We start from the raw sequence: 144,179 nt of genomic DNA on the forward strand, positions 1-144,179 counted from the left end.
GTCCGAATTTATTTGGAAAGAACCAGCTGGCGGTTGCTTGTGATAACGGATGCCTAACGCAACTTTGTGCCATATGTGTAGATATTAACTCAGCTGTTACCCATGTTACACAAACTCGTTCCATAGTGCTGTCCTGAATCCCAAAACAGAAGCTCTTTGTTTGTTGTTTCTCCTGTGATGTAAACATGTGTAGTGCATGTGCAGCTGCTATGTGTAAACCTTGTTTTTAAAGCTTAGTCTACTGAGGGATTGATGTATAGAGTTTGTAATGTTCACAAAAAGGTGGTTCACACAGCCACTGGTATTGAAAAGATGCATCTGTTAATAATTGACACTGTTGTAGTAAGATTTTTTACATTAAGATGCATCTAGAATTGTTATGAACCTTAGATGCAGAGTGACACTTAAGGCTTGCAGAGGAGTGGAAAAGATGAATATATATATATATTTTTTTGCTGATCGGAAAAATGATACAATCCATGACTCAAAAATGGTGACACGCTCCGAACCGTGAGTTTAGTGATCTGTTGCACCCCTAGTTTGGACACAGCATCCGATGTTATTAGACACAGTAGTGTGACACTTGCTTGTTGTTAGGACACGGTGTTACTCTGTCCTTCGCCCAGAGTAATATGTCAATATTTATGTATGCTTTTGCATTGATGCATAATTGCGGGAATTGATTGTATACTTATATGAGACTCGTCCACATGAACACATTTTTCAAATTGATTGTGATTTATACTAAGAAATGTACACCGATCAGCAATAACATTATGTACACTGACAAGTGAAGTGTTGCAAGCGTAAGCGATTTGAGCGATTTTGACAAGGGCCAAATTGTGATGGCTTGACGACTGGGTCAGAGCATCTCCAAAACTGCAGTTCTTGTGGGGTGTTGCCGATCTGTAGTGGTCAGGACCTACCAAAAGTGGTCCAAGGAATGGCAGCCAAGGCTCAGACCAATGCCCATGCTGACCCCTGTCCACTGCTGAAAGTGCCTGCAATTAGCATGTGAGCATCAGAACTGGACCACAGAGCAATGGAAGAAGGTGGCCTGCTCTGATGAATCATGTTTTCTTTCACATGACATGGGTGACCAGGTGCGTGTGCGCCGCTTACCTGGGGAAGACATGGCACCAGGATGCACTGTGGGAAGAAGGCAAGCCGGCGGAGGCAGTGTGATGCTTTGGACAATGTTCTGCTGGGAAACCTTGGCTCCTGCCATTCATGTGGACGTTACTTTGACACGTACCACCTACCTAAACATTGTTGCAGACTAAGTACACCCCTTCATAGAAACAATACTCCCTGATGGCAGTGGCCTCTTTCAGCAGGATAATGCGCCCTGCCACTCTGCAATAGTGGTTCAGGAATGGTTTGAGAAACATGTTTAAGGTGTTGACTTGGCCTCCAAATTCCCCAGATCTCAATCCAATCGAGCATCTGTGGGATGTGCTGGACAAACTCTGATCCAAGGAGGCCCCACCTCACAACTTACAGGACTTAAAGGATCTGCTGCTAACGTCTTGGCGCCAGATACCTCAGCACACCTTCAGAGGTTTAGTGGAGTCCATGCCTCGACAGGTCAGGGCTGTTTTGGCGGGAGAAGGGGGACCTACACAATATTAGGTCATGATATTAGGGCTGTTTGTTGTATGTGCCTGCACACTTCATCTTTTAACATTCAGTGCACACAGCATTTTAGTCTGGCTCTTACACACTGTTATAAACATAAGCCCCCAGAGAATAATCTTGTATGAATCACTCCATGGATATTCCTCGATCTAAAATGAATACATTATTTACATTCTTTAGATCACATAGCTGGAATGCAGATAATAATGCAAAGAGGATGTGTAAGGGAGCAAGGTTGACAGAGACAGAATCCAGGAAACATTTCCTGGGATGAGGACACATTCTTTGTGCTGTGGGAATGATGACCCTGCTGTGGCACCTAAAATCTGGACTAAATAGAGTTTGAGTAACTGACTTCATTACTGTCAGCTTTCACGGTGGAGCCCAGGAAACCTGTGACATTTTTCCTCAAGTATATTAAAAAGTGGCCAAAACACGAAGCTTGAAGTTAATTCTGTGTAGATTTTTCCTCTGTGAAGCCGTTCCAGGAAACTGTCCTTTCTTCCATGATTGTTTACTCTGGGAGCACTGAGATCCAGAAACTTTCTGTACAACCTCTTATTCCTGACACTTCAATCCCACAAGCTTATGTAACACAGCAGCAACATCCGCACTCAAGTGTATTTTTAGACTTTAAGAGTTAAAAAATATACAGAGAATCAAGCAAAGGAAAGCAGGGACCTTGTAGAGCACATGCTGTCAGGCTCCCAGGGGAGCCCATGTGTCGGACTCGATGCTGGGAGCAAGATGTAGGGGTCAAAGGTCAGTTCTCACAGGAAACAGAAGGAAGTGGTGTTTGTGTTCACATACTGTAACTCAGCTTTTCCAACAACAATGGCCAAAACTGTTTGGACACCAGTCAAATGAAATTTAGACTTATCTGGATTTCACAGGTAATTTTGAGAGGTTTTAATCGGTCTCCAACAGTCAACGGGCTGTTCCAACAGAGAAGCCCCTGAATAAGACTCAAATACCGTGTGGTGGATAAAGAGAACAGAGTGGGACATATTGGCTGAAGAAGGGCGTGTGAGCCACAAGAGGCTAAAATAACTCATTCATCCATTCATTCATTCATTGAACTATTATTTTAACTCAGGGAAACATTATGGTACAGACCTCATGAACAATATAGCCTGGTTATACAATAAAAAATCAAAGGCACCGAGCAACACTAATAAACAAAAATAGCGATAAAATGTAAGAATAACTCAAATTTAGTGAAATAAACCTTTGAAAAAAACTAGAAATCAATAACAAGAACAACGACAAGTGTAATGTTATTATTTCTAACTGTCCTGTTACAATATCTTCCAGTGCTTCCTGTCTCCTAGAAATGACTTTCTGTTTGCTCCGGAGCCCCTGAAGTTCCAAAAGGTGATACATTTCATCACAAGTTAATTATCTTGTGGGAACAAGTTCTTATCTTGTATGCACAAGATAATAACTTGTTTGTGTAGTGGTTGTGTAGTCCTAATCTCTCTTGTATTGTGTGATGAACCAGGCATAAACATTACTTTTGGCTCCAACACTGTTTGTTCTGATAAAAACAGAAACATATGAAGTCTCTCACAGCCGCCTTTGTAGTAGTAATAAGCTACAAAAGTGCTAAAACACAGAACAATATATTTAGCTAACTGTGGGTGTATGTGAGCTACACCACGGAGATTAATGATGAAGCTACGATTTAGCAAAGCAAATAACGTGGTGCGTGTACTCAGCGAATCAATATCATCACAAAAGCGTTTAATATTGAATTCAGAGATTCTCTCAAACATACCATATGCATAAAAAGCACTTTAACCCAGAAAACGAACTTATTTTAATGTATTTTAGCAGAGTTTATTACATACTAACACAGCACAAGATAAAAGAATATTACCCTTTGGGACTTTAGGGGCTCCGTAGCTTTCCTATTTATATTGTGCGGACAACCTAATCACTGGATCGTGTTCACAGGCGAGGTTTGTCAGGGTGAATGTAACACTACATTTACGTACAGCGCTGGAGGTTGGCTGAAGGTTGTACAAAGAGCAGTTGCAACAAGTGTTGTGCACAATAATGCATCAATATTTATAATTCACTGATATTACAGATATTATTCTGAAATAGATCATCCTGCAAAATGAGTTGGCAACTTCTAGTTATGGTGTATTTTGGTTTCCTCAGTGCTTTATGCCTTTTTATTTTTTTCTAAGTATTTCTACACGATGGTAAAGCTGCTTTTGCTTGAATCAATCATACTTATTACTGATGAATATTTAATAATGAACCATAATAAAAAAAGCCAATCTCTCCTCTTTCATACATCCACCATATTAGTTATTCTTTCTTTTGTTTTTATTTCAGTTGGTTTACTGACCGTATTTTTGCTGCTCTACCTTAGTACCGTTTCTTTTTGGACGCAAAGAAGCCTTGTGTAGCTCGATAAAAAGGAAGCATAAGCATAAGCCTCAACAAACGCTAGACAGCAATTTGCTTATTGACAGTCACACATGCCAGCATTGTTCAGGGTCAACCAAAAAGTAAAACAAGTTCAATTACCTTATGTCACGTGTTGTTTTGATTAGAGTAACCCCCAAATGTTGGCTGACCTCATTAATTGTATGCGTAATTATAGATTTTTCCACATTTGTGGCAAGTGGTGGATGTGTGGGTTTGGACAGGACAGGATGAGCACAACTATTGCACAAACCAAGATCTGTGACTCATAAACAATGTAATGTGTTTGTCAAAAAGTGCATTTTTATTCTTATGCATGGAAACTTTTTTACCACTTTAATAGGGTTAAAATTCTGCAAGATGTCAGAAGAGAGCGACAAATGCACATGTGAATTGCCATACTCCCAAACTTTATTTGATAGATTGTACAGTGTTTAGTGATGTCACACAACCACTTGTGTTTCCAAAAACACGTGTTCACACCAGCGTAGGCCCTGTGAGCAGGTTCAATGCACAAGTGATGATCAGGTTTAACTCTCTGTGAAGTCAAAAGCAGAAGACCTCAGACTCTGGACACAACAATAACAGATTTAGATTTAATTGAGCTGAAAACTGTATTAGAATGAGATTACATCTTTCTACCTCTGTACCTCCCTTGATGTCCATCTCATCACTCTCCCTTCCCGGCTCACTGTCCCTCCCTATCGCCATTTCCCTCCGTGCTTCCCTCACACCTTCCTCTGTCTCCTACTTTACATTTTTCTTCCTCTCCCTTTATTTCTGCCCCCCTCTTAAAAACAGTATGACACAAATACATAGTATATTGAACATATCCAAAAGTTTTCAAAAAGAGAAAAGTTTTAGAGAGTCTTAGTGTGTCAGATTTCAGTAGGCAGAGGGTTTCACAGTGTGGGGGCTCTACTAGCACAAATGTCTGATCATCCTTTGTCTCACACTGTGATCTTGGAGTAACCAGCAGGGCTCCATCTGCAGATATTAACAGTCGGGAGAGCCCCTTTATCAGGTCATTTTTCAACTTTGTACAGAAGCAAACTCATTTGAAGCTTTAAAAGTGATCACATTTTTAAATGTGGTCTTTTCTGCAGCTGGCCATTAGTCAAGAATAGTACAAAACTTTTAAGTTACTTTTTACTTTAAGTTAGTTTTTGTACCGCTAAATATCTCTTGACCGTATGGCAGATGTATCTTGCATGTTTCAATACATGTTTTATTGGTACTTTTCTGTCTTATTTTGACAGTAATCATGAAGGTCATACATAGATCTAATAAAATGAGTGGACTTCTATCAGACTTCTAGAGAGTGTGTTTTTTTATGCAGACTTAAGGAGACTTTACTGATGTAATTACCTCAATTTGCTGACTAAAAAGAACAAAAAGAACTTACTTCAAATTGGTAAATCAATTACTTGAATGTCACTAATATTGTGTAGAAAATAAATAATATTCAACAGCTTCAAGATACAGAAATACAGTGGTATCAGACGTAGACGTATTCAAAATGTTTTTTCAATGAGTCTTTCATCTGTTCTCTTGTATTTCTCGTGTAAATAACTCTGTTTACTTTCAACCAAATATTGTTGTCGAAAATTATCACATTAAACGTCACAAAAATACATTAAAACTCATTTGTGTGCTATTAGTTCCTTTTATTTTTAAAGAGAATTTTAGGTAGGTCCATTCTACCTATCATCTTTATACTTGAGATATCTTTGAGGGGAGACCTTCATTTGCAATTACATAGAGTCAATGAAATAGAAAATAAATAGAAAACAACAACAAAGAGAGAGGAGACAAAGAAGAGGCAAAACCACTATTAGCTTTAGAAAATTCCTGTAAAATGTTCCAATAGGGGGATAATTTAATAGTTTAAAGATAATTAAAATTTAAAATATAATACAATTAGGGCCCTTAAGTGGTGCGATAAGGTAAATAATTTCATTTATTTAATAATGTATATGTAAAATAAAATGCACTTTGTGAACAATTACAAAGGTTGGGAGGTTTGTGATCGAATTTCTAAAATGCCAGAAGGTAAGAGTATAAATTCAAGGAGGAGCTGGATACTGGTCCAGGAGGCAGATATATCAGTACTTAAGCCTCACAGTTATAATAACAATTAAAATAATCTATCAATAAATGTTTTAAACCTCATGTCAATAATAAGAGCACCTCTGAGACTCGGCTCTTCCGTTTGTCTCTGCTGACAGTGTGCGGCCGCGCGCTGCCATTGCAGCCGCAGGCACACAGTAAACAACACGACGTCATTTCCGCTTTCAGGTTGACAGCAAAACAACAAAAGCTGGAGCGATAAAAATATACACTACAAATCACGTCTGAAAGCCGCCACTGTTACAGAATGAAGGTAAGATAATCTGTGGTTTTAGATATCCGTGCACGTGTGGTATAGGTATCGTTTTGTGTGCGTGTATAAGTGTTTGTGCGCGCGCGTATGTGTGCGCGTCGGCCAAAGCGAGCTAACGGTATCAGCAGATACCTCCTGCAGATAAAGAATCACCTCCTGTAACGTTACTGTACGTGCATTAATACATTGTTAACCGTTAGCATACAGCTGCTTCTAATAATTTAATATGATGACAAAATTAATTTGTCCTGTTGTGTTAATAATACAGTATAATAATGATATTAAATGCATGAGATGACAAAACGTTTCTCTGAGATTGTTCAGCATTTCTGCGATTTTTTAAAAATGTTTCCTGTTGCTTTATTCTTATATTCCAGTTTATTTCTAAGGTAAATATTGAATTTGAACATCTCAATTGTTACATTGCACTGCCTTCCTCGTTACTTTGCACTATGTAGGCTATATGCACAAGTTGTTGACCGCTGGGACAGGAAGTACTTTTTTGTGTAATAGGCTTATTCTTTCTATTGTTTATCATGTTTTTTTTTAAAATGTCTTCCTGGGGCATATTACAGCAATATAAAAATAATACAATTAAGAAATATTTTCTTATACTACCTTCGGTATATAACACATTAACTAGAGTTGTTCCCAAACCAGTATTTTTTATAATTTGACACTGATACAGCCTAAAATGTGGGTTTGCGTATCAGCAAATAAGCCAGTCAGTGCACCCATCTAATCCTGTCCTTTATTTATTAATTCTTCTAATAATGCAATTACTTCTTCAAGTACACAGCAAGCTGCATTGTACTGCAACTGGTTTACATCTTTGCTGCCACCATGAATGTATCATGGCTTACACACAAGTTATCATCTAACTATAGCAACAGCCAGCATTGCTTAGGGTTGCTATACTGGAGAGTTCAACATAAGTAAGATATATACTGAATGAAGCTGTTTCAAAGTGCAAATCAATATTTCTCTTAGCCGGAAGCCAGGCCATGCAACTATAAACCATATCACATCAATAGAGGGTTAATAGTATACAACTGTTAAAAAATGTCTGAACATGTCTTCACCCCACATTCAGATTTCAAACACACATTTTACCCACAAACATTAAATAGAAAAAACATAAAAACAATGATAAATCACAAGATATAAAAACATCTATACTGCAGAAGAATGATTGTCATGTGTATTTATAGTATAGGCCTGTTTTAAACAAGTATCCGTGTACGCATCTTTTCATTGGAAAACATATGTTTTGTTCATAACCTTTTATATTTAATTGGTCTTTGGTTAAGAAAACTTAATTTGCATACTTTAGTTTTTGACCATCCTTTGTCTTTTCAGTTGCTGATCAATCAGAAAGCGGTGAAATGATAACAATCTGTCCGTTCCATACTCAATAAATACTCAGCTCCTTTAGGACTATTCCTCCTTCAGTAAATAAGTCATTACTGTACTATTGTGTTTAGGACCCCCTCGAAAACGAGATGGTACATCTCAAGGGGTTATTCCTATTAAAGAATTTACAATAATAAATAGCTCTTCTTTACTGTGTATTTGCACTCTGTAATATTTTCTTTCAGGTGATGACATCACAGCAGGAGGTGGAGGAGGAGGAGATCAGCTCACCTTCTGTTGACTGTAACAATCACCACAGCTGTGAGGACATGGAACAGGAGGAAGTTCCCCCTGACCTCCAGGACGAACACCCACATGGTGAGGAACCATACTCATACATCAATTATCAAAATTAGACATCTGCTGGGGTCCACCTAGTTCCTGGTTACCTAGAATGTATTGTTTTCCCCATTGTATAGTGATGGTCTCAGGTATGTGTGTCCTATATCTAATACTGCCTGTGTTGCTGGTCTCTTTCTGTTTGGGGCTGTTAAAGTCTGCTGCATTCTGGTTCAGGTCAAATTTTCCTCGGGTCTATGTGGTCTGACTGTCCCAGAGTATTAAATTGGATTTGTGCACATTAGGTTTATAGGTTTTTTACGGGTCTCTTTGTTTGAACACCACTTACAAGAACTTTAAATGAGAGCACTTTCACTTAATCCACCTTAGCCTAAAAATATTCCAAGCATAAAATGGGATTGGTGTCTTTGGTGTGACAGTTCATGATGCACAAGGAGCTTTGACTATAAACTAATCCTATAATACAGTATCTCCTTTTCAACTTGGAAGGAAGAGAACTGGGGAGAGTAAAAACAAACAAGAGTGACTATAACCATAAGTGTAAAAGTTTGAGGGGCATCACAGTTTGAAAGTGTCTGTGGCTGTGAGTTGGCTGCTGTGCTGTGTCTCTTCCATCAGCCAAGAAGTGTATCTTTAGTTTGGTGAGAAGTTTTTACCACAGAATGTTGATGAATCTACCATGATGTTACCCGTTAGTCTTTAAACTACTGTTTGGAGTTCCGCATTATGGCCTTCGCCATCTATTTTGGAGCACAGAGTGACCATGTTTGGATGAGAGGGTGGAGCAGGAGAGGAGCGAGGGCTTAGCAAACATTAACTTATTAAGTGATGCCCAAGGCTTACTCATTAGTTAGCTAATAAATAGTAAATTACATTTGTGATGGTAGCTGACTGTGGATGTAGCGATGATGCTGTAAACAAAAAAGCTCTGTAACTTAACAGAAGCGCCCTTCTCATCTCTGCGGCCAGCTGTCTTCTCTGCAGGGAAGAGCCAGCAAATTTCCTGACTCTCATCCACAGACCAACAAATCAATGTATGAGAAACACTGAACAAACAAACAAGCCAGGTCGGATAAGCAGACACCAATACCTGCTAATAAATAAGATAAATATGATGATACAAGCATTTCAATCATCAAAACGTTTTTTAGCTCAGACTTCTTGGAAGGCCTGTAAGTACAATAAACTACAGCGATACTTATATCTGGTATTTGCATTAAAAAATCCCCAAAAGGCACCAACACCACAAACAGGGCTGGGAGGTTAGATTTAGTGACCACATTAGCAGAGGTTACACCTAGCAGGCAGCTAGCTGCTCCCTCCTCTCACTCAAAGCAGCCAATCCTTATAATGCATCACTTTTAGTCTAAATGTCATTTTCATAGCTGAGTTCTATAAAACAAATTACCCAGTACAGGAGTCGAGTGCATCAGCTGGGTGTACGCCTGGGTGGAACATTACGTCCAACCTGGAGCTGAAAGTTGCGACTGACTTTAAATTACGCTCTGTGCACCAATAAGACTTGAGCCCTGTTTGTGTTGCACCCGCGTGTATCTTTTACGCCTAGGATGGAGCAGACGTAAGTTTATAAAGTCAGACTTAAATCCACGGTAAAACAAACGGTCAAAGTAACAGTCACAACACTTAAAAGAAAAACACGTCTGCACGTCTTGTTTACAAGATGATTGATGAAAGGGTATTAAAACGAGAGAGAGTCATCTGTGATCGGAAAGTGAGCTGATCAAAATGTTTGTTTCGACAGACAAGTCCTGTTTGAATTAATTGAAGCGCTCTGCCCTCAGCTACGGCATGTGTCAGACAGAAGCGCGGCGCTGTCCCCGCCATGCAGGTGCTGATTGAGCTCAGATTTGATGCCAACAGGGCCTTTCAAAACACCGTGGGGGACATGATAAATGTACATCTGACACGGCATGCATTATTGATTGCTGCGGTGATCAATTTTCCTGTCTATTGCTTTTAAGGTTTTTTTGTGTTGTTCAGTTTTGCTGTGAGAACTTTTTTATGTTCTGATTACAACTCTATGAGTTTCCTTATTTCACTATGTGTAAAATTTATGGGCACCCTGTTTGTATAGTTTGCTATTTAGATCTATGAAAGTTTTCTATTTAGATCTATGAAAGTATTACAGGAATATGACATTTCCAATATACCCAAATTTCCCCCCTGGGGATCAATAAAGGATTATCTTATCTTATCTGAATGAGACTTAATATTTAATTTTTTCAGTGCGTAACGAAAGTATTTGGAGGTATTATTTGATCTTGTGTAATTATAGTATCCAAAATCATATTCTGCCTCTGCCTTCTCTTCCTGTCTCTCTGACTCTTTATGTGTCTAACTCTCTCTCTCTTCGCTGCTTCTGTGTCAGACACAGATAAAGATCATCCCATCCCAGAAGGAGGAGTCATGTGGAGAGTTGGCGGTGGCCTGTTCAGCATGACACGAAACGTTGTTGGTGCCACCCTGGGGGGTGTTGCGTGGGTCGGAACAAAAAGTTTTGAGCTCACCAAGACAGCTGTGACCAGCGTGCCGGCAGCCAGCGCAGGATTGGTCAAGGGAAGCGTCTCCATGGTTACAGGAGGTGTTGGAGCGGTTGGATCTGCGGTGGCAAGTAAAGTCACACCGAGGAAGAAGGACAAAGCTGACTGATGGACAGTGATCTCTTTGTGTGTGCGTGTGCGTGTATGTGCGTGTGTGTGTGCGTGTGTGTGTGTGTAATGCAAACAAGAGCAAAACACCTTGAAAGCTGGATTTTCATCACAGTTCTGCAGATAAAAGCAGCATATTCACTCATGCAGGTACAAAGATACAAACACAGCTGAATCAGTCAGTCATTGTCAGTGGAACTTTACAAGGCACGGCTGTAAATGATGCAAAGGTGCGATAAGCAAATAATAATTTATTATTATATAATATAATAATAAGAATAATCAAACAATGGGGCGTATAAATGTTCATGGTGAATGGGAGCAACCTGTTAGGTTGCTACAGAAGATGAAAATGCTGAAAGTATAAATTTCAATCAAAGCTGAATATGTAAATTAAAAATGTGCTCGTGTGCAGACCAATGACTGTATGTATAGATGGACGACGCGTCTCCATCTGCTCTCATTGTACGAAGTTGACGCAAAAATAGCCCCTGTGACGGGCACTGACATCCTGCGATAGTGACCTCATTTGGAGCCAGAGCTTCACAGTAGCGATCTGCAGGTGGAGCCGCCGTAGCCACTTCCGCTTACCAAAACACACACTTAAATTACCGATAAAAACAACAAGGACACCGCACGCCGTATTTAACAGCAGAACAGCTTCTTGTGTCGGTCTGAAGCAGACGTTCACAGATATGGAAACTTCAATGTAGTGATTGTTTTAGTAATGTTTCCTCTCGCTGATCCTTCTCTTCTCTGCTAATCCGGAACAGATCGGCTGCAGGAGCCGTATTTGTCAACAGAGCTGTCAATCATCCTTTTTAAAGCATCAAATTACTAATTAAAAATAAACATGTCAGAAAATGAACACTTGGATGTAAATCAGCATGATAAGAACGAACTATAATGACAGAAACCATGTTTAAGAAAAATGTATTTGGCGTGTATTTTGATTTTATAGTTTGACTCATGTCCCATCTGTTAACATGGAGGAGGCGGCTTTATGAGCTATACTGCAGCCAGTCAGCAGGGGGCGCTCGAAATATTTTGGCTTCACTTTTAGGGAGCTGTCATGTCGTCCATCTTTTTATACTGTCTATGGTGCAGACGTGTTTAAAAACTCCAGATTGAGCATGTTGCCGCAAACAGCAGATCACTCTGTGTCCCTACGTCTGCATGTCTCTGATGTAGTTTTGAGTTGCTTAAGTAGCATCAGTGAAGATGTTTTAGAAAAACAGCAGTTGATATTGAAAATATATGTTTTAGTAGACATATAAAGAGGAATGATGGCTGAAAGGAATAGGAATAGACCCATGGACATTTATTTTTCATGTGTTACACAAAGTGTTACACACATTGTGGTGGCTCCAAAAGAACCATGTCAAATACCAAGATCAAACTATAACACAAACAAAGTTTGTTCGAGGCAGCAGTAGACCAGCAACTCCTGTGTTCTGTGAGGCAAAATGACTAGTTTTGTCAATGGAGTCTGGTGGCTTTGAAGTGAGCAGTTTAACAGCCGTTTCTGGTTAAAAAAGGATCTTACTCTTTAACAAAAAAGTCTATATTTGTATGGATATCTTCTGTAAGTTGTCAGACATGTTCAATCTGAGACTGTCAGAATCAAGCACTTTAAGTGGACCTTACTTTCATATGCTGGTTGAAGCAATCTGCTGAAGCAATTCCATTTCTTTTGTTCCTATAAGTTATTAAGACCCCAAAATATGTAAAAAAGGACCAAGGTTTAATATTCCAGGATTTCCCCTTAAACATCATCTAACATTGTTATTTTAGCATTAGGCAAATATGTCTCCAAAAGCTGAAGATAAGGACATTGTGTACTTTCTAAAAGTAGACTCAAAGTGAAAGAAGAAGTGTCTATATTAAGAAGAAGAAGAAGTTTTGTATTTAAAGAGAAGCAAACACTACCACCATTTTTGGCATCAGTTACTGCAAACTATAGCGTACTAACTATCTTCTCACATCACTTCCTCCTCCCTCTGTTCATGTGTTCATCAGCAGTTATTATTGGATGGATTAGCCATAGGTGTTTGTCAGTGACATTCATTATTTATTAGTAAAATCATGCAGGGTCGACTGTAAGTTTGTGAACTTACTGAAAGATAACTTCAAGATGAAGTTTAGGGATGGTGTAAAGATAGGTTAGATGAGTTTTAGGAAAGCAGAAACTGTCTCCGTCTGAAATCAACAGACTGAAAGAGAGGACAAAGCCTCAGATTCTCAAGTGAGGTTTGAAAATGACTCACAGCAGAAAGTTTGTTCAACAGATAAGCAATAAAAAGAGTTAACATATGAATTTTAAATCCCATGTTTACATAAATAAAATGATGCATGAAAGATCACTCTAACTGTAAAAGATCCACCTGAAACAAGTAATGTAAAGTTCAGTCTGTTGTTGTCCATCATGCTGCATTGAAGAAGACTTGAAACTTGCGACTGACACCTTTAAATGTTTACTGACATGATAAACCATGGGAGCAGTAGACTCATTTTTTCATTGACTTCGATACAATTAGAAATCTTTTTGCAACCAATGGAGTCGCCCCCTGCTGACTATTAGGGGGAATGCGTGTTTAAGACGCTTCTTCATTGGCTTCACTTTTGAAACCAAGAGGATACGTCCACTTGTTTTATACAGTCCACAGTACATGCATGTGAGCGAGTGCACTCTAAGAAACAACAGTGTCTGCAAAAGTTAAAAACAAACCCAGGGTTTTGAATGACTGGGAACACGTCTGTGAAGGTTCTCAGTCATCCACGTCACGGTAATTCAAAGGCTTAATCCAAAAGGTAACTGGACTTGGTTAAAGTTCTTGAAGACATTTCGCCTCTCATCCGAGAGGCTTCTTTAGTTCTACACTGTTAGACGGAGCCAGAAATATAAGCCTCTGTGGGTCATAAATATGCTAATAGATGTTGTAACCAAGTGAGAGTCGTTAATCCAGACTGTGTCAGTTGTGCAGCACTGCTTAAAGCAGTTAACTTATTAACTAGAAACATTGCACATGGAAGTTTACCTCCTTGAGGAAAACCAGTGTTGAATAGAGAATCCAAGTCAGAGCTAGATTTTTTTTTTGTTACAGTCTGATACAGGTTATCTACAATAATATATGTTTATTATTGAGAATATGTACCCTTTACTTGAAATTATTTTGTGTAATGTATTTATGTGTTACTATTCTTATTCTGTTCTTTATATCACAGTTGGTACAATCACATTTGTAAAATACTACTTACTTGTAAAATGTTTGTAGAAGGGCAAGAGAAAACAGAACGCTAGATTCATATTGCATGCCACACGTGTAATGAAGGTGGCTTCAAGCTTGGAAAGGCAAAGTGAGCTGTGTGATTCAATCTATTTAGTTATCCACTGAAGATGCTGACTCTGCAGTATGTTCGGTGCAGGTTAACAACAGTTTGTTGTCACTATGACAATGTGGGCCTGTTAACAGATGGTGAATTATTGTTTGTTTGGTTTTACACATTAGACTTGACACTGGGAGCTGTGGGCTGCTGAAAAAGTCAATGCAACATGTAAATGTAAAGATATAATAGACAAGTATTAAGATGTGGCTGAACACAGCTTTAGACTGTCTGTGTGGGACCTTAAGCTTTCCTTCAGTAAATGTCCCTCATAATTAGTACCAGAATGTAAAAGCTCTCCTCAGTGTTAAACTTGTTACTTTTACAGCTAAAAGGTGGCTCAATATTTCATTTATATTTGTCTGATGTTGCTCTTTGTCTGTGGGTTGTTTGTTAACAGAAAAAAACACAACAGCTTGATGAGCTCACAGAATGTTTCGGACTTTGTGTTGGACTCTCTTTGCCCTCTGTCGGTAACAAAATACCGGATCTTTTATTGATCACAAGACATAAATATAGCTGCAAAATGCTCTGCAACTTGTGGATGAACATTCTACAATAGCATACATGTAGGTGACTATCCCGTCCCTTATGATGTGTTAGACTGAAGATCAAACTCTGTTTGCATTAGTGTGAATTTTGTAAATGGACTGTTTAAGCGAACCTACATTTTTTATGAGAAAATAAAATCATTCTACATTTGCTGCATGCCTCAGAGTGGCGTTTCTTCACTCCCCTCCCTTAACCTTTTTCTCTGGCTCTTTTTAATACTGTAGTTTAAAACCTCAAGACTTTATGGGACAATCGGAAGGTTGGCGGTTCGATCCCTGACATGTCAAAGTGTTCTTGGGCAACACTTCTGAACACCAAATTGTATGTATAAATGTGGTCAGTTCCTGACTGGAGATTGGCACTTTGCATAGAAGACTTCCCAGCTAGCAGGAAACGTTCCCATAACATTGGCTAACATTACCTACAAGTTCTAATTACGTTTGAAAGAAAATGTTTTAATCTAATATTTAAAGAACGTTTTAAGGATGTTTATCATTTCAAATAAAAGTTCTTGTAACGTTAAAACTTAAAATAAGACGTTTTAACTGCAACATTCTGCAGATATTTTCAGGGTGTTGTTGAGGCCTGGGATGTCAGAATGCCTTTTATAAAACATTTGCTCAATGTTACATAAAAACAAAGGCAGAACATGCTCACTAACATTGTGAGGATCTTTTCAGGATGTTAGTTCGGCCTAAACTATCAGAACGTGATTTATAAAACGTTCCTGAAATGTGATTTGAACATTGTCACTGCAACTTTCTGAAAATGTTTTCAGAGAAGGTTCTCCTACTGTTAAAAGGAACATTCTGGGAACCAAATAAAAATGTCCCACTCAAAACATTACCAGAACATCGCACGTAACATTCTCAGAACATTCTTAGATCAAAACATTTCTAGCTGGGTTTGTGTGTGTGAAAGGGTGAATGTGACATGTAATGTTGGGAAGATTAGAAGAGCACAATATAAGTGCAGTCCATTTACCATCTACTTCAGGAACAGTAATTGTATTCATATTATCCAGTATCACATATCACAAAAGTAGCTAAAAGGGTTTTACAACCTGTTCAGCGTAGCAACAGGAGAGCAGCCGCAACAGAGGGCATGATTCCTCTTCCAGCACAAAAGACAGTCAATAGATTTTTTTCTACCAACACAATTATTACCGTGTTATCTAACAGCCGCAAAGTAGGGAAGTAGTGAGTAAGACAAACTTCATCATCCTCTATTTTGTCTCATGAAGAAACTTGTCCAGATCGCTGTACTCACAGTCCACATGCGCTAATAAGCAACACTGGTTTATATTCAACACCTGCATCACTGACGCATCAATTCATTCATCTTTGGATGATGCTCAGGGGATACAGCATGGTCGAAGACATCCCTATCTGCCAAAAGACACGCGTTTGCTGTCAGAGCGGCGTGTTACAATGAGGAAAAAAAAAAAGGGAAAAGTTTAGGCTAACAGTGAAGGCAATAACAGACAGGTGGGGATGTACTGTTGTGTAAACGGTATTATTGTTCAATTCTCTACTCATACATAATAAAAAAAAAAACGTTTCTAGTAGCATCCTTTACATTACATGTTCATTATTTTGCAAAATTTCCTAAAAGAGTCCCTGTAATGTGATTACATCATCATGTTTAAAATGAGGCGGTGGGATAGATGCTGTTTATATCCTCTGTACAGACGATTGTGTCGAGAAGTGAACTTTCTTATGAGTTGGGTCTCTGAGCTGGCTTCGTTGTCTCCTTTTTTGACAATGTATTACCTTGATGGCAAGTTTTCTTGCCTCACTATATGCCAGTTCTGTACAAGACACTGGCCTTTTTAAAAAAACATATTAACGTACCTTGTTACATCACAACGTTAACATACCTTATAAAAACAAGAAAAGTTCGTTATAACATTTGAAGTTGGTTTATTGTAATAAATGAAACATCCATATGTTGGTAAAACAGGAGAAAAGATCTCTATAACTGGTCAGTAACAAAAAAGACGACATTAGATTAGCTAGAGAAACTAACAATGACTACTTTACATGGTTTGAGTTGACAATGTTTACTGCCATTGGATGTGACAAGGTTAAAGTATCAAAACTGAAATAAATGCTGTGTAACGCGAGCAAAGACATGAAATATGCTGATGACAAGGATAATATGGACCCTTGAAATTTCATATCCCACGTTTAGCTTCACATAGCTTTGAATCTCGAAGAATAATATCGATGACCACCTTAACTCTGTTTGTAAAGCAAAACATCCTTTTATTGAAAATATAAGCAGTTGTTGAAATCTAGTTTAATAATGTGTGGATGAAAAGAATCAGCAGAGTCCTTAAATAATGTGCATTATGTAATAGTTGATAAGTGTTTTTTACCAATGGTTATACTCTGAGGATGAGGCTGACCTCTGACCTCTGAAACCCAAACAGGATTCATTTGACAGTGAAAAGCTATTAAAAATAATATTGTAAAGCTAAACATTAAACCATAACATCTTACAAACATCCAAGACCATTTCAACAAGGAAATATCAATTAACAAATAGAAATACACTCTTCTTGGCTGTGTTCATAAAATGTGAATTGCCAGGTGTGCACGTGCTTTGAGTGCACAGTCGACCGTGAGGTACAAACTTATATTAAAATTTAGAATGCATTTTGTTTTCTTAATGTGATTTGGTGTAATAATAAGGACGTTTCTCAATGAACAATATCCAGTTGTTAAGTCGTGAAGTCACACCTCAGCATTAAACTGTTTCCAGGTCCAAGCCGCTACAACGTCTCCTATTTACAACATGCCGCAGTGCTGTTTTCCTCGCTCTTTTAACCGTAATGAGTCTAAAAAATATCCTCAGTTGTCTTTTATTGATCTCCATGTGTTCGTAACATGTCCCCGACATGTTTGTTATCACAGATGGTAAAAAAGATTAACCACGAGGGGACATTGGAAACGTTTGGCTTTTACCGGTGGATGCTACCGTAAGCTCATTTTAGCAATGGTTGGCAACGGTAGCTCGAGGAAGTGGGTTCATAGCTATTTATACAGTCTATGGTTCAAAGCAATAAAAAAAGTCTACACTCAGACAGCTTTGGTTTAACTTGTTGTAAATGATCGGTATTAGCCGAGCTAGCGTCTTGTGCTAGTGTAAATGTTTGGATGTTTGGATGATAAATATCCCTTTATTGACATGCTTACATTGTGTATGATAATGTATTGGCATTTTATGTACAAGTGCTCCGGAACAGAGAGCAGGGAGAGGCTACATAGTGACAATAATTTACACCTAAGCTTCATAAAAGTACCGATAAAAGACCTGCTCACATCTGAGCTACTACAGTCTTTAGTAATTTAGCCCTGGCCCGGTACCCATCACTTATAACTCACTTACACCCTTAACCTGGTTGTACAAACATTATGTTTCATGGACATACACATTTATAGCAGTCCTGAATGTTTTCAGTATAAATACCTTAACCAGAACATGGCAAAACATCTGTAAAAGTCATCTTGCTAGCTTGCCAACAGCCAGTTCACCACAACCTTGCATATCCTGTTTTTTATGAAAGCCCGCCGGGGGGAACAGCCACTCTTACAACTCTGTTAGTTCCTGTTTGACTCGAAAAGACGCCTCAGTAAAAAGAAGTGATAGTGAAGAGATTCACAGGCTGTTGTTTACTAGATTGTCTAATAGCGACTGAAGGAGCGCTTGGACCCTGAAATGGATTCACGTCACAGGCGACGTCAGACTTAACAAGCAGATAGAATGTTATGTTGTTATGATGACAAGGTTGTTGTTTATAACAGCATAATTTGTCATGTAGTATTAACCAGAAAAACATGTAGATAGTAAATGTCTTGTTATAACATAAAGACTTATTATGATTAAACTAGATCAAACTGATCAAACTAGAATATAAATCTAAATACTTAAGTTTAAAAATGATTAAGTGTTAAGTGTTGATGCATACATGGTGACCCTTTAAAGGGGTATTCTGGTCATTTTCAAACCTGTGTCCTAGTTTTACATATTTCACGGTCTAAGTTACGAGTAGGTAAAAAACAACTTTTGGAACAGCTGCAGTAGTTTGCTTCATCTGGCAGCAGTGTAATGGGCTGTAATGGCTGCAAATGATTCCAGCGGGCCCAAAAGGTCCATCGCTGTAGGTATCCTTTCTGCTGAGTCAAAATCTCAGCCTGTCCGTGGCAAAAACCAAGACTTTTAGTGGGTGAACTTTGTTGCAGCCCTTACAGCCTGTTTTTTGGCTGCAGCCTGACGAAATCTACTCAAGCTCTTTAGAACTTTTAGGTCACTTAGACTATGTAAGCCCAGGTTTAAAAATGTGTGTTAAATTTGACTTAAATGTAGTGACCCATAGTGAATTGGCAAAGATATACTGCATTTATTGCCATAGTTTGGCCTAATATGTAAGATGGCACATGTGAGAAAGTGCTGGAACTGATCACAGCTCTTTTTTCACCACAGACATAGTAAAAATATTCAGATTAGACAGTCAACTAACTGTGCTCCATAAACTACAGGAATGTCTTGTTTGGATGGTTTCTTCAGCAAACATTAGATGTACACGTGTCATCCGCTGTTCAAAGAAATGGGTGGAACGTCCTGTCCTCCACCAAAGAGTGTGAGAGGTTTCGTAGTTCTCTGGGGTGTAAGACTCTCTTGTATCCGAGGAGCTCAAGGAGAGGTTGGCAGGCAGTCTGAGTGTAAGCGACCATGTCGAAGGACAGCTTCAACCTCCAGTTCTCCGCGTTAGCAGCTGAGTCCCGAACAGTGGTAAATTTCTGTCGTGATGACAGATCACTGCTTCCCCGGGTGTTGTTGATGATCCAGTCCTTCACACTGTGGTCCAGATCCAGACCCAGGAAGCTGTAGAGCTCTCTGGCCTTCTTGAGAGGAAACCTGGCCAAGTCTTCATACCTGATCCAGGACAGGGAGGAAAGAAAGAAAAGAAGAAAAAATATAAAATATGTTATTTGTTATAACCTATGAAGATAACATGAATAAATCAAATGAATTCTCTTTGGGTATCGTGATTAGGTACTGGTCTTCCTGTCAGACAGCAAGCTTTGTGTTGACACAAACGATTAACATGATAAACAGTCTAGTAAGTGGTAAATGTACTGCACTTGTATCGCACTTTACTAGTCTACCAACCACTAAAATTGCTTCAGACGACTGTCACATTCACCCTTTGACACACACATTTATACACTGATGATAGAGGCTGCAATACTAGATGCCAACCTGCCCACCAGGATCTACCTCAATTCATTAAAACGCACAGTCACACACCGATGTCTATGCCTTCAAGAGCAATCGTGGGTTGAGTGTCTTGCCCAAGGACACTTCAACGTGTGGACTTCGGGAGCCGCGAACCTAACCGCCAATTTACTGATTAGAGACCGTTCCACTCTACCTCTGAGTTTAGTCCGTTTAGATCAGCTAGATCAATCGTGCGTTATTATCTACAGGTGCTGAATCCTTAGTAATCTCAATCTTGTTCTTTTTGCTCATGGTGACTATTTGACACTAGTCTTCCTCTACGATTGCCACAAATGTAGCTGTGGAACCTTTTAAGTCCAAACACTAACCCCCTTTTCTATTTGAGCATATTAACTGTCTTTGTCGTAACCCTGGATGCATACGCCACTGGTTTCCTACGCTCAGCTTTAGCTTCTAGGAGGACTGGGCCAACTCCAGGTATCTGTCGACATTTGTGTTCTTTGTGTTGTGGGCTGTAAGATCTTCCTCTCTTTGTTTAGGAGTTTGCAGATGCAGCATTCATGCTTCTGCAGACAGGTTTAGAATGATTCATTTTTGATGTCCTGTAGGGCAGGGGTTCCCAAACCCAAGTCTGCGGACCGGTACCGGGCCGTAGGTTGTTCAGCACTGGGCCACGAAACCCAATAGATGTCTGTGACATTCCAAACATTTGCAGAGTCAGAACCGTCCCATGAGCTATGTGAAGCGTGCAACCACACAGCGCCTCGCGCCTCTAAAGACACTTCAAAAGTCGCCCAATTCAGCTGGAAAAACCACGGACCTGGCAACCCTGGCTTCACATCCCATGAAACTTTGATCAAGAAGCCTGATGCCCCTCTAAAGCTCTGTGTTTATCAGTAAAATATATGAACTACACAGCATATAGGCATATGACAGCCTGTGGAGACGAAGTTTATACTTTAACTGTGCGCAGAAATATTGACGGATCGCAACGTTATTGATTCAGATATGAACATCAAAACACACACAGGTCTGCGTCATATCTGCTCCTCTCCTAGCGGCTGTCCCCTTCCTGCGCGGCATGATAACTCTGATTACGTGTGGATCACCTCCGGCTCATCTCAATCACAACGTATGAAGACGTATTTTATGCTTTATAAAAGGGTTTTCACGTAAATATGAGACCGATCACAACACTATTAAGTCAGGGGCAGACCCTGAGAAACACACAGATCAGTCACTGCGCTGCATGATTATAAACTGCTCACTGCTGGATCACATTATAAATTCAGATAAACTGCTAGGATCACACTATGGATCCTATGGATCGCGCCGACCTTCTCGTCGGCTCGTCCCATATAAAAAAAAATTTAGATGTCAAAAATATTATTGCTACTGTCTGGTCCGTGTAGTCAGAAAGGTTGGGAACCCCTACTGTAGGGCACTGATTCACTCTTAGTTTGGCTGCACACCTTTTTCAGAACGTTTCTGAAAACGATTTCTTGAGTTCCAAACTGGGATTTGCTCTTGTGGAGCTTCAGTCTATTGTTTTTAGGCGTATTGAAGGTGCAGTACTTTTGCAGTACAGTGCTTACATTTAATTTTGGCTGCCAGAAGCCATGTGACAATGTGCTTTGTGCTGTGAGTTCTTAACACAAGGTAGCTGGATGTGTTTGGGTTTGATCTTGTTGTTCCGGTCTTTCATATTCAGAACAATACATATTCTCAGGTTGCTTTTCTATTTAGCTGGCACACCATGGATTGGACCAGTCTATTGACTGCTCAACCTTCTTTCTTAGACCAAGCATTGTCAATCGTGTCTGGTTATCCTTGAACGAACTAACTTGCATGGCAGATTTTGATTTCCTATTCTAGCAACAGCTCCATTTCCCTCACTGCCCTTTCTTTGACCTATTTATCCTTTGCAGCAAACACACCATTATGGTCCTGTACCATGGAGTCCCTCAGGAACATTTCATGACTGTGCTATCAGCTTCAAAGCTATCAAAGGCTTTCGCTGCTGCTGCATAAGAATTGTATATATGTTTGTCACATGCGTCTTTCCTTCTAGGAGAGCAGAGCATCAATTGTACTCAGCACTTTGTCCAATAAGTCCTTCAAATCGTGTTTTCAAACTTTCAAACACAGAAGTACTGTACACTTTCGTGGCTTGTGTGTCTGCTCCGTAGCTCTTTCTCCTAGGATCCGTCTCCTTTACGATCCAATAGCCACAATGAGAACTGCTGCCTGCAAGTGCACTCACTGCTGACCATCATAACTTCCACTATCGTTCAGATCATGAGGTTTAAATGCAAAACTGCTACTGACACGCAGTCTGGCTTATACTGCCAACACAAACTCTCGTTCTCACCTGAGCAGCATGTACCTCCCTCTGAGCCAGGCAGGGCGGGACAGGGCGGTGGACACAGACTTAAGGAAGTCCTCGCACACCGCGTTGATCTGTCCCAGGTCCAGGTTGTGGGGTCGACGTCCGGTCGCTCTCCACAGACGCCACAGACGGTAAGTGTCTCGAAATGTCTCGATGCGGGACGCCAGGATGCCACGTGGATCTCGAACAAGCTGGACCACCTGATCATCATCAGGATAACAATAAAACATTGTCATCAAGAATACAGTGTGTTGTACGATGTGTTTCAAGGTTGCTACTTCCCACAAGTACAAGCTTGAAGCAGAACAATGGCCTGGCTAACAGGTCAGTTGTAGAAGTAATACTCAGAGTAAAATCAATTTATAGTTCCAGTTTGTAACAACATTAGTCTTTGAGAAAATACTCTCTCTACATGGTCCATTTGGCAGCTGGCACTTGTGGTTATCGCACTGGGCAGATGGAGTTTTCTCAGTTGACATAGAATTGTTGAGTTATCATTTTTGTCTGCACAGCTTTGTGTCAGGAAACAAAGCTTAATTCACAGCCAGCCAGATTAATTAGGTAATTAATGCAACATTTGAAATGAGCAAATCAAGTCTTTTTGTTACTCTGTGAGCATTAATTATTTTAAGTGAAGTTATACAGTGTAAAATTAACAGTATAAAATTAATATATTAGGTGTTGTCTTTCCTGTGGCGGTGGTCCCAGCATTTAACACACTCTAATTAAACACTCGCTTCTTTCTGCCTCCGTCTCACTCAAATAAATGGGTGTGAAAATGGAACAGAAGGATGAACCCTAAATCCAATATAACAATGGGATTTATGAGAGAGACAGTCAAGAGCTCAGAGAGAAACTTAAAGACACACTTTCCCACTCTTTTGAAAAATAAATGAGTTGAATATTCGTTATTTCCAGCTCCACATTGCCAGTCCTGCATGTGTCTGCGCCTGGCTGTTATATCTAAAGGCTGCAGACACTACCTCTGCTCCGTGAGCCTGTGTTGGGTCTATTATGAGCCCATGTGTCCGTACATGTGTTTTCATTGCATGTTCAGGCAACTCCAATTTAGAGCTGCATTGATTGGCTCTCCAACCATCCATCATCCAGTCCACCATGTACTCAAGAGCTGTCAAATACAACCATCTGACTCGGTCAATACAATAACCAGTCACACAGAACTAATACGCTGCTCACTGTATCCAGCTGTCATGACTGAGTGTGTCGGCTGTCCCAGCTACCACAGAAGTGTGTATATATACTCCGCATCTGAACGGTTTCCTGCAGCAATTCAAATCACTTTCTTGGCAGGAAATTGTTTGGCCGCCCTTTAAGAGTTGATGATTTGAACATCACTCAAGGAGACATTAGTCGACTTGCATTTTTCCAATTAAAAAATTAACAAATAGTCGAAGCTAAGTCCAGTTCAACTGAGAAAATTCTGAGTCGGGAACGAAAGACACACAGTTAACTGTTTTATTTGCAAGTCTTTTTCTCTACACCTTAAAGTCAAAGTCACAAATCTCAAGTCTACATCTCAAAAGACAAACGTGTAAAACTAAAATAAATGTTGTATTAAATGTAATGAAAGTAACAGTTGTGATCTCTACCTTCAGGTTGAGTCTTCGGTCCTCGATCAGCGCTCGGAGGTCGCTGATTTGTGGAATCCGGACGGTCTTGATGGCTGCGTGGCGCTTTGATCTACAGACTTCAGCAGCCAGCGACAGATTGAGCGGCCCACACCTCCTCACACACTCCCCCTCATCAGCCAGCACCAGGCTCTGTCCCTCCTGGCCCAGCGGAGCCTCACACACAGGGGGGGAGCACAGAGAGCGGCCTACAGACAGGACACATGGAGTAAAAGAAACTGTAATACAACAATAAAATGGTTCCACACATTAAACAGTACTGTAGCATAAATATTATTGTGTGTATGAAAGTCGTGTGCCTTACTGGCTCCTCGTCTGAACAGCTTGTAAGTGGAGTGGTTGGAGGGACGGGGTCGTATGTAACTCTCCAGACTGCTGAGGTGACAGTGGTACAGGGACCCCAGCAGTTCTCTGGCTGCTCCCAGCATCACCCTCCGCTCAGCCATGTTCCTGCTCTGTGACAGGCGAGGAAGCAGCGCCAGCTGGACGTGGTACAGAGGCTCAAACATGTAGAACATCTGGAGTATGAAAAAAAGACAATGAACAGTTACAGTGCACTTTCACACACACAAACTTCACACGTTTGGTTATTTAAGTTAAAGGCCTCTTGGACAAATTAACCATCATCCTTCTGTGGGTGTTGTTACTGATCAAGTGCCTCAATGTTAGCTGAGTTGAACACACTGTGCTAATCTGACTCGGTGTGTTTGTTGGGAATGCAATAAAATACTGCCCGTAAACCAACGGATTATAAGTGCAGAATCTCAGAAATGGAGGAAAGTATAAACAGCATAAAAACTGAAGCAGACCTAGTGTAATATTTGTTAGTAACCGACTTGTGATGTAGCTAGCATCTAGATCAGCATCTGCTAGATGGAAAATATTTTCTACTAGCTCAGATGATTTGTAAAAGTATTGTTACTTTTATACTACCTTTGTACTTGTTACAAAATTAAGTGGTTTATTGCTCTTCAAAAACAGTCAAGGGACAGCTGCGCAAATGAAACAAAAATGCAGCAGAAAACTATTTACATCCACAGGCCAGAACCTCCATACAGCACCACAGTCCTTCTCTGACTGCTGAGGCAGTGTAGGTTCCCTCCATTTAAAGGCTAAGCCCCTCCCACTGGACCATACCATCTTTAATTGAACTCAATTAAGTCATCAATTTAACCATCCTGTGATTTTCAACATCAGAACCCATTACAAAGTCTATTTACATTCATTTACCACAAATTAAAGGAGTCATCAAAGCTTTCACATGATATCCAAGCTAAGAATTAATTCACAACTCCATTAAACACTCCCATCAGTTGGTATGGTGCAGTAAGATGGACTGAGCATGCTCCATACTTTTACTCAGGCACTATAAAAGACACCCTCAAACTATGCTCAGGTCCTTTGTCACTGCCCAGCACCAGGAAGCACTGTGGTAAGAAAAGAAAAACAATTAGATACAAACTCATGCTACACCAACTTTGAACAGTAAAGATTAAACTCAAAACCACAACAATGTGTTTAAATGTGTTTCTGTGGAACTTTATGGGGGAAATAGCAGAGGCAACTTACTGTGATGTTAAACGTAGTTCAGTGTGTGCACCCACTAAACTATCAGGAGCATGCTACCTGGCTAACATGTGGCATGTGAAATGAGTGATGGTGTGGTGTGCTGGTGTGGTGTGTTACCAGTGGCAGGGGAAACTGCCACAGTACTACTATACACATTTGGGGCTCTGAACTTTTTCGGAAATATAGCCATCACAAAGACTCCTTAGGGAAGCTTTGGCGGCCATTGTACTTTCCAACATAACCAAATGACGTATTTTGAATCATATCTCCTGAACGAAACATTATGACAAGGTGAAGTCTTTCTTTTTATTGTCTTGTTCATGGATTACAATGATATCCTATATAACATCATTAACTGTTCTGGTGACTATTTAATGGTGAATTCAGGGTAATTAAGAAGGAAATCACATAAACTTAGAACTTAGACTACAGTTATTATCATGTCTTTTACATGCGTGTTGTGTAGGGATATAAATTCTCAGTACTTTACTTCTTTACGCTTGACAATACAGTGGCAGCGGCGTAACTACCATGGATGCAACTGTGTAGGGGCCCTGCCACAAAAGTCCCTACCCATCGTGATATTCAGTCAATTCACCCACATCAAACTGGATCTAAAGGACTTAATAAATGATTTCACGTAGCCGGACAGTGCCCCTTTAAAGTAAGTTTAACTAATTTATCATGTGTTTATAACCATGACTCTAAACACTTGTGCTTTGTGTTTATATTGCCCATGTCCAGAGATGAATATTGTTCTCACTGTGTGGGCACGCTGTCACATCTTTAATGGGTCATGTATTTTGCTGTTACTGGTTGTTTTAAAGCTACATTTTTTTTTGTTCGCTGCTGATATTATGCTATGTTAGATCTGATGGTGACATTGTGAGGTTGAGCTAGCTGCTGGTGAGCGGCGCACAGGGCCACTGATGGCTAATCTATGCATTAATCATGCTTTATTGCTTTATTCACTTGTCATGATGAAAAAGGACAGCACCGCTGAGCTTTCAGGCGTTGTCCAAGGTGCTGAAGTTGTAAACATGCAGAAACAGGTATATTAAACAGTCACTAACATTCATGCAATCTGTACTCAAGGGTGGGGGAGAGGCAGAGGGGAGGCACGTCGCAAAGTGACTAGCAGGCAGAACATGATGATGCATTGTGACTGACAGGGCCCGCTGTTAGCTTTGCATTGGTGCCCGGAGCTGACACGTTACGCCACTGTGCAAAGACATCATTTTTTGCTGTCTGGTACAAGAGATATGAGACAACTGTGAATAACTGTGAAAGTGTACCAAGATAACTGCTTTTATGAAAACTTGAACATATCACCTGACATTTGGAACATATCACATGAACCCTAAGTCTCCACCCCTTCTGCACTAACTTCCACACCTGACAAAGCAACACCTCACCAAGCCACATTTAAAAGCCTGCCCTCAAACCTGTGATTCCCTTTTTCTTCAAAACCACACCCGAAAGACAGAATAACCACTGTGTCAGTCGTAAATGGACTTTTCACCAGAAGTAATTGTTGATTGAAATGACACATTATTTCCAAGTTAACACATTAGCTTGCATTTATTTGCTAGATTCCTTGTTTATCCTTATTTAATAAATAGAAGAGAAATAAATGACAGTTAAACCCTTTCCATACTCACCAAACTAATCACCAGGAAAATCATTCATAATGATCATGTTTTAGATGTTATTGGTGAATTACTGATCCAAAGTCAATGAGAACCTTGTATGTAAAATAGATAATATAATATGTGGGCCTACTCTGTGTTGTCCTGGTGGCCTAGTATTCTAACACTGATACCAGCTTGCTACCAGCGTCCTCCTGATCCCTCCACTGACTGTTGTTCAATCATATGTGGATATTGCACTTGAATTTGTAGGTCAGTGACTTTTGCACAACGCATTATAGCCTAGCCAACCAAACTGGAAGTGAATTGCACAGCTGCCAACAGACTACAATCCTACTTTTAGATCCAGATATCCAGACTCTTAGATACCCAAGATCTTAAAGATTTAATCTCCAGGATGATCAAAGGAAACAGAGTTTGGACTTTGGAAGTTAAAGCAATGATTCTTCATACATCCTCGTGTTTACTTCACACTGACTGAAGTTATAAGCAATTAACAGAAAAGGGCTTCTTAAAGTTCAGCATTATTAAACGGACAAATGTATCGACATCACATTCTAACCTCTGGATGCTGGTTGAACAGCTGACCCACGAAGGAAGAGCCGCTCCGTGTGGTGGCCAGAATGAGGATGTGGGTTCTCTTGTCGGTATTATTGGAGTCCAGGGAGGGAGAGGAGGGGGGGGAGGGGGTCCGGGAGGGGGTCTCATCGCAGCCTTGGTCTGAGCCCCCAAGGGTCTTCTGGCCCACTTTTGTCAGGTCTTTGGGTGTGCAGTTGACAGCGTGACCCGTAGGTGCCAGGCCCACGGAGTACAGCAGGCTTAAAGGCTTGGTGGAAAAGGTGCGGATGGCTGTGTACTGGATGGCGATGGATGCTAATGCTAGCAGCATCATGGACTTCCAAGAACACTGCATGGTGGCTGGACAAATGCATCAGGAGGCCACGGCACTGTCTGCTAGACAAGAGAGACAGACAGGCATTAAGACAGGAGACAAGGAGACATGTTTCTTTCCTGCTGAGGTTCATTCTTCAGGTGTGTTCAGACCATAAACTGTATAAAAAGATGGATGACATGACACCTCCCTAAAAGTAAGTCATCGTGATCGCTGCCTGCTGGCTGGCTGCAGCAGGGGGCAATCTGTGAAGGATCTTTGTTGTTTTTTGGGTACGTTACATGTGTGCTTGACTCTGGCTTCAAAAGCCCAGGCGCGGGATAGTTTGCCAATTATTTTGGAACAACTAGAGGAGGTTGAGACGCGTCGTCCACCTTTATATTCAGTCATTGATTCAGACTAAAGGAGAAGCTAATTTTTCATGTGTTTTTGTCTGATAAAATACAAACACAAGTAATTTAGATCTGGCATGAGCATATTCAGGACAGAAATTTGCATGAATGGAGAGAGCCTATCAATGTTAAGATTTCACTTGATGTCTCGACGTTGCATCAGCTATGGTTGATCTAAGCTCCATTTAAAACAAGTGTTTTAAAAGTTGCCTCCTCTTCAACCTAAAGCATGTTTTTTTCTTTTTACAAATCTGCTTTATGATGTATCTATTCAATACATCATTGCACTTACATCCCAGCAAATTCAGTTTATCTTGTTCTTATACAGCTGTAGTGAGCCAGACTGCAGCCAAAGTGCGACCTGCTAGATACACTGACACTGCCACTCATCAGAGACAGATGGACAGACGCCCCGCAGCTGAAAAAGAAAACCAGTATGGTTGGTGTCCATCTGAGAAATCCTGGCATTGATCCTAGCTAACAGCTCATCAAACTGGGCGCTGGTCAGCCTCTAGTAGCTAAAGGCAGCAGTCACATGGATCCAGACACAGTTCCTGGATAAGGCGGTGAAATTAACAGAGCTGTGTGCACCCTCAGGAGATGTTATAAACCCTGGCACAATGGTGTTTGGTTTTCCGACATATCTGGAAGGGCTAACGTTTGCTGGCCGTGCTTATCAAAATTAAATTAACATAAATGTTCTCATGACAAACAAAGCACAAACAATGCAAGGCAAACATTTGCCTACATGCCTTTGTGTCTAAGTGCAGGTTTACTGGTCTCATCTGTGTTGTTTCCAGCTCCAAGAGACAGCTGATCAAATTAAAAAAGGCCAGTATACGACCAGTGAACGCTACCTCACAGCACCAAGCAGCAAACAGATCACAACCAGGATGTTAATGAAAGCAATGGCACATATTGGATCCAATGGCCTGCATCTGGGGAACAACAGCACTGGCACTAAATGTGTAGGCAAAAACACATCACTGAAAATAGTCCCCAACCAATGCACTACTGAAATCTGATAGCTGGTCCTAGCTGTTTTGAAAATATGAAACTATTTGTGAGCAATGTCTCCAAGTTTACATTTGTAGGTGTTTTTCAGATGGTCTCAAATCATTCTCATGTTCACTCATCCACGTTTTCCTGCAAAAGCACTTCTTTACTCTGTGTTTTAAACACTTAAATGATCATTTCCCTTTAATAACTAGTTGTTGTGCTGCATGACTGCAACATTTGGGCCAAAGGGCATAAGGCTAAGGGCTAGGGAAAACACAGAGCTGACAAAGACCAAAGTATCAATTTTTTTATTTTTTTCCTTTTTGCATATTTTCTCTACACCTGACATTAATAATAGAAGTTCAACTTTTTTTCTCAATATTTGGTCTTTATAATAAAAATTATTCTTGACAGTTTTACTTTATTCCTAAAATGTGCAACATTTAACTTTGTCCTTGACATTTCAAACTAATTCTTTTTGATTTTATTTTTCTGATCATTGTCAAATTCAAACTTTACATTCACATTTTGACATTAAAAAAACAAAAACAAAAGTCCAACAGTCCACAAGTAAAAATGTATAGAATAAAGTCAAACTTACTCATGCCTGGCAAAAGAAACCGGAAATCAGAGGAGAATATAGGCTATATATTTTTGCGTTTTGGGAATGAATTTGATGTGGCAAAAAAATATTTGATATTTTTTGTTATAGGCTATTTCGACTTTTTTTTTTCAAATATGAATAAATAAAAATCTCATAAAAAAACGTGCTTGTGCATGGCCCTAAGTGTCCCCGCACTTACGGCATATTAATCAGGTTGAGTAATTATAACACATTAGCTTTCTGCCTGACTGTCAGTCAATCATCTTCGCTCTATCTGTGTGTCTATCACGAATATTCCACTGACAGCGCTTCATATTTACACATTTAAACACAAGCTAACCCTTGCTGTAATTATGTCAGTCTATCAGACAGATTCCTGTCGGCTGTAACGTTATCTCTCCTCACAATACCGCTGAATATTAACTGACGTCCACACAGAAACCGCGTGAGCTTGTTATCAGCACGCCGTCATTACCACCACATCTACCGGGCCGCTTTATCCCTGAACACCGGAGACACCTCCGCTTCCCCCGGGCCTGACAGTGCGTGTGTTTACCTCTCTCCTGTGTTGTAGCCGTCAGCAGGAGGCGGCGGGCGGGCTGTGGAGCAGACATGATGATACTGGAAGCTCCACCGCTGCTCGTCTGTCTGTGGTCCACGCAGGGAGGAGGAGGAGGTGGAGGAGGAGGACACGACAATCCAAATGTTTATATAAAGCAGTGTTTTAGATAGCGTGACGACCGGAAGTCAACAGCGTCCTCGTCTACATGTCAAACGTGAAAGATACTAATACCGCTTTGTATCTGTCTCCACCTCGCTTCATCATCACCCCTCTCTCTCTCTCTCTCTCTCTCTCTCTCTCTCTCTCTCTCTCTCTCTCTCTCTCCCTATCTATCTCTACCTAGTCCCTCTCCACCCCCGCCCCCTCCTCCTCTCACCCTCTGAGCATTTTTTTTAGCTCTAGATCAAAACAATACGCACATGAAGAAATATATCAGAGATACTGGGGACATTATCAACACAGTCCTATTTTAGTGCAAAAGACATTTTTTTACATTTTAAAATATGGATACAAATCATGTAGCTAGGAAATTCTGAATTAATGCAGGATGTATCATGAATTCCTGTTGCCCATCATCAACAAAAGATCAAGTCACTTTGACTTTATATGATTACAGTTAACAGATCATCAGACTACAAATGTTAATCCACACATTACACAACATTTAAAGTGCGATCAAATTAGCTAGGGTTACCATAAGACATGTCATTTCACACCCATACTTTCCCTGCCTTCTTGAGAGCAGAAAACCACTTGTTCTTGTTGAAATATAAGCTGTTATTTTTAATCAAACTGCAGTTCTGATGCACATAATATACAGTTATATATACACTTTTATGTATCTGAAACCCATAACACTTTCTTTGGTCAAAAAAATGTGTTACTTGATATTGACATTTAATTAAAGTGTCATGAGTTGTTGCTTGGATCAAATAGTCATAAGGAATTGGGATTCAGTTACTTATTATTGTTTATATCACAACTCAAAGGTTTGCCTGTAACATTCAGTTAATCTTGCATATTACTGTTCCTGTTTTATTTTGAAGTTTAATTTCAGTTCCTGCCCTCATATCCTGGTCCCTTAATTACCAACACCTGTCCTCATTACACACCTGCCCCTGATCATGCCGTTAGCCACCAGCCCTATAAACGTCTTTGTTTTCCCTCCACGTTCACCAGGCTGTCTTGGTTCATCCTCACAAGTGCTTTCCTGCTACTTTGTTTTTGTTTTCTACGGTTTTTGGATTTTTTACAGACCTAATATGGTTTACAGATGGCATTTTTATTTGTTTCATTTTCTGTTTTCAGAGCACTTTGGGACAGAATAGCGCAGTGTTCTAGACACCATACTACACCAGCAGTATGCACTGATTTAGCCAAAATGTAGTATGTAGTATGCAAACAAAAGCAAAATGTGCAATATGCCAAAAATACCCGGATGTCGTACTGATTTTGAAAAAATCTCCAGTATGCATCGGACAAGTCTACCTTGCCTACTGTATCCCACAATGCAAAGCGCTGGAACGTCACAGCGGCAGTTGAAATGACAGACAGCAGCAGCATTCCAGCAGAAGGGGGCGCAATAGCTAGAGAAGTCTGCCTGTTGTAGCATACTGCAAAATGAATTTGAAAAGCTCCTCCATACTAGATACTACCCCCAAACGCTGTCTGTAGTATATGCAGTATATACAGTATATAGTATTTAGTATATAGTACAGCATTTCGAACACAGCCTTGGTGTCTGGAGTATTGTGTCAAGTGTTGTTCACGATGTCCTCCACACCCTGAAGGACGGCCTGTTCACGCCAGCAAATTGCACGCACATTTTCTGTTCTCGGTATGAGCACAAATGATGCATTCAAAGACAAAACATTGTTGCATGTTGTATCATTGTAGTGAGCTGCTTGGAGGCGAAAAACAAATGGACCAAAAGACATTCCTTGCCTTTTTAAAGTCTTGGCTAAGGTCCGTAACATGTGCTGACTATTGTTCCCGACAATTTGATACAGAAGAGTTGTTAATGCGGCAGATGGAGGACAGAGCGAGGAGAGAGAAGCAGAGGAGGAAGTCTTTACAAGAAAGGCCGACGTAAAAGATTGAAGGCTTTTAAAGGTATATCATATAATTTCCAACCACCTCATAAACATGTCTATAAACACAAACAGCAATCCTTTATCTGCAGAAACCTACGGAAGCCCTAAGTGGACATGCATCCATACATTTTACTCTGTTTCCATGATAACAAGTAATTTACGGTTGTTTACTAAAGATCTCGACTTATTTATAACGTTATCTTGAGATAACAACGCTGCGCCAGCGTAACGTCAGATGATCATAACTCGTATCCCCAGAGTTGCAAAAACACAAAACAAACATAGAAATAGGCTTATCATTACGTCATTACCTCATTACCTCATAAAAAGAAAAAACAGAGAGTGACAGGAAGTTGTTAGTTTGACGGTTTAGCTATAACGAACTTGGCCTGCACAGTGTTTGGGATTAAAATCATATGTATGTTTTTGCGAGAGCAGTCATTGGCTTGATTGGTAGACTTTGCTCATTTACACAATCAATGTGTGCAGGTAGTGAGGATATTCCAGTGGAGGTGACAGGTGAAGACAGAGTGTGTGAAGCAGACACTCCCTGAGCGCGGTGCAGTCATGATCAGTTCAATAAGTCACAATATCTTTATTCAAATTTAAAAATCATATTTGCTGATATAAACAAAGTATTAACAGATATTAATTTAAAATATTGACGCTCAGATCTTCAACTCTTTAACGCTTTTTGATGATATTTTGGATTTCTAAATCCAACCATCATGTAATATAATATTTAGTGAAATTAAATGAGTGAAACAGATCAATGTACAATCTGGCTTCAATTCACCTCACCATCTGCGTCACCAATTCCCACTTTGCTTACCGGTGTGCACATTTTCCCATCAGGTTTGTTTTTATAGATCACACCTTTTGCGTGGGAAGTGTCATATACGCCACTTTCAGGCTCTAGTTATAAATGAGTCTCCTGGTCTGTAATATCACAGCCACCAGCCAATTGTTTTGTTTCTAGATCAACAGAAAATGATCCCGTTATCGCAAGAAACAAGATAATAAGATAAATAAATCCATTATAATGGGAAAACCAACTTTGTTATTGCAAGATAACGAGAAAATAAGTCTCGATCTCGAAAAAACAACCTGAAATGTATCGTTATCACGAGAAAACAGAGTAAATATAATGTATGGATGCATGTCTGCTTAGGGCTTCCGTAGAAACCCAAAATGTGTTGTGTTTTTATGGATATCAGGAACAATTTGCTCTCTGAAAGGCAAATGGAACAGCAAAAGAGAGCTATTTTTAATAGGCCTATTTTGTTTTTTAGCTAGGGCTAATGTTTTATAGAAATTTTGAGTAACTTTATTATATTGATCACAAGAAATCTCACTGTATGGCCAAGACAATGGGACCAAGACTGATGCAACTATGTGACATTACTACCCAGACTGCATTTCTATCGTAAGCTGTGATGGCTAGTCTACGATAGAGAGGGATTTTTCAATTGGTTTTAAAAAGTAACAAATAAAGACATTTGTATGTTGCATTTATATAACTGATGCTATCATGAATCGAATAAGGACTACAAGTCTCAAGTCTTCATTGTGGTGGGTTGACCATTCATGATCGTGAACTTGTTATGCTTTGAATGTTTACTCAGCTAAAGCTCTAATTTCAACATTTTTTGTTAGGAAGTGGAAAATCTCTCAGACAGGAAAAGATGACAAACTCAGTATTGTCAGTCGATCCAAGTCGATTCCTTGCTTTTTGAAGGTAAATATTCTGATTTCAACAACAAACCTTGAAAATACCCAAAGTGAGCACAGTTACAGCCACACAGTCACAGAATCATTCTTAAATGCTTTTTGTATTATTTGCGTATATCCTATAGCTTTGCAGTAATGGTTTATGCCAGAATGCTGACAGTGTTATAAGTTTGAATTGTAAATGAACCATTTATCAAGTTTTTAATCTTAATTCTTTATCCGCAAAAAACTTGTATATGGCACTCAAATAAATCAATACATTCTGTGATGTTAAACGTAGACTATTGGTATTTCATCTTTATTTTGAAGGGTGAGAGTAAGGTATATCCGGTGAACGCCTCGCCTCTATCTAATCTATCTGAAGAAGAAAAACTTTTTACGATGTGTAGCTTTGCTTTAGTCTTGACTCTCATCAGTAGGGTTCCTAAAATCTCTCACATGTAACCGGATACACTTTGAACAGACTTTTGCCCATATTGTTTTCAATATTTTTGCGTATCTGTGAAACATTTTCCGGTGGTCTTCTTAACTATTGGTGTTACTTTAGCCGCTAACTGGACATTTGTGCACAGCGTGGAAGAGAGACTTTACATCGATGCTTAGAAATGTCTGAAGTAGGAATGCTGAGAGCTTTGGTGATTCAGAGACAAACTGTGGCTGCTGAGGAGATATGTGAGCTGTTTGAGAGAGCCCCAACAGAGCACAGAGATGTTTGTTACCCGGGAAAGAAGGTCTCTTTTCCCGTTGCCAGTGGAGTATACTCCTGTTGGTCTCTTTTCTGCTGCATCACTGTCTGAGGTCACAAACGCACGGGAAACAGGGTTAGTAAACGGTGAAGATGTTACGTTGATTAGGTCTTTTTTGTATCTATTACCCATTCAGCCTATTATCAAACTCAGCACTGGTAAATTTGGAGAGACGGGCAGAATTTGTAGCTGAGATGACAAGGAGTCGCAGAAGTTACTGATGGAGCATAGCACTGCACCGGAAAACGGAAATTAGCGTGTTGACACGGGTTTTGTGTTCCCATCAATGCCGATTGTATCTGAGGCGATAATTACCCAGGTCGACTGCAGAGTCATTTGACCCGGGTCTGAATGCCGATTGTAACCTTTCCCACTAAGCAAAAAAGCTGAGTGTTAGCTGTTTTTTTGACCAGTGGGAAAGGGGCTCTAGTCAACGTTTGAATCTTCACATGTAGGGCTGCCCCATAAAAGTTGATGATCTGAATCATTGGTGGAGAAGAATCCGAGTTAACTCACATTCTGCAAGTTGAATATCTGCACCTTTTTTCTAAAGCTCTCTCATAACAAAACCTGATACATAGTCACAATACAATTTGGTTGGCTTTTGTAATTAAGTCTCCTTTAGCATAAATACATAAAAACAGCAGTTTCACATTAAAAATCAGTGTTTCTGAGAGATTTGCCCTTTAGATCACTAGCTGATTAAAAACATAAAAAAATAATATCAGTGATTTGAAGCCATAAGAAAGTTTTGGGCTTGTAATGTTTTAATGTCCGTCTGACAGCCAGTGTCATAGGAAACTCTGATAAATGCCTCACAAGTAAAACACGAGACCCATGTAGGCTGATACAGGAGTTTGGTGCAGCGCTTCAACTGAAAATATAAAAGGAACAAATAGTCAACGATACGTATTCATCAACCAAATCTGATTGGACTCACAACATTCTGACTTTTATTCAGATATTTATTATTATACTGTAGTCTGGGTAAATCCTTGATTCTGATTGAGAATTGAACTCCTATGAATTCTATAGAAGTATATAATTCATAAGCCTGTATAAACTAATGTATAGGGCTGACCCGAATGCTTCAAAGCTTTAATTGTTGCCATGGTAATCGACGGCAAAGATCAGTATTCAAATATTATTTTTTTCATTCTTAACCCCTCCAAAATGTAAATTAGCCCAGTAAATAAGAATCAGCTTATTCAAATATTAACCCAACATTAATCATTGTAAAGACTTTTAAACAAACCAGTATATCTAAAAAAGAAAAAACAGACTGATGAGGAATGGACGGGTGAACAAGTTTCGGACACCTGTTCTGGGATGAAAATAAATCAATGTCCACGCACTGTTCATCTTTCCATTCAGTGATCGATTTAGTTCATCAAGGCAGTGATGTCTCCATTCATCAAACATAAAGCAAGCTGAACCGACCATACACACACCTGCTCCTCATCAACGGGGGATTACCTATGTGATTACCTATGTGTACATGATGCTCGATATCGCATCAGCATGATAATACACATGGATGGAGAAGCATCTGATGGAGAGACGACTGTCGCTACAAAGAAGGACTTTTGAAAAGAAGGTGGTCAAAAAGGGATTCTAGTCCTCTTGATTGGTGGAGACGAAATGTGGACCGTTATTCACAGCTGGCTGGCAAACGCGTTATTGCTGCCGAAATTTTGACGCCCCAGAAAAGAGTATTCAGGACAGCCCTAAACTAATATCATGTTAGAACAATGAGAGACATTTTAAATATAAGTTCTGTTAAAGTACCTGTACAAAACGTGAAATCTTTGATGGGATGCAGCTGAAAAATATTTGTTATTCACAATGAGTGCAGTCCTCAGCAGCGCACCATCTTCTGAGCAACACAGGATGGCGCCTGTAACACACAAGCACACTGCCCAGCTGAACTTACTGATACTATGGACCACATAAGTACAGGTGAATTTGACTTTACTTTTATAAGTGTTTATGATATAAGCATAACATTTAAGAACTGCTTTTGTCCACTAAAATGAGATCCCATCTGCCATCTTCGATGATCTATAACTCAGTGCCCGGCTGTGGCATGTTTAGTTCTGCGCCAAAAAGACAAAGTAATGATGTTAAATGATTCTCTGTTTTCCCACCAACGCAGGGGAGTTATTTGCTACATTTGGCTCCCGTTACCAAACACTAACTTGTTTACTATTTGATTATAGGGACACAAGAAAGGGGCAGATGAGCATATTCACAGCAAGTCTGCTTTCACCACAGAGTCTCTTGAACGTGAAGGTGAATTATCATCAAGGGATAGAGCCTGATGAGGTGTCCTTTATCAGCAATTTATGGACTCCGAAGAAGCAACTATAGCTCATGATTTTTCTGGGTGATAGTTATTGTTGGGGAAATAAAACTTGAGCTAAATATAGCAAATACTGCAAGTATTTTTTGTCTGTCTGCTGTGTTCTCTCCACCTGAATACATGAAAAGTTTTGTGTTTTAGGGTGGTCGAAAGTGCGCTGTGTAAAAGAAAGGGGTGTGCATGAGGTGTAACTTGAGATGAAGTGCATCACTGCAAAACATGCAAGAACAATAACCTTACCTATCTTACCTATGGTGTTTTTATAATCATAGAGAAGCCTAAATGGTAATTAAAACAATTTAATGCATTTGCATTTTTACATTTCTTGGGATAAACAAGCCTGTTTTTGTACTATCTGCCAAATTTCCCAGAGCACTTGGCGATTAAAGAAGAGACTGAGCAACAGGAGCCAAGATCCAGTCTAAACCAAGAGAAGAGGAACCAGAGGAACTGTGGAGCCGTCAGATGGAAGAGCAGCCACCATGTTTCCTCTCGCTGCTTTCTCTGTGAAAAGAGAAGATGATGAAGGGAAAGCTCAGGAGGAATGTGGAGGATCAGTTGAAACATTTTCCTCTGATCATGACACTGAAAACGTGATGATGATGAGTCAACCTCAGTCAGGTTTAGAAAGACTTACTTACAACGAGGACAGTAAGCCTTGTAAAAGAATAGCAAACACGACGGTCGACACAGAAGGGAAACCATTCAGTTGCCTCATTTGTGGAAAAGATTTTAGTGAAAAGTATGATTTGAAGAGAAATGAATGATTTCACAAAGGGGAGAAACAATTCAGCTGCTCAGTTTGTGGTAAAATATTCAGCAAGAATGGACACCTGCTCAAACATGAAAGCATATATACAGCGAGAAACCGTTCGGCTGTCCAATTTGCACGAGGAAATTCACCCAAAGCGGAGCGCTGGTTGCACACGTGAGAATCCACACAGGAGAGAAACCGTTTGGCTGCTCAGAGTGTGGGAAGAGATTCATTGTGAGTAGAAGTTTGAGGACGCACATGAGAGTCCACGCAGGAGAGAAACCTTTCAGTTGTGGTGTGTGTAGAAAAATATTAATCCAGAATGAAGGCCTGCGCAGACATGAGAGAATTCATACAGATGAGAAACCATTCGGCTGCTCAGGGTGTGGGAAGAGAGTCATTTTAAGTGGAGGTTTGACGAAGCAGATGAGAGTCCACACAGGAGAGAAACCTTTCAGTTGTGATGCGTGTGGAAAAATATTCAGCCAGAGTCAAAGCCTGCGCAGACATAAGTCTGGTTTGCAAAAAGAAATTCATCCAATTGGCAATCGTGTCACCTACAGCTGGGTTCTCTTGATAACAGTACGTAACTGACAGTAAAATAACATTCAAAACAGAAGCTTTGAATACATTATGTTTTACATAATGAAATCAGGAACATTGCACAAAAGGCTGAACAAGTAATCATAACTCCACCAAAGGGGCAACATGGAACATCAAAGCCTCTCTGTCTAATCAAGCACTATTCTGGCAAAGGCAAAGAAAGTTAAAAACATCATATTCACAGATCATATCTGCATTGCTATCCTCTGAAATATACATTAACATCCATCCAAACTACATTAAAAAACAAGCATTTAAAAATTTGTTCGCTTTTCTGGTCTTTCAAACTGACTTGACAAAGCATTGGGTGTAAGGTGTAATTATTTCTGCTCACTTGTTGCACAGATATTGTATTTAATTAATATGTCTGTGTTTTTTCATACACCTCCTTTTTTACAGTGTTATTCTGCACAATGATTTCAGACAATTATGTCATTTTGAATTAGTTATAGACTCAACTCAAAAACTGTTATGTTATGGAAAATATTTTCAGCGCTGTCCTTTTCCAAGATTTTCATGTAAATAAATGTCTGTTAAGTCACTATCTATCACTGAATGAGGTAACACAATGGTGATTGAGCCTATGGCCCACTGATGAAAACCTCTGCATTTGCAGTATTAGACTGGGTGTCTCTGGCGACATTTGTGGAAAAAATCCCAAGCAGCGCCCAGTTAGTGACGCTTTTTCCATCACCCAGCAGTGGTTGGTCTGCCAGAGAGGGTAGGCGGAGCTAAGCGGCTGCTTTTCCGCTCTCTGCAAGTGTCAGAGAAAAGATGGATGACTACAGACACAACTTCAAAAATAAGTGAAAATCCAATCCAAAGCATAAGGACGGGAGTGACTTTGACAAGGGCCAAATTGTAATAACTGGGTCAGAGCATCTTGTGGGGTGTTCCTGGTCTGCAGTGGTCAGTGCTACCAAAAACTGTCCTAGGAAGGAAAACCGAACCAGCAACAGGGTCATTGATGCACATGGGGAGTGGAAGCTGGCCCGTGTGGTCCGATCCAACAGAAGAGCTACTGAAGCTCAAGTAGCTGAAAAAGTGAAAGCTGGTTCTGAGGGAAAGGTATCAGAACACACAGTGCATCACAGTTTGTTGCCTATGGACCGGTCAGGGTGGCAGGTGGTCATAATGTTATGGCTGAGACCCTGCTGGGATGTGGATTCTCCAAGATGTCATAATGCACCAGCACAATTTTACCAACAGAGGTCACAGTTTCTTTGAAAATGTTCCAATGCATTTTCTTACTAACCCCTTTATAACCAACTACACTGAGCAAACATCTGCAGGCCGATGTGCAAGCTTTAACAACAGAAAGTGTAGCTTGCATATTTTTTGCAAAGTATTGTCCCATCTAACTTTGTAGAATATTAAGTATTTACAAGCTACTTTCTTTCCCGAATTTCCCCTCTGGGGATCTATAAACGAATATCTTATCTTATTTTAGGATGCTGAAGCGTGTTGCTTTTTTGCATAAGATTAATAGAAAGTCAATTTCCAACATAAAAAAGCCGAGTCAAGTCTAGTTTTTTGATTGAGTGCACAGACTTTCTGTTCTAAAGACAACATTTACACAGAACTTTTAATAACATCAACAACATCACATATTAAAGGGGTCTATTATGCTCATTTCAAGCTTCATATTTCACTCTGTGACACCTGTGGAGTAGCTTAGCATAATTTACAGTTAAAAACTCCTAATTTTTCTCACCCTGGTGCTCTGTGCAGGCCCTCATACAGCCTCTACCTGAAACGACTCAGTCAGCTCTGTCCCTTTAAGAAACCCCGCTCCTACAAGCCCGCTTTCTTCTGATTCGCCAGCTCTCCGAAGCCTGTTGAGGCTGCACTTTGTGACGTCACAAAGTGCAGCATGCAGAAAAAACAGTGTGAAACCTGGCGTTCACAGCAGCCTGCAGACTGAGCTGAGAAGCCTGGGGATTACTCCAACAACCACGTCTTGTTTTGCTTTTGCTTTAATTTACCTTTTACATTTTGCATTTTTAACTCTGCTGTTTCCATATCATTCTCTCTGTATTATAATTTCTTTACCATCAACACCTTTTCCAGACTAAGTGTTTTTTTCTCTACCTGTTATTAACCCAAATAATGCAAAACAGTGCAGCAATGCTTCGTGCCAGATCGGCTCATAAAAACTGCAACGAGAATCGTGAGAATGGAGGGGCATCTGCGCTTCTTACTTGGGCACCACTCACACACACGGACGCACAAACACAGAGCTGATAAGTATTCAAACCCTGTCTAGACTGCATCGCCCCCCACTCCCCCCCCCACCCCCCCCACCCCCCTCTGCATCAGTGCTCCAGCATCCAGAACAGGAAAAAGAGAGAGAGCAGAGGGATATCCCGTCAGCCTTCCCAGATCCAGAGCGAGATAAGGTAAGCAAAAAACCTCCTCATCTTTTTCATTCCTGCCTCAGACTATTATTTGTCATTATTGCAAATAATATCTTTAAATATGCGTTTCAGGTGGAGGAAAATATTTACAGAAATGGATTTATCAGATGCTAGTGATGATTTCATTTTATAAAAGTATGTTCAGCATTTAGCAAATGGTGAACTAGGATAAAAAATGATGGTTCTTTTGGTTTAAAAAATAGAATATCATGAAAAAAGTAGTTCCCTGTAATGAGGAAAACTGATTCATCACTGAGGTGTAAATGTGAGTTTTTCCATCTGATCTCAGCTGTTACATAATATGCCTGCCTGTGCACTGGGGCAGAATACTAAACACTTGGGCTGGGTTCACCTATAATACCACAGACAGCTCCCACTGACCTCCATCACCAGTCCCACTTTAACTCCTTACTATGCTGTGTAATCAGGAGTCTCACGTGACCCCCTGATCTGTGGAAGTTTATGATGTACAATGTTTAGAGTGATGCTTTCTGACTTAGGACACGCTCTTGTATTGACTAGTTTATAGAACAAAAAAGTTATATTGTAGGATGTATTAGGAAAAATTACATATTTAATGCTGGTTCAAGCAGTTATATTAGTTGTGATACTCTCTACAGCAATCAGTAGGACAAAAAAGAATCTGATCTGTGGCTGTACCAGATGAATTATCTTCATTATTTGTACAATCATTTTATGTACTCTAACTCTATAAAATCACATTAATGATTCCAAAAAGGACTTTCAATTTACCACAACAAAAAGTTCTTACACACAACAAAAACAGTTAGTTTCATTCAAGTAATCTGATTGGACAAGAGGCATTCCAAGAGTGCTGATATAGGGTACAATATCACTTATAACATACATGTAAATGCTGCTTGTAGAACAGTTGTAAGCAATACCAAACTCGAGGTCACGCTGATCCTTTGAATAACAGCAGGTTGTGACATAAATGACATCCACACTGCTGATGCCCTCTCCCATGATGAATTGAATTTAAAATGTTATTAACATGGTGCATGTGACATAGTTTCTGTCCGCACAAGAACATTTATGTGGTGTGCTAGCTTACTCTTGCTGGTTTCTCTAAAGTAGCCAACCTAAGATTTAAAAGTCTTGAGGCTTATGAAAAGGTCACATGAGAAATTATTATTTCACATGTGAATCAAAATGTTAAAATGTCATAAGAAAACCATTTTTAATGTAACTGGTCATATTTATGAGTCATGAGTCATTGGCTTATTTCACATAAGACATTTCCCACATGTAAACTTTACATTTTCAGATGTTAAAGCTCCTGTGAGGAGTTTTTTGCTGGTTATGAAACAGATTGAAATACATTTCTGATTACTCTACATGAGCTACAACAGCAAACCAGACCTTCAGTGACAGAAATGATTATTTCTATATAGTTATTTTAAATGCCTGAAACTGCTGGCGGGGGGTAGGTATCAGATGAAGCTATTAACTGCACGCTGCCTTTGTTCACATTTTCCAGTGCAAAATTTAAAGTGGGTGATACATATGACTGTTAAAGAAAGCAGGATGAGAGTTTTTGTTAAAAACCACCACTTAAGCATGTACAGGATAAAATCAGCAAAGATATAATAATTTGTCCACAAGGGGCGCCAAAATCAACACAAACCGAAAGATCCTCACAGCAGCTTTAATTACATACAAAAGTGGCATGTGGATCAGAATGTCCACATGAGGAATAATCAAAGCACACGAAATCAAAAGCAATGTGCTTTCTCTGTGGATTGGCCTTTTTATGAAAAATAGATTTATAGATGTATACATAACACATTTGCATTGCCACATGTGCACATTTACTCATATTTGATTCACTTTTTCCAAACTTGAATAACAATTTCTAAATGCAGCAAACACATGTTGCTTTAAATCAGGTGTAAGATTTGCATCTTTATATTAACTCCATCTTTTTTCATGTCGGCTGTGACACTAGTGCTTCACATGTATAAAAGAAGAACAAAACATGTCACATGAATTCACAGAAATGTCCCTCTTATTAACTCCAAATGTCAAGTTGAAATTAGTATTAATAATTATTTGAGGTTTGTGAAGTTTCTGATTTTTTCACATTAGGAATATTAACTCAGACAGGAAATGTAACATGAACATTCATTAAGGTTTATGTTTTCAGCAGCTAAATTCTCAACTAACCACTATCGCTCCACTAGAAGTGATTGGCCTGTTTTAAACACATTGGACTTTTTTTTTTTTTTTTACTCTTTCATAGCCGCACAGAACATTTTCTGACCCATGACAATTACACAACCTCTAATACCAAAGGTGAAAAACAGGTGATTCCAAAGAAAAGTCATGGATTACCTTGAGAAATGCACAAAACTCATTTCTAAAATGGCTGCACAGATTTTTCACTGAGTCACAAAGCCCCCTAATTAATCATTGAATTATTAATTAAAGTGAAGTTAAACAAGCTGACAAGACGACAGACTGCAGCAGAGAGGAAGAGGTGGAGAGAGCTGGAGAGAGAGAGAGAGAGCTATTTGAGGATTTATAATGCAGGGAAGAGAAGCAGGCAGGGAGGGTAATTGAAAAAGATGGAGAGGTTTTAGTGAGAGAGAGAGAGAGAGAGAGAGAGAGAGTGAGTGAAGTGATGATGGAAAAGAAAAATAGGACTGCAAATCTGGGAGTATTTGGAGTTGATTCAGGCTGCGAGTGACTTAATGCATCTGTGTAAATGTTGCATGGGTTTGGTTGAGTGTGGATGATGCTTGTTCAGCTGAGAGAGATTTCGTGTTGCTGGCTGGGTATTTTTAAAACCAGGGAATTTCCATTAGTGTCTCTGATACACACACACACACACACACACACACATCTAAGGTTAAAGGGGAAACCAGTATTTTGTAAACGTGCCCTTTTTACATATTTTGGGGTTGAGCCACAGTAGGCTGTAGTGGCTGCATAAATTAAGCAAAAGTGTCTTATCAGAGTATGTCCTCTAAAAGTGTTTTTGCCCGTGACAGGCTCATATTGTTGTTTTAAGTGTCTGACAAAATTACAGAAAAGTTCCCTACAGTGACAGAACTTTTCGTTACAGAGTAAGATGCCAGAAACAGCCGTTACGTTGCAGTCTTCAATGCCACCAGACTCCATTGACAAATCCAGCAGTTTTACCTGGCAGAACACGGAAGTTGTTGCTCTACCACTGCCTTGATCTCTTCTTTGTTTGTGTTATCATGTTGTTTTGGATCAGAGCTAAACCTTTGCACCAATGTAATACATTAACACAAACTAACTGACCAATCAAGGCAGCGATAGAGCAGGACTAAACCGTTCAAGCAAAAATACTGGTTTTGTCAATGGAGTCTGGTGGCTTTCAAGACACTGATGTTAAAGCTGTTTTTCTGATAAAATTAAAAAAAAAAAAAAGCTTCTTACCCTTAACAAAATGGTATCTCTGTTGAGATCTTTCCCTTTCCTGTTGTACGAAACAAGCAGAGCCTGCCTGTCCCAAAAACAAGCACTTTCAGAGGAAGTAATTTGTTCGACGCATTTGCCCGTAAGCATTACATTGCAGCATAAACAGCTCATTTCACAGCTTCCTGCTGAAACACCCTACTGCAGCAATATCTGAACTTTTTGTCCCTTTTAGTCATTTAGATCCCAGAAACATGTAAATATGGTATCCGGGTTCAGAAATACTTGAATTCCCCTTTAAGGGAGGATTCACTATTTGACAAAACACTATCTATTTCTGTCTCCACTGAGGAGCAGGAGGCAGGGAAGGAGACGGGCTGCTCCTCCTTTCCCCTCCTCGCTCCCTGTAGACTGACAACCTCATGAATCAGTAATTTCAGGATGGCGGATGGTGAGGCTCGCAGATGTGATACAGCTGATATTCAAAGCACACACGTTTGTCTGACTCGACTGCACAAGATCACATTTGCAAATCAAACATTGTACTTTCTACTCTCTAAAAATGCCCTCAAACTGTATAGAAATGTTAAAGGAAATGTTCTCTTTTTGGGAAATGATCAAGAAGGTCGAATAAAAGCAACCTTATTTGAGTCTTAAAGGAACAAGCTTGGTCAACAGTTCTTAAGAAGTCTTGTCTATGTGTGTGTTTGATGAGATGCAGTAAAGGCTGTAGGGACTCTGCCTGCAGAATTGGGGTCATAAATTAATCAAAATGCTTTTTCAGTAATTAGTATTTCCTTTGGTCTACTCAGGCTGTCGGGTGGGCAGGCACTATAATTTGGCAGTCCAGTTCAATCTAATCCAATCTAGTTTGCTGTGTTGTGCCAGATCAGGCGGATCAATCTCCGAAATGTAAAATCCTTCTGGATGTTTGATTGTGACTGCAGAGTCATCCATCAAAGGTCTTGTTGAAAGCTGTTTCTTTAAATTGTCTTTAAAAGTGATAATACGTCTAAACAATTCAGATCCATTTGGAAAACAACATACGATTAAAATCAACGTACATGTAGCAGAGTTATTCTGTGATTTCCCAAACTTAGCTTAAAGGTTTTTGGTTTAGTTCAGCGATGAAGCATGAGAGTTGATGTCAGTAAAATAAGAAGCTTATATGAAAATATATTGTGATCCTTGATGTCTAGAAGGTAAGAAAAGAAGAAACTGAAAGTAAAGTAAATGGGCCTTTAACTGCAATTATACTGTGTATTGTTGTTAGCAGGGATCCCTTCAAACAAAGCAGTTACCACTTGCTACCCCAAATCATGTCTATAAAATGTAAGCTGTAGTGATTGCCTCCTCACGAATTGAAATTATATAATGAAAGGAGCAAAGATTAAAGGAAGAATATTTTCTTCTCTCTTGTCCCTGTCTGCTAATTAGAGTTTTTTTGTGACCTACCAGTTTGGAAACCACTGACATGCAGTACAGCACAATATGATGAACCTATGAAAGAAAGAAAATGCCCAATTTAAACAGTTACATTCTTCATGAACATGTTTAAATGTAACATTTAACCTGGGAATGACTGCTATAAATCCTTTGGGGGAATGGCTTACAATCAATGACTGTATATATAGATGGACCACACGCCTCTATGTACTCTCATTGTACAGAATAGAAGCCAAAATACCCCCTGTGACGGGCGCCACTATCTTGCGCTAGTGTCGTCATTTAGAGCCAAAGTTGCGCAGTATTGGGGGGTGGAGCCGCCGTAGCCACTTCAGCTAACCAAAACACAGCAGAACAGCTTCTTTGTGTTGGTCTGAGGTTAATGTTCACAGGTATGGAAACTTCAATGACTGTAGTGATTGTTTTAGTTACGTCGCCTCCTGTTACGTCTCTCCTCTACTCTGATAATCAGGATTAGCAACTGGACCCCATTCAGACCGGCGAACATGGCGAAAGAGCGATGCAGAGTTGACATTCTTTCTGTTGGACAGCTGGGTGCCTCAAACCGGGTACGACAAACTAATCGGCGGTTAGCATGCTAGGTCAACGGTAACTGGTGGTTAGCATGCTAGCGCAAAGGTAACCGTGATGCTGTCGGTGTTAGCTCGGCTGGGTGGATGTGTTCTCGCACGAGAGAGTGAGAGTGAGCTTCTGGTGACTAAGAGCCCAGGAGGAGGGGCCCAGTTTGAATGTGTTGTTGACAAAATGCAAGAAAAATCCTACTTACTATACTTTTAACATGGAGGAGGCGGGCTTTATGACTTATACTGCAGCCAGTCAGCAGGGGACGTTAGAGATGTTTTAGCTTCACTTTAAGGGAGCTGTCATGTCGTCCATCTTTTTATACAGTCTATGCTCCCAATCAAAGTTCGTCCTTAACACAGGAGTCGCTGCTCTACCACTGCTTTAATATGCTCATTTGTCGTTTGTTGTATTAAGTGTTACGTCAGTATTGTCTTGGATCCAAGCTAACTCTTAAAAAAGTCACTTCTCTTGAATTTACAAGAAGAAAAAAGACATATACGTATATATCAGTTAAATTAAAAGACACAGAAGACAATCAACCCATAAATAATATCTTATTTGCATGTTTGAAATATAAACACACTTTATAGGGTGACATCTGCGGATGCCCGGTTCTGCTCCTGCTGTTCCACATCTGCAGCCTGCTTTTCCCTCAGGACACTCAGATGTTCTGTTTCCTCCTGCCTGATAATAATGAAGAAAACACAAAGGTAGAAAAGGCTACACTGATTAATTAATTATTTTTAAGTAAATTCCTCAATTTGGAGTTTGAAAAATTCATAGTTTTGGTACGGGGCACAGATTATAGGCGAGTAAAAGCTTAGATTAACTACATTGGATTAATGGACAAAGGATGATGTAAAGTTAAACGGCTAATCATATTGTTCCAGGCGGCTGTCAATGTCAGTGTTGCAGCTGCTATCTGCCATCACAAGGGAAGGGGTCATTACAGAACCTGCTTTGTTTATTGAAACATAATTTCAATCAATTACTCAAATTTACCCTCCTCATTATCATCCTCATCCTCACCTAATAACAGAGAGAGAATAAACATACAACCAGCCAGCTGTTGCTCCTGCGTTGCTCTGTGTACAATGACATCGCTAAAAAAACACTGGGCAGAGAGAGGACTGATAAAATGAACTTTCAGGGAGAAGCCCTACAATAGAAATAAGAAACTTCCATAGTCCATCATGGACCCCGGCAAACCCTTCGCTCAGTTGAGGCCAGCCTCCCTCCCGTCACTCGCTGGTCTGGGGTGATATATTGCATCGATCTGGTTGAACCACTTTCAACTCTTCCTGTTTTAACCACCAGCAGCTGAGCTCCTGTAAAGTTCTGAAATCCAATAAAAGTTTTTTAACTTTATACTTTACCGTAACCATGTGTGGCCAACAGTTGAGAGACTTCTTGGCAGACCTTGTTGTTGAGGGTTGCTATATGCAGCTCTCTGTCTCCTGTATACTGCAACCAAACTGAGGACCACCACCTGCACTTTGGTGCTTTAGTGGTCTACCATTTTGGTAAATCTGGGTTAGATTCATATTAATTGCATTGCTATTGACTATTCAAAAACGGGGGGTTTGTACAGAATGTCCAGTGTCCTGTTTTAACGTTTAGAATAAAGTAAAAACAGTGATCAACCAGTGATTTGGTACTTTTACGTATTGGATCACTGAAACCTGTACAACTCAAAGGCTATGTAAGATAAGGAAGTTCATCTTGAACTACATGCTTTTTACATCTATTTAAACAGGATTATGTAAAACACAACACCTTACAGCCAGATCAAAGCAATGTCACACCATTTCACACCCAGCTTTGCATAATGTGTTTACATGTTGATTGTTGTTTGTTTCATTGTTATTTTATTTAGTAGTACTACTGTGGAGGCAGCTAAATGTATGCACAAGTTTGGTCAAAGACAAATTTACCTACAGGGACAATAAAGCGTATCTTATCGCATCGTATCACCATTTATCTTATGGCAATGTATTGTATCGTATCATATCACAATGCATCGTATTGTATCACATCATATCGTATTGCATGGTATCGTATCGCATCGTATTGCATTGCAATGTATCGCATTGTATCGCAATGTATCGTATATCATTTTGTAATAATATAATCAAAGAGGGTATAACATGATGACATTACAGATTGAGGTCTCTGCTACAAAAAGAATGAAGGCTCTTTCTTTTATAGTTTTTTTTAAAATCGTTTTTTTAAAAGATCATTTAAACGACAATCTGTCGCTGACGCCAGTCCACGTTTTTAGTATCTGCTTTGCTCCCATTTTTATATTATTGAAAGCATGGACTGAGGTCTTACCAAACAAAAGTATCAGATACTACATTTTTGCAAATTGTACATCAAAAAAACTGATTCCAAATGAGTAATTGGGTTGAGTCTGGGTGTTCTATGCATTGAAAAGAGGTACAGTTTGATTGTAAAAGATTTAAATCATAAATTCATGAAACTATAAGAAAGCCAACTGTGGGAAATAAGAAGTGCCAATGTCTTTGTAGCCATGTTGTTGTCTCAATGTGTAATGTGTCTCAATGTGTATATCAGTTGAGACTTTTCATGACACTGATGTAAGAAATGTGTCTCCTGCTTGTCAGGCTGTCTGCCTGCTTGACTGACTGACTGCCTGACTGACCATGTTTGATGTAATCCCCTGTCATCAGATTTATGCTGCGCTGCCAAAGTGTGCCACCGGGATTAAGGATCTTCCCTGTCCCATGAATGTGTGTGTGTGTGTGTGTGTGTGTGTGGACATCTATTGCTCTCTACTCCTGATCTACTGACCACAGATCAACCAAACCCACCCACCCAACCAACCAACTCACTCTGTTAGTAGTGAGGGGGATTAAGGCCAGCAGGTCTAAACCATGTGTACATGTCAGAGGGGGAGTGGGCTATCACCAAATAAGGAGCGATGGCTCCTTGTTTGTTTCATTCTAGACCCCAGGTTCATAATAGAAAACAAGGGATTTGATGGTGTCCTGGGTAATGAATGGACAACTGTAGTACCTGAATTATGACGCAGTATGTTTGATTTCTTATCTCATGAAGAGTCCAAACGACCTATTGAATGAATCTGAGTAAATGACTTCAGTTCATTGTGTGTTCACATATCATAGGGCAACTGAGGCTCAGTGGTAAAGTGGGTCGACTTCTAATCAGAAGGTTGGCAGTTGGATCCCCTGCTCCAGAGGTCCACATGTTGAAGCGTCCTTGAGCAAGACACTGATCCTGAAATTGCTCCCACAGCCATCAGTGTGTGAATGTGGTTAGTATAGATCCTGATGGGCAGACTGACACTTTGCATAGCAAAGTATGAATGTGTGTGTGATGGGGAGAATCCTTACATGTAGTGTGAAGTGCTAGAGAGATGTCAGAGTGTCATGACTATGGAGGGTATGCGCTGACGTCACTTTCCGACTGGAACACGCCCCCTTAATCGGAATGAGAAGCAAAACATCCTGCAACATGGTTGCCTTCAATAAGGGAAGCAATGAAACGAGGGGGAAAACAGACGGATGTTTGCCTAAATTAAGGGCAGCTAGACTCGACAGAGATCCCTTTAAATTGACAAAGTGCTCTGTGGACATTGACATGTGGCCAGAAATTGGGTTTCCTGACATTTATATGAACCTGGTTTTAAAGCCAGGGAAGTACACAAAGCAAATCCTGAAGGCATTGGAAGGCCGTAACGCTGAGTCATACATCAAGGTGGGATTCAGCTAGCATTTAGCAGCATTCAGGCCCACTGCTTATGCTGCCACTCAGCTCAGCTCACCTGAGTGAGCATTTGTTTCACTGAATATTGTCTTTTTCATCTGTATCTTTTTTCTGTATCTTAATATCATCGTTAAAAAGATTAAAAACAAGGTTTGAATGCCGGAATAAAAGATACAAGGTGAAATCCTCCCCTGATATGATGGTCAATTAGGTCAAAGTCACTGTTACAAATTCAACGTGAAAGACTTTAATGCAGTATGTTAAACCTGATAATGATGATTCAGTTATGACTCATGAGGACTTTCCTCTTTTTGCTTGAGGACTCAGTTAACACCAGAAACATCGGGCAACATCTGTGTGTGTGAGAGTGTCTGTTTGTCCGTGGGCATCATTTCCCTCCCAGCTTCAACCACTAATGAGCACACAATAGATGCTCCATTTGTTCTGCCCGTAGTGCTCTGTACACACACGCACACACAAACACACGCGCGCGCACACAAAGACTTGGCATTTAGAAAGAAGAGAGGTCCACACTGACTGACAGCTTTTAAGTCTGAAGTCCCAGGTAACCTGAAATATGACACCATCAAGGCGTCGTTCACACCATCCAGACACACATATGTATTTGCATTTACATTTACAACAGGGCTGAGATACAGCTACGATCCCTACAGAGAAACTTTTGTGTTAAACTGTAAGATGCTTTTTTTAAAACCAGAAACAGCCGTTACATCGTCTCCTCTGTCAGACACTTAGACCAGCAGACAGGCACTTTTAGAAGACATTTTAGTGTATGGAGCATTTGCCCCTTACAATTAGGTTGCAGCCATTACTGCCTGTCTTTTGGCTGCAGGCTGAAGCAATCTGCTGCAGCAAGTTCAAAACCTTTTGTACCTAAAAAGTAGGTTTCATGTTTAAAAGTGCCGAAAAATTTTAATTATTTCAACACTTTTTTACAGCCTTTTTTCCCAGTCTCTGACTAATTTAACATTTATCATAAGCACAACTTGTTAAAGAGTTGCACAGCCATCAGCTGTTGTGATTGGCCCCAAAATCTGTCTCAGCTAGAGGGAGAGGTCAGACCACAGTGAGCAGACATCTCGGTTTGTCCAGAATCTTGGCACCGACTCCTGAAAACTAGGCTGCAAGCCTGTTGCAAACTCTGACTCATAGCTTGCAGCTCCAGTAGCTTAAAATCTGTTTCCCTATTGATGAGCGTTTCCCCTGACCAAAACTGCTATACCTACCCGTAGCATTCATAGGGTTGATGCTGTCGAGGGGTGTGATCCTAAGCACTAAATTGATTGTCTTCATTTTGTTTAGTTTCTTTTGCTTTTGCTTTAATTTATAGAAAGCTGAAGAGAGACAGGAAATGTGGGGAGGAGGGAGTGGGGGATGACATGCACCAAATGATCACAGACTGGGAGTTGAACCTGCGATCAGTGCGAGGGCTATGACCTCTGTATATGGGGCGCATGCTCTACCAACTGAGCAAAACCAGCACCCTGTGATTGTCATTATTCTGACAGAAAACGAAGATGCTGTGTGTAGAAGCACATGTAATGTATCTTGCAGTGTACTTCAGGGTCCCTGTTTGTGGGGATGAAAATACAGTCTTGATGCATCAGCTGCAAATTAAACACAAGCTCACAGATCAACGAATACCCAGGGTAGTTAGTCATTGCTAAAAGGCACATTCATTTTGAAAAAAACAACCTTCTAGCTAGACTGAAAAGAAATCTGCTCAACACTGAGCAAATAGGAGCTGTTTATGAGCAGAAATCAGACACTCAGTGTGGGTGAGATCTATCTTTCCTTTCTTCTTTTTTCTTTTTTCTCACATCGGTGCATAAGTGCATAAATTTAGCACTGTAGGGCTGCTGTAGCCAAAAGAAAAAGCAAAGCGAGAAACAGAGATGAAGATGAAATAAACAGAAACACGCAGACAGAGGGTCAATGTGACACAAGATGTGTGTGAAGCTGCAGGACTGTAGAGAAAGCATCTCATCAAGCATCTCTGCTCTCTAAGTCAACACATCTGTCACTCCCCTGCTCCACCTCCTCATTCAACCATCCCTCCCTCCCTCCTTCCACCCATCCATCCCCCTCCCATGAGCCACCCATATGTCTCTTTCATCCCCCCCCCCCCACTCTTTACCCTCCATCCCCGCCCTGACCCCTTCTTTCCCCATCGGTCAGCCAAATGGCACGTTCTTGCACACACTGCAGTACAGAGGCGGACTGTACCATTGTGCATGTGGTGGGTGGGTGGCAGCAGGGAGGAGTGCTGCAGAGAGAGAGGGAGGGAGGGAGGGATGGAGAGAGAGGCTGGCACCATCCCTTTCTGTTCTAATCCCTCAGTCCCGTCTCTCTCTCTCTGTGTGTGTTGATGCTCTTTACAAACGGAAGAAACTTCAGACTAGAATTTTAGGATTTTTCTTGAGGTCGGGACGACGTCGATTGGATGTAAATTTCAGTTTGGGCCTGTTTAGGTAAGAGAAGTGATTTCTTTATGCAATTTGAGTTGTTTGTCTTGTGTTTCACTTGGATTAGACTGCCAAAGCTGTGCTGTGCATTGAATGTAAAGGAAGGATATTTACTGAAATTACACAGCATTTTAACTGACTCAAATGTGATCTGATTTTATTGTAATATTGTGAAATAATGGAGTAGAGCTGGATAATTATTATGAACTTTCTGTCTTCTTCTATGCTTTAAATAAGTGTAATTCTCATATTAAATACAGTGTCATCATGCAGAGGGTCTCTGTAAGTGTAGTTTTACAAATTACAGAGATCATGGAGTAAATAAAATACTGTACAGAGTAAGTGCAGACAAGACATCCTAACTTTTACTATGACAGCACATCACCAGCTGTATCTTTAAAAATTGCACTACAGGCAGAGGAAAAATTACTTTAGGTAACAAACATTGTTATAACAGGAAGATTGGAGTCCCCAAGGTGCAAGGTAAATGGCGATATGAATCTATGAAGAACAAGCAGGGATCGCGGGCCAGCAGCATTATGTAAGCAATGCACACAAACTGACGCACACACATCTCAGGTTACAAGCTTTTACTTGCCATATGTGTCCTCCATTTAAAAGCACAAGTATTGGCACAATGGCTTAAGGACTTTTGTTTTGTTACTGTTGACTCATCTGCAGTGTAGCACATGAAAAGGTGAGCGTTTAGCAGGAGAACAAGCTAAGCCGCGGCATCTGGGTCTTTACTGTCGTCCATATCTGAGCTGTGGCAAATCTTCCTGTACATATGAGTGTAGAGGCAAAGATTTTTAACAGGACACAGGAATCCCTCCAATATTAGCTTTCCTCCTGTTCATGTGGGCAGTAGGAGAATTATAAATGCAGAATTTTACTGCACAACATTAGCTTTAGCATCAACAGCTAGGTCAGCAGCGCCCGTATAGTTAGCTATACATGTTGAGTTAAGCGCTACAAATCAAGATTGATAACTCTTGTTTTCATATGGAAGAGATGGTGAGATGAATTTGTGATGAATCAGTAAAGATCACATTGTGACTGATAAGAACCAATCAGCAGGAGAATTAATTAAACGTCTCTGTCTGCCTGTACGCACAAAAATGCAACCCTGGCGAAGCGTAAGCAGATTTAGACTTAAGCGTGACCCAGACAAGATTTTTAAAATCTTAACAGATGTTGAAAATGTGAGCGACCCCACACATGACGACAAATAAGGATAGACTTAACAGTTTTGTTCCTGTAGTGTGTAGCGACCACTCTCCAAACTGGAAATCTCGCGGTAAAACAAACATGGCGGACAGCGGGCATTGGCGATTGGCTATAGTTTAATTCCACATGACGATCCACAGAGTGCAGGCTCGGCTGTCCTCGGGGTTCCCCCCACACAACAGGATATCGGATCGTACATACTGAACATGTTTAATATGTACGATTTGAAATAGGTGTCGCCATGACGTGCTTCCGAGCACATCGGGGGAAGTAAAATCACTCTTAACATCCCTCACACCACAGGAACATCTGGCAAGATCATCTTTAGAACCATAAAAAAATCATGACTTTGCTTAAGATTGTCGGAAGGGGGGAATCGGTCCCAAAACCCGATTATCTTGTAGTGTGAACCCTGCATTAGTCATCCAAAACAACCAATATGGGTCTCTGTATGCGGCAGTGTCTGTTGGTACTTGGTGTACTATGTAGGTTCAGAAACATCCATTAAATCACTCTCTGTAAGCTATCAGACTTCCTTGACAAAATCAGTCATTTTACCTGGCAGAATATTGAATTTACTCGTCTAAGCTCTGCTTCCCTCAGGTCATTTGTTTGTGTTCTTTGAGATAAAATTATTGTTTTTGTGGATGGAGTCTGGTAGCTCAAAGAGAGCGATTATGCTGTTTCTGGTGTTGTATGGTTTACTTATCAATAGTTTGTACTACGTACGCTGCATGCGTAGGTATACAGGGCTGTTGTGCAGAGTCAGACAGTGAGGGAACAGGCTGTCTGACGTCAATTTAAAGCGGTGACAAAAACTGAAATACAGCGTACACTTAAACTGAAATGTTTGTTTATATGTAGGACTCTTTTAAGTGGCTAAAGTACGTGGTGCTCCTGACCCGGTCTGCAGCCGTGCTCAGCTTAGTTTCCATGTAGGAACTCCTGCAGGTTTCTCCAAACGGGCCTTGCCTACCATCATCTAGTACACTTAATTCACTTATTGTTGATAAGTAGATCATACAACCCCACTTAAAAAAATAAACTATCACTCTAACAAAAATGTCTATATCTGTGGCATAAAGTAATAACAAATACATGTAAAATATGACATAAAAATAGAAAACACTGTCAGGGTATTTAAAAACTTGAGAGCTCATATCTGATGATGCTGCTGTAGCAGTGCAGCTTACATCTGCTCCAATTTGATACTGTAGACTGTTCTGTACCTAAAGTGTGCGTGTGTGTATGTGTGTGTTTGTGTGTGTGTGCGTGCGTGCGTGCGTGTGTGTGTGTCTTCCTGCTGTAGATAGGAACATGATGCATTATTAATCCTGTCCAAATGACTGGGCTGACTCTGTAGGTTTCTCTGCAGCTTCCTCTCCTCACATCTATCACAGTGTGAGCAGGGCGGCTTGTGTCTTTCTGCTCGCACACTTTATCACATCAGTTCATCAGCAAAACCAATAAGTTCAAAAGGTTGTCATGAAGACAGACTTCCTGCCAAAAAGACGTGTAGCCTCTCTGTTGGAGTATAATAACAATCTCCGCTTCCATTAGGAGTGCTCGCTGTACGGTTTCCTCTGAAGTCTCTCTGTTCACAGGCGGAAGGTTTTAAAGTGCCGTGAATTGTGTTCTCTGTAGTATTTCTAGGCTGTGCCTGCCGTTTCTTTTTTAGTTCCTTTTTTTCAGGTCATCCCCTCCTATATCAGCCAACATGACTCTCATGTTCTTCCTGTATTATCAGACTTTTCTACCAGCCTACACAACGGCGTTCGACCGGACATTAAAACATGTCAACAGCTGACATCTTTCTCGTTTCAAGTCACGTCACCGTCATTTTTAATTAGATCATTCACCCTGATGAATGTGTCGACCATCAGATGTCTGGATCTTTAATTAACAGAGAAACAAACAAAGCTAAAGTTAGCTGCAGCTCAGTTTGAAGGCCTCAAAGCCCCGCCCACGAGCTTCAGAGAAACACTGATTTTTAAAGTGAATCTGCTTTCTTTAGTGATTTAATCGCTTTTAATAAATGTGCGTCTTTTTTTTGAGAGAAGAAAACCTCTGTGAATCATCTGATTTTATGTAAACACTAACCTGAAAACAAGCTGAGCACATGCAGCAGCACAACTCTCCCTGCAGAAGAGCACACTCTGGCAGACCAACCACTGCTGGCTGATGGAAAACGTGTCACTAACTGGGCGTCGCTTTTTTTCTGCAAATGTCGCCACAGACACCCAGTCCATAATCATATTACTCATGAGTGGGCCATAGGCTCAATCACCATTGTGTTACCTTATTCGGCGATAGATAGAGACTTAACAGACATTTATTTAACTTTACTTTAACAGACAACCACCTGCCGATGACTTCAGTGCCGTACATAAATGCAGCGCTGCATCCATTAAAAAAATAGGTCAGTCTGAACATAAAACATAAAAAAAGTTTGGGAAAATAAAAAACTACTAATAGTTAGTCCTTGAATAATAATTAGCTGTCTCCATATAGAAAAATAAAACTCCATGCAGGATCTGCACCTTGTCTGTTGTCTCAATGTCTGTTTGACCCTTCTATAGTGTAAGCGGCCAGGCTTTCCCCTTTAATGCAGGTGGCCTTGTGGGTAATGCATGCATGTGACGTAGTCTGGCAGGTTTGTTATGGGAAGTGAGTCTCTCTCCATTGGTTGTGTTACGTTACAGTGGTCAGCAGGAAGTGTCCAGAAAAGCTCAGGTGTAAGCCCTCAGCCTAGCTAAAGGGCTGTGTGATGCGTTCACTGCACTGTGCGAACAAAGCAATTGGAAAAGATCATTTGTGTTAAACCTAAGCAGTCCTGCTAGTTGACAAAATAATCTTATCTATATTTAATTTATCTTCTGGAGTAGATGTTATGTGTTCATTTTGCACAGTCTGTGTTTTGATAGAGATGCAGATGAAGATGCAGCGTTATAGAAGGTTTACTGTTTACAACTTAAGACTTTTCAAAATTGAAACAATAATCCCTGTAAAGACTCGAGGAACACAGGCACTGGTGGGACGAGTCGGGGCTGGTGAGGGTGAGGGTGGGGCTGGAGGGGGTGTGACGGTGCAGGTTGCTTGAAGGAGCTGTTGTCGCAGTCAAAGTGGCTGTGATATAACGCGCTAACTACGTCCTGCTGGAGAAACCTCATGTTGGAGCTAACAAATGATTCATGGTAGACGGATGACTTCTTAAATAATATACAAGCACTGTGAATAAGAGCAGCAGAAGTAAAGGAAAGGACCGCACCGTGTTCGTCTGATGCAGGCTCAGGACTGATGTGTTGTAGTGTTTGTGGGCAGTGGTGCCTTCACTGACGCCTCCTACAGTCCTGCTAATGTCATGGAGGAGGTCGTACTGCCAGAGCTTTACACCAATGAAGCCACACCAACACTGACATGAGCCTGCTGCTACGTCTCTAAAGGCTGAAATGTTGCCACACTTCTGTTAATAAGCAATGATGTTTTATGAGTAAAACAGCCATCTGTTCTTAACTCTTTAAAAATGGATCATACTGCTTTTATAATCCTGTTTTAATCTTGCTAAATCACAAACTACAATAGCTAATGACAACGCACTGAGCAAACACACTAATGTTGGCACTGGTGGAACATTTCTATTGCAGTTGTTAGGACAGAAAATGCTAAACGTGTCTCTGTAATAGAAGGAAACAGTCACATTTGCTGGGGAATGGAGGTTAATATCATAGACGAAAAAAAGGCACAGATCTATCCTGTTGTCTTTCAGTTAGATTTGCTAAGTTCATGCAAATTTATGCTATTTTTACATATTGTAGTTATACTTTATGGCAGTAACTTTGGACAATAAAAACAGTTAATCAGGAATCACACATCGGGACAGGGACATGGCCAGTTCAAGAAACAGAGAGGGAAATGTGGATGAATTAAACACCTGCTACGATCCGGTTCCCATCTGGCAAAACTTCTCTGCCAGGCTTCTTGTTTAATCAAACGTACAGGTGATATATATTTTTTTAAGAGGTTATCTCGAAGAGTTCAGTTTCGTTCTCTATGGCCGCACCTATCGCGATAGGTGGTAACTGCGGGAGCACACTTCCCAGATATCCAGACAGTGTTGCATTTGTGACGCCCACGGTGGCTCCGGTTGTAACTCTTGATTTTCCTCAATGACAGTCGCTTTTCTTTTTAGACTGTTTGCGTCGAATTTGTTTCTTTTTCTTTGGATTTTCACTTTTTCATTTTTTAAGTTGTATCTGTAGTCGTCGATCTTTTCTTTGTTTGTTCAGCCATAGTAGATTACTGTTTACTCGCAACACTTGCAGCAGCTTTTCCGGTCTCTGCAGGGTAGCTCCGCCTACCCTCTGTGGGAGACCAACCACTGCGGGCAGATGAAAAACGCGTCACTAACTGGGCGTTGCTTGTGATTTTTTCTGCAAAAGTCACCAAAGACACCCAGTCCCTAATACTGCAAATGCAAAGGCTTTCATCAGTGGGCCATAGGCTCAATCACCATTGTGTTACCTCATTTGGCGATAGACAGAGACTTAACAGACATTTATTTAACTTTACTTTAACAGACAACCACCTGCCGATGACTTAACAGACATTTATTTACATGAAAATGTTTAAGATTATATCTTTAAAGATTTGCCTTTATTGGTAGGACAGCTGAAGAGAGACAGGAAATATGGGGAGAAGACAGTGGGGGGTGACATGAAGCAGAGGGCTGAAGGCGGAAGTAGAACCTGCAACTGCTGCGTTGAGGGCTGTAGCTGTGTATGGGACGCCTGCTCACCCACTGAGCTGAACCAGCGGCCCTTGCAGAGGTGATATTTAATAAAAAGGAAAACCAATGTTTCTTCCCATCCAACAGGGAAAAATAAACTGTAATGTGTTTTGTTTCCTGGAGCACACGACAGTGCCAGGTGAGTTTTCTTCTGTATACCAGTCGACAAAAAAAGGATCAAGGCAAAATAAAGGACTGGTGGATGACCAGATTATGAATTGCCTTATATGAAGTTATCGTCAGGCAAAATCAAACGGCACTTAGCAGTGTTTATACATTAGTCACTGTTTCCATCCCACCACACACGAGTAGAGAGATCAGTTATCCTTGTGCTGCAGACGCCATTGATTACCAGAACCATAAACACACTACGGCCTGCAGAAGACAAATGGACTAATGTTTTATAGGCGAGGATTCTGAGTGGAGCTGCTCTGTGGTTCCTCTCCAGCTGGTGCAATGATCTGTCTCATTCTGCTAAGAACTCTGGGACGGGAACTCAGGACTCACATGCTAAAACCATTTGGTCACTTAAAGCTGAAATAAGCCTTAAGTAACCTTTCTACTACTGGTGACATATGCAGATAAAAGCAGCTGAGATTGGTCGGTGTTGCTCTAAAGGGCTCTGTTTGGAGATGTAATGATGCAGAAATGACTTGGACATGTCCTAAATGCTGAACAGGGACAGTAGAGGCGTTACATCTTTCAACAGATCCTGGATATTTAGTCTCTTGTAGGATGTTGTAGTCACTCTGACTCGGATAAGCGTTGGACTGGTGGACATGATGAAACATACACATCGATGGTTTCATTTTCTGCGATGATAAAGTTGAACCTTTATGTATTTTTTTTCAATCTTCCCAGCCTGATGTAAGAACAGACTGAAGGCTGCAGCGGTTGAACAGCAGCTAGCTACTAGCCTGGAGGAAACCAGAGTTTCATGTAATATTAATGATGACACTGAAACATTTATAACCAGGCATTTAAGTGTGTGCATGTGTGTGCGTGCGCATGTGTGTGTTATGAATTCAGTTGCCCTTCTTCTTTTGTGTTTGCATCTGCATATCTTTTTGTTAATTTTTTAATTTAACAGAAAAGCAAAAGTAATCAAGAGACAAGAGAGAAGCAGGATGGATCATTTACTCTGTCAGTCCAGGCGGTCTGTCAGCATCTGGGTCAGTGAACGTCACACTAAATGGAGCTGCTGATCCACGATGCATTTATTTTACATTAAAGAACCTGAACATGCTTTAATGCTAACAGCACTCTTACTGCTGCAGTGAAGGCTTTGAGATGAAACAGTCGAGTCATTGATCATTTATGAACTGGGGGAACATCAAAGAGGCTGATATCATTTGAAAGAAATAGAATCTGTTTTTGTCAACCTATTTCCTTTGCAAAATGTTGTGACATGGAGCTCTTAGTGAAATATTAAAACTTTAAAAGTAAGTCAGAAGGGAGATGAGAGACACAGCAGCAGGTTATAAATAGAAATACCACCTCACGTTTGTCTTCACCAACCAGCTAATGATCCGTTTAAATCCATCGCTGTTTCCCACAGAGTGACAGTGTGGCTGTGGCCAGGACACACAGTTACAAACAGGTAGGGGTAGAGTGAGGGGAGGCCGTCCGCTAATCGATCGTGTATAGCGCCATTCGCTCAGATGGATAAAAAAAAATCATAAAATTCATCATCATAAAAAAAAAAAAGAGTTGCTGAGATATCATATCATGACATTCACAGTGACCTTTGACCTTTGACCACCACAATCTATTCAGTTTATACCTTAGTCCAAGTAGAACTTTGTGCTAAATTTGAAGATATTTCTTATTTTCCTGGACATGATGATGTCACAGCAAAGTTGACCCTTGATCACATCACTACATCAGTTTATCCAATCCAGATTAGGTCATACTAATTCAACAAATTCACTAAAGGATTTTGTTGCCTTTGCGCCTGCTAAACCTGTGCAAATGACACAAAAGGACTCCGCCTCATTCTCCAAGCACACACAGAGGGTTAAATGCACCGCACACTGCACTGCGGAGCAAACGGAGTCTCTATGTCGGTGCTGTCGGAATCATTATGCAGACATTCAGGGGAAATTTTACCCCTTTCTGCTCCATCAAAGTGGAGGTAAATTAATGCATTCAGAGAGTGGACGTGCAGACAGCTTCTCTCCACAATCAGATGCAAAACAAGAGCAAACTGCACGGATCTGTGAAACTTTATGGCCGTGTTTGCACTTCAATATCATCAGGGCAATTTGCTTTGTATTTGGAACCTTGAGACGGAGCAGATAGCGGGAGGAAACGATGCGTGATTTATGGTGCTATCAGCACCCGCAATCCAGTCTTAGTGAATTCCCCCCTAAGTGTATGAATTCTGGAGTTATAGCCAAAACAAAAGTAGTCACTTTGACCTTTGACCTCCAAAATCAAATGAATTCATAAAGATATTCCCTTCAGATGTTCCTAAGATACTGCGTTTACAAGAATGGGACAGATAGCTGTGTACAGGAAGTCGGAGCACCCAAAATACAATTCAAGTTACACAGATCAGTATTTTATATTATGTAGCCTTTGATAGGGCAGTATGCTTCACCCCTCAGCACCACAACTTCCCGTATCCTTCTTTGTTCATATTACAGTATGACGGACGTGGCAGAGTGATCGACTTGAATGGATGAGTAACTTCCTTTACCTGTGATTGGGCTTTTAATTTGTTGCTGTAGTTTGGCGGCGTCCTGGTGCCTGGTCAGAACAGCAGAGGGGGCTCAGGCTAAAGTCAGAGGACCCCGTGGTGTAAGATTCAGGGTCCTTCAGAAAGAGACTGAACCTCTATAAACATTTATTTCTGTCAATGTCCAATAAGATTCTTAATATAAGGTAGTGAAGTATGTGCCAAGGGGTCGTGCAACATGTCGCTGCTGTCAGAGGTGTTAATGCATATGAGCAAATTGCTACATGGAATTGTGTTGTGCGTTTGGTCGTTATGTGTTGGTGCTGAAGTTCCACAGAGGATAAAAATCATGAATGCTCAATAGAAAGAGTCCAAGAGTCTACTTTCCCTCTGAGGACATTAAAGATTATCTTATCTTGTCTCAACATGACAAAAATGCCTTGTGACTTAATTCGTATTTTAGCCGAGTTTTTAGGCGAAGGACTTCCATACATGCCTTTCTGACAGTAGATTACCTCAGCTGTGGCTACCTTGAGGGGATTCAACCAATCTGAAGTTGTCCCTGTCTGCCAGCACTCATAGCAAACAGGCAAGGCTTCAAACTATGATTGAAGTTGGCTGATACTTCCAGCATGTTTGCCTTTACTCTTTGGTGTACCTGACTTGAACTTGCATAGAGGCACTTCTCTCTAATCTGCCCTCTACATCAGGTTTTCTTTTTGATTCATAATGGAGCTCAATGAACTTCATTACCTATCACTATATATTGTTTTACTGCTTGAACTGTAAAGATTATCTGACAGGCAAACCTTTGAAAAATTGTGAGGACACAGTATAGATTTTAAAAAGCAAACAGTGCTGAATAAATATCACTTGTTATCGTGTGTAAATGAGCTCCAGCGTCTTCCAGGTTGGCATTCAGAGGATGAATTCAGAGGCTGAAATGAAACGTGCTGAAACCTGCAGACATGCTGCTGACTCTTCATTAGGAGAGAGAGACGTTCAGATAGGCTGAGAGAGCTGAGTCAGTCATGTGACAGAGATGGACTGATGGCAGACAGTCTGTCCAGGTTTTAATTTCCTGCTGGGCAGCTATCAAACAAAACAAGCCATGGTCGGATCGTGTACATCGCCATGAGGCTGTCAATCAAATTTACCACTGCTGAGTCATATCACGAGTCATCCATTATTCTTTTCTCTCAGTCTTCTCATTCAGGTTATCTCATTCTGGCTGTTATTGGTTGTTTGTTTTGGCCAAGAAAACAGAGTACACCCCCCCTCTACATAAACAAGGCATTTCTGATTTTTAGAGACCTGGTTTAATGATGGCAGTTATCTATTTATAATTTTTGAGTGTGGTTGTCATTTATTTGCAGTTCTGTTTCACTACTTGTTGTTTTATGCTTTCAATTTTAAGTTTTCTCCCCTTAAAGTGATAATCTCAAAGATTTTCATGTAAATAAATGTCTGCTAAGTCACTATCTATCGCTGAATGAGGTAACACAATGGTGATTGAGCCTATGGCCCACTGATGAAAGCCTTTGCATTTGCAGTATTACTGACTGGGTGTCGGGAAAAAAATCACAAGTGGCGCCAGCAGCCAGCAGTGGTTGGTCTGCCAATCCAAAAAAAATCCAAAGAAAAAGAAACCAATTCGACTCTCAGATGAAGACAAACCGTCAGCAAGGAAAATCAAGAGTTACAATCGGAGCCAACCGTGGACGTCACACGTGCGACAAAGTCTGGATATCTGGGAAGCGTTCTTCCGCAATTACTGTTTATCGCCATAGGTGCCGCCAACTGGTATATCTGTTCCCAGCCTGCATACATACTCCAAGAAATTGATGTAGAAGCCGTGGCGTCAGTGGTGTTAGTGGACTAACCATTGGTTAATGGATCTTTTTGAAGTCTCAAGTTTGGCATTTTGGCGGTCACCATCTTGTTTCTTTGGAGCGAAATGTCCCTATATTAGGAGTAGATGGTGAATCCTCTATCCTGGTTGACAGGCTGCTGTGGTAGTCAATCAAAAGCATATCCTGCTCTATATACTATCTACTCTTAATGGGACCATAATTTAAAACATAATCATCATGTTGTATTCAAGAACCCTTGAAACTACCAAAACATAAACTTAAGGTAATCCATCAAGTAAGGAGAAGCCTTGTGTCTCTGTACACTTCGGTACAAGCAACCTGCTGGCCATTAGAGAGAATGAAGGTCAAGGGCATCTCTAAATTGGCTTCTATTTTCAGAGCCCAGGGCCTATGGGAGCATATTTATCTGTGAATAAAATGGGAAGAAGAGAGGGGAATGGGGAAGTCAGGAGAATCCCAAAGAGGAATTACTTTTTGATGGCCAACTCAATTTTCAAACAGTCGAACAGTCCGGTCGACTCAGAGGGATTTTGTACAATTGTTTCAAATTGAGACATTAACGCAGTGAAACCCGACTATTATTGTTTTCATAACACTGTTTAAATTGACTTGCAGTGGTAGCGGAGCATGAATTAACTGGGGTACAACAGAGGGGACTTGGGGACATCGGGGTGGCTAAAATAACCGTTGAACAAAGCAGTGGGATGAATTATGTAGAACAAACTGGATCAATAAGCCAGTGGCCATCACCCCAACCACTAATGTTGTTCTGCTGTTAGTCAGCTGGAGTCATGATCTGCCTTCTTCACAGTCTCAGAGGAAGACGAAACCACACGACCACGGCCAGACCATTTCTTTATGTATCACAGTAATCTGTTTTAGCAGCCATGTTGTCTGATAAACAAAGAGGAAAATCCTTCAGCGCAGTGTGTTAATAACATTTACATGATTGAATTAAGTACAGATAAATTGATATGATCCAGCTATATAACAGCAGCAGTGTACAAAGTAATGTAATACTTTGCGGTTTATTGTCTTGGTATTTCTAGAATAAAAGCCCCCACTGCTGCTCTCACATCATAAACCTTTTTGATGTGAGATTATTTGGTGCATTATTTAGGCAGCAAATGTGGACACACACGTATTAAATGTGATGCCATTGTTTGTGAAACTTAATTCCTCCTTACAGTAAACAGATTATGTTACCTCGTATCACATCAGCAGGCCCGAAGACAACAGTCCTGCTCTCAGATTATAGATGATGCAAGTAAAAAAAATCAAATTTAGTGATCATAGGCGATAATCAAGAAGCTTTGAACAATGTAATGGGCTTGCTTTGGAAAATTGACCTTGACCCCAGCGAATAGAGCCGTTTGTGGGCGTGGTCAAATACTAGTCTTGTCGCACTGGACATTGATTCTAGATGAGCCTTTTGCAAAGGTAGTTAGCTAGTTACACAACATACAGTACATCTTTAAGCATATGTTGTCGTTGTACGTGGTGCATTTCTGTCTTTTGGAATCCACTCTGGGATTTCAATAAACCAAAGAAATTGCAGAAGTGACCATATTTGGACAAGTTAGCTATCAAAGTTATACAGTGTCTATCCAAGGCTAATTCATTAGCTGGGGTGTGAGCTAGTCCTCCATCGTGTTTCCAACAGAATGAGTTTCTATTTGTGGTGGTAGCTGCCCAGAGTTGTTTATTTTCAGCTTAAAGAAGCTAACAGAGCTTCTGGAATGTACCTGACTTGCTGATAACTTGCCCACTTATCCACAGGGAGAGCTAGTGGAGGGTAAACAACATGAACTGGGTTACTTAAAGTAATAGGCCTTGTCATCGCTACAGCCCACTGTGTTCTCTGTGAAAAAAAGCCAACAACATGACGGCCTCCTTTAACCTGGTGTCACACACACTTCAATGTATGAACTTTACTATACAAGCTAACTATTTGAGGTAATATCCATGTGGTTGTGGACTACTGTTCATGCCCAAACTGCACCAAAACTACTCTTTTTATATATATTTATTATGTCAGTGCTTGCATTTCACAAATACACAACAATTCATCGTGAAACATACTTTAGTATGTTTCACGATTCTTGGTGTACTGCTGGGCAAGCTGATTCTTAAACCCAGTGCCTTTTTCATCCAGACTTCGACTCTATAACAGACGGAGAATATGAGCCATGCAGGGAGGAGATATGCTTGTGACTTGGCAGTAACACGATTTAATCTCTGGCCAAGAAATCATCCATATGGTGGATACGAGAAGTCACCTCTAAGACGGAAGGAAGGAAGTGTGAGGGCAGGTTTTATCATCAACTACTCCAGTTTTAGTCAAGATATCTTGACCTCTACAACAGCACTGTGGTGTGACTCAGTGATAGAGTTGGTGATCTCCCGATCGGAAGGTTGGCGGTTCGATCCTTGACTGCTACAGTCTGCATGTCAAAGAGTCCATGTGCAAGACACTGAACCCTCCCTCGATGTATGAATGTGTCCTGATTGGAGATTGGCACTTTGCACCGAAGCCTTTGCCATCAGTGTGGGAATGTGAGTGTGAAAGGGTGAATGTGACATGTAGTAAAAGTGCTTTGAGTGGGTAAAAGACTAGAAAAGTCTTATATGAGTGCAGTCCATTTACCATTGCGTAAATGTGTGTGTGTGTGTGCGAAGCCTGCACCCTAAAAGTTGATGGTTGGCATCAGAAAGACGCCGAGTTCACTCGCATTTTTTAGTCCAATCTCTGCATTTTTGTTCTTTTAGCTACGTCATTGGAAACACAGCTGCACAACAGGAGCAAACTCTACAATCTGAGTCTCGAAATGATCCTTCAGTGTTCATCTTTTATTTGATATTTTTAATCATTTTTTGGCCATTTTGCCTTTATGGATAGAACAGCTGAAGAGAGAAAGGAATCATGGGGAGAAGAGAGTGGGGGATGTCATGCAGCATAGGGCCGAGGGCGGATGTGGAAGTCTGCTCTACCCACCCAGCTAAACCAGCGCCCCTTAACAGAAGCCAAGTTATCCACAAACTGCCTGACTAAAATCCTTTATCTGGTTCAATTATATAGTAAACAATTACAGTGACATGACTTGAAACACTAAGAAAGTAGAAATCCATTAAAGTCCTTAGGTCTCACATTGACCTGTTGATGAAACAGGCAAAAGCGCTGAATAAAGCAGTTTCAAATTTAGTATCTGTATAACTCGCTGACTGAAATCCTTTATTCAGTTAAATGTATTGGTTAACAAACTCTGGTTATTTGACTTTAAACACTTATAAAGCACTCAGCAAGAAATGTTTTACTGTCCGGGGACAGCCTGTGCTTGTGGGTAATCTGTCTTGGGACACGTTGCAAGTAAAACATGAGTCTCATGCGGGCTGAGAAAGGAGTATGGTGTTATGTTGAACTGAAAAAAATGAACAAATAGTCGAACCGTCGTATTAAGCAGCCAAATCACATCCTACAAACTGAGTCTGGTACAGCCCCTGAGTGTGTGTCATATTGGCACACTCACACAGTGCCACATTTTTTCACACGGCCTACATTTCTATCATTCAATTTAATCAATATTTGGACAATCATTTTATTAAAATAAGTTTTGCCATGCAAGTCTTTTCACAAGAGAGAAGAAATGATCATGAACACACACACATACATAACACACACAGAGTTATCTAAACATACACCCACACTTGTACCATTCTTATGTAAGCAGTCAGTAAAAAGAAGAAAAGGACAGTTTCTACTCTGTGTGTGTGTTTGAGAATTGTTCAGCCTCTCAATATCCTCCTAATCCCTGCTGAGTGAATGAATTCAATTCAAATCACTGCTACATGAAGCTTCAAAGGGGCTTTTAAAGTAAACTGACACTCTGCTCTGTGTTTGCTGTTTAATGACTCAGAACACAGAGAGCAGACCAGAGCGTCCAGTTTCCTGTTTGTTGTAGATGTTGTTTACCTGCAGCACAGTGGGAAAAGGAAAGAGCAGCACATTATCAAGATCATGAGGCCTGTTGGGCCTTTTTTCAATGATGACCAGTTTTTCTCCTGCTATTTAAAAACAGTCTAAACTGAACCATGACACTATGTTCAGTTTGGGCTGAATATACAAGTGAAGCTTCTTGAAAACAGAAGCTGAAAACATGAGGAGAAGGCTGCGGGTGTCAGTTTCTCTTATAGTGTGAGTATTGCACCAATGATTATTGTCATTAGCCATTAATCAGCTGATTATTTTCACAACTAATCAATTTGTCTCTTAATCTGTAAAATTACAAAAAGTTATGAAAGAAAGCTCACAATTTCCCAGAGGCCAAATTGTCTTTAAAATACCTCCTTTGTCCAACCAACTGCCTCATTTACTTTCATATATGCCAAAAAGAAGCAGCAAAGATCACACAGAAAACAAGAACCAACAAATATTTGTCAACTCTGATTGAAAAAGGGGCTGCAGTGATTTGTGCTGTCGCCTCACAGCTTGAATGTTCCTGGTTTGAATCCCGGTTCAGACGTAGGGGGCCTTTCTGTGTGGAGTTTGCATGTTCTCCCTGTGAGTGTTCCCTCCGGGTACTTAGGCTTCCTCCAAAAACTTGCTCGTTAGGTTCATTAGGGCGTCTTAATTGCTTGCAGGTGTGAATGTGTCACCATGGCAATCAGTCCATGACAGCTGAACCCTGAACAGGATAAGGGGTATAGATAATGGATGCATAAATGGATTCAAAAAGGACTGAAACGATCATGACTAATCGGAGCAATTCTTCTACAATGTTTTTTGTGACCATTATGTAACAACAACAAAATTATTTTATGTAAAAACCCACTTGGCAATAAACTAATTGTGACTAACAGATTGTGACGGGCCTAAAGGCTGTTTATTTCTCCACAACCATCTGATCATTTGTGCTTTTCTGGAAACAAACACCCTTTGTTTCTCTCAGCAGACACACAAATTAAATGTACACCTACAGTATGTGAGAAGAAATATGAGTGGTCAGAGGACATGAAAGAGACAAACACCATTCATTAAGTTACATTTGAAATATTGTAATATTATTTGCGTGGAACCATTTTGCAATGCAACATTTTGTTTTCTTTCAAGAGTAAACTAACCAGAGTCTTTCTGTTACAGGCTTTAACATTGAAGTCGAGATCTGAAGACTCCAGCAGCAGCACCACAAAACCAAACCAGGAAGTGAGACAGACACATCAACACAGAGAAGCTCCATCTTTCCATCAAGATATATACACTCAATTTGTGAAGCTAGATGTCAAAACCATTAATAACTATTTACCTCAAAAGCCGGTGAACCTTAAAGATCAATCTACAAGTTCATATAAACCACTTGTTTCTGAATTTTAACACCAGACATAACTAAAAACCATCTACGTGCTGTAAAAGAAAAGCTGTTAGCCTAGCAGGCATCGCTAGCCAACATGGCTGACCCCTACCAAAACAACATATACCAGCAAGGAGGGGGTGACCGCTATGGGACATACGGAGAAGGCGGCGGCCATGATGGATACGGTTACCAGGCAGACTACCCTCCACAGGAAGAGGATGCAGCCAGCGATGCGACAGAAGGGCACGACGAAGAGGATCAGATGTATGAAGGAGAATATCAGGGGATCCCACATCCGGATGAGGTGAAGGCTGCACAGCGAGCGGCACGGTGAGTCACTGAACACTTCATCTTACAGCATATATGAACTTATCTCTTCCTGTGTCCACTATTCTCACTACTTTGCATTGTCCACTGTTTTGACTTTCTTAGGGGATTTTTTATTTAGTTTTTGCATTGTAAACATTTCTGTTAATACCCCTGAGAAGGCGAGTTTGTGTCAGCAGTCCTGTGTAATGTTGGCACACTAAAGCCAAAAGAAGAACCTACAATTTTCTCCATAAGGCCTTTGGGGATATGCAGATATTCAGATATTCAGATTTAAGAGTATTCTTTGCCTGTCTGTTTACCTGTTTATGGTATATCAGCTCTTTGTGTCAATTTATGATGAACTAAGCTTACATGCAGGCGGAAGTTGTCAGACAGGAAAGGGGGCCTGGGAAGTGAAGGATGAGGGAGGAGAGCTTAGGCAGACTGCCTTGTGGCTGGACAAGGGGCAGCTCTGGAGGTGGATTCTGATTCAATTATATTATTAATTGTTTATATTATTATATTATATGAGCGTGGGGCTCACAGTGACAGATAGGAAAGATGATTCAGAACACATTGTTGGTATGAACTCTTAACCAGCCACTGAACGTTACACCTAGTAAGTATACAATAATTGAATCATAACTTCATCATTAGTTACTAATTTTGTGTCTCCTGAAATAAAAGGTTAATTATACTAAGTTACTCCATAGTCCCTCATTACTTCAATACTGTTGTATGTAATATAATAATGTTTTATTAATGTATTATACCCTAGGAGCTCTACAGGAAATCATCATTTGTACTTTATGGTCCTTGAATCAAAGTTATTCAGAATCATAATTCGTTTTGCTGATCATTCTTTTCTCTGTCCTCACTTGTTCCTTCGCAGCTACTCATATTGTTTTTTGCTCCATAAGTCCGTATTGTTAAGTGTTTATCAAACACATCAAATTATGTTCCTGTTCAAGGGGCTGTGGATCTGACAAACACCAGAACCAAACATCTCTTATTTAGATTTATAAGTACAAGTTTTAAGAGATAACACATTTCTGACCATCTTCCTTTTTCTCTCTCTGTGTGTAAAAGGACTAAAAGCCACACGGCCAGCAGCGCAGCCTCTGACCTCGCGGAGCTATCTGAACAGTACGAGGACATCATGCAGGACTGTGGACACGGGAGGTTCCAGTGGACGCTCTTCATAGTGCTGGGCCTCGCTCTGATGGCTGACGGAGTCGAATGTTTTGTGGTCGCCTTCGTTCTACCGTCTGCAGAAAAAGATCTATGTCTGTCCAATGCGGAGAAAGGAATGTTGGGTAAGGGCTTTAATGATTTATTGTTGCTTGCAGAGTCTTTGTAAGAAGTGTTTTTTGTGCTGCTGTCAGCAGATCAGAATTTATAGTCTAGATGTTGTGATGCGTTGATTCTTATTGGTTGGTGTCAGCTGGCTGAACAGAACAACAAGGCTGCCTCTATGTTCTCTTAAGGGTTTAAGAAACGGAAGGTTTTATATGTTTCTGTGAAGGAAGAATTCTTCATTAGCTGAGTGAATGCTCACTCGATGAGATGCTTTAAATTACATGTGATCTCTTTCATCTAGGTTGATTGTGGCTGATGTTTTCACCCAGCGCAAAGCACATAGTGCAAGTGTCATTGCTATCTTTCACCCGCCGCAGTCGTCATTTTCATGCCCAGCGTCCATGTTAGCGCCAATGGGCGTGTTAAAATGAGGTGTGGTCAGGCAAATGGGTGTCACGTGGTTATCTTGAGGATGCAGAAAGTGACTGCACCATAGACCAACAAAAACCTGGTCTAAAGTCTATGGCGCAGTCTGTGTTTGCAAATTAAAGGGTGCATTATGGGCATACATGGCGTGCTCACAACACAAGTCTCTGCTTGTCACTCACACGGGGACGCACAGCAACGCTTCTACTCATAAGGAAAAAGCAGTTTATTTGCAGTGACAGTGAAATAACGTTTTTGTTTCCCTAGTCTCCTTAAATCATGATACTGCTTTCAGCTTGTTACCGATCTGCTGAGAAGTGCAGGAAGACGTGGGCAAGCTCACTGCTGCCTCCCCACACACCTGCTTCACCTCAGGGAGATTCCTGCTCGAGCCATGCATGGGCCAAAAACTACAGAGACCGACACCAAGCTCTACATCATTTGCGATACTTCTGACGCACGCTCTCTCACATACACGCAGAAACAGACACATACTCACACACACGCAACTAGGAGGTAAATTAATTACCATACTCCCTGTGGCACCGACAATTGTGCCCATAGATATTAAAACGTTGTCCAGAGTCCACAACACAGCCATGTGATCCAGCAGCAACAAGAAGTAAATAAACATTTAAAGCCTACCTTTCTTTGATGGTCAGCACATAGAACAAACTGTCTGTCTGGAGATTTAAATAATTAATGTTGTGCCTCGTGCGTAAACGTACACAGCGTAAATGTACGTCTCTCTTCATGTTCGTTTCTGCTGGGCAGTGGGATTGCTTCAGAGGCTATAACAACAATCCGTGCTTCGACATACTGTATATGGTACAGTAACCCAGTGATTCCCAATCTGGGGGGCCCGGAGTAACGACAGGGTGGGCGCAGGCTCAATAAAAACAATGCACACAGTTCTGCACTGCTAGCAGAAGCACGGCCAATTTTGTGAAAGGACTGCAGGTAAACAGAAGATTGACGATTAATCTACATCACAACTACTAGATCTCTCACTCGGCTTGACCTGTATATTGGTGAGTAATCAAGAGTTGGTGTGCCTCAAAGTAGCTTCATACAGCCCCCTCATTACGCCGTGTCTGCACTGCAGGTGAAGCCACCTAAGTAAACACTCCGTGGCACGTCCGCTCTGTGAACGGCCTGTATATGTGGCCACAGCGTTAACCAGCACTGCGGTGAGGTGCCGCTGATAACGGGAATACACTAAGCTGCCTGGCGTGACTGAAAGCCTTGATCATCCAGCCGACAATGCGTGTGACAGTAGCAGCAGTAGCACTTTTCCTGTAGATAAGTTATGAAAAAACTGAAAATGGGGCGAGGTTTCCTTTTGCACCAAGCAACAATAAAGTAGCAGCTTTACGTGTTTCAGTCAGTTTGTCTTACTATCGCATGTCCCGCAATGTGACTGTTGCACATGAGCTACTGCGATTGTTAATTTATGGTTCAGCGCTATTCTCAAATGTCATGCCAAACAGAGTGTATATGGATGTATGTTTATGTGTCAAAGAGTATTATGATTTGATTGATTAGTTTGATTCATGTTATGCATAAAAACACGGCTATGAATAATCCTGGGACTTAAGCCAACCTTTTTGCGCCTTGCGCCTCGGTTTGTGCCAAGATTGTGCGCCGTCTGACTAGCAAAAGTGCGTCAGACACGCCCTAAATTACTTAGCACCATGCACCTTAGACTGTGCGACTTCTGCCGTTTAAATAGGGCCCATAGACTCAAAGCAGTGTTAGGGACTACGTGAATGAAATAAAACGAATACAAAACGTCCAGAAATCATGGCTTTATTTGCCTTTTATATGAAGTATACCAATAGTCGAACATAACGCATTTCATATTTCCCAGGGTAGAGCATATATGTATGATAAATATACTCACAACCTTCGAATGACAAAGCTGGTTTTCTCGTGATAACGGGATCATTTTCTGTCGATCTAGAAAACAAAACAACAGGCTGGTCACTGTAATATTACGGACCAGGACATACCAAGCTGCCATTGCCCACACTAATGAGGGAAGTTAAGCTGTTTCTATGTTTGTTTTGTGCTTTTGTCTGAGGATACAAGTAATGATCATCCAACGTTATATAACAAAATAAATAAGTCGACATCTGGAAAAAAAAAACGAAAATCAATTGTTATCATTGGAAAACGGAGTAAATAAAATGCATGGATGCATGTCCAATTAAGGCTTCCTGGAAAATGAATCCTTCTGACACGTGTGGGTTTTAGATCTTTAAATGTACAACTTAGTATGTGCTGAACTGGTTTAGCCACCATTCCCTGCAGAATGATATGTCTCTGAGATGTTTAGTGAGACTTTGGTCGGATGCTGATTGATCACACAATTTTCATTATCCAGTTAGTAGTAGCCTGACTTAAAACAAGCACTACACCTGGGATAGGGGATGGCCCTGTCACAAAACTGCATATCCCCAGTTAAGCCCCTTAAACTGTAGTGATGGACCGCTTTTTTGATCAAAAAGACAAGAGTGCAGGAGGATAATGAAACCCAAATGAGTCAGACCCAGATCTTATCTCTTAGGGTACCAAAGGAGGTAAGAAAGATGAGTCTGAGAGAGAAACTCCTGAGCCACGATGTGAGGGAGAGCCGGAGCAGTCAGTCACTGCTAGCTGCTCCACAGCCACTGTTAGCATCACTGTTAGCACGGCCTCCACTCCCTCTGATTTAAGACAGTTCTGATTTTGCATGAGAAATGCTCTTGTCATTTTGGATGTGTTGTGTTGTTGCTGGGCGCATGGGCGCTGTCCGGTGCTGCCAGGTGCTGAAGTCTTCCCCTTCACATGTGACACATTTCTGTCCTTGTATTAATGCTATTCTTTGGCCAAAAACTAACTTGTATATAAAGTAACTCGAGTGTCATGAGCAGCGATTATTTTCTATGTATTGGTCAAGCTCCCCCTTAGCACCAGTAGAGAAAAAATGTTTATATACCATTTATAATGAAACGATGAGGTAAACACACACCGCTCTCTTGCAGTCTTCCTCATCACCAGGCCTCAGGTGTTACACTGGGACCCCCTCGCCCAGAACACAGGTTACCCTCCAGCATTGTGTCCTCAGCTCTGCTCTGTATTCATTGTACACACGAGCCTGTGTGGTCCAATTAAGCTCCGATTACATCATTAAGTCTGCTGAGGACAAAGTAGTGGTGGACCTGATCTCATACAGCGATGAGAGAGGAATAAATGGAGGAAGTGGCCGACATATCACTCTGCTGGCTCATGAGTAATATGTCTCATGAATGTGGTCATGAATGAGTCAGAACCACAGGAGCCACTGAGGATAACTGGGACTATATTACTGTCCCAAGGTTAACCGTGGTGACTACATTTCCAGTCAAAATTAAGTTAACAAAAATTTTCTTTTTTTAAAAAAAATCTGCTTTATTTTGCGACAAATGTTTGAGTTTAGTTTTGCTTCGTATTGAAGGAAGAAAATGTAACTGCAAAATCTGACCATGCACAACTCCCTAAAGTACATAAACTAAAGAACATAGCTTGTGTTTGATGATCACTCCTCACAGATTATCTTACATGCAGATATCGGAGGAGTGATGAGATAATATCTGAAGTCACTATCTATCACCGAATGAGGTAACACAATGTTGATTGAGCCTATGGCCCACTGATGAAAGCCTTTGCATTTGCAGTATAATATTATTGTTGACTGGGTGTCTGTGTTGACATTTGCAGAAAAAATCACAAGCTGCGCTCAGTTAGTGACGCGTTTTCCATCAGCCAGCCGTGGTTGGTCTGCCAGAGAGGGTAGGCGGAGCTAAGCCGCTGCTTTTCCGGTCTCTGCAAGTGTGTCGAGTAAACAGTAATCTACTATGGCTGAACAAACAAAGAAAATGGCTGAACAAAAATAAGTGAAAATCCAAAGAAAAAGAAACATATTCGACGCTCAGATGAAGGCAAACAGCTAGCAGGATTGTAAACTCGACATAGGGATAGCAGATGATTTGTGTGTGTTTTGAACGTGTTTCAAATGAAAAGTTTTCACATTTTTATTAACAAATAGTTAGAAAACACTTTTCCTTCTGGGTTACCCCCAAAAACAGTGTCTTATATTCCGGTGCTACTGGGGTCAAAGGTCAAATCAGCAATCATTCTTATCGGGCATAAAAATTACTTCTTGAATAAAAGTAAGATTAGTGCAATATCACTTAGATACCTAGGATCTCTTTGGATGGCCAGTTAAATAACATAGAAGTCGTTTGTCTCAGTGTCACTCTGTGCGTAGCTGCTGTAGTTTGGCTTTGTAGGGCGATACTGTGGAGAGGAGGATTATCATCAGATAGCTGCAAGTCTTCATCAACAAGGATATGACATGAACTGCACAAGCAAACCACATCAGGCAGCTGAGGATATTCAGAAATTATCGTTCAAGGATCCTTCAGTCCTTCAACTCTGGAGCTGTCGAGTGAATCAATAAACACCCATGCCTGGTTTGGCAACAGCTCGGCTCTGGGCAGGAGGGCTCTGCAGAATTTCAATCCCCTCTCTGCAGGATTTACAGACCAAGATGTGGAGAACCAGAGCATGTAGGATCAAGAGGGATCCTCACGACTCCAACAAGGGACTGCTCAGGCCGTTGTGGTCAGGGAAGCAGCTCCTCGGTTACACAACGAAGACTGAGACTGAGAGTTTCTTCCTCAGGCCTTCAGGCTTGTGAAAAACCTACATTTTCCATCCATTATTTTCTTGGATGTTTCTTGCTGGTTCTTTTCTTCACTCTCTCTATCTTCCTCTCCTCTTTTATTCTCCTCCTGCTGCACACCTCCTCCATTCTCACACATTACCTCGCTTTGGTCCAGAGCAGTGATTTCAACGAGACTGTGATTCTGTGTTTGTGTTCTGAGTCAGCAGACAGTCAGTGTGATCGATCCTCTATCCTGACCTTGGAAAGAGCTGAACAGCATTTCAGAGGACAAAGTTAGAAAACAGATACATTCTTTCTATCCTCACAGGACCAAGGAGCTGATTGTTGTCTTATATATATTCATAATGTGTGTTTACTATGTATACATAGGGTTTTATGGTATGATAGCCAGTATGTGTTTAGTCACGCCGTCAGCTCTCCCCTGTTGCACGGCCATCTGCATACTGGGCTGTAATGGTGCCAGCGTGCCAGTCTCTGGCACCAGTCTGGGTTACACTTGGCGGAGGCAGAAGCACGAAGCTCATGAAGGTCTTAAAATTTCAAGGCCAAAATGAGCTGAGTGTGCTGACTACACAAAACATCAGTGTGAGAAAACCGACTGTATAAAAAAAATGACGACAATTCTGCCAGGTAAACTCACAGTTTTTGTCATTGTCAATTGAATCTGGTGGCTTTGACAACAGCAGTACTTTTCCAATCCCTAACTGTATCATCATGTCTAATTTAGTTCAAATAAAAACAAAAAAAAATATGAAAAGTACATGCATCTTTTTCTTTTAAGTAGGGTTAAATATCCAACAAGTCCTACAAATTAATTGTCGAAATACAATGTTTGTTTGTCTTTTTTCCAATTCAGTGGCTGCGTCCTTCAAAGGACAAATTTGAAGGTCGATTGCGTCACGCTGAAGGCTGTCCTATTTCGAAGGCTCCTTCAGATGCGGCCCAACGTGTCCCGAAATGTATAGTGTGTGTCAATTCTAACGAGGAAAACACTTTTAAAAGTCAAAGCTTTTGGTTTCAACTCAAAAGCTAGCAATACAAATGTAAAAAAATTGAAAGAACATGAAAGAACCTTGAAACAAATTATCTTCAAAATAATAGGTTAAGTTACGTGACGTTACTTAAGTTAGCTAGTTAACCAGCTAGCTGTCTGTTGCTTAGCGACAGGAGCAGCGTTTGTGACGCAAGGGTAAGGGCGGGAACAGTTGGTGACGCAAACAGGAAATCCTCTGTAGACCAGACCATCTCATTTCAGTTCAGCCTTAATTGTCTACACAGGCTACAAATAACTCATCCTCCAAAGGCCGCCTCCTTTGACGGATGCAGCCCCTGAATTGAGACACAGCTTTAATGTGTTCTTAGTGTTAATGAGGTTTTGCCAACCAGGATGTACAAAAATTAAAATAACAAAGAAGAAATGTGCATTTAAGAATTCTTTCAGTGACTTGTTGTGTTCTCTGTTTCTCTCTCTGCAGGTCTGATGGTCTTTCTCAGCATGATGGTGGGAGCCTTCCTGTGGGGCGGGCTGGCAGACAAAGTGGGCCGTCGGCGCTGTCTGATTGTGGCGTTAGCTATAAACTGTGTCTTCACCTTCCTGTCTTCGTTTGCTCAGGGCTACGGCTTCTTCCTCTTCTTCAGGCTGCTGTCCGGCATCGGGTAACGCTCAAGCTATGCCCGTCTGTGAAATGTCTTCATACAAAAATGCTTGGTGAATCTTTTAGAAACGTTGAGGCAAAAGATGCAACCAAAGCCTCTAATAAATCCTAAAAAACACTTTTTAAATGAATACGAAGGCATTATGAGTAGGATTTTCCTAAAGAACCCACAATGTTTAGCCTCTAAAAGCTTACATTTAGAGTGTTGACCTGGCAGCCACGAGGCTTTGTGTTTATGTAACCGAAATATGTAGAGGAGGGGCCAACTGAGAATGGTGCATTTAGAAACAGCAGAAAAATCCAGCTTGTTCTGCCTTTAACGCCGCTTTTTTAACCCCATATGTGCTCGTCTTTCCCCGGGATTTTGAAATATTAAATTTTCTTTTTAATATTCTTTTTAGGGTCTAAACATAACCAGTATAAAAAACATTTAGTGTTTTTTATGAGCAATTGTAGAAGGTAAACTCAGATCCTTAAACTCCCACCTGCTATTTAATTAGGACATAAATGCTGCTAAGTGTAATATAATGTTTTCAGCCATTAATGCAGCTTTTAAAATGGAGATCATCAAACAAATCACGCTCCACATACAGAGTGTGGTTAGTGTTTTATTGCAGTGATACAGCAAAGTGTCGGTTCTCAGAATAACCGTGGTCCCCTGGGAGCCTCGCTGACTCAGAAACGAGGTCACAGACTGAGCACAGCGCAGTGGAAGCGATACACAGTTTGCACCACAACACTCCTCACATTATAGGTGGATAATACTTAACATGCACACTCTCTCTGCTGCACATTACACGTCTGCCTAACATGTAGTAATATAAATGCTTTTCCGTGTGTGTTTTTTGCACTAATATCGACAAATTTCACACAAGAAATCTTTAATAACCGCCAAGAGAAGCGAAGACTTTATGCACCACATTGAATTATCTTAAAGGGATATTCTGGTACTGGCTTATGTGTGCACGGGAGGGGACAATGTAACGAGGCTCCAGCACTTTTAATAAATACTTGAAGCAGAGGTCCTCTACTACTGCATAAGGGCGCATAGCTGTTGAAATGTAAATGCCAATAGCCTCGGTAATGTCTTTGGCTCTGTCTGCTTTCACATCTAGGGGCTTTTTAAAAACAGCGGGGATAAGTTGTTTGACCCCTGGAGTTTGATCTCCTTCCCTCTGGCTGTCTTTTCAGAATGCCTGGAACAAAAACAAGGCGTGCCGGAGCTTCTTTTATCCCTGTAGCAGTTGATAAGATTAATTTGCTAGCCTAACTTGCTGACCTTATGTGTACCTGGAGTTTTTTAGATGCCTGCTGCAGGTCAAATTTCCTTTGGGATAATTAAAGATGAAGTTGAAGAGAATAACATTTCACCCATTACAGCGTGTTTCGCAGCTGCCAGAAGAATCTGCTGGTGCAATTTCAAAACTTTTTATACCTGTTGTTATTATTATCTAATCATTTAGGCCCAAAATATATAAAATAGTACTCAGGTATAAAAAAATACTGGAATACCCCTTTATGTTTGCAGTTTTATGTTGCTACAGCATGACATTTGGTTCCCATTGTACAACTGTATGCATCTGATATGTTCTCTTACATACTTGTCTACATATTTCTCCATTGAGAAAAACTGGTTTATGCAGATTTTCTGATCATATTCTTAAATTATAAGTTGTGATCATAACACCCGCCATTATCTCTCTCTCTGTCTCTATGTCTCTCTCTCTCAGTATCGGAGGCACGGTGCCGATTGTGTACTCGTACTTCTCAGAGTTCCTTCAGATAGACAAGCGAGGGGAGCATCTGTCCTGGCTGTGTATGTTCTGGATGATCGGTGGGATCTATGCTTCCTTCACTGCCTGGGGAATCATTCCCAGATACGGTAAGAAACTAAACACGGACCATTCACACTGAACATTACAGTTTACTTTAATGCTGCTGGACAAGACAGTGGATTATTGTTATCCCTACAGATAGCAATGCATGAGATTTCAATAAATGAGGAATGACATTTGATGTTATGAAAAACTATGCCAAAAAAAAAACATATATGAAGGATTATAAAACCAATCCTACATAATCCACACGGGCCACAGTGTGACACTGTTTGCTGCCCTTTAAACTTGACTAACAGACCAAGCTAAGATGACGAGAAGCATTGTTCAGCTGATAGACTCCAACTATCCCCTACCTGCCTGGAGTATCTGAGAAACAAACAAAATATTCTGGTACACTTCAAACCATCGAACACACTCAGACAGAAGCTTGTCCACCCTAAGGACAAAACACCCAGACATAAACAGAGCAATGTAGTTGCAGGGACCTGTACATCAGGGTAAACAAAACAACCCCTCCACAAAAGCACGGCCCTGCATGGGAGAGCCAGCTGCTCAGGTCAGGACTCCGCTGTCCACCTACTAAAGGACAAAGGACACTCCTTTGAAGATGGCAAGGTTCACATCCTGGCCAGAGAAGACCGCTGGTTTGAAAGAGGTAGCAAGGAAGCCATCTATGTTAAGCTGGAAAAAACATCCCTAAACAGAGGTGGTGGTCTGAGACACCACCTATCACCCTTATTAGATCATGTGAGCTTAACGACCCATCAACACCAGGGGGTACTAACGACTCTCAGTGATACTGGATTCACAGCTCAGGCTAACGACTCACCCCTGATTACACATCTATCAGCATACTATTGACCTACAGAGGCGTATACTCCTAGCTCTTTCCACCAGTCAGTTTAGAACTGAAGAAGCCTTTTGGATGAGAGGTGAAACGTCTTCAAGAACTTCAACCAAGTCCAGTTGCCTTTTGGATTAAACTTAGAAAGACTCCAACTATTGCAAAGAAAAATCTGGGGAAAATCTTAAGCTCTAGAATCCATGCGTGTGAGAATTAGACAAAAATAAGAGATTTTGGGTCACAGGGCAAACAGACCAAGGAAGTCCATCCTTTACCAAACCAAACTTAACATCCTCCTGAACGCTTAGGGGCAACTACACATACTGTACCGCCCAAACTTGTTCTATTGTGACAATTTCCAGACCATAAAGTGAAACCTGGCAGCTTGATAACAATAGCAAGAAGTTGTGATAAGGGACAACCCCAAAGTGTTCCCCTATTGTGACGAAAGTACTCAGACTGTTGTGTATTTATCAACGAAGACAGAAGGTGGGAGTAGAGTTATCCATGAGTTAAAACCAAAGACTGTATAAAAAGATGGACGACATGACAGCTCCCTAAAAGTGAAGCCAAAACATGTCAAGTGCCCCCTGCTGACTGGCTGCAGTATAGATCATAGAGCCCGCCTCCTCCATGTTAACAGATGGGATATGAACCATGATATGATCAAACTATAAAATCAAAACATGGTTTCTGTCATTGTAGTTAGTTCTTATCATGCTGATTTACATCCCAGTGTTCATGTTTATTTTTAATTAGTTATTTGATGCTGTAAAAAGGATGATTGACAGCTATGTTGACAAATACAGCTCCTGCAGCCGATCTGTTCAGGATTAGCAGAGTGGAGGACGATTGGCGAGAAGAAACGTAACTAAAACAATCACTACAGTCATTGAAGTTTCCATATCTGTGAACATCTGCTTCAGACCAACACAAGAAGCTGTTCTGCTGTTAAACACGCTAGCGTTAAGTAAGTTAAGTGTGTGTTTTGGTTAGCGGAAGTGGCTACGGCGTTGTCTACTGAGCAAACTCTGGCTCCATATGATGTCACAATCGCGAGATGGCAGCGCCTATCGCAGGGGCTATTTTGGCATCACTTCCGTACAATCGTCCATCTATATATACAGTCATTGGTTAAAACCCAGATGGTATGCATCTTTACTTTTTTAAAGGGTACGGTACTTTTTCATATAAAGAAAATTACTCTGAAGTCCTTTCCAAATGAGTTTACACATAGACCGTCATCGCCAGGTAAATCTGGAAAGAGCAGATATAGCCGATTTCTTTCCAGGGACTTCTGGGAATGTGCTTTCAGACACAAACAAACATCGAGGTCGACTATTGTCGTCAACTGGTTCCATTTGTTTGTAATATATTTTGTGCCCAAACAAAACAATGGCTGTCTGACAGCAGGGTGAAGCAGTGGTTATAGTAAAGAAGAAAGGACCAGCATGGTTTATACACCTTGTCGTGTTAGCTTCCTGGTCAGCTCACTCTTCTTGGCCATTGCAGGTTTGCGCTCTCTGTTTCATTGCTGCTCCTTTCATACAAGACAATTTAAAATTTACAAGACTCTGCGTAGGTTTCTCTATGACTGCGGCTCTGTATTTTAGTGACCAGCACACTGTATTCTTAAATCTCAACTAATTGTCCAAAGAATGCAGTCATATGTGTATTAATGTGTGGGTTTGCATACGCAGGCTGGGGCTTCAGTATGGGCACTGAATTCCAGTTCCACAGCTGGCGGGTGTTTGTCCTGGTTGCGGCACTTCCCGCGATCGCCTCTCTGGTTGGACTCACCTTCATGCCTGAGAGCCCTCGCTTCCTCCTGGAGGTGAGACAGCAGAAATATTAACCATCCTGACAATGTGTGGATGAAGTGAAGAACCAACAGCCTGAGCAATCTTCTGTGAAAGCTAATTAAGTTGTGCCTGTGTTTGTGTGTGTGAGCAGAATGCCAAGCATGACGAGGCGTGGATGATCCTGAAGCAGGTCCATGACACCAACTGGAGGGCAAAGGGACAGCCAGAGAAAGTCTTTACTGTGAGTGCATGTAGCTCATGAAGTTAATGTTTTTTATTTAAGACTTATGATCATGAGAACAAAGATCAGATTCAGTTCTCCTGTTTTTCCCTCACAGGTGACTCACATCAAGGCTCCAAAGACGGCAGAGGACGAGTTTATTGAGATTCAGGCTGCTACAGGAACAGCTGTACAACGCTGGGCTGTTCGCTCACTGACACTCACTAAACTGGTATGTACACACATCCAACACCAGAACAGACTGGTGCTGGCAACATGAGGGTTCAGTGGTTAGACATGTGGTTAGAACTGAGGCCTCAGAGGAGTCAATGAGGGTTTGTTGTCCTGTCTTCTTTCCCTCAGAAGTCCCCGAGACTAGCACAATAAAGGAATAACACAAATGGTGTTTTCCCAGTGATGAACTGAACGTGGTGTTACCCTCTGCCACAACATGCTTTCATTATTCAATAAGCTACCATAGTTTTTTATTTCTTTTTTTGTACTGTGGTTATTTTCAGTGTAGGGGGGGACATTTGTTCTAACCCCCAAACTGGGGCATTTAAGTGTACTAAAGATTTTCCTTTCAAAGATTTTTTAAACTTTATTCTTTTATTGACTTTGTTTATGCATAAAAACAAACAAGAATACAAAAAAGTAAAGTGCATTATAGTAGCTTATGACATTTTTACAATCAACATGGTTGACTAATTAAAACAAAAAGAATATAAAATAAACAGAAAACAGAAACGAAACATCCTTTCAAAGATTTTACAGCAAAAGCAAGCAGAGCAGTGCACTGTTAGCTAGTTGCTAACAGTAACGTTAGCTCCTAAAGTGACTCAGCCACTGGGTCCAAGATGTTTGGTTAGGTCATGGGGTATTCTACAGTATATCACTTCATTGAGCTGGGGTACAATTATTTTAGAGCTTAGCAGATCAAACAAGCACTCAGTTCAACCACACTGACACCAGGAACGCAACTTTAACGTTGCTGGGCACATCATGAAGAAAAGAGGTAACCATTAGCTTAAAGAGGCTAAAGCGTCATGATTAAGAGGCTTGCTACGACCCTGAACTCTACACCTTAATAGATTGCCAAACATACAGACAATAAGTTGACTCCAACATGAGGTGCCCTGTTACCTTTTCATATTGGGTAAGGTAATAATGAGTAGGACAGAATATAATATACCTTTGTAACTGAGCGTTGTCATTTGCCGCTTTCCTGGTGAAATGCCAGCACGTTGCCATACCAGGTCGTCATACATACGCTTTGTCATAGCGTATAAACAAACGCAAAATAAAGCGTCTGTTTTCTTCCTTTCTAGTCAGTCTTGTCTCTGCTTATTAGTGTCGACAGCAGTTCCTTAAAACGGGGCTGCTCTAAAAATAGACATGAAAACTGACAAAAGTGGGGAGATCTCCTTTCTCTAGTTAATGACTTAATCTTATGTTTTGTATATTTTCCTATCCATCTTAAAACATATGTAACTGCCGCAAGTTATTCACAATCACTTTCATCCTTTTATATTTTATGCCACTACAATATTGAAAAGTATTAGTTGCGATACACTGTCTTGTCTTGTACCATCGCTAAAACTGACAGGGTTTCAAACTGGCCTTAAAATACACCCTTATTTTGAAATAACAGTGTGAAGAAAGAATATATAGCCTGTAGCACAAGGGCCTTGGTTTTTGGTTCTTAGCTGTATATCCATGTTTTCTCCAGGTGTTGAAGAACATAGCGTCTCTCTTGTCTGCAGAGCTGAGGTCTGCTACACTCTTCATGGCCATCATCTGGTTCTGCATGGCTTTCAGGTGAGTTCACAGTGTTGGTTTTTGTTGTTTTTTGTAAGAACAATTGACGACATGAGCCTTTTTAAACCAGGCATGTTCAGATTAATCGGTAGGCGATTGCCGTTTTGTTCTGGTTGTTTTCTGCACTTTTAACTTTATTGATTTGTCTTCTCTCAATCTACATTTTGTCACAGTTACTATGGTCTGTCTGTTTGGTTCCCTGACATGATCAAACACCTTCAGTATGAGGAGTACGTGTCCAAGGTCAAGGTAAGGTCAACAACTATTCATCCAGCTCAGCAACATTATTGCATCTCAACTGCTATGTTTGAAATCGTGTGATTTTTAAAATTACGTGCACAAAAAAACTGATTTTCTCTGTTTAGGTGTTTCATAGAGAACGAGTGGAGAACTTCTGTTTTAACTTTTCATTAGAGAACCAGATCCATAAAGAAGGGGAGTACATCCGTGATAAGTAAGTCTCAGTGTGTCAACGTCACACAAAGTAACAACTGTTGAAGGCAACATAGGTCTACTGAACACGATATGTACAATGGAAAATACAGCTCCGGCAGTTTCTTCTTAAACAAAGAACACCTTTACTTTACATCAGCTACATCTCTGTCTATCTATAGCAAAACAGGACCAAACGATAGTCGTCAACAGAAAATATCAGCTCCCCTCAGCCTCTCTCTGATACAAGCACAACTGAACACAAGCAGGTGCGCTGATATTAATAACCCACCACTGCTGTGCCATCATAAAATAGTGTTCTTTTTGTCCTCTCTGCAAAGACAACAGAATATTTATGAAATTTCTTTACTTTATAGAGATGACTTTGGTTGTGATTTGGCACTATTTTTCTCTATCTAAGGCTTCCATTAGGAGTCTAGCAAGTTCCTGAGCTTACTATTTAATCTTAGTCTTGTTGTTGAATTAAATATATCTATTTATGTTAAGGTATGTGCTTAAACATGCTCAGCTCTCCTTCGTTATGCACAACAATACAGACACGCCTATCTTTAAGAAGCAGGGAGCAGTTTGAAAACAGGCATACACATCCTCAATCTAAGACAATGCTACTTTCCATTTACTGTTTGGAAAAGGATCTCTGTACACTCACCCCAGTGAACATAAATACTTTGTCTATCAGTCATTTCATTCTCCATAATGGAGAGTCTGAAGCAGTTTTGCATGCAGTGTTTTGTTGCATGTGTCCATAAAACATTAGCATTATGTCCACAGGTAATCACTTAATTGCATATGCTAATGAAAAGAACTGAAAACTATTGAATTACATCGTGAAGACAGTAAACCTTGAAAGGTTTATGAAAGCTTCACTATTGCTTATCACTATTTTCAGATGCCATATACAGTAATTACATACATACTAATACATACTTTGTTTATGTACATGCATATGCCAGAGGTTTTAGATGAAGTTGGTAAAGATACACCCCCTGATTTTGTTTAAGTTCCTCCAAGTGCAAAGTTTTAAAACTCATCTGAGCATAACATTTCTGATGCCGCCTTGTGTGGGCAGAGGTCGAATCAGGTCATATGCCTTAAGTCCTAAAATCAGCCACTGGTGACTTGTCAAGCTGATTGCACCTTTTGCCCTGGAAGGAAACTGAGGAACTTGGGCTTGTGACTGACTTTCATAACAAAATAAGGGGGTGTTTATTCAAAGACACTTCACCTCTGCAATAAAAAGTTTTCAGTGCAGATATACAGTATGTTACACTACTGTATATTATTAAACTTATATGAATTTTGCAGAATTAAAGCAGAAAGAATGGGCTCTAACTTTCAACTCACATGAACATAAATAGGGCCTCCATTGAATTTTGCCACAGGTATGATCATTATCAGTGGTGGCCATCTTGGATGTACCACAGTTAAGCCCATTCTGCTCAGTCTGATTCTGTGCTGCCACAACAATATAAGTGAGTTTTCTCCATTACTGTCGGTTTGTGTGTGTGCTGCCCATCCCATACCCATAGGTTCATCAATATAGAGATGAAGTCAGTGAAGTTTGAGGACTCACTGTTTGAAGACTGTCACTTTGAGGACATCAAGTTCACAGACACGGTGTTTGAGAACTGCACCTTCCGTTCCACTGTCTTCTATAACACAGGTAGGTTCAGCTGGAGCAGGGGTTGGAGACAATTGCAGCACTGGTACAGAAAATAAGAGTGAATGCAGGTTGGAGGTTAAATGATGGGTATGTTAATATTTTCTGTCGTCCACAGGTCAAATCTGACCAGTTTTCAAATGATTTTTTATATCAGAAATATGGGTTTCTATGATCTAATTGTTATATTAATAACATGGCTCGTTAAGGGTCGCAACCGCACTCCTAACCAATGACAAGAATAGAGTTACTAACATCAACTGGTTTGACTTGAATAACTCCAAAGAGAAGTAGAAGTTGAGTTGAACACGTGCCTCACAACAAACACAAAATATACACAGGGCTGTAATTTGGATAGAAATAAATAACATTAAGTAGAGCTCCTTAAAGCAGTGGTTCTCAATGTGGGGTCCTAGGACCTAAATTTATAAATTCCTAAAATTATAATAAATTATGAAATTGTGCTGTATCATTAAAAACTGCATGTCTACAGATGAAGACCATTTGCGCCAATGAAACAAGCATATTGTGTCCATTACTCCCGCCCACGTTAGATTTGGGCCAATAGAAACTGATATGATTGTGACACATCAAGTCAATCTGTCATGAATCACTCAACTAACTCAGGTCGTAACTGACTGATTCTGCGGCTGTCTTGTCTTACTGTTAATTTTTGAAAGATTTTAAGATCAATTATTTGAAAAGTAAAAATGCTGTCAGGTTGAGTCCACAGGCAGTTTGAATAAAATGAGCCGCTGTTTTAAAGCATACAAGTGATATTAACATGATTCAAATTGAAATGTAAGGGGTCCCTGGCCCCTAAATGTTTGAGGGCCCCTGCCTTAAACTAATACAACTTTCAACTCAAATATTCCTTTAAATCAGTGAGTTTGGTTTCCTAAGGGTTCAGATCCTTGTCCTTGTGTGTGTATTGACTACACCACGACTATGATTACTTCTATCCAGGTAGGGGTAATAGCGTGCACATGTTCTTATGAGTGAATCAAGCAAGTCTGACTTCTTCAGATCTTATATAAGGCCACCATAGATCCTGTAACAATCCTAAAACAAGGATACTCAAATGCAGAGGAAAAATCCAGAACACAAAAATCCAGTAGCAGGAAAACCTCTTTACTGAAAACGTTCTTAGGTTATACACAGAAAATCAGTCAGCAAGGGCAGAACAATCCAAAACGGGCAATCCACAAAAACCAAAATCCAGAAATCCAAACAGGGTTCAAAAACCGGGCAAGCAAACACAATGATATCAAGGCTGGAAAACATGAACACACGAGGGTGACAATGACAATCTGGCAGAGGGTGAGTGGAAACACAGGGGTATATATACAGGCTGGACTAATTACCAATGGGATACAGGTGTAGGGAAAAAACTGGCGGGAAACTGAACAAAGGCAGGAAGTAACACTAGACATGATACACAAGCACCAGGACACAAAATAAAACAGGAAGTGAACACAGATCAAATTAAAACAAACAAACAGGTTACACAGAACATTACAGATCCTCCAGAGTAAATCTGGTAGTTCAAAGAGGAAAACTACACGCATAGAGCAGAATAAGTTATTTTGTTGTCTTTCTGTTTGTAAAATGAGATCTCATTAAATCCTGATCTGTGATTGGAATATGTCATAATGTATAACCAACAACTGAGATAAAATATAACAACACGATTGGTATGTTAGCTTTAACAGGTAAAGGGTTTATCTTTCTGTTCCTGAACCAATTCTTGAACATCATTTTAATGTTTAATTTTTTACATGAATGTAAATTTAATCATCTTAAACATCACAATGATTTAAATATCACTTATCACTTAGGTCAATTAAACAAACTCAGTTTAATGACAATGTATTTATACTACAAAGTGTATGAATGCCACTAAAACTAAAAGTTGCTTTAAAAGTTAACACTTTACCATGCTATCAGCTTTTCCACTCACAGGTGCTGGCAATTAGCTGTGGTTAGCATTAGCTAACAATTTTAACACAATGATACAACATTTACCAAAATACTGAAACATTGGACAACATAGTCCCCCATTGTTTTTAATGACAAGTATCTGGACTTGAACATTAAGTATGGTGTAATCTATCCTCACAGTAGCTATCAACAGGTTAGCAAAATATACCTGTGCTTCACCCTAGCTTCAAATACGTATAACTGAAAAAGAAGCTACTCCTTCACATAAAAAATAAAAGACAATTCTGACCAGTTACCAAGAATTGTTTAGAGTTGGTTCCCAGCACATCTTTTACTGCGAGATCTCAAGCAGAAGTGAGGAATGCTTGTAACACTCTCTACCAGCTTAGGGACGTGTAGATGCTAAACTTTCATTAGCAAAACACTCGACATGCTCTTTCCCTACACTCTAGGTCACTGCCGTTCTTGCCCTGTGTTAACCAAAAGTGAACAATGATGTGACTTTTACATGTGTCTTGGTATTAGGAAGCCTTGCTTCTCCCTGTTTGTGGTTGGGAATGGAACAGAAAGTATTGCTGCCCATCATGCCATTGTGGAGTTTACACACTATGCTCATTAATTTGTCTAGATACCTTTACTTGGCCCCTTTCATCGATCCTCCCAGCCGACTGTGTCTTTCATAAGATCAGTAAATTCCATATACCGATCAGAATCATCTTGTGCGCCGGTCATTAAAAAGCCTATCTGTGGTTTAGTCTCTTAGGCTACAGGCCCTGGTCTAGGTGGACTACTGCACTGAACAGAACTTGCAAATATTTTGCTTGCAATTACCAGTCAGAAGATGCCTCTGACCTTGTCACATGCCTGCCGATCACCTTCCGACATGTGGAGATGCATGAGACAAACAAAGAATTATACATTAGCATTATTTTGAATTACAAGAGCAAGCATCAAATCATTCATTGTCCAACTTAAAATGATCCAAGTCATGATCTGATCGTAACATACTGGAAGATGTAGAGAGTAGAAAATAGCAACTGAGAAGGCTTTAATCTTGGTAGATGTTTCACTGAAAAGGTCCATGGCTCAACAGTTTACCCAGTCCATAAGTTTCATCTCGTGTATTAATGTTTTCATGTTTGTTGTAGACCTTTGGGAGGAGAAATTCGTCGACTGTAGGATGGAGAACACCACCTTTGAGCACAACAAACATGGCTGCCACCTAGACACTGTTGAGGAGAACGATGTTCTCATTTACTTGGTCAGCTTCCTGGGCAGTTTGGCTGTGTTGCCAGGCAACATCATCTCGGCCCTGTTCATGGAGAAGATTGGCAGGGTCAAGATTATAGGTAATGTTTGTAACTGATGGCGTTCATTTCTATATATGAATATCATTTCAGGCATGATATTGCAATGTCTGAAAGTATATCAAACTTTTAACGTAGCTCATGTGTCTTCATCTATTCCTAAATGTTCGTGATCAATACATGACGATAAATATGAGATTCAATAAAGATATTCCATCTCCTCTCCTCAGGTGGCTCCATGCTCATTTCAGCCGGCTGTACCTTCTTCCTGTTCCTGAGCTTCAGCCAAGCAGCGATCATTGCCCTGCAGTGTCTGTTCTGCGGTGTGAGTGTAGCTGCATGGAATGGCATCGAGGTGGTGACCGTGGAACTGTACCCTGCCTCTAAAAGGTATCGTACTGTGTTGTTATAGCTTTGTTGACATTCCCTTTTTTTTTAAGTCATGTCAAGACACATCTAACAAATGTTATAGCATGACACTTACATGGCTCAAGTCTAGATAGTACTCTATATTATAGTATTTACTGAGACCCAACAATTCTACCACGAGAAAGTACTTGGTATAGTGGCGCTCAGTCTATCATTGGAAGTACTCCAGCAGTTCAAGCCTATAGCAGCATAACTAGGGGCTTGTCCAAGGCAATCCTGAGCCAGCCCCTTTTAGCAGTTCTAAGCTTACTTCTTAAAGTACAGAGGGTGTCTGCCTCTTAAACCCAGACCTGATAATTGAACGCTCTGCCTCCAATTCTATTTTTGGAGTCATCAAACAAGTCTGCATCCTGGGAGCGCAATGTTCTAGAGGGGTAATATGGCACTATGAGCTCTTTAAGATAAGGTGGGGGCCTGACCATTAAGAGCTTTGTAAGTGAGAAGAAGGATTTTAAATTCTATTCTTAATTTCACAGGAAGCCAATGCAGAGAAGCTAATATGGAAGAAATATGATGTGCTGCAGCATTTTGGACTAGATTTAGAGTCTGTAGAGACCTGTTTGGGTGGCCTGATAATAAGGAGTTTTAGTCATCCAGACTTAACAGATGTAAGGACTTGTTTTTCTGCATCCTTTTGAGACAGGATGTGCCTGATTTTGTGATGCTAAGTAGGTGAAAAAAGGCAGTATGTGTTTACTATGGGAGCTGACGGACATGTCCTGATCAAAGATATCTCCTTATTGTGGTGCTGGAGGCCAGAGTCATGCCAACAAGGGTAGGGCCATGCACAATAACATCAGTTTTGTCTGGGTTCAGTAGCAGATAATGGCAGGCCATCCATGTCTTTATGTCCTTAATGTGTGCTTTGAGTTGGTTTTATCTGGCCTCATTGATAATTATAATTGGGTATCATCTGCATGACAATGTATCATTATAAATAATTTCCTATAATACTAACCAGAGGAAGCATACAGTATATAAAGGGAATAGTATTGGTCCAAGTACAGTCTAACTCTGGCTTGCATCAAGAATTCACCAGTAACAAAGTCATTTCTGGTAAATAGAAATTAAACTGGCTTCATGGATTCCCTTCAATGCCAATGAAGTGTTGCAGTTTCTGTATCTTTAAAATTGAAAATACTGGTGATAATAAGTTTAGGTTTTTGTTAATAGGTCTTCTAAAGCCAGTGTCTTGTCTCTGTCTCTCAGGGCCACAGCGTTTGGCGTGCTAAATGCTCTGTGTAAGCTTGCCGCGGTGCTGGGCAGCTCTATCTTTGCCAGCTTTGTGGGCATCACCAAAGCCATCCCCATCCTGCTGTCCTTCTGTGCGCTGGTGTGTGGCGGCCTGGTGGCCCTAAAACTACCCGACACGCGAGAGAAAATCCTCCAGTGAGGTCATTAGAGATCCAAGAGTGGGATTCAGAAGTGGAAGGAGGCCAAAACATATCTGCCTGCTATTGGAAGTTGTTTGAATGGATTTTAACTTCACTCTGCATTTTCAAAGAAAGCAAGAATGGAAACAACGTACACTAAATAAATGTTAAATGTCGCTCTATTTTTATTTTATTTTTTTCATTTGAACCATTTTCATGTTGTACAGGTATCCGAGAGGGGGAGGGGTCTTTGCACTAATAATGGTGGTTTAGAGAATTTAGGTAAACACAAGTTTTGAGAGTGGGAGTGGGACCCTTCAATGATGCAAAGAATCTCTTAAAACACACTGGATTTACTAACCATAGGATGATGATGTGAGTGAGGAACATTGTTATTTTTGTATAAATTCAATGTAAGGCTTAAATCACATAATTTAACTGCTCATCATATCATCTGCTTCGTGTCCGTCTGTCCATGCATGATGAGGAACCATGTCAGAAATTAGCCGGTTGCTTTTGTGATTGGCACCTTTTTAATTTTAATTTAATTTTTTTTAATTTAATGAATTTAAGCAAATAACAGCTTAAATTTTTGACTTTTTCTCACACGTTGTGACAAATGAAAAGAAAAATAAGAGAGAAATAACCCAAGTAAAACTTTTATCTTCTCCTGGCAAAACTTTCGTGTCCCCACCTGTTTCACAGATGTTTTTTCACTTGCCTCACAGGGCTTCCGTAGTTTTTGACGCTTTATGCCCCTGACCCTTTACTCTGCCACTTCCACCACTGACGCTTTACCCCTACTTTTTTATCAACACTCTCAAAAGCAAATCTTTACCCTAAACCAGCTTCAGTACCGGTGTCTGCATGGAGGGTTTGTTATCATTTTTCTTGCAGTTTGTCATTGAAAATGTATTTCCTGTACTACAGATGGTTTTGTGCTGCGATTGGTTGTGTAAATGATTGCATGTTTGTCCAATGTTTTCTCTTGGCTATGTTTCAATGTGTCTAACATAATGTGTAAGTTTAAAGTAGTCTGACTGTGTTTTGTATCACATAAAGAAACTGCAGGACTTTGACACAGATATAAATACCACTGGTTGGGTTTACAGATCGGATATTGTGTCACCATTGAGAAGCTACTACGTCTTCCAAAGAGACTATTCTTGTTTGAGCTGAGGATGTTCTGTCTCTCACCAGAGATCTTCACTTCTTCCTTCCTGTGCTGTCGTTTGCTTTGCTTTGATCAAACTTTGGCTGCTGAAGCTGAAAATGTCTTCTGTCTGAATGCAGGACTAAAAACTCCTGGCTGTCTTTTCATAGGATACACATTCATCAGCTGTTTCAGTGATATTTCTTTTACCAGTGTAGAGAGTTTAGGTGGTTTAGGGAAATAAAAAGAGAACAAAACAGTGGCGTTGAGGGCTTTAATTGTTGTGCATGACCATCGATTCTGTCTTAAACAACATGGAAGTATTGGTTAGAGTTGGGGAAGCGAGATATTTTTGGTACCAATGGATACAGTACATGCAAAATAACATTCTTAAGCCGTATCAATTAACAGCATGACATGTCAGCAAATCCCTTTAATAAAGTTAATGGTATAATGTGTCCTTTAATCTAAGTCACTGCCTGCAATGTTTGCCAATATGTTCTTTTCTTAGATAAAGTTAATTTAAAAATCACATGAAAGCAAACAGAGGGTCTAAAGCGTCTACAATTGAAGCATGTCATCTATGTCACGAGAACATTATAGACCAAAAACAAATGGTTTGCCAACACCTGCAAGAAGGGAACCTAAATAGTCATAATTTGAAGCATGGGGCCACTGAGAGAGAGAATGTGTAAGATAATTTCTCCAATCATCAATCAGAACTAGAACTTCATTGGGCTGGGGTGTTTTTGTTTGTGTGACAGTATAACCATGGTTTATATAGCAGCATTGAAATGGCTTGAGAATACAGTGCGTCTTTTAAGTGATTCATGTCTTTATTGATTTGGACCTGTTGTGTGTGTCTGACATTGCTGTGAAGCAGAAATAAAAAGCCATATTTTTGTTATTTGTTTTTTTTTTTTAAATCATCACATTTCTTTTTATTGATGGAGGAGCATTCCTTGTGTGCAAAATGTTTTGTTTGATATCATTTTGATTTGTTACTGTATGTATTTGTGGCTGTGACAAATCGGACAAATAAAATGAGTTCATCAAAGCACTAACACTTGTCTAGATGTTTCTGATTACATGCATCACTTAGCCAGCTGCATTTAGACAGCAATTGCATCCATCCATCCATTAGCTATAACGCTTATGCTGTTCAGGGTCGCGGGGGGGCTGGAGCCTATCCCAGCTGTCATTGGGCGAGAGGTGGGGTTACACCGATCTGCCAGTCAGTCACAGGGCTGACACATAGACACCGACAACGTTTCATGCTCACACCCACTCATACGGGCAATTTAGAGTCACCAATTAACCTGACAAGCATGTCTTTGGACTGTGGGAGGAAGCCGGAGTACCCGGAGGGAACCCACGCATGCACAGGGAGAACATGCAAACTCCACACGGAAAGGCCCTCTTCATCCAAACAAGGGTTCGAACTAGGAACCCTCTAGCTGTGAGGCAACAGCGCTCACACTCATATCTATATACACCAATTAACCTGACGAGCATGTCTTTGGACTGTGGGAGGAAGCCGGAGTATCCAGAGGGAGCCCACGCATGCACAGAGAGAACATGCAAACTCTACACAGAAAGGCCCACTATGTCTGAACTGGGATTCGAACCAGAAACCAACTTTGAGGTGACAGCGCTAACCACTGCACCACCCATTGATAAAGGATTTCATGAAGATGCAATAAAATATTCAGTGTTTTAGCTAACACACATTTTAGCTGTTGTGTCAATGGCATTGTATTACTTAACTTCATCAGCGGGATCTAAACTACAGAGCAGAGCAACTGTGGCTCAGAGGTGGAGTGGGTCGCCCTCAAATCGGAAGGTCGATGTGTCCTTAGGTGAGACACTGAACCCCAAATTGCTCATTGGGTATCATGATTGGTGTTAATGATTAGGTGCCTTATTAGTTAATGTGTGAATGTGTGTCTGAAAGGGTGAATGTGACATGTCGTGTAGAAGTCAGAGGACTAGAAAGGCGCTATAAGTGCAGTCATTGTATCATCACGTGGTGATAGCAACTTTCTGAACCATTTTTACAAACAAGGTAAGTCCATATTTATGGGAGAAGCTTCGTTACATAATTTTAGTAAATGAAATAGCTGCCTACTTTTACTCTTTGTGTTGATAGTAGATTTTTAAAGCAGTATTCGTTTGTGTAAACTCTGGGCTCTTTTCAACAGTAGTACAATGTTTCTGTTGTGTTTATTGTTCACTTTGTTCAGGAAAAACACAAAACACTTTACAAATTAGAGATGAGTCACAAATCTAATCTCTCTGCCTTTGTGTTTGATTGTAACCAGCTCAGGATTCTGCTTTTGTTCTCTTGCAGCCACTTGATGTTAGCTCTGGTTCTCTCCGAGGCCTGCTTCACAGCCAGTGTGGCAGTGCCAAACCCTGCTGCTTCGTGCTCATCCACAAACTCCTCCAGCTTGCAGAGAGAACACGAGAAAGCAGATCAGACAAAAGTTGATGAGTTAAGGATTTAACGTCTAGGAATGACTTAATGAGTACATACCTGTTGTAGTTCAGCAGGTGTAGAGAACCTTGCAGTGACCCCACTGATCATGGAGGCGAAGGAGAAAGAGCCAACACCATATCTGAAAAACACAAAGCCAAGTCAGGTCAAACCAGAACTGATCCTGAGTTTGGGAAGATGGAAAAACAATATTTGAAAAAGTCAAGAGGAGGAATTAAAATTGAAGCAGCTGAACCAGTTTTATCACCTTCTTCATTACAGGCGTTGTTCTTGCATGTGAAAACCTGGTGCTTCATCACCTATAATGCATTTTGACCAAAGATTTGGCTGTGTTATGCTAGTAGCGGCTTATACAGCTTACAGCCTCAAGCCCCAAGCAGGTAAGGGTTAATCGTCCTTTTCAGTTACATGACGTGTGTTACTAACTTACGTACATTATAACGTTCGTAAGGAACATTTAGAACACTTAGTAAGTTAGAACGTATGTAAACCCCAAACATGACCTTGTTCCTAAACCTAACCAAGTTGTTCTGGTTTCTAAAGCTAAGCCGTAAACCTTTCCCTTCTATTTCACATTGTTGTTTTATTTTCAATCTTGTCACCTTCAGCCCAAGCTGCCTCATGTGACACCACTTGAGGCAATTTATCAGATCTCCCTCTGGAGACACAAAAGGCTCTCTTGTATCTTTTTGGCTGACCACCGGGGTCAGCTCTACACATGGGTCTGTATATGACTGACTGACTGACTGACTGATTACCTGACTGAGTAAGTGAGTGACGGTACTTTCAGAGCCACATAAAGTAAAAAAACAACAACAACAACGACCCGGGAAACACAAAATAAAGGCATTGTGTACAAACGAGGGGAGTCAGAATTCCAGACCGGGCTTTTACTTTTGAAAAAGCATACCGGAAGTGTTCACCTACTTTACTCTCCATGTCTGTGACTTTTACAACAGGAGATGTTAATATTGCTGTCAGAGATCAATAGGGCTCCTCACAATTCATTTTCACCGTGTATTTTCACCGAGAACTGCGCACTGCTCGCAGTAAAAATAGGCACGCCTCCTATTCTCTACATCTTCGCCTTGTGAGTCGCGCGAGATACACGCGTCTCACGCCAGCATTGTGAAGTCTCATCTGTTTTCATGCATTTCAAATGAAAATAAACAAGTCATGCAGCCGTCACACACAGACCATGCTTCCAGCGCCCACAAAAGCATTGACCTGAGACCTAAGGTGTCTATTTGTCATAGGTATTGGAAGTTGTTAACAAAGGTTCAGAGAAGTTGTTGCATGTTTTAATAATCCTGCTTTCTGCAATACCTCCCCCTGGGCTCTGATTACTAAAAGGCAGGTGATGGACATAAACAAAAGCTTAAATGTGTTTCACTTTACAGTGAATAGTGGGGTTTTATTTCTAGTTTATGTATGACCCATAAACAAGTTGTCAGAACTGCAAAAAACTTAAGTAAGCAGCATTTTCTCTAGCAGATGTATATTTTGGTATAGGTTTTTATCACATGTTCATCATCAAAGTTGTTTGTACTACTTTTTTAAGTTGCTATAATAAACAGAAAGCTGCTACTTTTTATATTGTAAGAAACTCGTCTTTGGAATCTTATATCATGTTGTTATCTCTCCTCTGCCTCACATATACACACACAAATTCATTGATTAATGATTATGTGACTCACTGTGTGAACATATATTCCCACTGTTCCCTGACAAAGTCCCATGCCAGACTCTGGCCTACTATGTTGCTGGCCACAGATGTGATGACGGAGGTGGCGTCCTGCTTACGTATCATGGCTGGGTTTAAGGTGTAAGACAGATACCTGTGAGAACAAAACAGAGACATTCTTTACATTGCTAACTGCTCTCTTTCCCTTTTGAAGCATGACATATTGCACTACAATCTCTCTATTATTTGGACTTTAAAATTCAAACATACTTAAATTATTTATAACATCACTATATTACCCTAATCATCTTAGCAAAGTTTGGTATGATTCCAACCTTTCCAGCAGTTGTGTGTTGTTGGTACAGGCCAGTGCGGCCATGAGTTTGCTGGCCTCGCTGGCTATGTTGGCATTCTTGTACTGGGACCAGGCAAACTCCCACTCTGCCTCATCACCTGCTGCCATGGCACTGCAGTACACTACTGAGCGCAGGTTGGGAGCGATCCTGAGAAGAAAGTTGGAGGTAACTCACTGATTAACATAAAAGATGGTCCAGGATTGAGGGTTGGAGAATGAAATAATATAAAAATAAACCAACGGATTGTGTTGAGGGCTGTCCATCCATTGTTTGAACCATGTTGTAGTCAGGTTCTGGCATTCTGGTACTCCAGTCTTGCAGGTCATTTGGATGGCATTCACCTGGTTATACCTGCAAGAAGAGACAAACATGTTTAAACATCAGGGGTTGGTACACTTTTATTTTTTAGGGCTTTACAAAATTCAGACTTTGTTGCTCCAATAAAATTTGGCTGTTCAGTAGAAGTTTTGATTTGTTCCTTTTTTTCAGTTCAACACCACACCGAACTCTGACATCAGCCTGAGTCTCGTGTTTTATCAACAAGATGCATGTTTGTCACAGTTTTCTGTAAGAGCTTTTACAAGCTCTTCATTGCTGGTTGTTTTAACAGCCTGACTAAGGTTGGCGGGTCTGGGATTTTAAATGTAACTTTAAGACTTTATTGTAAACATACATTTTAAGCTCATTCCTTCTCTATTTTACACTGGCAATGATTCCTAAAAAATAATTACAGTGAAAGCGACAGCCCCTGAAATAAATGGAAATTCAGAAATTGACACAAATTAGTTGTAGTGCTGTCAAAAGTCCATAATTTATGCCTAACAACACAGCAATAGCTTTGTGTTCTGTAACTGTAACGGGTTGTGTTGTAGTATTTGGCTGGGTTGAGGTATTTGGCCGCTGTGCAGGATTTGGTTAAATTGTGGAATTTGGTCGAGCTGCGGCCTGCGGTACTTGATTTAGTTGCATTCTGTGGTTAAATTGTGGTATTTGGTTGATGTGGGCTACTTTTTTCAATCGTGTTATTTGGTTGATTTGTGAAATTTGGTTGAACAATGGTATTTGGTTGAATTGTGGTATTTGGTTGATTTGTGGATTTTGTTTAAATTGTGGTATTTGGTTTATTTATGGTATTTGGTTAAATCGTGGGATTTGGTTGATTCGTGGAATTTGATTCAATTGTAGTATTTGGTTGATTTGTGGTGTTTGGTTGAATTGTGGTATTTGGTTAAATCATGGTATTTGGTTGATTCGTGGTATTTGGTTCACTTGTATTTGGTTGATTTGTGGTATTTGATTGAATTGTAGTATTTGGTTGATTTGTGGTGTTGATTTGTGATATTTGGTTGATTTGTGGTGTTTGGTTAAATCATGGTATTTGGTTGATTCGTGGTGTTTGGTTGATTTGTGATGTTTTGTTGATTTGTGGTGTTTGGTTAAATCATGGTATTTGATTGATTTGTGGTGTTTGGTTGATTTGTGATATTTGGTTGATTTGTGGTGTTTGGTTAAATCATGGTATTTGGTTGATTTGTGGTATTTGGTTGATTTGTGATATTTGGTTGATTTGTGGTGTTTGGTTAAATCATGGTATTTGGTTGATTTGTGGTGTTTGGTTGATTTGTGGTGTTTGGTTAAATCATGGTATTTGATTGATTTGTGGTGTTTGGTTGATTTGTGATATTTGGTTGATTTGTGGTGTTTGGTTAAATCATGGTATTTGGTTGATTTGTGGTGTTTGGTTGATTTGTGATGTTTTGTTGATTTGTGGTGTTTGGTTAAATCATGGTATTTGGTTGATTTGTGGTGTTTGGTTGATTTGTGATGTTTTGTTGATTTGTGGTGTTTGGTTAAATCATGGTATTTGATTGATTTGTGGTGTTTGGTTGATTTGTGATATTTGGTTGATTTGTGGTGTTTGGTTAAATCATGGTATTTGGTTGATTTGTGGTGTTTGGTTGATTTGTGATATTTTGTTGATTTGTGGTGTTTGGTTAAATCATGGTATTTGGTTGATTTGTTGTTTTTAGGGTTGAGTAGTCACATGTGGTTCATTGGTGTTTTTTTAGTGGTGATGCAGAATTTGATAGTGTTGGGGAATTAGTTTGTATTGCAGAACTACGGCAAAAAGGTGAGCATGTATTGTCACTGTGTTGTGCTATATCAGTGAGAACTGTGACTTTGTTTGCTTGTGTTTTCTATGTTTATTTTTTCTTAAATAACGGTTTGTGGAGCTCTTAGGGCAACTGTAGTTTCCAGATGAGTACACTCACTGGTCAGTGTGTCCTTCAGGAACACGGGTCCACTCTGATGTCATTTTCTTGTAGTACAGGTAGAGGGGAGTTACCAGATTCTTTATGTAGTCCTACAAGTATAACAGAGGTGAGTAAAGGATGCTGATTTGTCTGTAGGCACTGCCTTGCCTGCTAATAACCTCCAGGGGGCATAAAGAGTAACAAAGTTTATTTAAATGAATCTGCTTTGAGTTCAGTATTTTAAAGATCAAAGATTTGCTTTGTTTTGAGTTAATAAAACCCTGCAACAGCAAAACAACAGCAAAACACAGATAATGTAGTTTACCTGCAAAGGCTGATATACCTCAGTACGGTCAAACATGAGGTAGTAATAATGCAGATTATTCAGAGTAGACTGCCAGGGCATGTACTCTCTCTCAACAGACAGATAATGCATTAACCTCAGAGGGTCGGCAGGGTGGACCAGCTGAACCCTGCAGAGAGAAGAGACTTCTGTTTGTCAAAGGTAACGTGTTGTAAGAAGCATCTTTCTTGGTTTGACTTTCTGATTCATTGAGACTTATGAGACCAATCATGAATAAAGGATGAACAACTGCAGCAAATACAACAAGCAGCTTAAATGACATACCTGGCCAAATTGAAAGCATCATCCAGAAGCTGGGCTCTGTTTATGACTGGTATCTCCTGCACAACAACGTAATACAAATAATTATTGTGCAATCTATAAATACCGACACATGTTGTAACAGAGAGAATGAAAACAATGAGAGCTTTATAACAGGTAAACCTCAGGAACAAAGCCTGACTGTGTACCTTGTGCTCTGAAACAAGCTGGAGGAAGAGTCTTTCCCGGTTCGAGCCGTCATAGTGTACCCGGTAATATCCAGTTGCATTGATATTGGCCAGAAGCCATGACGACCGCAGGCTCATATCAGGGTTTATCGCTAACAGAGAAAACAAAGGAAAAGTCAGACATCAGAGAGCCTTTTTAACAAGACATTAGTTGTTTTTGATACAACACAAATCGGACTTGTTTGTTCAGCACATTAGACGCTCGATTGGATTGAGAGCTGGGGAATTTTGGAGGCCAAGTCAACACCTTGAACCTTGTTCCTCAAACCATTCTTGAATCATTTTTGCAGTGTGGAAGGGCGCATTATTCTGCTGAAAGAGGCCACTGCCATTAGGGAATACCGTTTCCATGAAGCACCTAAGGTTCCCCAGCAGAACATTGTCCAAAGCATCACACTGCCTTCCCATAGTGCATCCTGGTGCCATGTCTTCTTTAGGTGAGCAACATCTTAGACTGTAGATGGACGACATGACAACATGACAACCCTAAAAGTGAAGCCAAAACATTTCAAGCGCCCCCCTGGTGACTGGCTGCAGTATAGGTCATAAAGCCCGCCTCCTCCATGTTAACAGATGGGACATGAGTCAAACGAGAAAATCAATTCATCAGAAACACAACTTAAACAATCACTACAGTCATTGAAGTTTCTATATCTGTGAACGACTGCTTCAGACCAACACAAGAAGCTGTTTTGCTGTTAAACACGCCGGCGTGCGGGATCTTTGCTGTTTTTTTCAGCAAGTTAAGTGTGTGTTTTGGTTAGCGGAAGTGGCTACAGCGGCGCCACCCACCATTCTCTACTGTGCAGATTCTGGCTCCAAATAAGGTCACCATGGCAATATGGCAGAACCTATCACAGGGGCTATATTGGCATCAATTCCGTACAATGAGAGCAGAAGGAGACGAGTCGTCCATCTATATAAACAGTCATTGAGCAACACACACACACAGACACACCCAGCCAGCCATATGATGTAAAACAAAAGCGTGATTCATCAGACCAGGCCTCATTCTTCCATTGCCCCATGGTCCATTGTCGATGCTTCCTGCGGTGGACAGGAGTCAGCATGGGCATGGGTAGTCCCATATGCAACAAATTGTGTTGCACTGTGTGTTCTGACACTTTTCTATCAAAACCAGCATTAGCTTCTCAACAATCTGAGCTACAGTAGCTCTTCTGTTGGAGCCAGTCACACAAGCCAGCCTTTGCATCAATGAGCCTCGGCCCCCCATGACCCTCTCGCCAGTTCACCAGTTTCCTTTCTTGGACTACTTTTGGTCGGTTCTGACCACTGCAAACCGGGAACACCCCACAGGAGCTGTAGTTTTGGAGATGCTCTGACCCAGCTGTCTTCACAATTTGGCCCTTGTCAAAGTTGCTCACATCCTTTTGCTTGCCAATTTTTTTCTGCTTCCAACACATCGACAAGGACAAAATGTTCACCTGCTACCGAACATATCCCACCCACTGACAGGTGCCATTGTAACGAGATGATCGATGCAAAATGAAAGAATTTTTAATGGCAATGCAGAGAGATGGGGCAGCTGAAATGCCGCCTGTGTTGACCCTGCAACTGAGCAAACCGCTCACGCACGACAACTCAATTTATTCTGATTATTCCAAATTAAAAAGGAAGGGTAAAAAGATTCTCTGGTGTTAGTCAATAATTTATTATATTGAGTAATATATTTATTATATGATGTATGTTTCTCTTCATCATAATAGCAGGTGCTGCAGTTTAACTAGCGAGCTTGTGTGATCCCACAGCATACTCTTATAAATACGAGTGTTGAATCCTTATCCTTTAATGATTCAGAGACCATCTGAAATGCCTTCATCTCCTCGTGTCTTGACGATTGCAACAGCCTCTTCACTTTCCTCAACCAAAAGCCAAAGGATGGACTCCAGACTGAACAGATCTCAGCTCACTTTTAATCACAACCAAGAAAAGTGACCACATGAAGCCTCTCTCTTCACGGCCTCTCTCCATGCAACATATCATATCATACCTCTTGGCCACATAGGAGCCAGTTGATTTCAACTGTTTCATTTGCCTTGTTAAATGACTACTTGAATTGCCGGCTTAACTTAATTAAAATTTTGGTGGAGGTTATCCTGGACCCGCCTATCAAGGCCAGGAGCGTCACCTCAAAAATGCCCCCATAACCTAATCATTTCCAGGACACCAAAACGGCTCGAGCCAGCCCTGACAGGATCACACATTATGAGCACATTATTACACACCTTCCTTTTCCATCAGCCACCAGATATTTCTTTGGACCCCATCGCTCTTCATCCACCTTATAGGAATCTGCCACTGGTAACTGAGAGAGAATACGTCATGTTTTGTTCATTATTTTGGCAGTTAAAGGTAGAGGGTAAAAAGAAGGAAAGACAATACATACCTTAGTTTTACAACATCTATGCATTCTGTTAAAATGAAGCAACTCGTGATTTATACTTTGAAGGACAATATAACACCTGTAGATGTTTTTGTGTTGCGTACTTGTAAGGTGATTCAACTGTGACAGCAGAATCTGGATCCAACAGGAAGTGCTTCTGGGATACCTCTCCCGTTATGGTATTTATGGTAACCAAAGGGAAGCCCATCTGGAGCACCCAGTGGTTCATGATTTCATCAACTGGACGAGGGAGTGGAACATTATTGGCTTTCACAGCCTGTTGATAAAGTGACACAGAGGAATTGATAAGTGGAGATGAGCATGTCGACATGGGTTTTGTGTTCCCATCATTGCCGATCGTAGCCGAGGCGATAATTACCTGGGTCTAGTGCAGAGTCATTTGACCTGGGTCTGGATGCCGATTGTAACCTTTCCCATTAAGCAAAAAAGCCGGGTGTTTTTTGACCAGTGGGAAACGGGCTTAAGAAGAACACCCTGAATCGTCTAAGCTTTTGTGAGTTGAATCTTTGCACTTCTGTTTTTTGGCTGCGTCACTGTCCACAGAGCGTTCAGGAGCAACAAATCGAGTCTCAAAAGAACTTTTCAGTGTTCATTGTTCAGGATTTTTTTTTCAGGAGACAAATCATCCACAGCGAGCTCCTCCTCTACAAAACAAGCTAGTAGAAACCTTGAATAAAATAGTGTGACGTTACAAATCGTATCTTTCAGGTGCTCTTCCACAAATCTTTAGGGCTACAGCTAACTTAAGTTGGCCAGCTCTCTAAAACCATCAACAGGTTGCCGTTTGCCGGGGTTGAGCCTCGCACAGCTCCGGACTGATTGGTCTCCTGATTATAATAATAATGACACTATATTATTAACAGACAAAATAATTTTTTTAACACAAAAGGTGGAATTGTTGCCATGATCACTGGAAACTCGGAGCGTGACAGCCCTTATATTTATCATTTGCACAGAAAGGGGCCAAATTTGCCCTGAATGTCTGCACAATGACTCATTTAAATACACGCAAACAGCACAGGAGCACAGAGACGCTGTTCGCTCTGTAGCGCACTGTGGACTACATTCAACCCTCTGCGTGTTCTTGAAGAATGAGTCTGTTTGTGCCATCAACACAGGTTTAGCGTGTGCAAAAGCCATGCAACCCTTTCGTGAATTCCCCCCTTAGACAGAAGTTTTCTGGAAATATTAGAATCTCAGCATGACAGCCAGAATCTGGTAACGTGAGACTCGTGTAGGCCGATATTGAAGTTTTGGCAAGAAATCCAGTATTACCACTTCACATGACGTGAAGCCAGTAGGATAATATAGCCCCTGTTCCTCTCTCTTAACTACAGTAACAGACAATGATAGTGACATTATATCCCATTTGGAGCAGATAGCAAACCAAAGGTCATTGTGAGCTCTGAGACATTAAGGTACATCAAGGCGTCAAAGAATTTGAGCCCAAAGTCGCTCAACAAAAACTTCGGAAAACAAGAACTTTTTCATCTTACCATTTGTAGATGGTCCCACAAGTCATTCCCTTCTGTGTTACCGTAGGCAAAGTGATTGAGGTAACTCTGGAGACAAACACAAACATTCATTTCACGTAATTAATTTAATTCACAATAACTAATACTTTGTTAACGCAGCAAAAATGTTTCAGTTTGGTTATGTTTAGGCACAAAAACTTGGCTATGTGAAATAAAAGGTCATGACCTGAGTATAAATTATCACTGACATAGGTACTTAAATGAGAAAACAAATAACATTGACCACTGGTCCAGTGTTTGTTGGACCCAACCATTGCCCCCAATTGACACCCCAGTTGGACTTTGGTGCCCTTCATGCTACATCACTTGACTTTAACGGCCTATCAAAACAATAAACCAGGACAACATCCAGGAATGGCACTTCAGGAATCTACATTGTCATATTCTTATATGCTTCCATGTTTGAAAACTCACACTGAGTCCCTGGACGAAGACGGGCTCTGTGAGGACATCAGACAGCATCCTCAACACTGATGCACCCTGGGTCACACAGGGAGAGGGCAGAGGGTTAGTCCATTGGATAAATCAACTAGTTTAAAAGGCTTATTTGTGCAATTTCTATTGTATAGCACAAAAAATCACACAAAATATAAAAAGCAATGAACAGTAGTTAAAACTCAATAAAAAACTCAATAAGAACATGCAGAAGGTTCATTGTGGCCTCTGCTGAACCCTGAGACAAGCAATGTAGCGGTGTTTGTGCTGTAATGTATTATAAAGGAAGATTTTCAGGTGTGGTTTACCTTGCTGTATGAGATGGTATCAAACTGCTCAGTGATCTGGTTTGGCAGGATGATACTGTCCTCTTCAGAAGACAGAGGATGAGAGGAAGCCAAGGCATCGACTGCCATCACGCTTTGTAAATCATCGAGTACAATCAAATCTTTCTGGAACAGACACACAGACAGAACCGTATTAAAAGGTAATTACAGTATTTTCAAACCTGGGCACTATGTTTCCATACTTTGGGCTCACCAAGACTAATGAGTACAAGAAGATTTGGAATGTCTCCTGAAGCTCTTTTTCAGCCACCAGCAGCAAAACAGGCTGTAATGGCTGCGACAGAATCCTTGGGGGCAAATGTGCCCGATCAAAGTACGTCAAATAAAAGTGATTTTGTTTGCAATTCTTATTTTCAGTCTCTAACAGCATAAAAAAAGGAACCCTACATAGATAGACATTTTAACTAAAGAGTAACATGCTTTTTATTGAAACCAGCAATGACACCCTTAAAGCCACCAGACTCCATAAACAAACACAGTGATTTTACATCATAGAACACTGGTCTCTGCTCTAACGCTGCAGAGATCAGTTTGTGTTACTAAGTGTTATACAAAGAATATGTTGGATCCCAAGTAACCATTTAAAAAAACAAAGTCACACAATCACACCAACAAACTTACTGACGGAGGCGGCGGCAAACCAGCAACTCCTGTGTACTGCAAGGTAAAATTACTGCCTTTTTCTAAATGGGGCAGCTGTGGCTCAGTGGTAATGTCATTCGTCTCGCATTACCATTTAAGAACATCCACATATTTTTAATGTGGGACGTCCTTGCGGTCGATGTCCATGTGTTGGCTCCCACAGCACCAGCTGACTGGCTGGGAGCTCCCAGTGTCTCTGGTAATGACAGGCCAGCCTCATCCTCCTGGATGTTATTTTCTCACTCATAGGTAACCCCCTATATAGCTCCTTAAAGGTGACATGTGTTCTGTTTGATGTTAAGAACTACACACAATATTCTAGTATAGCATCCATCATGGGACTTCTGCAGGGTGGCCTTCAGGGTCCAGCGTTCACATCCGTGCAGGAGAACAAACTCCAAGATTGCAGAGAAGAAGCTCAGCTTGTAGGAGGAGGTTGGACCTCCACATACTGGCCATACTTTTTAAAGCCTTTTAAGCTAGAGCCATCACTTTAATGTCCTATACTCTGACGAACTGAGCCATGACCCTAGGTATATCAAGTTATTGACCTCTTTCAGTGCAGTACCTCCTGTTGTACTAAGAGGTGGATGGTACGGGAAGATGTTGTAAGTGATGACCTCGGTTTTTTTGGGGGCATTTAGCCAAGAGAAACAAAAAAAAGTACTTTTATTGTATGGACTTTGATCAGGCACATTTGTCTCAAAGATAACGTTTGCAGCGATTACAGCCCGTTTCATGGCTGCAGGCTTATCCAACCAACCGAAGCAATTCCAAAACTTTTTGTTCATATAACTCATCTAGATCCCAATGAGTTAAATAAGGTCCCATATTTAAAAATCGAATGTCTAAGCAAAGTTGATGTCATGCATGTTGACAACAAGACAACACTTATTAAGTCCATATGCACAGATCGCGGTGTTCTCACCACGTTCCATGCCGGCTCGGCGTAATCGGCCCCCAGGTACGCCACATACGAAGCAAAGCCCTCATTCAGCCAGACCTCATTCCACCAGCGCAGAGTCACCAGGTTACCAAACCACTGAAACACATAATCCAAAGGTCAATTGGTGAACTAACAAATGGGCTGATAAATAAGTCGATAAAAACAATCTGTTCACCATATGTGCTAATTCATGAGCTATGATGGTGGCAGTGGACTCTTTGTTCCTGTTGGAGGAGGTCACAGGGTCATAGAGAAGTCTGGTCTCTCTGTAAGTCACCAAACCCCAATTCTCCATCGCACCAAAGTAGAAGTCTGGCAGAGCGATTTGATCTGTGAGGCAGAGAGCAGGTTTACAGCTTGTTGGAGGAACTAAATATGCCTTAGAACAGCAACATTTCTATTCATACTTTATTGGAGCATATTTAGTTAAGCATATTAAGATGAGAGGTTGGAACTCATGAGCAGCGAGGAGTTATCAGCTAACACAAGGTAACCATGCTCTGAAGCACACCCTGCTATATTGTCTATTTTACTCTAAATAGAACCATCATTTACAAAATGAACATCCTGCTGTATTGAAGACTTTACACTAATGATGTGAAATGTTACCAGAGTAAATAAATCATTTGAGAAGTAAGTTGAGAATTTTCTCATTGACTTAATTTAACAGACAGTGGAGTCGCCCCCTGCTGGGAACTAGAAAAATAGTGCCGGTTTAAATTCCCCATTCCTCATTGGCTTCATTCTTCAGACCCTGAGGCTATGTGCACGTCTTATACGCAGTCTTTGGTTGACATCAGAAAAAGAAGGCCCAGTATGTCAAGCCCTTTTAACATTTAATCAGTAGCAGTAATAACAATTGTAGATATCAACAATTGCTTTCTGACTAGATTGAATTCCAAGTCGACATATCTATAATGTAATTCTGACTAGTTGCAATTCTAATTAATGATATGTATAACTCCCTTCTCACTCGTCAAAATGTTAATTATCAATATCAAGAAGTAAATTCCCACTAGTGGAAATATCAATTATTGATATCAACAATTGAATTCTTACTAGTAGCAATGCTCATTGTAGATATCTACAATTGTTCTTACATTACAGACATCAGAAATTGAATACTAGATATCTAAAGTTCAATTCTGACTAGTCAAAATTAAATTACTGACATGTCGCTGTGGAATTTTAACTAGTAAGACTGCCAGTAACAATTATATTTCCCTATGTAACTAGTCAGAATTTAATTTTAGATATCAAAAAAGGAATTTCCACTAGTTAAAAACGTCATAGTAGATTTCTTCAATGACTTACAAACATATCCAAAATTAATATTGTAATTAGGGTGACATATCTGAAATGGATTTTGCATATACCGGACGTATCAGAAATGCAATTGTTGACATCTGAAATGAGGAAATGCATTTCCACTAGTCACAATCCCTTTACAACATGTTGGAATTTAATTATATCTGTAATCCTTATTCTTACTAGTCAAAAAGGAATTACTGATATCTATAATTAAATTAAAGATATCTGTAAATCAGTTTTGACTCGGCAAAATGTAACGTTCTGCATGTGAGAATATATTTGTAACGTATCAAAATTGTTTTACAGATATCTTAAATGAACATTTTCCCTAGTCAAAATGACAATCCTTTCACAGTTTTTAGGTTCTTTGTGTCGTTTTTTTCAACGTATTAATGAGTAGCATTAAACTATAACAACTAAACTGAAATTGTATTTTCGGTAAACTAGACAATATGTCTGAAATAACTGTTGGATATTTTGTCTGGGCAAGAAAACTTCTATACATTACTGCTGCTATTAGCAACGAACAGGCCCTCGCACCTTTACAAAAGTCAGGAAGTTGAAGGGTGTGCGGGCAGTCAAAACAGACCAGAATTGTAATGTCCTTTAAACAGAGCTTGAACAAGTTAATGTCACATCTTGCGGCCACCAGGTGGCACTAGAGAACATACAGTTATCATGTTGTTGTATAAATAAGAAGTTTGGACCAAACAGTGTAAATGTCCTGTAATTTAGATGATGTTTGTAATGCAAGGTTTCCTGCCTCTTACCAATGAGTGGCATTATGAGAAGGATTCAATATTGGCATGTAGATGTGTTCAGGCCAGCTCTCTTATGTGCTTGTAAATTTGAGGCAGATTGTATATGAAGTAATATCAGTTTCCTGTTTTATGGGGAAACGTTGAAATAGGGGGGTGCTGTCCGTTTGCTTCGCGGTCCTTTTAAAGACATGAAACCTTTCCACCTCAAACTTGGTCCTTTGTCCCTTCATGAATAGGTTGAAGCTCCAAGGAAGAGGAGTTCAAGTACAGACAGAATTGTGAAAAATATGTAGTGTTATTGTATGGCAACACAACCCAATTGAGTGATGCTTACTCTGGTGTTCTCACTTGGTTTAAGTCTGTTGGGTCAGGGCTAATTTTCCTCTGGCTGTTCTAGGTCGGGCCTTGCTGTGCTGGTACCTTCGTCTCTCTGTTTTAAATGTAATGAATAAATGTTGTGCTTGGACAGGTTTGATTTACCCATAAAGACCTCTACAATAGAGTGATTTAACAAGGGGGGAAATAAAGTTTCATGGCATCTTATATTAAAACATTTGCACTGGATCTGTCCATGCAACAAGGATAGACGTTCAATGAAAACAAACCAATAACTGAGTTATAACATCAGCACAAACTGAAGCATGACATCCCAGGACCCTGTAAGGGATTCTCCATTGATTTTAGGAGCCTCTTACCTGACTTGCTCAGAGGGTAGGAGATGTTATAGTACAGCTGGAAGAAGTCCAGTATGGGTCCGGTCACATTGAGGGCGTAGCTCCCCTGACCCTGCTCAATGGCCGCCCTGCGAGCCCAGATACGGATCTGAACACACAGCATGTATCAAGTGTTATCTTGCATTAAAGGTGTTATACTAAAGCTTCATATTTTACTCTGTGATACCTGTGGAGTAGTTCAGCATAATTTACAGTTAAAAAAGTCATCATTTTTCTCACACTGGTGCTCTCTGCAGGCCCTCACCCCTCGATCCCACAGGATCCGTGTCCGGTGTGTTCCGTCGGCGCTGCGGTTCTGGTCCGTCAGACGGCGCAAGCCCTAACCCACAGTAAGCGTGTCTGGTCCACAGCGCAGCAGTGCACTGGCCCAAGCTGCTGGATTCGGGAGATCACAAGATCGCGGGAGAAATGCGAAAATCACGCAATAACAACAGTTCAGTTTGCACCCCCAACGTTGATTATCTGCTCATTTAGAAATCATTCCGTGATTCCGATAATTAAAAGTGTTCTTTTTTCAAGATTTCAGTGTGTTGATCTGAAAAAAAAACCCCGGAAAAAACTGGTCGTCTGTATTGGTCTGTACATGGTGTTTTATTTTGAAATAACCGGATGCTCTAAGCTGTTTTCTGTCTGACTTCCTGTTTTGAACGATCTGCTCTGTTGAGCTTGACCAAGCTTGAAGCAGCCTCTGTCAAAAATAGACTCGGCACGTATCTTTAGTGGGACCGAACGGAGAGACGCTTCTGGGATGCGCCGGAGACGGATAGTGGTGCGTGCTGTGGAATCACGAGCATTGACTTGAATGGGCGTGATCGACTCCGGAGGTCGCAGTGCACACGGCATGCGCTGGAGACGGATTCTGTGGAATTTGAGGGTCATACAGCCTCTGCCTGAAACTCATTCCGCTCTGTCCCTTTAAGGAACCCCGCCCCTTTGAGCCTGCTTTCTTCTGCTGAGGCTGCACTATGTGACATCACAAAGTACAGCGTGTAGAAAAAACTGTGTGAAACCTGGCGCTCACAGCAGCCTGCAGACTGAGCTGAGAAGTCTGGGGATTACTTCAATATTTATATATTATTAAGTTCATTTGTTGAAACAGAACGCACACAGCATCATGGTCTTCATGAGGTCATTCATGTGTCATAGGACTGGAAAAACAAATAGATGTTGTGCAATAAGAAAGTTGAACTTAAAACAAGATGTGTTTTCACAATTTGCATTTAACCAGCATTTTCTCTCTTCCTTTTTTACTCCCTGCTCAACACTGTAAAGATTGATAGAGCTAATGACTTCTCTCCAGCAATAACTGAAGAACAGTGCAGAAACATGCGATGTTATCAGGCGTTAAGTGATATCAGACAGTTACCAGAGTGCCTCCTTGTGTAGCACTGATGTGTTTGTAGTCAGAGATGACGATGGCGAGTAGATAGGTGGACATTTTCTCGGTGGGTTCAAATGTGGTCTGTGTCACGGCTACACCATTGATAGTGGTGTTCACGATATCTGAGAGACACAAACACACAGATTAACAGACTCGTAACAATGAGATAGTCACACCTATGGGCAATTTTAGAGTCACCAAAGAACCTAACGAGCATGTGTTTGGACTGTGGGAGGAAGTACCCAGAGGGAACCCACGCCTGCATGGGGAGAACATGCAACAGGAAGGCCCACTTTGTCGTACTGGGATTCTAATGAGGAACTGTCTTGCTGTGAGGTGACAGTGCTAGCCATCGCACCACCGCATCACATCATGTTGGGATATTGCTCATGTGGGAGGGTGAGCATGTCAGGCAGGTTTGAAGAGGCCTGATAACAGATAAGGAAGGAGGCAAATAGCTCATAGCGACCAGAGGCCTGTACTATGAAGCAGGTTCAGCAGCAGGAAATCAGAGCCCTTTGTGCCGACATCTGAATGACAATATTCTATATATGTTTTTATGTGTTGTAAAATGACAAATAAAAGAGCTCTATTCTTGCGCGCCTACCTGTTTCCATGCCGTTGGACAGGGCCACAGTCCCCGCGGGGTGGATGAGAGTTAAATAGAAAACAGCTTTTAAAGCCGGCTCATCGAAACAAGGAAATGTCTTTCTGGCGTGAGTTGGATGCATCTGAGAGGTGGCGACAATCCTGGGAATGAGAGAAACAATCTCAACACAGAATTTAAAAACAAACCAATAATGTCGATAAAGAGGATCACAGACTAAAAAACGTACTTCCTGACTCCATCCTCTTCATACTCGCTCCTGTAGAAGCCGGCTAAGTCATCAGCTAGCTCTCCAGTGAACTCGGTATACAGCTCATACGTCTGTCCTGGAGTTAATTTACCATTCAGCTGGATGACCATGTACTGGGTCTCAGGCTGCAGCCAGATGGACTTAAAGGTGGGAGCAGAGCCACCACCTGGAGAAGAAGAGTTGATGGTTCGAGTTGAACATCAAGTGAATGTTAGAAATTAGACATTTGTTTCACTCTCTTTCATCAATATTGTAATGATAGTAATATTGAGCTAATTTACAGGATGTGGTTACTGTTGAAGTAAGTATCTGCTACAAATAAAAGGTCTAAATTCAAGTAATTTTCTTCAAGCAATCAAATGGTGATGGAATGTGTGTACGTGTGTTTGTTTGCTTGTACCTGTAGCGTTGAGCCTGGCGATGTGTGTGTTCTCCAGCCACGTGTAGTTGAGTTTGTTGGAGTGGATCAGGATCAGATCTGTTTCATCCACACACTCAAACTTCACAGTGGATTTTCCTGATGAATGGAAACAGAAAACAATTATATGTCTAAATGAATAAATAGATGTGCATACAAACACATGTAATCCATAACTAGATGAAGGTTTGTGAAGGTTCTGACAGGACATAGACTCAGGTGCAGAGAACAAACAGGGGAGCAGTCTTATACAGGAAGTCAGTCTGAACAAGGCAAACAAGTCCAGAGTAAAAGTCGGCAGAAATACACAAAACGAAGCTCAGTCAAAAAACGGTTATGGAAACTTTAATGACTAGAGTGATTGTTTTAGGTACGTCTCCTCTCACCGTTCCTCCTCTACTCTGCTAAGCCAGAACAGATCGGCTGCAGGAGCCGTATTTGTCAACAGAGCTGTCAATCATGGTGTTAGAGCCCCTTTTTACAGCATCGAATAATTAATCAAAACTAAACTTCTCAGAAACACTTGGACATAAATCGGTATAATAATAGTTTTAATACATTTTTATTTATCTGTCGTGTATTTTGATTTTACAGTTTGACCCATGTGCCATCTGTTAACATGGAGGAGGCGGGCTCTATGACCTATACTGCAGCCAGTCAGCAGGGGGCGATAGAGATGTTTTGGCTTCACTTTTAGGGAGCTGTTATGTCGTCCATCTTTTTATACGGGACTCTCTAAAAACACAGTGTTGTACAGGGGCTGTGCCTCACTTCCTGCGTCACACAGAGTGTTGTGTGCCTGATGTGCGTTCTTGTCGGCTTACATTCGGCTGTCTCATCAGTTTTTGGATAACCTAGCAAAACCGTTACCTAAAACATTGTTTATTAACCTAATCTTTGCCTTAACTTCAAGATTAATCCCACAGGAGCCCTCATGCCTGATTGTAACTTCATTGATAATTTTTGTATTTTTTGTGATCATTGATTTATAAAGATACACTTAGATTGTAGCTCATTGTGCTGCTGGCACGGCTACAACCGTGACGAGACTTACCTGCAGATTTTCAAATGACTTCTACCTGACTGTTGACAAAGTCTGAAATTGACCAGTATGACGTTATACTGGAAAATATGAACAACTTAATAGTGCTAAAATATGCTGACATTTAGGTTTAGACTAAATTATGTCCAACAGCAGAAGAATCAGTCTGTACTCTGATATCAATGTAGTATACGTGCCTCAATAGATGTCCAGCCCAAATGAGCTTACAGGGCAGTAAGCTTCCATGTACATACATGAGGTGCAATTCGCTTTAAATTTGTTGACAAGCTGCTGACTTTGGGGTTATAGCATTTAACCCACATTAACAATAGACTCCGGTAACTTCATTCTTCATAGCCCCGTGCGGCCAAACGTTACCAAGAGCTCCGCCTGTGAGGCTTGTTTCAGAGGTAACCTGTTAACATAAAGTTAGCTTGCTAACAGTAAGTGCTGAGATGGCTGACGGACACGGAGCTCGCCGACGCATGGACTGTTACGTCCTACAGAGCCACGGCTATGAAATACTGTGTTTATAGAGAGTCCTCTTTTTATGAACTCTATGCTTCAGACCAACACAAGAAGCTGTTCTGCTGCAGACTGAGCAGAGGTGATGGCTCTTTGCTGTTTTTCCAGTAAGTTAAATGTGTGTTTTGGTTAAGGGTCAATACTGCAGCTCCACCAACCGATCTCTACTACACAGGCTCCAAATGAGGTCATCAGTGCAAGATGGCAGCACCCACCTCAGGGGTATTTCAGCTTCACTTTTATACAACAACAAACATGAGATCTTTATACACAGTCAGTGGACAGCCCCAACAACTGAGGTCAACACAACTGCAAGAAATGGGCTGATTCCAACCTTATGAGCCTCGCTTATAGTTTAGACTTATGTTTGCTTCTTGATCTAGAGTCAGGAAATCTGTGTTATTGTTAATAGACTGTATTGCAGATTTCCAGCAAGCTGTCAGGCCTGGCAAACAGCACCATCTTGTGGCTAACGGTTGAATGTTATGAAGTATAACAGATGTAATCCTGGCTGCTCAAGGGGATCAGGACCAGATGTTAGCTGACTGTATCTGAAGGTTTGGACGTGGACTGTATCGGGGGAAACAGGAGAAATTAAAAACTGGAAAGCATATTCGATGTGTGGCCGGACTTGCTGCATATTTACTTCTTTATGTGCCAGATGAGAGCAGGATGTATTGACACAGTGTTGTAATGCTACATTCCTGTGGGGTGATATCTTTCTATAAAACAGCTGTGACTGTTCGATGTTTCATATATTCATTTTACAACATGTTTGAGCCCCTTCATGCTGCAAACACACAAAACTACTCACTTCTGAATGACGCTTTTATCTAACATCCATTCAAGGACAATCTAACCTGCAGCAAATTGAGCAGGACAGAAATCAATGCAGCCAAAACATGCCGTGAATAAGAAGCAGGTGATCACCTGTGAAAATGTAGAGGCCGGTGTGTGGGTCAGGGCTGAGACGAGGCCACAGGGTGATGTTGTAGGAGTCAGGGACCAAACCAGCAGGGAGACGATATCTGAGAATGAACACAATTTGAAGAGGACACCACAGACGGGAGAGGTCAGAAGTGAAAGGAGCTTCTGGGTTTCTAAAGTGAAGACGATGCAGAGGTGTCTTTAACCTGTATTCTTTCTAACGGCCACCCCCAAGCCACAAAACATTACTCCGGCCTCCAAAAAAACGTCTAGAGTATAAAACTTCCCAGCAAGCTAAAGACGTCTTTTAAACGTCTGGGCTCGATAAAGCGCTGATTTAGTCCGGCTGTGTGTAGCACATTTTAGCCACAGCTGGCAAGATGTATGAAACCCCATCATGTAAGCAAAGTCAACAGAGATTACAAGGTTTTTAGTTTCATTTCTTTGACATGTTTTATGCATAGCCATGATTTAGCTCTGAATTAGACCATCAGGTGAAATACCATTAACAGATGCTTTAGTGTCTAATACCCAGTGAGCACCAACCGGGATTTCAACATTGAAATTTGGCTGGAAACAGGCTGAAATCAGTTCTGAATGAGAGCTAATTTGATGTTTTTTTCAATCGGTTAACAAACGGTTACGACATTAACGTGTCAGAAACACATTTTTGTTTCATCAATTTGTTAATTTGTTCATCATAGCAGTGAAGGATGACGAACGTGATGACTGTAGTGCCATTTCTCTGAAATCATTTTGCAGCGGTGTGTGAAATCCAGTCTACACAAAGACGTAATTTCAACACATTTAATTTTACAGAGAAACATCATAAACACAGCGCTTTATATTAAAAGGAGAAGTTTTGAACATTCTCCACAGAAGAAGAAAAAAGAAGCCTGCGCATGTCCAGGTACTTCGGCTATGCAGCTCTGACTACGAAGGCAGAGCAACCCCTAGATGCTGATGTAGTTCATTAATACCTAACGGACATGAGATTAACAAGAGAGCTCGGTAGCCAACAGGGACTCCAGGTCAACCCATTTTTGCAAAAATAAATTTTAGTGACTGTGATGCACTGCTCAATTATATAATCATTTTAGCCGCCATGAGACTTGAAAATTGCTCTAAGCAGGTGTGAAGGTGTGATGAATCTTGTCTTCAAATAGACGTCTACTAAACTTTCACTGACAGCCTTAATTTTGCTGTGTTTTAGCCCAGCTGCCAGGTATACGTATTGATGGCTATAAGCCTTCTATTAGCCGCAAAATAGCTTGCTGGGTTGAGGTTCCAAGAAAAAAAAAAAGGCGGATGTCACAGTGGCTACACATATTCTTATATACAGTCTATGGAGGAGATCGAGAGTGAGGCGAGCCATCATTTGACAAAAAGTATTGCACATTACAAACTGTCAGACGGAGCAATTAACTGCACGCTGCTTTTGTTACATTTTCCAGGGCAGAAATTTAAAGTGAGTGATACATATGACTGTTAAAGAAAACAGAATGAGATTTTTTGTTGAAAACCACCACTTAAGCATGTACAGGACAAAATCACAAAAGAGATAAGAGGTACAGCTTTGTCCACAGGGGGCGCCAAAATCAACGCAAACCTAAAGTTTCTCACAGGAGCTTTAATATATATATATGTCTCCATCCCACTTTTGGGAGTTCTTGTTGTCTCAGAATCACAAAAAGATTTCTGCAAAAAGCTTCTAGGTTCAGCTAATTTAGCTTTCATTCATGAAAGACTTAAGACATGTTTCCACCTGGAAAGTAGCAGGAACCTTTGGTCACAGGATCTAATTTTCAAGGAACTAAAAGGTTTCATTAGCCTATTGTTGTCTGTGTTTTTACTATGGTCTAGAAACCGTAAGATCAGGCTTATTAGTCCAACAAAAAATGAAAAAAAGTGTCTCTTTTTACAAAATTACAACGCAACTACAACGCCTTAGTTCCTGTACTTTTGGAAAGTTCCACCCGCTAAAAAGGGACTTTTTGGGAGATAAAATAGAAAGTTCCTGTGGTGGAAACGTGGCTTTACGGTCTGTGTTGCACCAACAGGGAAAATAATGAAACGGGATTCATATTTATATACTATATATTAAAGTTTATCTCTCAATCTTGTATTTTAGTTTCACTTGAGGCACCCTGTCCCTGTGTATCTGCTGCACAGCAAATTCTGTATAATGACTAACATCCTTCGTGGACTCACAAGTGTTCAACATTTTAAGTCCTACCTGTTCCAAGGAGCTGTGACATCATCTCTTGTCAGGGCAATAGTCCACAACGTGACAATGGTTGTCACAGAGACCAAGGCTAAGACCACGATCGTAATGCACAGCCAGCTGACTCTGCATCTTTTCTCCATGTCTTAAAAAATGGAATTACACTTCTTCAGTCGCTGTTAAACCCCCGCTGCAATCCAAAAAGTTGAAGGAAGTCTCAGCTCTCATGCAGATAAACACACAGAGAGGATTTCCAGCGTTCAACTGCCTGCCTCATAACACAGTGCTCTCACCAGTGGGAATACATGGATGATATATTAGAGAAAATGGCTGTCATGGGAAAGGTCCAACTGGAAATTGTTGATAAGGATCAGAGTGATAGATTATATACTATACTAATTATGTTTTAGTGGATGTTACGTAACAGCCATAAAACACAACAGGTCAGCTGAGCATTTTACCGTCTCTGTCTCACTGTGGTCATAGGTCAAACTTTATTTGTCGCCTGTGTTGTATTGTTGTTATGGAAACTGCTGTGCCTAATACTGTGTGTCTCTGCCCAGTTCACTGTCAGATTGTTGCCTTCATAAAGAGCTGTAAAGGTTATATTGCATCTGTCATTCCTGTTATTAGGCTGCAGAGTTACAGATTATGGGCTGTAAACGAGGCTATGCAGTGCCGGTAGAGTCAATATATTTAAAGGTAGACGTACAGCAGGCTACACACCATCCTGACAATATAACCGACGTGTAAAGAGTCGCGAAAAAGGGTTTTAATTCTTGGTAACACTAAAGTACTCTAACGTGTTATTTTTCTTAGTAGGTAATGCAGTAACGTAACAAGTTACTTTTAAAAGTAACGTTACCCAACACGGTTCATCAGTGACTCATAACTTAAAAGTCTGTCAGTGATGTCATTCAGAACTTCGCAAAAGAAAGCAAAGAGACTGTACAACAGTTTATATAGAGTGGGTGATTTATTTTTTGTATTATCTCATTTTTTTCTTGCCAGGTTCATCACAAAAATACAGTCAAATCAAAAAAATGTGTTGGTTAGATTGATTAATGCCGACCAAACACTAGAAGCATTGAAAAAGACTGCGCACCCTCTCAAGAGAGTCATCGAGAAGGATTTTGCAAAGACTGGGTATCTACTGAAATGCATGGTGGTGCAGTGGTTAGCGCTGTTGTCTCACAGCTAGAAGGTTCCTAGTTCAAATCCTATTTAGGACGTAGGTAGGCAAGGTACTCCGCATGAGCGTGAATGGTGACCTGTCCAGGTTGTACCCCACTTTGGGTGTATTCCCAATGACAGCACTCGTAAGCGAGAACACATAACCCCCATCGTGGCCTCAGTACTACCTCGGTGGATTAGATTGTATTGGGTAGTAGGCTTTTGGCAAAGAACTTCCTCTCTCCCTACTTTAGGCCTTTCACTGGTTCACGGGAGCTTACTAAAGACGCGCTAACACCGTGTCCAAACAGCTAAGCATACATACAGGATACATTCTGGCATCAGATACAGTAAAAACACAGTGACAGCAGCCCCCCCTGGATTTCCCTCCATATTTACTAGTTACAAAGTTTGCTGCTTCCTCTTAAGTGCTAGACAGCATGCTTGTTTATGGTTGCTGAAAACGTTCACATCATTGAACATTAAACATGTTTGATTTCATTAGAATGTTGAGAGGGGGAAAGACTTATTTAAGACCACCTTCAAGAAAACGATCGAGATGACAAGAGTGCGACACAGCAAAAATGATTTTATTTTAACATTAGAGATTTGTCTGTTATTGATGTCAGGCTGTTATAAGAAGGACAAAATCTGAAGCACCACATAATACTTGCAACTTTTGTGGCTCCGTGCAATTTGAACTTTATTAAACTTTTCTGAACCATTGGAAAAACAGTTTATAAAGATGGACGATGTGTATGCGCTTCCATCTTGCGCTGCCGTGACAGAGATCGGCAGGTGGAGCTGCTGTAGCCACTTCCGCTAACCAAAACACACACTACCAAAAAAAAACAGCAAACATCCCGCACATCAGTGTGTTTAACAGCAGAACAGCCTCTTGTATTGGTCTGAAGCAGACACTCACAGATATGAAAAGTTTAATGACTGCAGTCTTCCATCTTTTTATGCAGGCTATGGGAAATACTGTGAAGTGGAACCAGAGTTGAGATATTTTTGACAGTTCTTAGTATTTTTTTTTTCAGGATTAACAAGGGAAATATGATCAGTTAGTGTACTGTAACATCATGACTGGATACTTAATATAACAAAAAAAAAAACATCCATTTATACAAACCAAGCACAACAGTGAATTTGAAACCAATGTGTTTATTTTCTTCTCAGAATAGTGTAAAGTGGAGCATTTGTTTAAGGTGTACTGTCAAATGTACAGACATAATGTTTAGACATGTGTGCCATATTTACATTATATCCAGTTTATAACTTTTTACATTAGCCTTAGCTGTAAAGCATTGTAAGCATAATTAATGGCCACAGCTCAACACCTTTACAGGTATCTCCTTCTTTTGTCCAATCAAAGGTGGAAACAGAATGAAACCATTGGTTCAGGCTGATGCTCATAACAGACAGCTTTCATAACCACACATTGCAGAATCTTAACAATAAATAAAGGAAAATATTCAAAAACAAGGCAATTTTATAAATTATTTTTAACTGGCAAAGGAAGAATGTTTTTAAGTTTAGGTGATCAATATTTAATGCATCCTTTATTCTAATGTTTTCTCAGCCGATAGTAATGGAAGGCCAAAACGGATGTGTGTTAATAATGTCTGTTTTAGAAGAAAACACCCAAGACAGGGTTTTAAACAAATATTATTCTTAACTCTTTTCTGTAAATCATGACATTATAATTTGTAGTGGGGAAAAACACTGTAAAATCACACTGTAAATCTCTATAATTCATCTCACTCAGTTACAAAAAAGCTTCTTCTCAGTAGCATACGAACTACCCCCTGAGATGGTTCAGTGGCAGTAGTGTGAAACCTCCTCTTCCCTCTAACAGGATTTATTTAGATAAAAAAAGATCATTTTTAAACTACATGATGTACATTCAGAACTGTATACATGGCATCATTAGGGTCTTATTTGAGTCGTGAACCAGTTCAAAACGTTCTGCTTGTTCTCTTCGATCCACTTCATGTTGGCGATGGTTCTCTCAATGGACTGATCCACCGCCAGGGTCCCAGAGCCGAATCCAGTGTCTGCATTGTCTGCCTTGAACTGCCTCAGCTGTAGCAAAGAACAAATGAAACATAAAGTGAGTGTGTTGTTTGGGTTTGAGATGCAGGAGTTTGAAGTTAGGCAAAAACAAATACCAACACAGAGATGTAACTTTAATATATTTTGCTACGACCCCATCCATAGTGGAGCATAGGTTAGCCTTTGTCTCAGTACTGCGGCCAGCTTCTCCAAACAGGGGCTGTAGTTTATACACTGACTGTTGGTAAGTTCCACATACAAACCCACTTTGCACTATTCCTTAAACTACTGCTTTTTTTGGCTTTGGAAAGAACTCTTTAATCTCCATAAAGGCAGAGTATTTGAGTAAGATACAAGTACCTCTTTCCCACCGAAATTAGCGCATTGACGCGGGTTTTTCAGACCCGGGAAGACCTGCTAATAAATGCTGTTGTCTCTTTTCCCATTGCCAGTGGAGTATACTCCTTTCGGTCTCTTTTCTGCTGCATCACCCGGATTACCCAGATCCACTGCAGAGTCATTTGACATAGGTCTGAATGCACATTGTAACTTTCCCACTAATCACAAAAACGCCAGGTGTTATCGGGTGTTAGCAGGTTTTTTGACCAGTGGGGAAGGGGCTAAAGATAGGCAGACCCTATTTGGGGGAAGGATTTTAGAGACCAGTTACTTTGTCTTTCATTGACTTGAAACCATAGGAGATTCAGTAGAAGTGGTCACTATATGACGTCACCATTGGCTATGCATCTATCCTCATGTCAGGTGTCAATGGTAGCGACTCGCCAATGACAGGCAAGCACATCCTATAAAGAGCAGAACCTGCTTTATCGTGTCTTATACTTCTAATGGAACATTTTGCAAAATAAAAATCCCACTGTTTTGAAGAAAACTTCATAGTAACGATTGAGAGCGTATACTCAACTTGGTCACACCTTCTGTTACCTACATCCTAGCATTTAATTAACCGAAGGCAAATCATGATCTGGAATGACACTCGAACTTTAAATCATGGATAAAATTGGGTCATAATAAAGAAACTTGTAACACATTGGGGACAAAAAAGATTGAGAATAACTCACCTGTTGAAGCTCGTACTCAGTTGAAAAGCGCTCGGTGACTCCGTTGATGAGGTTGGAGAAAGAGAACGATCCGCCACCGTACCTGTAAGTAAAGACCAGATAATCAGGATATGTAAATGGGATCACACACACATTCATAATCTGTTCAACAAATCATTCGCGCACATTCACTCCATGCTGGGAGCAATTTGGGATTCATTATCTTGCCTAAGGTCTGGGGATCAAACCAAGACCCACTCTATCTCTGAGCCACAGCCCCATCCCATATGTATGCATGAAAACTCTCGTGAGGGATCAGTCATGATCAGCTGTGACTCAGTGGTAGAGTCGGTCAACTTTCACTCAGAAGGTTGGTGGTTCGATCCCCAGCTCCCTCAGGCTACATGTCGAAGTGTCCTTGGGCAAGACACTGAACCCATTGTTGTGATGTTGTCAAGAATGTGATTGACAGTTGGGCAATGTGATTGACATTTGGGCACTTCATCAGTGTGTGAATGTGTGTGTGAATGGGTGAATGTGACATGTAGTGTAAAAGCAGTTTTGAGTGGTCGCAAAACTAGAAAAGCAGTCCATTTACCATGAAAAATATATTTACTATATTGGGCCTGTAGTAACCAAACACGAGTGTCTGCAGAAATATATTCTGATCAAGGCAGATAAATATTGATTACAAAATCCAACTCACCCTTTCTGACTAGACTTTATCATCACAGATCGTCATAATAAATGCTTTATTTACTCGTCTCTCCTGATTGAACTGCTGATACACTCCGCGGTCATGGTACAATGCTCAGCGTGTGTGTCATGCTCTGTCTGTCAAGGGTTATGAGATGTCAAGACCAAAGGTCATCTGAGGCAGAGTGTGAATTACCCTGCAACGCTTGGTCAATAAAAGCTGTCACTGATAAAAGACTTGACTGTAAAACTGCCAATCTGCCATTATGTGATCATGTTGCTATGGGGCTTTTATGATGTGACTGCGCTCAGTTAAGCATGTGAAAATCACAGGTCACAGAGATGTCTTACGTAAAGCACAGCACATATCTGCATTTATGATCCTTTGCTCGGAACTATAAAGCCCATTTCGACATGAATTAACATGTTGTGGAGACATTTTGTTGCAAAGCCACCTTTGTTTACTTAACATTGAGAAATAGACCCTGACCCTTTTCCCCATGTTTTATGGGAATGTAGTGATTTTAGCACCAAAACCTGTTGTGTTGTACTCACTGAGTGAAAATGTATGTCCACCGAGCCCTGACGAAGTCCCAGGCCAGAGACTGACCAACCACATTGTTGGCAATGTAGACAATGGTGGAAGTGGCATCCTGCTTTCTGACCATGTTTGGATCCAGAGTGTACTCCAGATACCTGAAAGGTAACAAGCAGAACAGCAGGGGGAGTGTATGAGTGTGTACTGCTCAGTAGTTGTCAGTTATCGATGTAGTACACTGAGTCACAGTATTAACTGACCTGTTGAGCAGCCAGGGCTGCTTGGTGCAGGCCAGAGCATAGCGGAGTTTATCAGCTTCAATAGCAATGCTGGCGTTCTTAAACTGTTCCCAAGCAAACTCCCACTCTGTAACGTCACCTGCTGCAATTGCATTGCAGTACACAGTGGACCGCAGGTTGGGGTGGATCCTAAAACATGAAGACATCTTTAGAGTTCAGAAAATAATGATGATTGACAGGTGGTGGCAATTTAACATTGGGGTGATGTATACACTCACGGGTTGGTCTTAGTTTCCATCCACTGGGTGAACCACGTCTTGGCAAGCATTTGGCATTCCTCATAGCCGGACCTGCAGGCCAGGCTGATCGCATTCACCTGATTATACCTGGAGAAAAGAGGAACAGGAAGGAGAAGGCGTATTACAAGGAGCCCAACAGGAATATACAGGATTCTGTGCTTGACTGGAACGAACAGTCACCTTGTGCAGCGAACAACAGCTATTGTTGCCCAACAGCTAAACTGCCTTAAGAAAACAAGTTACACTGTGGTTGCTGCTGGCCTTCTTACAAGATCCAGCCCATTCTTACGCTAAACCTGTCAAATACGGCAAAATGTGACGCTCATATGAGTACCCATTTCTTGCTGCTGTCCTGTAGCTTTTTGTTTGATGTGACAATAATATGAAGAGCACGAAAGTCCACTTGGAGTTGTGGCCGGAGGCAATGAATTTGTCAAATTTACGAATGACTTTCATCCAGGTTATTGGGTTCGATTCCCAAGTGAAACCACCACGTTATGTACGTACCAAGGTAATTATTCTTCTTATATCTTTTTCTTAACCTTTCCAAGATGTTTTGGTGCCCAAACATAGTTAACTGCCATGTGTTAACCACCTATTTGCAATAGTTGCACATCCACTACTACTACAATGCTAAATGTTTCTCTGCCATCTCTACTTTGAAAAGTCTTATCTAAAGCTACTTATGTTTCATCGCTAACTAAATAGTTTTGATCTGAAAGCCTAACCAGAAATTACATATTCATTACTGCTGTGCTGCCCCTGAGCTCTGTGCAAGCAAGCCCGATGATGGTACCTAGATCGTCCTATTTTGAAGCCTAGGGCCACTGACCAGGATGCTGTACTTAATGAGTTAGTAGTGAGAAAGAATTGCATGTGGAAAATTTAAATTAAATTAAATTAGATTTAACTTTAATGACAAAGACTGGGTTGATTTCATATTACACTCTAATGAGGGCTATGATACCCAAAAGCTAATATCCAGAAGGTGCAATTTATCATTTTTAAACTTCTCCAAAGAAATGGGTACTAGAATATATTACTCAGAATGTAGTTTAGGTTTTATTCAGGTTTTCTTTGCTGGTACGCTTACATTTATCTCACACAAAAATGTAACCAACATGCCGTTTTACTGCTCACTGGCTCATATGGAGATAAACTGTATATAAAGAACGCTGTTCTTTTAGCAGTTATTGCCTCTCTTAAAAAGTTTAATCTCTAGAACAGTAGACACCATCATTTCTCTTTACTCACTGGTCCATGTGTCCAGCAGGTATATTCACCCAGTTGTCAGTTACGGTCTTGTAGTGGTTATACAGAGGGATGACCTGTTTCCTCAGATATTCCTGAGAACAACAAAGACAAGGTTCAGGAAATGTGACAATGCCAAGAAGATTCAAATTATACAAACATGTATGTCACCACACCTGCATGACACCGTAAACCTCGCTGCGGTCAAACATGAGGTAGAAGAAGTCCAGGTTGTCTATGGCCGACTTCCATGGCATATATTCTCTCTCTTTGCTCAGGTACGTGGTGGTTCTGAGGGCAGTCTCTGTAGGAATGATCTTTGCCCTTTGGAGTTACAAGATTATGTAGATTAATGGGATATCCTAAATTTCTACATCCTGACCAATATTTCTTAATAGTCTATGTGGCAATATATGAAGTTTTGAGTCAAAACACCTGGCAGCATCTATATCATTCCAGCAGTGCTGTGTAACAGTAATAAACCATTTTAACCCTGTAAATGAATGTAACTAAGAGGATGTGGCTGCCTGGACCATCTTTAATAAAGTCTTTGTACTTTGTTGAAAGTAACAAACTAGTTCAAACAGGTTAAAACTGTTTGTTCTACACCAGTAATCCTGGGACCCAGTTGTTCAAAACATCTAATCTGGATCAGAATTGTCCTGATTTTGTAATCACTTTTTTTGCTATCCAAGAATAACTAATCTATCTTACTTTTGTCCTGGTTTTTCAAAGTAAAACTGGATTGGATCAGATACAGACTTTTCAAGGTTACCAAATCCAAATTTGGCTATGGTAAAAACTAAAAATGAAGGTTTGTCAGGTCTGTCCTCAAGAGGAGAAGAAAACTACTTTTAAATCAGATGACGCTGATCGGAGCCGAGATGTCTTACAGCAGATTATGTTCCGCCTGCTCTGCTGTCCGCATGGACTGTTTTTCCTGCATACGTCGCAGCCTGCTGATATGTGATTGGTCAATATTACTCAGACTACAAGCGTAGTAAAAACAGAAACCAGAACACTTGTCGTCCCTAAAATCCACATCCCTGCCAACGGATTACATTTTTATGTTTTATGTATGTACCAGAGCTCAAAATTGGACTTCAAACTGCATACTTTGTCCACAGGGGGCGCAAATTCACACCAAATGAAAGTTAAAAAAATCCTTTAAATTGTTACAACCCTAAAGTGTAATTAATCTACTGTCACTGTTGCGATACAGCTTTTTAAGTGCAAAATATTAAACAAATGTCAACAGTATAAACTACATTGTAAGAATGTTGTATTGTTTGACCAATTTAAAAGTTTTGCAACATTTCGATTCTGAACTCGAGCCTGAATCCACCCCTCGGCTAGGATCGAGATAATCCAGATTCTTTGTGATAAAAGTTATCCAAATCCTACTCAAACGTTTTGAAACAACAAACGCTGGATTACTCGCTCTAATCGGATTTCAGAATCCTTTATTTCTTTCAAACAACCCATTCTCAAGTTTTCATCCAATCCGACAGTTGAAATCCCATCAGATTACCTTTGAACAACTGGGCCTAGATTATCATTCTCTTTACTTCTATCAGCATCTATAAATGAAACTGTTTTAGTGGGACTTACCTGGCCAAGTTGAAGGCATCATCAATCAACTGAGCTCTGTTGATCACTCGAATATCCTTAAAAAACAAGCACAATATCCCTGTTACTCTGACTGAAACAACTCGGTTGAAGAAAGCAGAGGTCACACAGATTTGGTTATATCACCATGCGTCGGACAGCTGTGTCTTACCCCAAGTTTGCTGTTCAATACAGCTATGAGTTTGTTCCAGTTATTCGTGTCATAGTTGACTCTGTAGTAACCCACCACATCAAGGTTAGCAATCACCCAGGCAGCTCCTGTTGTTTTCATGGCTTCAAAATTGGCTACAGAGAAATGGAGATCACACTTCTGCGTTATTGTTGTACACAAGACCAAGAATATGTGAGAAAGTAAATGAAGTTTATTGTTAAGACTATGTCAATCTTTGCTTATTCTTTTTATTCTATTTAAAATGTTTTATTGTTTGACCGAATATATTCAAATGCCTAAAATATACTAGCAATTTTCTGGTAGGGAGTAGTACTGTTGTCTCAAAGTAGTTGTTACACCAACACAAATACCTCTTTAGATGTGTGTTGATGTGCCTTTCGACCATCAACAAAGGCTGCAGCAACATTACACTGACAAAAACATCTTATCTCCATTCCCTTAACCTTCAGGCTAAAATAATTTCATTTATCAGCTCAAAACCTGGATGTTATTATTTGTCTGTATATCTTACTATATTTAGAAGTCAGCCATTGTGGAACCTGGACAGTTCCAGTCTTCATCCACTTGATTGGAATGATCCATTCATAGCTGTAGGATAAATGAAATGCTGTAGTTGAAATGATAAATAGCAGCAGTAGCATTAGGGCAAAAAAAAAAAAGAATTCATTGGAGTGGGGGAAGGGAAGAATGAAAGAAATGTAGTGCTCATACTAGTAGATTGATGGAGTGGTGACATTAGAATCTGGATCCAAGAGAAAGTGCTTCTGGCTTACAGTACCAGTGCTGGTATCTATGGTAACCACAGGAAAGCCCATCTGCAGCACCCAGGTGTTCATGATTTCGTGGACAGTGTCTGGAAGTGAGGTACTAGTTGCATCAACAGCCTGTGGAAAAAGACAAATGAAAAAATATTATGTAACAGTTGGCTCTTGATTAAACCTTTATCTAAATGCTCACATCTAAAGACGCTAAAGAAAAGAACATGCCATTTGCAGATGGTCCCATAGATCTGTGTAGACTGCGTTGCTGAATGCAAATTTAGCCAGGTAGGTCTGCAGGTGAAAGAGAAACAAAATACATGTATTAGTTAATTTGCTTTGGATGTGTTTCAGGAAAATGTTATGGTGAACCAGGACTTCGCTTAAAAAAAATTAAAACGTAAATGATATGTGAGCAAGTTCATACTGCCCACCCCACCCAATGCCTCTAAGTTTTTTTAAAGGATTAATTTTGGGAAGTTGAGTCAACCTTAAACTCCTTAAGAACCAGTATATATCTTTTCAATTGACACAGGGTTCTTAAACTGTCTGTCCCCTGCTGACTCTGTCACTGTTACAAGTTATCATATAAAATGAAATCACATTAAATTGCAATCCAGTCAACTCAATAAATGCTCCAACAACAATGAGCCGAGCATTGGGATTAATGGTCTCTGAGCATCAAGTCTTTTCCTGGTCATGCAGAGACCTCCTCCTTTTCCTGGAGGTGTGTTCTCTCAGATCATTATAATGAAAAAAGAGTCACATGGTTGTATAAGGTTGTCAGTCCCACCAGGATATACCCAAACTTTGGTGTAACAAAGTATATTACAGCTCCCATTAACCTGCAGGTACTATGATCCGCTATTCCAGGATTTAGTCAAGCCCCATCTAAACAAACGGACATAATAGCTCCCAATACACAGCTGGTAACAGTTGCAGATAAAGAAGCCACCCTGATTACCATCTGAAGGCTGCAGGCTTGCAAGATGCTTGGAAGAGAGTCACACCAAGTGTACTTTGTTATATAGTTAGGGACACTCCTGATAAGCTGCTGTTAACTGATGCGGGTACTGATGTGCGGTATCCCAAGATTCAACCGAGTCCCAATGTAACAAGGACATCATAGCTCTCGATATGCTGCATGGAACCAATGTAGATCCAGTATGCTGATATTTAGCTAGGCCGTAGTGAAACACTAGACATCAAAGTTCCCGATACTATTTGGGCAAGGAGGCTGTCCCTTCCACCATCTAACACCTGTAGACTATGTCAATGCTTTATAGAGAAGATCCATGGGGCCCGAACCACAACCTATTCTTAATCTCTTCAAGTCTATCCTGGTGTTTTTTCAATGCAGAGATGGTCTTGCTTGTATTTATGGTCAAGATTGTCGTGGTTATATATCTCCTACTTTTTCAGTGATGTTTACCTTGATATTTACTTTAGAAAACCACAACCTTAGCAGAATGAGCAGGTAGAGAAGTTACACAGCGGTATGCCTCTAATCACGTATTCATTGTGTAATATTATTTTTAGAAGTTCAACCAATATTTGCAAAGAAAAAAGTAGCTGGAAACATGGAAATGGACTGATTGCAGTGCTGGTTGACATAAAGGTAAATATGTAAAGTCTCTCTAAAGTCCTTACCTGGAGTCCCATTGTGAAGACTTCCTCTGTTAGGAAATCGGACAACATCCTTAGAACAGATGCTCCCTGAGAATGCGCAAACAAATTGTATAAGTTGATACTGTGGGATACTGGAGATGAATCTTAGGACTATAGATGGGAAAAGGGTTTAAGCCTAGTCAGGTTACCTTGCTGTATGAGATGGCATCAAACAGCTCACTAATCTGTTCTGGTTTCTGGATGTCTTCTTCTCTCGAGGACAGAGGATGAGAAGATGCCAGGGCATCGACGGCAAACACCCTGTGGACGTCACCGAGCACGATGAGGTCTTTCTATTATATACAAACAGGAAAGTATGGTTAAAACTCCACTGATCCCTGTCACCATCATCCTTCATTGCAGGAATATTGAGGCCATCAGGTGAAATGGAAATCCTTACCACGTTCCAGTCAGGTTCTGCTTCATGTGCTCCGAGGTACTCAACATAGGATGCAAAGCCTTCATTCAGCCACAAGTCATTCCACCACCGAAGGGTCACCAGATTACCAAACCACTAAAGAGACAGCGCAGAGAAAACGTGTAAATGCTATGCCTGAAAAACTGAAAACAAATTAGACATAAGCAGCCCTTTACAGGTTTGGACATGTGACACATTCAAGACTGGACTTGGACCTTGCTGCTATGAGGCCTGATATACTGAAGATTCAATGTCCTAAAAACATAACATGTGTTATATTGATTTGAGACTTTCAGAGCCAAAAGTATTCAGGACTCAGTTCTTGGTCTATATAGCAAAGATTTAAAAATAAAATCTAACTCAATCAAAGTCATCAGAAGCTTGAAACGTTGCCGTAGACACGTAGTTTGCTTTGAAAGACCTAGAGAATTAGAGAAGATTTGACTTGGACTTGCTCTTTAGGACTTGTTCTCAGGGACTTGACTTGCTCTGTAGCTTGACCTGGAGTAGCCTTCAAGGACTTAAAACTTGACTGATCACCATAAAATAGGTGTCATAAAGCGATACAGTTTGCAATGCTGTAGACTCACCATGTGAGCCAGTTCATGAGCGATAATGGTAGCAATCCTCTCCTTGTTGGAGGTGGATGAGAACTCTTCATCGTAGAGCAGTGCTGTCTCTCTGTAAGTGATCAGACCCCAGTTCTCCATGGCTCCAGCATTAAAGTCTGGTAGAGCGATCTGATCTGCACAAGGACAGAGATAAGGGCAGATAGTTTATTCGTAGTTGCTTACCTGTGGGGTTTCACCAGTGGTAAATATAGGCTGTATATAAGAAGAGGATTAAGCAATTGGGACTTCAGCAATTGATTCGTGGAATGAATTAAAACATTGAGTCTTTGCCATCATGGCTTTTGGGAGTCAAAAATGACAATATTCGGACGACAGGGTGGACTTGGAAAATGATAAGGTATCTGCTAACTTGGTTAGTGCTAGCTTGGTGAGCATGGTGCATCCTTTAGTTATAACCGTAATCTCCAAACCTATCAGCTATCATCTGATGATGATGTGGGTATGTTGGCCAACTTTTCATGACATTGCGTGTAGCCAGCTGTTAACAAAAAGATCATTGGGGCATGACTTTCTTTTCGGTGTAAAGGTTATGGTTTATAGTCCGACTAGTAACTTGAGAAGCGAGATTTAAGAGCTGCACTAGCATGCAGATGTCTGTTTATAGAGATAATTAAAAGTTCAATCGTGGTCAGATGATAGCTGATGGGTTCCAGGATTGTTTTACAGCCGTTGTGTTAAACGCTGAACAAGACATTTTTCAGCTGTCAATCCCAAGGCCATAAATCATGCCCTGCTTTGTATTCTACTTTACTCTATCGTGGATCATACTTTATGTAACATTGTGCTGTATTAAAGCAGCTTTGGAACAGGCAATTGGGGCTAAATCTTCTCCTCGTATAAAGTCTGTGATGTTGAAACGTGATCTGGAGACAGGTGAAGCGTTTGAGACGGCTGATCGCAAAATGGGAAGGAAATGTCTCTCATGATAGACTTTACATAAATAAAGTTATGGAGTTGTATCTGTTAATAACTGATAGTGTAGGGGATCTTTTCTGAGCCTGTTCTCATAAAAAAACGAGAACTAAAAGATCCAAACATTCATGTGACAATCAGATTAGTACCAATAAACCTTACAAAGAGGATAAAGGATGAGCCGTTATATGGTGTTTAGAATTGCTGACAGAGGTGTTTTATTGGTTTCACTGAGGGGGTCACATGTCATGTTAAAGTTTAACCTGGTAGGTGTATAATATAAAGTTAATACAGATGTGAAACAGAGAAGCAGTTAAGCAACAAAATGGATACATTAAAATAAAAGGGGAACAGTAAAGATAAAGCACTACCTCAGAGAAAATGGTGTCGGCGACTGGTTCGGTAAACCCCGGTTTTGTTCTTTTTTAAATCGCTACCTAGCTTTCTACATAAACTTCTAATGCATGTAAACACAGGAACCAGGCTTACCGGACTTTGGCAGAGGGTATGTGGAGTTATAATACTTTTCAAAGAACTTCATGATGGGTCCAGTTTTGTTCAGGGCATAGGCTCCTTGCCCAGCAGCAATAGCAGGCTTCCGAGCAAAGATACGGATCTAAACCAACATCAAACAAAAGAGTCAATACATCACATAACAGTGTCATCATGAACATTTTTGTTAGCTTGAATATCATTTTCAGAAACCATGGCATCTTTGTAGTTTTCAGTTTATATCACCTTAATTATTTTGTAATGTTAAAGATTTCACGTGACACATAAAATCCCATTATATAATATCTTTCATAGCTTGAGAAGTATCGGCCCAATAAACTAACAAACTGGTTAATGATTGTTTTGGCTCATTTATGTAACATGTAAATATTATAGTTATAAAACCTGCTAGTGTGAATATCAACATGTGTGTGCTGTAATAACTATTACATTGCCTAGGCTACTGGCAATAAACTGCAATAAAATGTACAAAGCAGAGTCTGTTAGCTTTGGGGGTGGTGTACACTCTTACCAAAAGTCCATCGATGGTGCTCTCGATGAAGTCATAGTCACTGACGATGAACGCCAGCAAGTAGGTGGACATTTTCTCAGTTGGCTCAAAAACTGTTTTCTGCAGATTCGGACCTACCTCGGGGGCTGGGCTTGATTCTGTAGAAAAATAAAGTTTTCAGATTCAAGAACACATTTTTAGTGTTTTTTTTTCTGTTTGTAGTACCAATCATGTCACCTTATTACATCCTGATGCCCAGTTGCAGTTAACCCTAAGAATTCTGTTACATTCACTTGTAGAACAAAGAAAGTCACTGACTTCTTTGATTTAGTTCAACTAACCTTTTTCTTCACCATTGGACAGGGCTACCGTTCCAACCGGGTGGATCAGAGTGATGTGGAAAATTGCTTTCATAGCAGGCTCATCAAAACAGGGGAAAGCCTTCCTGGCATCTGTTGGCTGCATCTGAGTCGTAGCAACAACCCTGACAGGAAGCAATAAAATGAAGCTTGATATTGACGACAAGATACTCATTTAGAAATGGAAATGTGTGCTGGTTAAGGACCAGTTAATGCAAGGCATTTAAACCATTTCTTTATCAACAAGTATAGCAACCCAGTCTCACAGTGGTAAAAGAAATTGTCATAGAAATAAAAAACAGAGTTGTAGTTCTACTGTACATGTATTTCATTTTTCCTGTCAGTCAGAACAAAGTCAAACTAATGTATTACATTTTGAAGTATATTTCTTGCAAAATGATCAGCAAGAGCCCATTAAGTGTTGGTAGCACAAATGACATGCACGGCAGTCTCTTCTCTTTAACCCAGATGACCACCCCAAGTTTTGTGTTAAACCAAAGATAAACAAAGTATCATTAAAGTCCCAAACCATGATCTCTTCCTACAGCTAACCAAGTAGTTTTGGTGCCTAAACCCAAAAAACAATGGTCACAGTTTGCTTATGTTTAGGCACCAAACTTACATAATTAGGTTAAAATAAAAGATTGTTTTTTGGTTTCGTTAACATATGGTAAATTAAGAAGACTGCCAAGCCTGTTAAGTCATGTTGTGAAACATTTTTCAGTTTTAGTCATTTAACTTAGACTTTTGGTCTTGCACAGCACTCCAGTCTCCTGGATGCTTTTTTGACCTCTTAAACGCCCGGACTGCCACCCCGGCAGACTTTCGGGCTCTATGTACGACGTCCCCTTCCCAAACATTTTCCACTTAGAGGTACAAAAATAAACTTCCAACTTAGTATCATTACTTTGCAATTCATTCTGTGTAGCAGAAAAAAAGGAAAAATTGGTGTCAATGTACACAATTCTACACATCATAACTGCCTGTGGTGGATCAAGAAGACCCGACCTTGCAGTCAAACAAACTTCAGTAGAGGTGGTGTCAACATTACCACCTGACAAGACGAGAAAATGCGCATATTTTAATTGATTTATTTTATGGTTGGCTCAAGCTTGCAAAAAGACTGAATAGATAAAGTCAGAAAGAAGTGTGATTCTAGAAATTGTCAATGAGGATCCTTTGTGATGTGGACGCAAGAATAATCTAGAAAGTCAGGTGACGTAGTAATAAGAGTGATAAAGTCTGTTTATGCTCGGCTGAGTCGGACTGGTCGAACAAACATGACGCTCATCAAGGGTGCTGGAGATTGAGTCCTGTGTGAGACCACAAGTCAATGTTGAACTTTTTGTCACATGCTTACTCAATGCAACGGGCGTACGGAACTTCATTGATGTAAGAATTATGACCTTTATCCTCGACCAAACCAAGTGTTTTTGATCTCCAGTTATGTTTTGGTGGTTCCAGCCCTTACTTCAACACATTAGTGCCTGCACCCTGTCTGTTTCAAAGTGTATCATACACCAAACACACTTACTTTTTCACTCCATCCTCCATGTATTCGCTCCTGTAGAAGCCTCCCAGGTCATCAGCCAGCTCTCCAGTGAATTTGGTGTAGAGTTTGTACGTGTGGCCCTTCGTCAGTTTACTGTCCAGCTCCAGGACCAGGTACTGCGTCTCAGTTTGGAGCCAGGATTTCTTGATTGAGGGGACTTTAACTGCGCTGGGTGATGATAGCATTGCCGAGTGGCCACTGTAGGATGTGGTGTAGTTCAGCTTATTGGAGTGGATCAGAATCAGGTCGGTCTCCTCAACACAGTTAAACTGCACACTGGTGTCACCTGAAACAGCATAAACTGTGATCAGCTCTGCCCAACACTAACACATTTGCTAAAGTTACTGAGAATTATCCAGTACTTAACAAAGTGAAAACCAAAAAGAGCAAAGTCTGCGAAGCAAGGGCAACGTTGTACTTTGACTGTGAACATTTCCAGACATCCAATATATAAAGAACTGTGTGTTTCAAAACATAATAAGCTAACATTATCATTTGGGTGATTTAAGAACGAACATGCAAGCATTACGTAACTAACATATTTGAGAACCTTACTGTACGTACATTGCGTAACTAATACCTCTATTCACAGGGAAATCAATGCCCTGATTCCTGGATGGAAGTTACAGATACTTCATACTACATCACCTTACTTTAACAGCACACTAAAACAATAAGCTAAAGCAGTGGTTCCCAACCTGGGGTCCAGGCCCCGCCAAAGATCGTTGGGTTTGTTAAGATTAGATTTGCACATGTTAAATAAAATCATTAAAAAAGCACTAACTTGATAATCAAAAGTCATTAAAACATTTTTTTTTTTTATCCTCATTCAAATATAGTCGCTACTTTGTAGGCCACACCTCTGCGAACGACAGGCTGTTTGGTGTTCATTTTTGCAAATAAAGATTTGTAATTAATCGCTTTATTGTTTTGGTGTACGTGTGTGCGTGCTAAGGGCGCTCAGTCTTTCTTTGATATAAGCAGGGGGGGCTCCAAGGAAAAAAGGTTGGGAACCACTGAGCTAAAGGATGCTACAGGGGTACCTACAGCATCATTTGGTCATGGACCAAGCTAAGTTAAAATTTACCATTAAGGTTTTCTTTATGGGTTGAGAAAATGTTCCTACTTCTAAAGCAAAAAACCCAAAAACATTTAACACAAAAAGCTAAGTAAAAAAAGTATACATATATGAGCTTGTGCAACAAATACACTAAAGAAGACTTCAAGTGTGTAATGTCTCAGCTCAAATGAGCACAAAATGTAATGCAGAAAAGGACACCGTGCTGAGATTGGCTGCTCTTTCTAAGATAAGGAATAAACTGTCAAGATTAAGTTGAATTCTTGTAAAATGAACGTAAGCAGAAGCCGGTTTTGTCCTTCATAATATCTGCTGTAAAAGTGGTACAAAACAGCTTGGATCCAATTCCTTTTTAAGTTCGTTGCAGAGTTTAACAGCAAATCTGTACACGCACAGACCGTTACTCAGACAGTTCTCCCTTTTAAAGAGAGTGTAAGCAGACTATGGATTCTGCACAACTCCTTTACTCTCCTAGTTAGGGATTCTTATCTTTTAAATAGTATAAACGCTACATATATAAAATGACACAACCAATAGAAATGCCTTAAATGCTTAATATTAGGCCATATGTCAGTGATAAAGTTGTCAGGAGTGAGATTACACCCTCATCCAAAAGTGGATGAAAGTGGAACATTTCTTGAAGTATGGCTTTTTCTTCTTCATGTCTCGTTTTCTACCAGAATGTGACTTCTAAACTTCTATCAGGCTTTGTTTTTATCTATTTTCCTCTCAAAGGAATGCCTTTAGACTGGATGAGGACAGATTTACAACATAAAAACCAGGCGAATGGATCTACTTATTTTGCAAGAAACACATCTGACACGTTGAACCTTACCAGTAAAGATGTAGAGTCCAGTTGTCTCATCAGGAGTGAGTCGTGGCCACAGGGTGACGTTGTAGTGGTCAGGCATCAGGCTCTTGGGCAGCCGGTACCTGTCCCAAGGTAAATTAGATGGGGGAGTCGTGACCGGGGGTCTGGCTGTCGTGACCGGGGGTTTGACTGTTGTTGTTGGCTTGTCATTTTTAGCCTTTTCCTGAGAGTAAACAACAGACAGAGCAATGATGGTAGCCACGGCCCCTACACCCACGATGACACCCACTATCCCAACAGTTTTACTGATAAAGAAACCTTTCCCCATGTTGTCTGCCTGCGTTGGAGCCCCACTGAGACAGTGCACGCGAGGCTGGGAGGTGAACGTCTATATGTAGCCATGGGTAGCATCTCCCCTCCCATTCATGAACCAGGTGATACATTAACAGCAGGATTGTAAATACCAGCCTCACCTGCGGGGAAAACAAAACTGACTGTTACAATACTTATACAGAGAATCACTGCATTTTTTGATAATAAAAACCTATAGTGTTTTTAAGAAGATTGGCCGTAGATTTTAAATTAACTTATTTAGTCTAATTGCTAAGACATCAAATGAGTAGGCCTGAATCCTGTAGGTTTTGGTTTGATTACATGAGTGATATAAGGGTTTAATAATTTAGAAATGTAAGCAGGAGCTAAGTCAAGAACTTTCTTATAGGTGGTCAAAGAAAAATCCTGAATATCACTGGCAACCAGTGCAGCGTGGCTAAAATGGCGCCTTTTGTACCAGAGGAACAATACACCATGACATCTTTAAAGACCAGCTCCAGTCATATAAAACGCTCTGCTTGAAATATTAAATTATGTCTGATGTTTTTTTTGCAAAATATATTTAATTATCTTGAGAAATCCTCCCAAGGCATGTCTTCCATCTGCATAGTCTCCACCCACTATGCATATGTCAAACTGCCAACTACGTCAAGAAAACAAAACACGTCTCTGCCATCGTTTAGTGGCAACTTGTTGAAACTTGGCTAGCTTGAAATGTAGTCATTAGTAGAAGTAACGTTAACGTTAGTAGTCAGGAGTGAGTTTGCAAAGATTGCGATGATGGTTACAGCTGGCTCACGCTTCGCCGAAGTGGTTGCCATAGGTTGCACATAATATGCATAGCGTCACCCCGTCCATTAACGGGATTGGCTCCTTAGGTTTGTGACGTCTCAAACCTGCAAATCTGAAAACGTGTTGTTCAGCCTGTCCTTGGTACACTGCAGTTTAAAAGTAATCAGGCCCAGCCATGGAGATGACTGCTGATGTTGTCCCTGATATGTCTTGTAGCACATGAAGAACACCACATGGAGATGTTTACAAGGTTAAACACTTGATTTCACTGGAGGTGAGGGGGTCTTTAAAAGAAAAGGGGTGGTTGGACATTTCAGGAACAATTTTATTCACTTTTCTGCCCAAGCTAAGAAGTCTGTTTATGTTGCTGGAGAAAGCAACGGTTAGCTTTCCGTTAAGATAGCTTTGACTGCCAACCAGGAAAGTGTCTTGTTCAATATTCGGTTGTACTAAAAGACATTTAGTTGTTAATTTTTTTTAGTAGTTACATAATAGTGTTGGGAATTACGGCTCATTAAAGGGAGCCGGCTCTCACCTACAACTCGGTTCCCGTCGCTCGCACCAAAGAGCCATTTAAAAGAATCGGATCGTTCGCCAACGTCACAAAACTAGTACATTTCGTTTAAAGCCTGTTTTTTACGAGCTAACTAGCATCCCAATATATATAATATCAGTAATCGTGTATTATGGATGCACCTTGCTAATCAAGCTAGCACTAGCGCTTAGCCTTTGCTAACCCTTCACTCCTTTCCGAATCTTCTCATTCAAACATGGTCAGTTCTAACTCCAAAAAAACAAGATGAAGACGGCCAAAAGGTCAACCTCGAGGCTTCAAACAATAGTTGACTAACTGATGGGTTACGTCACGTTGGCTACGTCCACTTCTTACACAGTCTACGTATGAAACTCACTCAATTCGAGTTGCAGGTTGACTTTACTCTCAAACTTCGTATTAGCTGCACCTTAGGCTGCTCTTCTACCGTAACTTGTAGTTGTGTCAGTATGTCCACTATTTTTTTAAGGTAAAATTATAATGCTATACTTCAGGTGTCATTCCCTCACATGCAAACTAAATAAAGTCACTTATTCTTTTATATATTTCTACATTTTATTACTCCATGCTGAGTCAGGCATAATCAGAGTGTTGTTCCCTTCATTCTCGAGTGTTTTATCCGATGTTCCATCTGTAGTTGAATATTAACAAAGGTGCCATTTTCCATAATCCCTCCATCTTATGAATGTCATTTTATGATCACTCAGCAGTAAAGCACAGTCATCGTGAACAGGAGGGGAGAGGAGTTATGAAAGATTAGATCCATCTGCAGCCCTAAACCCTGCCGGTTACTGCATCTCCTTATCTGTACATCAGCCCTCTGCCCTTCCTCTTGGCTGGAACAACGGTGCAGTGCTCTGACAGAATTTCATGTTATGTAGCACTTTGGCAGGAAGATGCGGTGGATGAAACAGATGATTTAACTGGAGATATGAAGTGGACAAGACCTTCAGCCTATCGTCATGTTTCAAACTGTTTGGACTCATAAAATAGATTCAATCCAACATGTAAGGTGAAACTTAAAATTCTCTTCAAACAGCAGGAAATAAATGAGAACAGAAGATGAACTTATTACTAGTGAAGCATTAGTGGAAAGGAACTCCAGTTTAAATTGTATAGAGAAGCTTATAATAAGCTAAGTAGTTAAATAACGACTGTGATGAATTGTTTGTGTTTGCCTGTACAAATGGTGGATTGTACTTAAGATAATGCTGAGCCTAAATTAACCACAGCATCTCATACAGACGCTCAAAGAACTCAGGGTTTAACTCATCTTCAGCAATATGAGACACCCAGAGCAGCTGCTCACGCCATCCAGCGTGTGTGACGTAGTAGAAAGATGGATATAGTCCACCTGAGGTGGTTGTCAGGGGCAAAGGAAGGGTCACACAACGTTGGACTTTCACCCAGTAGATCCAGGTTGGAGTCAAACTTGATGTGCTTCTTCTGTGAGGGCGCCTTTACTGTGGAACACGGTACCAGAAGAAACTAAACTAACAAAATCCTTCTTATCTTTTACATTTCTGTTAAAAACACACTTTTATAAACAGTCTTTTATATAAGTCATCTTTTAGCATCCTTTACCCTCATCTTATGTAATATTTTATCCAACACCTTTTTTTATGATCTCTAACTGTGGATGTGATTCTAGCTGTACCTGCAAACCACAGCCATCCATCCATTATACATGTATATACCGCTCATCCTGTTCAGGGTCACGGGGGGCTGGAGCCTATCCAAGCTGTTATTGGGTAAAAAGTGGGGTACACCCTGGACTGATTGCCAGTGAATCACAAGGCTGACACATAGAGACAGACAACCTCTCACACTCACACTCACACCAACACCAACAGGCCACCCAGGGTCACCGGACTGTGGGAGGAAGCCGGAGTACTCAGAGAGAAACCACCAATGCATGGGGAGAACACAAAAAGGCCCTCTAACCAAGAACCTTCTAGCTGTGAGGCCACAGCGCTAACCACTTCACAGTGCAGCCCTGCCTACCAGATTATTTTCCTTTACTGTTGTTCTATTGGTGTTTTATCGAAAGCACTTTGTAAACTTTATAAAAAAAAAAAAAACACAAATAAAGTTATAATTATTAATATCAGTACTATAACTTGGCCAAGTAGTTTTTGTGCCGCAGCTAAAGAGCAGATATTATATTTCTAAGGAGTTATGGCGCCCTAATCTCTATTTACAGATTGTACACAGAAATGTAGAATTTGGGGCGTGGATTTTTGGTGCGTGAAGTTGTTTGGTTTTCTTTTGTAGTACTCTTGTAGTCTGAGTAGTATTGACCAATCCCGTATCAGCAGGCTGCGGCGTACAGTATGCAGGAAAAACGGTCTGTGTGGAGAGCAAAAGCAGGCGGAATGTAATCTGCCATGATGACATCCCGGGTCCCATCAACAGTCATCTGACAACGATTTAGATTTGTATTAATCTCTATAAACAGACATCTGCATGCTAACAGCTAACAATCTGCTCTAGATCAAGAATTCAACTTGAGATAAATTCCCTTGGCACTGTGTCACGAAAGCTGTCCAACCTTTAGATTTCCCGACTTCCTCGAATGCATCAGAAAATGAGCGATCCAACCTCCGTTCAACAAACAAGCGTTTTAAAAGTTTTCTTCTCCTCTTGAGAACAGACCTGACAAAGCTGCATTTTCACAAATCTGCATCATGATGTATTTCGGTGAGTCCAACCTCTGTGTAACTTACTATTTACAGGGAAACTAAGACTCACAAGGAACAAATTAATGTGCACTGCTCTGGGGCGTTTAATGAACCAAGAAATGACAGTGTTTATTTTGTATCTGGGGGTCAAATTAGCTTCACTTTTGATCTGAACATACAATCGCTTCTCAAGTTGGAAAAAGAAGTCTTGGCTGGAAGCTGTTGATTGCTACCTGCTGGCTACACCGGACACACACGACATGTTCACCTTTGTCCCTAGAGGCTGTATTGTCTCAGACTATACCAAACCAGAGCTGAAAGGAGTGTAATACTGAACACATATTTTCAAATGAATGTTCCTCTGTGTCTACTGCATTTATAAATAGGCACTTGTTTGCTAACATGGTCACATCAACTTTATGAGGTGTTACTATGTCAATATTGATATTGAGTGCTTGTGCTACTGCTCATATGCATTTTTTCTTAAAATATAACAGTATTGGAAACAGTTGTTCAGTTGTAATTATCATCCCACTTTTTTATGCTGGTTAGCGAAACCAGAGAAACTCTTCTGTACTTTGTTGAACCTGGCTGCCGTATTGCACCCAGGCCTTGATAGTATGACTTTGGCTGTAGTGACAATGAGGAACACACAGGAGTCAGCTGCCATTTATTGTCCTTTCAGCCCTGAGGATCAATGAAAATATGTGCCCTTGTGTTTGAATATGCTTCTTTTTTTTAAGATATGCTATTACACAGCTACAGTGTTGGCCAATGTTTAAAGGTTTATAACACAACGTCTCTTAGAGATACATTGTATTATTAAAAGCCTACGCAAAACAACATGTGAGACATTTCAAAGGGCTTTAATTATTTTATAGGTTGTTGTAAAGAAACGTGATATGAAGTCACCTGTCTAGATTAATAGATTCCGGTAAGTAAGAATAGTTTTACAACAGCCTTGGTTATTGTGCTACTATCTGTGGCCTTGTTGTTATCTCTGTGATACTCTGATAAAGTTTGCACTGACTATGATTGTAAGGTCAAAGTCAGGATGAAAGAGAGCATTGACTGTGCAGAAGTTGAAGATTTATTAGTTCCCATGACATCTGGAGACACACTGTTATATTGTGCAGCTATTTCTGTCTGGATCTTCTGATCACATATAGAAACACCCTAACCTATATTGATGCAGTCATAACAGCAATTTAGCTCTCTGGACAGAAGATCCATCTCCGTAATGACTGAGAAGACTGCGTGTTGTAGAAGACTGTGAGAGCCAGATCAAAGCATGAGAAGACAATCAGTATCTGTATGTTACCTTCATACATTTTAACATCACCATGCTGTCTGTGGCTCAGGCTCTCAGCACTTCAATAGTGCCTCCTTTTTGCCTATTCTTATGCCTACTTCCATCAGACTTGTAATTGTCTGGGCTATGGGTCGTCTGACCTTATTTATGATGTATTTATGTATACACATACCACACATATACACTCAAACTTACTCTTACTGAGGACATTTTATGTTTATCATCTATTCTGGTGTGCAGTGATGCTTTTACAGGAATGCAACTCCAAATGGATAATACCCACCAAACATAAACCTAGCCTTCATCAGAAGCCCCCTCACCCCAACCTGGACAGTAATTGATTAATAAAAACGATGAAGCAGAAGAGGGGAAGACACAGACTGCTGAAATAGATGTCTTCTAAATGTTTACCAATACTGTATTTGTTTGAAAAGTGCTGTAGAAAAGAGTGATTATATTCACATCATAATTATATATTTTTTAATTGTTTAATGTTGTTGTTATAGCTTACAGTATTATTGTTCTGTTTGGTTTTACAAATCTAAATTCGGTATTAACTATAAGCTTTTAACGCTGTACCCGTTTCACAAATTTTAATTGGTTTAAAAAGCCACAGAACACCGAAAAATGTTATCCCTTAAATTTCCTCTTAACTTCCAAGTCAGGAGTTACCCATTACGTTGTGTAATATATTGTAGGCCTATTGGTTTCAAATGCAACTGTCGATACGTATTTTTCCGAGAAACTTGAAGGCAGCAGGATGTCTGATCACCATAGTAACATGACGCCTTGCTGCTACAGGTCCAGAGTTTATGCGTTACCCCCTCATCGCCCTTTGTAGCAAAAGTTAGTTTTCCACCTAAAACGCCGCTACTTTAACTATACTTTTTATACTTTTTTGGGAAGTCTAATTGAAGAGCCGCTTCATCTTGGTATCCGCCAGCAATATAAACATTAGCTGTGCCGAAAATGCCTTTGATAGTGACGGACTTCTCCTGGACACAGACTGACTCGACGGTTTACATCAGTGTGCCTTTAAAAGGAGCGACAGCGGGGAAAGTGGACATCCTGTCTACAGACGAATACATTAAGGTAAAGATAAGATAAAGGTATAATAGGCTACAAAAACATTACGAGGCCAACGCTAGCTTGTTGCTGTGTTTTATATTGAGGATAAAATTACATCTTAACTAATTGAAGTGCATGATTTTTCAATGGGCTTGAATGAGTGTTTGGGGTTTCTTTCACTCTTTCCTGCTTTAAATCTTTCCCACTTTCTTGTCTCACAGGTGCATTACCCTCCGTATCTGTTTGAAGCCTTCCTGTTTGAACCTGTTGATGATGTCAAAAGCACAGCAAGGGTTGGGAACGGAGCTGCAGTGATCAGTTTGCCAAAGAGGACCAACAAAGTGTGGGAGCATCTGATGTTAGCTACAAGTGAGAGCCTCAAGCTGCTTGTCATTTCACTAACCCATTCACCATGTCATCTATCTCCTTTTACTCGCATGGTTATGTAATGGTAAGCCAACAACGGCAGTTCGGGGTCTATCCCAGACATCTTGGAATAAACCTGGGGCTATATTAAGATCAATGTATACGACACTATGAATAGCTGCCATATTAATACATGTCATTATTATTATTATTATTAGTCAAAAGTACAGCTTTTGCCTCCTGTTAAAGAAATAAAACAAATTAAAACATTGTCTTAATTGAAACAATTAATGAAAAATGTATCTTAGCCTTATAAAAACTTGTCCTTTTATGACAATTAAGGTTGAATATTTTCTGGAATGATACATTTAATAACAAAACATCTACATAATTAAAAGTGACACAGTGGCACATACAACAAGTGAAATTAGCATACTTTATCCAGCTCTATACAAATGTTCCTGCCACTATCTTTTGAAATAAATTTACAGTTATTATCAGCTGTCATTGGATGGACAACCAAAAAGTATCCTTTGCCTTTATATACAAGAAATGTACTATAATAATAATCATCATGTTTTTCAGATGATAAAGAAAAAAAGAAGGAGATCAGAGAAAGGGCTCTGCTGAAATACCAGGAAAAGCTTTCTTTAGAGTCCAAATCCAAGGCAGAGAAACAGCATGCAGATAAAAAATACGCACTGGAGACGATGATGAAGGTAACAGACTCAGTGACACAACAATCTGCTTATGAATCTTATTACTAAGTGTCAAATTGCCATTAGAAATCTGCTGTAAATCTATAAGGACCTAAATAAAGAATGTTTTATTTGATCTCAGCTTGAACAGGAGGAAAGGGAAAGTATCCAGAAAATGAAGGACACTGAGCGAGAGAAAACCACAGCCGAGCTGGCAGCATGGCAGCTGAGGCAGAAACAAAAGTCAGAAGAAGAAGCTCAACAGAAACTCCAAAACAAAGTGAAAGCTGTGACAGAGAAGCAGGAAAAAGGATGTTCAGATGGAGGAAAGGTCAAACTGAGTAAGTATAATTCCAGTGTGATCTAATTTGCTCCTACACGTCTCGATTTGGAACATTAATTAATTCATCTTTGTATTTAGATCCAAGAGGCCACAGCGCCGGAAACAGCAGGAAAAAACAAGCAGACCTGCCCGCTCCAAGACATGCTGGAAACATTCAAGTCACATTTACCCCTCGAGTGTTCCCAACAGCCCTCAGGGAATCAAGAGTGGCAGAGGAGGAAGAGGTTAGAGCTGCTCTTAAAGGGGAATTCCAGCCTTTTTTTAAACTCATGCCCTATCTTTGTAATGTAATCTCTCAGGGCAAACCACTTGGCTGATGCGCAAGCTAGCTGTAACCGACATCTTAATTTTTGCAAACTCACTCCTACTAATAATTACTACATTTCAAGCTAGATAAGTTTCAACAAGTTGCCACTAAACGATGGCAGAGACGTGTTTTGTTTTCTTGAAAGAGGGGGATCTGTATGGATCCTTTCTGTAATGTTGTCAGACACACATAATAACAATCCTTTGCCTGTCAGTTGCAAAAACCAGCCCATATAATGCAGGTTATTTAAACATCTACTGGAACTATTTAAAAAATGTTAGTACTTTTTGTCTGACCCCAAATCATTTATAGGGTCCAGGTTGAAAAACACAGGAAATTCCCTTTAACTTTTCTTCCTGTACACTGCACGTGGAGCCAACTTCAAAACTGTTTTTGCTCGGTGAATTTATGATGGTATTGAGTTGTTCTCTTAGCTCGTCTGAAGCTGACACTGTAACGGAGGTTTGAGTGAGTGGATTATATGAATGGATGCTCCAGTAATACTTCACTGCTGCTGTATTCAGCCTGGTGTGTGTCAGTGACAATGCAATTTACATTCTTATATTAGTTTATGTCTGAAAAACACATGCCCGAGTCAGGCAGCATCTGTACTGTGTTAAATTCAATCAGTCACCCCTTATGATCCACGGCAGGGTTCTGTTGTTTTCATATGTTCAGAGAAGGACTGTACAGTCTTTAGACTTTTTACATCTATAAAACGCTGCTAAATTACAGCATTTCTCTTATCTTATATGCATTGTGAATGAATTAGCACTTAAATTGCACTTTATTATGTAACCTACCAGTGGCTCCAAAAGCAAGCTGAGTCGCGGCGTGCTGTGAACGCAGATGTAGAAGAGCTGAAGGACCTGAAGGAGGAGCAGAGGAACCCTGACTGGCTAAAGGACAAAGGAGAGTAAGTGAAGCCTGCTCTCAGATCTATTTAACAGTACTAAGTTTGTCTGAAGCATGAAATAACTACATAAACTCTTTCCTTCAGTAAG

General features: G+C 40.5%; 6 protein-coding genes across 9 annotated transcripts in view; 3 read left to right on the plus strand and 3 right to left on the minus strand.

The window, feature by feature from the left end:
* Positions 1-6,374: 6,374 nt before the first annotated feature.
* LOC138613398 (transmembrane protein 263-A) lies at positions 6,375-11,836 on the plus strand. The gene is made up of 3 exons (XM_069687064.1): positions 6,375-6,460; positions 8,059-8,191; positions 10,563-11,836. The coding sequence occupies exons 1-3, from the start codon at positions 6,455-6,457 to the stop codon at positions 10,841-10,843; spliced, it is 420 nt and encodes a 139-aa protein (XP_069543165.1). The 5' UTR covers positions 6,375-6,454; the 3' UTR covers positions 10,844-11,836.
* A 4,819-nt stretch (positions 11,837-16,655) lies between these two features.
* On the minus strand, positions 16,656-28,194 carry chst1 (carbohydrate (keratan sulfate Gal-6) sulfotransferase 1). Of its 2 annotated transcripts, XM_069687063.1 has the most exons (6): positions 28,053-28,194; positions 27,844-27,995; positions 24,368-24,581; positions 24,025-24,251; positions 22,397-22,614; positions 16,656-19,719 (listed from the first exon to the last, which is right to left on the minus strand). In XM_069687063.1, the coding sequence occupies exons 1-6, from the start codon at positions 28,192-28,194 to the stop codon at positions 19,383-19,385; spliced, it is 1,290 nt and encodes a 429-aa protein (XP_069543164.1). In that variant the 3' UTR covers positions 16,656-19,382. The 2 variants fall into 2 exon arrangements, with proteins under 2 accessions (XP_069543164.1, XP_069543163.1); XM_069687062.1 differs by having other exon boundaries at positions 27,844-28,194.
* A 13,204-nt stretch (positions 28,195-41,398) lies between these two features.
* On the plus strand, positions 41,399-93,328 carry LOC138612753 (synaptic vesicle glycoprotein 2B-like). 2 transcript variants are annotated; one of them, XM_069686166.1, is made up of 15 exons: positions 41,399-41,418; positions 68,816-69,356; positions 70,425-70,651; positions 77,247-77,427; positions 79,157-79,308; positions 81,809-81,942; positions 82,062-82,151; positions 82,249-82,362; positions 83,860-83,948; positions 84,122-84,197; positions 84,314-84,402; positions 85,931-86,064; positions 89,151-89,351; positions 89,540-89,699; positions 90,948-93,328. In XM_069686166.1, exons 2-15 carry the CDS (start codon positions 69,121-69,123, stop codon positions 91,129-91,131), a joined length of 2,067 nt encoding a protein of 688 aa, XP_069542267.1. In that variant the 5' UTR covers positions 41,399-41,418; positions 68,816-69,120; the 3' UTR covers positions 91,132-93,328. The 2 variants fall into 2 exon arrangements, with proteins under 2 accessions (XP_069542267.1, XP_069542265.1); XM_069686164.1 differs by lacking the exon at positions 41,399-41,418 and adding an exon at positions 53,015-53,117.
* Positions 93,329-94,542: 1,214 nt separating this feature from the next.
* Positions 94,543-116,561, minus strand: LOC138612719 (aminopeptidase Ey-like). The gene is made up of 23 exons (XM_069686122.1): positions 116,431-116,561; positions 114,198-114,295; positions 111,683-111,799; positions 111,262-111,448; positions 111,033-111,175; positions 110,411-110,547; positions 109,006-109,132; positions 106,414-106,568; positions 106,221-106,334; positions 104,612-104,755; positions 104,283-104,348; positions 103,830-103,895; positions 102,417-102,589; positions 102,155-102,234; positions 99,870-100,000; positions 99,685-99,740; positions 99,382-99,529; positions 99,075-99,166; positions 97,042-97,152; positions 96,781-96,948; positions 96,459-96,599; positions 94,801-94,882; positions 94,543-94,713 (listed from the first exon to the last, which is right to left on the minus strand). Exons 1-23 carry the CDS (start codon positions 116,559-116,561, stop codon positions 94,543-94,545), a joined length of 2,838 nt encoding a protein of 945 aa, XP_069542223.1.
* Positions 116,562-119,523: 2,962 nt separating this feature from the next.
* LOC138613387 (aminopeptidase N-like) lies at positions 119,524-135,050 on the minus strand. Of its 2 annotated transcripts, none has more exons than XM_069687052.1 (21): positions 134,747-135,050; positions 132,816-133,119; positions 131,264-131,406; positions 130,944-131,080; positions 130,409-130,535; positions 128,966-129,120; positions 128,358-128,471; positions 128,107-128,250; positions 127,940-128,005; positions 126,518-126,583; positions 126,243-126,415; positions 126,043-126,119; positions 125,511-125,632; positions 125,342-125,397; positions 123,907-124,054; positions 123,734-123,825; positions 122,459-122,566; positions 122,202-122,369; positions 121,959-122,099; positions 120,729-120,810; positions 119,524-119,679 (listed from the first exon to the last, which is right to left on the minus strand). In XM_069687052.1, the coding sequence occupies exons 1-21, from the start codon at positions 135,048-135,050 to the stop codon at positions 119,524-119,526; spliced, it is 2,883 nt and encodes a 960-aa protein (XP_069543153.1). The 2 variants fall into 2 exon arrangements, with proteins under 2 accessions (XP_069543153.1, XP_069543152.1); XM_069687051.1 differs by having other exon boundaries at positions 125,511-125,644.
* A 6,309-nt stretch (positions 135,051-141,359) lies between these two features.
* dnaaf4 (dynein axonemal assembly factor 4) overlaps positions 141,360-144,179 on the plus strand; it is a 4,944-nt gene continuing 2,124 nt past the window's right edge. Inside the window, exons 1-7 of the mRNA XM_069687162.1 lie at positions 141,360-141,485; positions 141,683-141,830; positions 142,413-142,546; positions 142,668-142,866; positions 142,947-143,092; positions 143,982-144,091; positions 144,176-144,179. The exon at positions 144,176-144,179 is cut by the window's right edge and continues 150 nt beyond it. Of these exons, the coding sequence (XP_069543263.1) occupies positions 141,363-141,485; positions 141,683-141,830; positions 142,413-142,546; positions 142,668-142,866; positions 142,947-143,092; positions 143,982-144,091; positions 144,176-144,179 (864 nt within the window). The 5' untranslated portion in view covers positions 141,360-141,362. The remainder of the gene's footprint in view (positions 141,486-141,682; positions 141,831-142,412; positions 142,547-142,667; positions 142,867-142,946; positions 143,093-143,981; positions 144,092-144,175) is intronic.

This window comes from Semicossyphus pulcher, unplaced genomic scaffold (genome assembly GCF_022749685.1).
Source record: "Semicossyphus pulcher isolate SPU_LCO1_2020_fin unplaced genomic scaffold, fSemPul1.0.p SCAF_8, whole genome shotgun sequence".
NCBI classification, from domain to species: domain Eukaryota; kingdom Metazoa; phylum Chordata; class Actinopteri; order Labriformes; family Labridae; genus Semicossyphus; species Semicossyphus pulcher.

Coding starts and splice junctions, on each gene's coding strand:
- LOC138612719 (XM_069686122.1), bottom strand. CDS start 116,561: ATGGAGAAAAGATGCAGAGTCAGCTGGCTGTGCATTACGATCGTGGTC. Junction 102,235..102,416: donor ACAGTTGAATCACCTTACAA/GTACGCAACACA, acceptor ATTCTCTCTCAG/TTACCAGTGGCAGATTCCTA. Junction 97,153..99,074: donor CCTGAAGGACACACTGACCA/GTGAGTGTACTC, acceptor CTCTTCTTGCAG/GTATAACCAGGTGAATGCCA.
- chst1 (XM_069687062.1), bottom strand. CDS start 28,194: ATGCAGTGTTCTTGGAAGTCCATGATGCTGCTAGCATTAGCATCCATC. Junction 22,615..24,024: donor ACCGAAGACTCAACCTGAAG/GTAGAGATCACA, acceptor GATGATGATCAG/GTGGTCCAGCTTGTTCGAGA. Junction 19,720..22,396: donor GGGAGGTACATGCTGCTCAG/GTGAGAACGAGA, acceptor GTCCTGGATCAG/GTATGAAGACTTGGCCAGGT.
- LOC138612753 (XM_069686166.1), top strand. CDS start 69,121: ATGGCTGACCCCTACCAAAACAACATATACCAGCAAGGAGGGGGTGAC. Junction 77,428..79,156: donor AGGCTGCTGTCCGGCATCGG/GTAACGCTCAAG, acceptor TCTCTCTCTCAG/TATCGGAGGCACGGTGCCGA. Junction 82,363..83,859: donor CACTGACACTCACTAAACTG/GTATGTACACAC, acceptor TGTTTTCTCCAG/GTGTTGAAGAACATAGCGTC.
- LOC138613387 (XM_069687051.1), bottom strand. CDS start 135,050: ATGGGGAAAGGTTTCTTTATCAGTAAAACTGTTGGGATAGTGGGTGTC. Junction 126,120..126,242: donor ACCACTCCATCAATCTACTA/GTATGAGCACTA, acceptor TTTATCCTACAG/CTATGAATGGATCATTCCAA. Junction 119,680..120,728: donor CTGAGTACGAGCTTCAACAG/GTGAGTTATTCT, acceptor TCTTTGCTACAG/CTGAGGCAGTTCAAGGCAGA.
- LOC138613398 (XM_069687064.1), top strand. Junction 8,192..10,562: donor CCAGGACGAACACCCACATG/GTGAGGAACCAT, acceptor CTTCTGTGTCAG/ACACAGATAAAGATCATCCC.